General features: G+C 37.4%; 6 protein-coding genes across 14 annotated transcripts in view; 5 read left to right on the forward strand and 1 right to left on the reverse strand.

Moving 5' to 3' along the window:
- The window catches only part of LOC131940455 (uncharacterized), a 4,697-nt gene extending 181 nt beyond the window's left edge, over window positions 1–4,516 (forward strand). For 2 of the 3 annotated variants that reach the window (XM_059299102.1, XM_059299101.1), the window contains exons 2-5: window positions 1,289–1,448; window positions 1,898–2,098; window positions 2,677–3,037; window positions 4,260–4,516. In XM_059299102.1, the coding sequence (XP_059155085.1) occupies window positions 1,289–1,448; window positions 1,898–2,098; window positions 2,677–3,037; window positions 4,260–4,320 (783 nt within the window). In that variant the 3' untranslated portion in view covers window positions 4,321–4,516. The remainder of the gene's footprint in view (window positions 1–1,288; window positions 1,449–1,897; window positions 2,099–2,676; window positions 3,038–4,259) is intronic. The other variant, XM_059299103.1, reaches the window with a different exon arrangement.
- Window positions 4,517–10,146: 5,630 nt separating this feature from the next.
- LOC131940437 (uncharacterized) lies at window positions 10,147–11,761 on the forward strand. Its single transcript, XM_059299064.1, has 3 exons — window positions 10,147–10,150; window positions 10,350–10,556; window positions 11,397–11,761. Exons 1-3 carry the CDS (start codon window positions 10,147–10,149, stop codon window positions 11,759–11,761), a joined length of 576 nt encoding a protein of 191 aa, XP_059155047.1.
- Window positions 11,762–16,253: 4,492 nt separating this feature from the next.
- LOC131940452 (microtubule-actin cross-linking factor 1, isoforms 6/7-like) lies at window positions 16,254–20,845 on the forward strand. 2 transcript variants are annotated; one of them, XM_059299097.1, is made up of 4 exons: window positions 16,254–16,298; window positions 17,248–17,398; window positions 18,698–18,883; window positions 20,013–20,845. In XM_059299097.1, the coding sequence occupies exons 2-4, from the start codon at window positions 17,248–17,250 to the stop codon at window positions 20,576–20,578; spliced, it is 903 nt and encodes a 300-aa protein (XP_059155080.1). In that variant the 5' UTR covers window positions 16,254–16,298; the 3' UTR covers window positions 20,579–20,845. The 2 variants fall into 2 exon arrangements, with proteins under 2 accessions (XP_059155080.1, XP_059155079.1); XM_059299096.1 differs by having other exon boundaries at window positions 16,285–16,352.
- Window positions 20,846–23,158: 2,313 nt separating this feature from the next.
- On the forward strand, window positions 23,159–30,555 carry LOC131940439 (uncharacterized). Of its 2 annotated transcripts, none has more exons than XM_059299065.1 (4): window positions 23,159–23,204; window positions 24,811–24,961; window positions 28,045–28,230; window positions 30,008–30,555. In XM_059299065.1, exons 2-4 carry the CDS (start codon window positions 24,811–24,813, stop codon window positions 30,280–30,282), a joined length of 612 nt encoding a protein of 203 aa, XP_059155048.1. In that variant the 5' UTR covers window positions 23,159–23,204; the 3' UTR covers window positions 30,283–30,555. The 2 variants fall into 2 exon arrangements, with proteins under 2 accessions (XP_059155048.1, XP_059155049.1); XM_059299066.1 differs by having other exon boundaries at window positions 23,201–23,258.
- A 1,322-nt stretch (window positions 30,556–31,877) lies between these two features.
- LOC131940454 (procathepsin L) lies at window positions 31,878–48,726 on the forward strand. The gene is made up of 7 exons (XM_059299099.1): window positions 31,878–31,993; window positions 43,291–43,518; window positions 44,461–44,737; window positions 45,936–46,036; window positions 48,068–48,172; window positions 48,267–48,436; window positions 48,568–48,726. The coding sequence occupies exons 2-7, from the start codon at window positions 43,291–43,293 to the stop codon at window positions 48,665–48,667; spliced, it is 981 nt and encodes a 326-aa protein (XP_059155082.1). The 5' UTR covers window positions 31,878–31,993; the 3' UTR covers window positions 48,668–48,726.
- A 4,161-nt stretch (window positions 48,727–52,887) lies between these two features.
- LOC131940434 (epidermal growth factor receptor substrate 15-like 1) lies at window positions 52,888–78,180 on the reverse strand. Of its 5 annotated transcripts, none has more exons than XM_059299057.1 (22): window positions 78,126–78,180; window positions 71,489–71,533; window positions 70,907–70,996; window positions 70,604–70,747; window positions 70,388–70,456; window positions 70,076–70,159; window positions 69,722–69,823; window positions 69,023–69,241; window positions 68,539–68,696; window positions 67,934–68,105; window positions 67,273–67,367; window positions 66,858–66,881; window positions 65,969–66,140; window positions 65,328–65,390; window positions 63,384–63,431; window positions 62,045–62,194; window positions 61,685–61,807; window positions 61,288–61,447; window positions 61,073–61,152; window positions 60,582–60,722; window positions 59,631–59,918; window positions 52,888–55,836 (listed from the first exon to the last, which is right to left on the reverse strand). In XM_059299057.1, exons 1-22 carry the CDS (start codon window positions 78,150–78,152, stop codon window positions 55,693–55,695), a joined length of 2,598 nt encoding a protein of 865 aa, XP_059155040.1. In that variant the 5' UTR covers window positions 78,153–78,180; the 3' UTR covers window positions 52,888–55,692. The 5 variants fall into 5 exon arrangements, with proteins under 5 accessions (XP_059155040.1, XP_059155041.1, XP_059155042.1 ...); XM_059299060.1 differs by having other exon boundaries at window positions 55,705–57,122; XM_059299061.1 differs by lacking the exon at window positions 59,631–59,918 and adding an exon at window positions 60,397–60,414 and having other exon boundaries at window positions 55,705–57,122.
- Window positions 78,181–144,179: the final 65,999 nt, after the last annotated feature.

A 144,179-nucleotide genomic window follows, 5' to 3' on the forward strand; every position in this document is an offset into this window, starting at 1 on the left:
GCATTGATCAGTAACTTAGAAATCAAGAAAAAAAACTTTCAAAGGACATGGACGAGTTGAGAGAATCCTTCCAACGTTATTGTTGACATGCATAAGAATCGTTTTTTAAATTTATATTTTGCTATCAAAGCAGTCGTATACAAATGTAAAAAAATAAATAAATGACAATAGTTAAGAGATGTAATATTTTTGGATCAATGTTATAAAAGTTGCAAAAACAGTGTGACGCCACATCATCTGACCCCCCCTTCATCACATCCCGTCAATAAATTAAGGACCCCCTTCCCCTACGAGTGTGACGTGATATATGGACGACCCCAAAGTCTCTGCTCTCTACGTTGAAGTCAAAACGTATATTTCAACAACTAATAGCAAGTCACTTCATTTCTAACCAACCCAAGCTAAAGAGAACGTACATTATGCGTTGTATAATAATTTGTTTCGTTTTTAAGTGTTAAAAGATTTATCTACTCACCAGTTCGGTGTAATTATTTCTACTTTACGTTGGCGAAATAGCTTTTCACTTACACATCTTGAAAATAGGCGGTGAGCGTTTTTTTAACAGTCTCTGATTGTTATGGGTATTTATTTTACCGTAACTTAAATCACAGTGGGAAACAGTTAAAGCTGTGTGTAAAACCTATTACCCGTCTGTTTCATTAACTTTGTATAACTTAATAGCTGATTAAAAATGAGATTTTTAATCTTTTTAACCCAAACCCCGTTTAGGTGCCATCACATGTTTAAGAGATATGGTCGTTAAAAATGTATGGGTGTACTACTTTACAGTAGACCAAGTGTAGTTAAATGTGTGCACTATATGCTACTCTACAGTAGACTACTTGTAGTTTAAATTAAGCACTGTGTGCTACTTTACAGTAGTCTACTTGTAGTTTGATGTGTGTACTATGTGCTACTTTACAGTAGACTGTTAAATATGCAATATGTGTGCAACTTTACAGTACTCTACTTGTAGTTTGATGTGTGTACTATGTGCTACTTTACAGTAGACTACTTGTAGTTTAATGTGTGTACTATGTGCTACTTTACAGTATACTGTTAAATATGCATTCTGTGTGCTACTTTACAGTAGTCTACTTGTAGTTTGATGTGTGTATAGTGTGTTACTTTACAGAAGAGTACTTGTTGCTACGTGTTAATACTACTTTCAAATCCACCATAATGGCTTTTTTGTGTCCCTAAAATCAAATATGTCCCCCCCCCAAAGATTTACACTGATTTCGAATCAACCCCCTCCCCTCTCCACCTACTTTATCTTGTTTTCCAGATGACATCCATGTCTATGACGAGGTACACAAGTACAGCCGTCTTGTTGCTGGGACTGTGGACACTCCCTTCAAGCGGCGAGGTTAGCCAGAACTCTAGTGATGGAACCTGCAGCGCCCCTACGTCTCAGAATGGCGCTCTTCCACTGATACCGACTTTCGGTATGTCTGTGTCTATGTCTTGTCTATGCAGTAGCGACATACAAGGGGGGGGGTGTGGTCTGTACCGGGTAACACAATTAAAGGGTTACCTCTAGCTAATATAAAAATCATAAAACTTTAGAGTCAAAACAATGTTTTAGTTAGTTAAAAAAACGAATTAGTATGAAATGCTAACTTGTTGAAAGAGGTGGAGGTGAGATCCTGAGTTTCAGCACCGGGCGTCACCCAATATGTTGACGTCGCTTAGTCTATGTGTAAGTCTTTGTTTATGTTTCAGTTCAACACACCTCCGATAATGGCACAACTCATCTAATTTTATTAGTATTACTAAAACTTATATCCCCAGTTTCTAAAATTAACTATGCACATGTACATAGTTTCACCAGCGGACTAAATAATAGACAAAAACATCAGTTTGTGTTTGTGGATTGTAATTTTTTTTTCACCAGAAAACGACACGGTGTATCTGACTGTCAATGAGTTAAAAGATCTGAGGCTGGCTGTGAAGGAGTTAAAAGATCTGAGGCTGGCTGTAAAGGAGTTGAAAGATCTGATCGCTGCCGCCAACAACGCGATCGACTACAGCCACCAGGCGACTGATAGAATGTATTTGATGATCTTCATATTTCTTTCTGTCGTCGGACTACTGGGTAGGATTGGATTTCTAGAGTTAACAAAAATAGATATAGTTAATAAGAGACAGCTGTGATTATGGGAATCCATGGGGATACCTGACTCGCTTTAGGAAAAATAAAGACAGCTGGGCATATTCCTTCATATGCGAGATCACCGAAACATGAACTCTACTTAAGAAGCGAGGAGCATTGACGCCGCAATGTATGTGGCCCACTCTTCTGATGCGACAGTACATCATTAGGTCTCACGACAAGATACCTATACTTTAATTAAATTTCAGGGGACGGCGTGATCGAGTCGGTAAAGCTCATTGTTGCTAAACCGAGAAGATGAGACTCGTTATCTGGGGACAACCACTCTTCTAGGAGAGACAACTCAAAAATTAAATAACTGCTGCCTTGTAGTTTTTTCTTGGTTGGACAAAGGCTATGGAAGCAAATCCAAAAAAGAAAAGCAGGCTGCAATCGGAGTCAACGCCTTTATTGCGCATAACAAGTTGACACGTAATACTTAATTGTGTTTTAGGGGACCCTTTCCAACATTAAAATTAAGAACGAAGAAGAAGAGTTAAATTTCTTTTTAAAAAAACCAGGTCCTAACTTCTTCAAAACCGTCATCGTCATAGAGCGTGAAGTTCAGCCGTCTCAACTCACCTTTAACAACAATGGCCGTGGTACTCAAAATATAATCACCGGGACAGGGACAATTAATTCATACAAAATATGTAAAATAGCCTTCAGAAATTTATTCTCACCTGACCAATCAATGCCCGGGACATCTGATGTTCCCACCAATAGGAGCGAGTCTGCTGACCCGGCCGGTTTGACTATTGCTGTGCCGGACGGTGTGCCGGTTGGAGTGCCGGTTGGAGTGCCGGTTAATATGCATCTACAACTGACAACAACTGACAACACAGCTGGCCTAGTTACAATGGAAACTAAAAGCCCCAAGCCGTAAGTAGTTGGATTTGTTACAAGAGTTAAAGTAAGTAGTTAGATTTGCTACAATAACCCCGTGACCGTGTTATATGAGGTTCTATACTTATCAGAACGACTATTTTTGGCCCAAATATTTTGTATTTTTAACTTTTATCTCTAAAGTGCAGTTTATTTTTCTAGTAAGCCCTATGGAATGTTATGAGATGGATTTGTGACAACAGGCCTCTGAAAAAGGGGGGGGGGGGGTGAGGGGGGGAGGGGGTGAAAACAGGCTAAATTCTTGGACAGTGAATTATTTTATCAGAAAAAATGTCAAATTTTGTTATTCTATATAAACGAGAATGTACTTTAACTAAACTAAACGGTTTTGAAACAGTTGCTTTATTCCATTCGGCGCCAGGTTGATTCGATGTTTCTTTACATTAAATTTTGTCACGAACTTTGAGGTTTCCTCCTGCAAAACTCCTGGAATTTTCTTGAAAAATTACTGGAATTTTCTTGAAAAATTACTGGAATTTTCTTGAAAAACATCTGGAATTTCAGGTTCACTTTGGTGCAGGAACCATGAATTGAGTATTCTGTAGCAAATGCCATAAAAATGTATTTTAAAATGCAAACTGCTAAACTTCAGTAATAAAAGTATTTTTAAAAAATGCTAAAAGTATAACGACACATTCTGACCCCTCCACCCCCTTAATGTAACTGTTGTTTTTATCAACTTCCTCTACCCCTGAGAGTGTGACGTCATGTGTGCATTACCACTAAATTCCGTTAAGAGGGTTTTTGTTTTTCGAGCTGCATACCCATTTATTGCGCCAATTTCGTCATCTTTTCCTTTTTTGGATGCCCCAGAAACATGGATACCGAACAGAAAGCTCCCTTCACTTGTGTCTAATTAAATTATATTAAAGCTGTTTCTTTCAGGCATCTCTTCGGGGGCTCATTGCCCCCACCCCTCCCGGGCCTGACTCAATAAAAATAATATAACATTCATTTAGAAATACATACTATAACCAGTGTCCGCCCTCCCGGAAATTTAAGTACGCCCCTCTATACAAAAGTTTTAAGTACCCTAACCCCTCTTGGAGAAAAATGTCTAAAAAAAACACTACTTTTAAGATCGACGTACTAAATTTTATTGGAGAATTTTTATATTGGACCGGTACATTGATTGTGACTTGTTATTAGTTTTCCCTGTTAACTAGTTCATGTAAATCGTTTAATTATTTTTTCCCAGGAGTGATGATAGAGAGGATGATGAAACACTGGTGCCATTATCACTTGAGACGCCACACTGAGTTCCAGAAAGTATCCAGCCTCGACTGAGATTCATTCCTTCCTCTGGGTTAGCTTTATACGTCTATAAGTGCTCCATTCAATGTACACCCCCAGCTATATTTCTTCTATTTGCATTAATTGTTTATTTTAAAAAATTGCATTGTTTTGAAAATATATATTCTCCCTAATCAAACTATACAATGTCTTGTGTTCTAAGTGCACCAATCAAATGTAATCCCCCCCCCCCCCTCAGCTACATTTTTTAATTAGCATTTTTTAAATTATATTGAAAATAATATTGACTTGTTTTAAAAATTAAAGTATTGTCCCCATTTAAACTAGTACGCGCTAATAAAATCAGGTTGTTTGATTAATCTCAGAAATATATTGCAATTGTAATGTGTGTTGGAATGTTGACTTCACTACATAGACGTTTAGGATGATTATAATGCAGATGTTGACAATTACCTTTCTAACGAATTTTTTAAAGTTTTTATTTACTTTAACGTATTTGATGATTATATTATAAAATGTGACCATAACTATACATACGCTAAAGATGTATATAATTTAGATGTTTACATTTACCCTTATAACAAACTTTTCTTTCAATTAAAAAAAATATTTTTCCGTATTAGATGATTAAATGAGTTGAAGTTAAATCTTTTGTTGATTTTATTTTAAATATCATTCCCAAAAAACATTTTTAAAAAAAAGTTTTTTTCTTCTATTAAAATGAGACTATTATTGTAATAGAAAAACCCCACCAATATTTTAAACAGCGTGGTCAAATCGGTACAGCTTATGGTTACCGCACCGACCAGTCTCGAGTTCAAACACCCGGACAGATGAGACTCGATAGCTGGGGCCAGCAACTTTTCTAGGAGTGGCAACTCTAAAATCAAACAACTACTGCCTTGTAGTTTGTTCTTGGTTAGACAAAGGCTATGGAAGCAAATCAAAATGGAAAAGCAGGATGAAATCGGAGTCAATGGCCTATATGGCTCATAAATAGTTAACACAAAATACTTAATTGTGTTGGAGGGAAATCCTTCCAATATTAAAAATTAAGAACGAAGAAGAAGATAAACAGAATGTGTCAATTCATTAAATATGTAACTGAAATATATAAATTCAATCCATAAAATATTTTGATGCAATATAAAAAATAGAAAAATAAAAATACTACATTTAGTCAACAAAACTCAGAACGTGGTTTTAATTTCAACCCTCTTTATGTAATGAGAAGCTAAGCAACTTGTAACAATGTAACTTATTCTAAACATTGTGATCAAGGATGTATTACTCAAAAAAAAAAAGCTTACCACTGCAGTAAACGAGCTTGTAAACTGTGTGTTTGAATCACAAGATAAAATCAATCTATTCCTGGACGCACAAGAGATGAATGATCTTTTGGTGCAAAAAGTAGAATTTGGCAGAAAATTAAGAATAGGAAAAGAGATTTAATTATAAGGAAAGCAAACAAATATTGTCGTATTTCACGAAGAAAAATAAATCTTGGAAACAATGTTAGAGAAACTCTTTAGAGTGTTTAATGAATCTGAAAGTGAATTATTAAAAATTTGAAAGATAAATTAATGTGTATCTTGAATGAAAACAAACTTGAGAGTTACATTCCTCGGCTGAAAGAAGAAAAAAAATCTACTCTGATCCACAATCCATTCAATGTTTCTTAAATGTGACCAGCATTCCCGATGAAGTACAAGATTTCTTGGAATTGTGCTCTGATCGTACGTGACTCACAATAGGGAAGTAGAGTTGACTGGGCCTAGTGTTGACCACACTATCCCTTCATATTCTGAGCTTACAGAAACGGGTGAACTCTAAATAATTTGTTCCATCGCCAGGGTAGAGAGGGAAACTTTCTTGACTCTTGGAATCCTCGGCCCTTAACAATTTTATTGACACATAGAGACAACGTGTTAGGATACAATTAATTAGTGAATGTTATATCAAAACATAATAATAAAATGCGTAAAAATAACAAGCTTTTATTTATGCTGTGAAGCCACTAAGTCGGTGTCACCCGGTGCGGTACCTCGTTCCCAAAGCGCGCACGCACGCACACACACATACATACATACATACACATACACACGTACGCTCACACGCACGCAAACGCACACACACACACACACACACACACACACACACACACACACACACACACACACATATATATATATATGTGTATATATATATATATATATATATATATATATATATATATATATATATATATATATATATATGTATATGTATATGTATATATAATCTTCACCTCATCAAAGGGACGGACTTCCTTTTAGCTTGGTTTCTTACATAATGATTTTTGATGTTCTTTTGCAGTTCTTTTGCTACTTACCTCATGTTAGGGAGAGTAAAGGCAGCTGGGCATAATGCTGACCACACTATCTCTTCATATGCCGAGGTCACAGAAATAGGTTAACACTACTTCACTTGCCCCATGGACCGTCAGGATCGAAAGGGACTTAACATTTTTTATAGACCTCAAGCTCTGTTTGCGAATGAAGCAGCATTTAATCTTCAGGCCTCTCCATACGCTAGTACAATAATGTCTAATTGTGCGCAGCAAGGCGTTAGCTGGTATCCGCCTTTAGGTTTAAATTTTACACCAGTAGGTCAAAGATTTGAGCATGACTCAAAGTTGTCCTCTTTTATGATAATCAAATGTGTTGGCGTAATCATATTGTACTAAATATCTACATGTAGCAAGGATTTTTAAAAACATTTTGCTTTAGATCCTCCGTGTTTGAATGTGCCTGGTTGTTTGTTAATGCGGTTTTGTTTTGTTATGATTTTTTGATACTTTCCATGTTAACAATTTTTAAAAAATGTTTCTAAAAATATACTTCCGATTAATCTCTAAACCTCTTTATCATGCTTTGTTGTAATATTTGCTAAAATAAACAACGACGACATACTATACCTAAGACTTGAGTTTCACTAGAGTCCAGATCTAAAATATTAATATGGTAAGTGTAAGGGTAAGTAATTTATTGTTTGGGACACAGTAACATTTCCGCAATAAATGGCGATTGCATGTTATTTGTTATGGAATCAAGCATTGATCAGTAGCTTAGAAATCAAGAAAAAGTATTCAAAGGACGTGAACGAGATTAGAGAATTCATCCATCTTTATTGTTGACACGGATAAGAATCTTTTTTTTATTTTTAGATTTTGCAACCAATGCAGCTTTATGCAAATGTAAAAAAATTGAAAATAATTAAAAATTTTAATTAAGAAATTTAATCTCTTTAGAATCAATGTTATAAAAGTTTGAAATCCAGAGAACTTGAAAACATTTTTTTTTAGTTTAAGGCTACATTTATATTTATTTTCATCAAGCCTAGATCTAGGTTACAACCTGAAGATTCATAATATTCACGATATTCTAAAAACCCAACTTCATAGTAATTTGTTATATAAATATTAGTTATATGAGAGATGGCTATGAATAGAAATGTTATATAATCTAAATATAAAACTATCTGGGCACAACATGTCCCAATTTGTCAAGAATAATATTTGCTTCTTTACTAGTCAGATAGTCACAAAAAGTCAGACCCCCCCCCCCTAAAATGACGTCACACCTCAGCCTACAACCCTACTCCCAAGTCAAAATTGCAGTTGAATTTTTCTTAAAATACGATTTTTCCAAAATCTAGTCTAAACTCTGTCAACATAGAGTATTTTAATCAATTGCTATTACAATTTATTAAAACTGTTTTTAAAGCGTGAAATAACGGCTAACATTTGTTTATATTGAAAATAGTGTGACCTCCCACAATCTGACCCCCCCCCCCCCCGTTCCCTTTATCACACACCGTAAAAAAATTACGGACTCCCTTTTCCCCTACGAATGTGACGTCATTTATGGACGAGCCCAGAGTCTCTGCTCTCTACGTTGAAGTTGAAACGTAGATTTCAACTACTAATAGCTAGTCGCTTGATTTCTTACCAACACTAGCTAAAGGGCAGAGGCGTAGCGAGGGGGGGTGGGGTGTGTGAGCCGAACCGGGTGACACCATTTAGGGGGTCACACCAAAGCAAAAAATAGCAAAATATATAGAGAAAAACTTGAGGGGGGGGGGGGGGTTGCAAATCGAAAATTTGAAAGTTTGTCCCCGGGAAGGGTCGCTAGACCTCTGGGGGGTGACACCATTAAGTGCCGCACCGGGTGACACCCGACCTCGCTACGCCACTGCTAAAGGGAAAGTACATTATGCGTTGTATAATAATTTGTTTCGTTTTTAAGTTTTAAAAGATTTATCTACTCACCAGTTTGGTGTAATTATTTCTAATTTACGTTGGCGAAATAGTTTTTCCCTTACACATCTTGAAAAAAGGCGGTGAGCGTTTTTTTAACAGTCTCTGATTGTTATGGGTATTTATTTTACCGTAACTTAAATCACAGTGGGAAACAGTTAAAGCTGTGTGTAAAACCTATTACCCGTCTGTTTCATTAACTTTGTATAACTTAATAGCTGATTAAAAATAAGATTTTTAATCTTTTTAACCCACACCACGTTTGGGTGCCATCACATGTTTAAGAGATATGGTGGTTAAAAATGTATGGGTGTTCTACTTTACAGTAGACCAAGTGTAGTTAAATGTGTGTACTATAGGCCAGTGGCGTAGCGAGGTCGGGTGTCACCCGGTGCGGCACTTAATGGTGTCACCCCCCAGAGGCGCAACGACCCTTCCCGGTGACAAACTTTCAAATTTTGATTTAGACCCCCCCCCCTCAAACTTTCGATTTGCACCCCCCACCCCTCAAACCTTCGATTTGCACCCTCTCCTTAAAACTTTCGATTTTCACCCCCCCCCCCCCCCACCTCTTAAAAGGCTATTTAACACTCTAATTAATCACTCTATTAAGTGGAATTATCATTTTTCTCTATATATTTTGCTATTTTTTGCCTTGGTGTCACCCCCCTAAATGGTGTCACCCGGTGCGGTCCGCACCCCCCACGCTACGCCCCTGCTATAGGCTACTCTACAGTAGACTACTTGTAGTTTAAATTAAGTACTGTGTACTACTTTACAGTAGTCTACTTGTAGTTTGATGTGTGTACTATGTGCTACTTTACAGTAGACTGTTAAATATGCATTCTGTGTGCTACTTTACATTAGTCTACTTGTAGTTTGATGTGTGTACTATGTGCTACTTTACAGTATACTGTTAAATATGCATTCTTTGTGCTATTTTACAGTAGTCTACTTGTAGTTTGATGTCTGTATAGTGTGTTACTTTACAGAAGAGTACTTGTTGCTACGTGTTAATACTACTTTCAAATCCACCATAATGGCTTTTTTTTGTCCCTAAAATCCCCCCCCCCTAAAGCTTTACACTAATTTCAACTCCCTCCCCTCTCCACCTACTTTATGTTGTTTTCCAGATGACATCCATGTTGATGACGAGGTACACGAGTACAGCCGTCTTGTTGCTGGGACTTTGGACACTCCCTTCAAGCGGCGAGGTTAGCCAGAACTCTAGTGATGGAACCTGCAGCGCCCCAACGTCTCAGAATGGCGCTCTTCCACTGTCATCGAATTTCGGTATGTCCGTGTCTATGTCTTGTCTATGCATTAGCGACATACAAGGAGGTCTGTACCGGGTAACACCATTTAAGGATTACTTCTAGCTAATATAAAAATCATAAAATTTTAGAGTCAAAACAATGTTTTAGCTAGTTAAAAAAACAAAATAGTATGAAATGGTAACTTTTTGAAGGAGGTGGAGGTGAGATCCTGAGTTTCAGCACCGGGCGTCACCCAATATGTTAACGTCGCTTAGTCTATGTGTAAGTCTTTGTTTATGTTTCAGTTCAACACACCTCCGATAATGGCACAACTCATCTAATTTTATTAGTATTACTAAAACTTATATCCCCAGTTTCTAAAATTAACTATGCACATGTACTATATAATAGACAAAAACATCAGCTTGTGATACTGATTGTAATATTTTTTTACCAGAAAACGACACTCTGTATTTGACAGTCAATGAGTTAAACGATCTGAGTCTGATTGTAAAGGAGTTAAAAGATCTGAGTCAAGCTGTGAAAGAGTTAAAAGATCTGAGGCTGACTATGAAGGAGTTGAAAGATCTGATCGCTGCCGCCAACAACGCGATCGACTACAGCCACCAGGCGACTGATAGAATGTATTTGATGATCTTCATATTTCTTTCTGTCGTCGGACTACTGGGTAGGATTGGATTTCTAGAGTTAACAAAAATAGATATAGTAACTAAGAGACAACTGTGATTATGGGAATCCATAGTAGTCAAAAAATAATACTTGTATGGTTAACTAAATGACAGATGTGCTATAACACGCAATTATGTCAGTACATCTGTTTGGCCACATGTCTGAACAGCGCTTGTGATCAAACAACCGTTGACAAACCACCTGTAATCAAAGACCCTCACCCTCTGCAGAGAAAAGACCTGTAGTCGAACGCCCTATGGTCAAACCCCTATGGTCAAAGCCCCGTTATGGTCAAAGCCCCGCTGTGGCCAAAGTCCCTATGGTTAAAGGCCCTATGGTCAAAGCCCCTCTGTGGTCAAACCCCCTATGGTCAAACCCCTTATTGTCAAAGCACCTGTGGTCAAAGGTCCGAGCACCTTAAGAAGCGAGGGGCATTGACGCCGCAATGCATGCGGCCCAATCTCCTGATGCGACAGTACATCGTTAGGTCTCATGACAAGATACCTATACTTTAATTAAATTTCAGGGGACGGCGTGATCGAGTCGGTAAAGCTCATGGTTGCTAAACCGAACAGATGAGGCTCGTTATCTGGGGACAACCACTCTTCTAGGAGAGACAATTCCAAAATTAAATAACTGCTGCCTTGTAGTTTTTTCTTGGTTCGACAAAAGCTATGGAAGCAAATCCTAAAAGAAAAGCAGGCTGAAATCGGAGTCAACGGCTTTTATGGCGCATAACAAGTTGACACGTAATACTTAATTGTGTTTTAGAGGACCCTTTCCAACATTAAAATTAAGAACGAAGAAGAAGAGTTAAATTTCTTTTTAAAAAATCCAGGTCCTTACTTCTTCAAAACCGTCATCGTCATAGAGCGTGAAGTTCAGCCGTCTCAACTCACCTTTACCAACAATGGCCGTGGTACTCAAAATATAATCACCGGGACAGGGACAATTAATTCATACAAAATATGTAAAATAGCCTTCAGAAATTTATTCTCACCTGACCAATCAATGCCCGGGACATCTGAGGTGCCCACCAATAGGAGCGAGTCTGCTGACCCGGCCGGTTTGACTATTGCTGTGCCGGATGGTGTGCCGGTTGGAGTGCCGGTTGAAGTGCCGGTGAATATGCATCTACAATTGACAACAACTGAAAACACAGCTGGCCTAGTTACAATGGAAACTAAAAGCCCCAAGCCGTAAGTTGTTAGATTTGTTACAAGACTTAAAGTAAGTAGTTAGATTTGTTACAAGAGTTAAAGTAAGTAGTTAGATTTGTTACAAGACTTAAAGTAAGTAGTTAGATTTGTTACAAGAGTTAAAGTAAGTAGTTAGATTTGTTACAAGACTTAAAGTAAGTAGTTAGATTTGTTACAAGAGTTAAAGTAAGTAGTTAGATTTGTTACAAGACTTAAAGTAAGTAGTTAGATTTGTTACAAGACTTAAAGTAAGTAGTTAGATTTGTTACAAGAGTTAAAGTAAGTAGTTAGATTTGTTACAAGAGTTAAAGTAAGTAGTTAGATTTGCTACAAGAGTTAAAGTAAGTAGTTAGATTTGTTACAAGACTTAAAGTAAGTAGTTAGATTTGTTACAAGAGTTAAAGTAAGTAGTTAGATTTGTTACAAGAGTTAAAGTAAGTAGTTAGATTTGCTACAAGAGTTAAAGTAAGTAGTTAGATTTGTTACAAGACTTAAAGTAAGTAGTTAGATTTGTTACAAGAGTTAAAGTAAGTAGTTAAATTTGTTACAAGAGTTAAAGTAAGTAGTTAGATTTGTTACAAGACTTAAAGTAAGTAGTTAGATTTGCTACAAAACTAACCTACTAACCTAAGTTGTTCTATAGTAAGTTATTTGATTTGTTACAAAACTTACCTAAAGTTTTTTTATTTGTTATAAACTTGCCTAAGTTGTTCTATAGTAAGTTATTTGATTTGTTACACAACTTACCTAAAGTTTTTTTATTTGTTATAAAACTTGCCTCAGTTGTTCTATAGTAAGTTATTTGATTTGTTACACAACTTACCTTAAGTTGTTAGATTTGCTACAAGACTTACATTAAGTTGTTCTATAGTAAGTTGTTTGATTTGTTACAAAACTTACAGTAAGTTGTTTGATTTGTTACAAAACTTACAGTAAGTTGTTAGATTTGTTACAAAAGTTACAGTAAGTTGTTAGATTTGTTACAAAACTTACAGTAAGTTTTTGATTTGTTACAAAACTTACAGTAAGTTGTTTGATTTGTTACAAGACTGTATAGTATATTGTTTATCAGGGTTCCCGCTACCTCCTGAAATTTCAGGATTTCCTGGAATTCTCATGGAATTAAAAATACCCAGAAAAGTCCTGGAATTGGAATTCTACTTGAATTTAAACATTTCTTCTGAAATTTTATAAAACGGCATAAAATTTTACTCGCATCGATTAATTTATTTTCGTTTGTTATAGGGCTGGTAAGTAGGTCACAAACCAGTTCTACGGCTCAATTAAACCTGCATGAGCCATAGAACTGGTTGGTGACCTACTTACCAGCCCTATAGGTATGATATATAGATATGACCGTTCCAGTCAAATTTCCTGCGTTATTAAATTTTTTTGTCGATTCTGAGCCTAAAAGACAAGAACTTTGATATCCAGACCTATAGTTATCTTTAACCAGTGTCCCGGTGGGTTTGGTTTATTAATTCTTTCACGTCTTCCTACAAGTGTGGCCAATGTTCTGTAAAAAATAAATACCTTAACCAGTATCCGGCCATCCGAAAATGTTATTTAAGCGCGTAGAGAATTGTTGATTTGGTTGTGATATGTTGATATGATGTTTGTTAATACTCGTCTTCCCTATTAAGTAGTTCATGTAAATCGCTTTGTTTTTCATGCAGTGATGATAGGAAGGATGAAGAGACTTTGGTGCCAATAGCGAGTTCGGCTCTACACTGAGATACAGAAGGTACCCAACACAGACTGAGACTCAATCGTTCCTCTGGGTCAGCCTTAAACGTCTTGTGCTTTAAGTACCCCATTCAAATATACACACCCAGCAACATTTTTTCTATTTGCATTTGTTGTTTCATTATTTAAAGAAAATTGAGTTTAAAAAAAATAGGACTGTCCCTAAAAAAAATGTATTATATGTCTTGGTTTTTTTAAAGTGTATTATTGCAATGTACATCCACAAGCTACATTTCTCCTATTTTTTTTATGTGTTTCATTATTTAAAAAAAATCATTGTCTTAAAATATAGTAAGCTTACTGTCCCTACATTTCTCCTATTTGCATTTGTTTTATTATTTAAAAAAATCAATATCTTAAAATATAGTTAGCTTTACTGTCCCTAATTAAACTATTACGTGCTAATAAAAAAGATAGGGCCTAGTGTTAATATCCTCACAAATTAAATTACTCGTAGCCATTTTTGGTCGTTTTTTTGGCCTAACGGCCATGATATGCAAAGGAACAAGCACGTGTTTTGAGAGTAATATTCGGCAGTTGGTGTCTTTTTACGAGTGGGGGGGGGGGGGGGGGGGGGTGAAGTCTAGTCTGTCACAGTTTCCTCGTGTATGGTATGGTGGACATGCGCAATACGTGGCGCTGGAATAATTCCGGTCCACGGAACTTTTTGTCCGTGTAAGATTTGAGGAAAAAGTTTCCGGCAGGCCTGTTGGTCAACTGGAGTTTTACAACCCCCACTCACCCCCCCCCCCCAAACCGTGACCACTCATGCCATTAACTCTCCAGTTTTGTTAGGACAAAATTAATTGTTATTTATTACCCTGTGCGGGTGTTTCATAATATAGAATGTAGCTGTAGCTATACAGGTGTTTAAGATGTGTTTAAGATGTTAACATTTACCTGTGTAGCAAAAAATATTTTTAAAAAAATATAAAAAATATGTTTTAAATTTAATTATAACTTTCATGATAAATAAATGAGTGGAAGTTAAATCTTTTTGTCAATTTTCTTTTCTTTTAATTCTCGTTTCATAAAAACATTAAAAAAGAAAGCGGGAGTGATCTCCCTTAAACTTTAATCAAACATCAAATGAAGACAATGTTTATAAACTGTTATCGGGTCTTGACCTACGTGTTGTTAGAAAGAAATCGGTGGTAGAGCTCACGACTGCTAAACCGAAAGACTTGAGTTCGGGTCCCGGGGCTCGAGGTTGTTGGACATCCCCGAGTGCACCCAGCTCTGATGGGCAGCAGACTCACACCCGGGAAAGTAAAGCCGGCTGGGCATAATGCTGACAACACTATCCACGCGTATGTCAATGTCACTGAAACAGATGAACTCTACTTCATCTGTCAAACCTATCGCGGGAAAAGATGATGATGATGATGCTAACCAAATCATAGTTTTAAATCGATCCTTGCCCCTTTCATCATGTCAGATGAGTTGCTTTATTTAAAGCATTCGTTTACCCCCGACCCAACTAGTCTAAGCCCCCCCCCCCCCCCACCAGGTTAGCCACACACAGCACGTCGTTTTTTCTTATAACCCAGGCGTGGTCGGGTCGGTATATCTCATGGTCGCTAAACCGAAAAGTCCAGAGTTCGAACCCCCGGGCAGATGAGGCTCAACTGTTGGAGACAGCAGCTCATTTAGAAGAGAAAACACTAAGCAACTGATGCTAACACGGCACCACTGGGCGCATAACCTTCGAGTAAAAATCACCGCCCTGGGCGTAAGATTTTCTAAATAAACTTTAAGGGCCTGTGTTCGTGACCAAGGTGAGCCATCTAGATGTAGACATCCGGCCAGAGGCGTAGCGACGCCCGGGGACAAACTTACAATTTGGCGCCCCCCCCCCCCCCCCCCCCCGGGAGCAAATTTTCGATTTGCACCCCCCTCAAACAATAATTTGTTTTTCCAACCTATTTTGCCCCCCCCCCCCCCTAAGGTCGGCGCCCGGGGACATATGTACCGCCCCACCTCGCTACGCCTCTGCATCCGGCTGTGGTCAGGCATGGAGAGGGGTGGGCGCCGACATAGGACAATTAGCCTTAGACCAGGGGTCGGCAACCTTTTGATACGCAAGAGCCAAAAGTTACAGTTTACAAACTTTCCCAGTTTTTAAAGAGCCACAACATTTTTAGTTCAATATTCGGTATTTGATTAGGATTAGGTAAATAAAGTTGATTTATTTTTTAAAAAATAGTTTAAAATATGAAATAAAATTTATTTATATAAAAACATTTTAATTAATTAATTTTTTTTTTTCATTTTTTCTTTACGGATATCACCGGCTCAGGGGGTGTCTCCCATTAGCCAGTCAGGCCTCAAAACAGCAAACGCCGACTAACTGGCTTGGACATCGGTTTGAATAACTTGCCTTGTTCTCTTCTATCCTTTGATTCTCACCAGGCTTATATTCCATCCCACTGAACGCAGGGTAAATACTAAAGTCGTACCCCACCGTCCAGTAAAAATGTAATTATATAACTATTAATATTTATGCAATGAGCTGGAGAGCCGCATCTGGACGTCAAAAGAGCCGCATGCGGCTCGCGAGCCCCAGGTTGCCGACCCCTGCCCTAGACACATTACACTGTTGCCACAACGACCCAAATACGGGATGATTTAAAAAATTGTTAAAGAAAGAAACAGAAGAACTCTCGTTTACCTACACTACAGACATTTCTACTGAATAAAATTGCACATAATCTCTAATCTCAAAGCCTTGTAATTTTGTTTATTAAAAACTGCGACTCGTTATTGTAAACGAAGTTACAGTGAGCTGTGATACGGTAAGAAGATAATAAAATGTTTTTCTAACTTAATATCTTTGAATATGTGAGGCGGTAAGTATTTAGATATTTTATTTTATGTTATATAGATCTAGATCTAGTTATAGATTATTACGGTATCCGGTCTGTAGATATTTTAGTCTAGATATTTTTTTATATTATAGATCTAGATCTTGTTATAGATCTCTAGATCTAGATCTAGATCTAGAACTAGTACGGTTTCCGGTCTTTTGATCGTTTTGCCGTAGATCTAGACTTTAAAACAAAACATGGTCTTTCGATATATGGTCTTTCGACAGGTCACGCCCCCCCCCCACGCACACAACCACCCACACATCACCACCCACACACAACCAAACACGAAACCACACACACATACAACCACGCACACAACTACACACACAACCACACAAACAATCACACACACACAACTACACGCTCAACCACTCACACAAACAATCACACAACTACACACACAACCACACACAACCACACACACAACCAATCACACACCAATCACATAACCATAACCCGTGAGTTAGGTACCCATCAGAGTTGGGTGTACTCAGGGACTTTCCACTAACTTGAACCCGGATTCGAACCAGAGTTTCTTCCACACATCTCTTCGGGGGGGGGGGGGGCGAAGAAAGTCTACCGCCCCCTCCCGAACGAGATGGATTTTATATAGTAAACATACACTTTTACTAGTGTCCGCCCCCCCCCCCCCCGAAAAATATTGACCCCCCCCCCGAAAATTTCAAGTGCCCCCCTCCCCCCCGGAGAAAAAAGTCTGGAAGAAACACTGATTCGAACTCAAGACAATCGAGTTAGCAGTCTAGCGAACCAATATGAAAATACATCCCCACACTTTATGATTCAGTTGTGACATTGTTTTTTTCCCTTAAAATTTCTAACCTCCCCCACCACTACCGGCCTCTCCTCCCCCCAGATGTCATCCATGTCGATCACGTGGTACATCAGTGCCGTGATTCTCTTCCTTGGAGTTCTCCCTTCCAACTGCCAGGATCACAAGGACCTTAACGGTACCGGCAGCGGCGACCCAGCTCCACATGGCGACAGCAACCAGACACGGACTACAGGTAAGTTTAACAATATTCTCATGTGAGGAGGCGGGCAAGGGGAGGGAGGGATGTTGGGAGTTATTTAACAACGAGGAGGGGGGTTATCCATCAAAGCGTCACAGTCGATCAGATACCTGATGTCAAATCTATCTAGTAAACAAGTGTTCGATAGCTAAGTTAACACAATTGTTTTTTTTTTTAAATTTCACATTTAAAAAAATATCTTGCACTGGTAAGTTGTACAGAGTTAAGAATATTATCAAACGTCATTGAAAGAACATGCGCAAGTAGGCCTATGCAGAGGCGTAGTGAGGGGGGGGGGCGGGTGTGTGGATCGCACCGGGTGACACCATTTAGGGGGGGGGGGGGGCAAAAAGTAGCAAAATATATATAGAAAAAGTGATAACTCCACTTAATTAAGTGATTAATACGAGTGTTAAATAGTCTTTTAAGAGGTGCAAAAAGAAAATTTGCGGGGGGGGGTGGGGGGGGGGGGGGGGGGCGGGTGTCGGAAATCGAAAAGGGTCGCTATGCCTCTGGGGGGTGGCACCATTAATTGCCGCCCCGGGTGACACCCCGTCCTCACTGCGCCACTGGGCCTATGTGTTGTTGTTTTATTTCCTCTGAATTGTTTACGCTCTTGTTTTGCCAAGAATTTGTTCACCAGAGAACATATCAGACAAAAGCCTAAGCGTGTGACAGTGTGACAAGAATTTGCCGACGTTCACCAGACAAAAGCCTTAGCGTGTGATAGTGTGGCAAGAATTTGCCGACGTTCACCAGACAAAAGCCTTAGCGTGTGATAGTGTGGCAAGAATTTGCCGACGTTCACCAGAGAACATAACAGACAAAAGCCTTAGCGTGTGATAGTGTGGCAAGAATTTGCCGACGTTCACCAGACAAAAGCCTTAGCGTGTGATAGTGTGGCAAGAATTTGCCGACGTTCACCAGAGAACATAACAGACAAAAGCCTTAGCGTGTGATAGTGTGGCAAGAATTTGCCGACGTTCACCAGAGAACATAACAGACAAAAGCCTTAGCGTGTGATAGTGTGGCAAGAATTTGCCGACGTTCACCAGACAAAAGCCTTAGCGTGTGATAGTGTGGCAAGAATTTGCCGACGTTCACCAGAGAACATAACAGACAAAAGCCTTAGCGTGTGATAGTGTGGCAAGAATTTGCCGACGTTCACCAGAGAACATAACAGACAAAAGCCTTAGCGTGTGATAGTGTGGCAAGAATTTGCCGACGTTCACCAGAGAACATAACAGACAAAAGCCTTAGCGTGTGATAGTGACTGTCATTTTATTTCTTCAGGTAACAACACGGGGCATCTGACGGTCCAGCACTTTGAAGAGCTGAGTCGAGAGCTAAAAGATCTGAGTCAGAGTGCCCAGGAGCTACAAAACATGACTCAGCAGACACTAGACTGGAGAAGAGTGCTAATGGTGATTGAGGAAATCCTACTCAACATGTTATTGTTTTTCTGGGGATTTTATGTAGGTAAGAATTGTACAGCTGAAGTTTAAACTGCAGAAAATAATGCTCCGGCACCGCCGTAAACTCAGGACAAGGTTTTTTTTACCTTAATATCAAGTATAGGTGACTGTTTTTTTTTTTAAAAATCTGGGATTTCTTCTTCGTTTTTAATTGAGATTCTGTCGGATGATTTAAACAAAAAGTCCAACTTCGTGGATGAACTGGACTGCGGTTTTCAGATATGCAGGCGCCCTATACAGTTTCCCCTTAAGTGGGGTGTATAGAGGCTAATGTTTAGACCGCGCCTAGGTGTACAAAGGGCAGGCGTAAAGGACGTGCTCTGCTTTCTCAGGGGCCATGCCACAAGTTTCGCCTGGACCAACGTTTAGTTTTTTTAAACATGTGGTGTTTTAGTCTATTGTGTCTGAAGATAATGTGTTGTTCTTGGCTTGCTAATGTGTAAAAATCCGTCGATTTTGTGTAGTTTGAGTGCGTGTCAAACCAAATGTGAGATTGTTTTGCTGTTTATGATTCTTTTTTATTTACTTTGGATGTAACAAGATTCCTGGTTGGTTTTCCTTTGCCCCGATTTTTTTTTAGAGCCTGCAAGACAGATTTTGCATCTGAAAGAAAGTCTGTCTAGTTGGGGATCCATGGTGATCTAACAGGAGGTTCGCTGCATGTTTCAAAGCTTCTTCCTCAGCTCTAAAAGTGCCAGATAGGCCAGATAGGCTGCCTGTCGTTATTAATTTTCTAAGCTTTCACCTTTTTGGCCATTCAATAGGAATCCCAGCCAAGCCATTTTTTGTGGCATCTTTAGCTGAGCCAACTGCATTATACCCTAATCCAAGTATTGCTGGGGTACTCTTCTTTAATGTGCTTGTATGTTATTTTCTCTAATTCTTCTTGATCGTAATCAGATGGTATCTATTGAGCCTCTGATGGTCAATGTACGGTAACAACACCTCGGCGGGGAGAGGTTTTGGGTTTTGATTGCTTCAGGAATAATGTTTTCTTTGAAGTCTATTTGATGAGCTGGGCTGCTTGAACTTCAGCTTTAGATGAGTTTTTGCTTTAGATTATAATTTCCAGTGCGTTCAGTTTTATGGATTGGGTGAGGATTTTAAAAAAAAAATTCTCTTCTCTCTTCCAGGAGTACGATATTACCGTATCAAGTGTAAAGAAAAGGACAATCGTGCTGTTTTAACCATGAGGGTACCGAACTTTGATTCTGGAACAACATTGGTAATGTACATGAGACCACCGGAAGGCGAATCCCGTCAAATACAAATCCACCGCACGGATGCGTCGTCTCCTGAGATTACTGTAGTGCCGCTTGGTGTTGTGCCTGACCCGCCGTCTCCTGAGATTACTGTAGTGCCGCTTGGTGTTGTGCCTGACCCGCCGTCCCCTGAGAATACTGTAGTGCCGCTTGGTGTTGTGCCTGACCCGCCGTCCCCTGAGAATACTGTAGTGCCGCTTGGTGTTGTGCCTGACCCGCCGTCCCCTGAGAATACTGTAGTGCCGCTTGGTGTTGTGCCTGACCCGCCGTCCCCTGAGAATACTGTAGTGCCGCTTGGTGTTGTGCCTGACCCGCCGTCCCCTGAGATTACTGTAGTGCCGCTTGGAGTTGTGCCTGACCCGCTCTCAATGACTACAGCTGTACCGATTAATGTGCCAGCTCCTGTACCCACCAACACAGCTAGCATGGCCGATTGAATCCCCATGTCTATATAAATGGTAGCCACACGACTTACTTTAAGTTGGCTGGTTTGGGCATTTGCCGTATGGGGGATCGTCCATCAATGACGCCATGTTTAGTTATAACTTTGATAAAGAGACAGCATAATCATCACTGATCCACATCAACTGCCCAATATTTGTGCTTTAAGTGCCCACTTAATATGTACACCCCCCCCCCCATCTACATTTCTTCTATTTTGATTTATTTAATTATTAAAAACAAAATATTTGCATTGTTTAAAAAATAAATACTGACCATAAGTCAACTATTATATGTCTTGTGTATTTTTTTTAAATTTAAATTTTATTTATTTTGACATAGATCTTTATAATGATTAAATGAGTTAAAGTTGAATCTGTTGTTAATTTTTTTAAAAATCTCGTTTCGTAATAAAATGTTTTAACTTTTTTTTCTGTTAAAAATGAGACTATTATTGTAAAAAAAATCGCCGTATTTTAAACTGCGCGGTCAAGTCAGTACAGCTCATGGTTACTGCACCGAAAAGTCACGAGTTCGAACCTCCGGGCAGATGAGGCTCGATAGCTGGGGCAGGTAACTCTTCTAGGAAAGACAACTCCAAAAGCAAACAACTTTTGCTTTGTAGTTTGTTCTTGGTTGGGCAAAGGCTATGGCAGCAAATCCAAAATGAAAAGCAGTTGACAGGTATACTTAATTGTGTTGGAGGGGATCCATTTCAACACTAAAATTATGAACGAAGAAGAAAAAGAAAAACAGAAAGTTGCAACTTATTAAATATGCAACTTAAAAATATAAACTCAATCTATAAAGTGTTTTGATACAATTTAAACAAGAAAAAAAATAAAATAAAAATACAACATTGAGTCAACAAAACTCAGAAGGTGTTTTAATTTCCACCCTCTTTATGTTAGCTGTAATGAGAAGCAAAGCAATTTGGAACAATATAACTTATTATACACATTGTGATCAAGCATGGATTACTGAGAAAAAAAAGCTTACACACTGCAGTAAACGGGCTTGTAAACTGCGTGTTTGAATTACAAGATGAAATAAAGCTATTCATAAAAGCACAAAAAAATAAACCGGGAGTGATCTCCCCTAAACTTTGTCGAATATTCTTATATAAAACAACAGGGGATGAGAACTCGGGCTATAGACATGATTTTAAATCCATTTTAAATACTTAAAGTTTTAAAAATAGAATAAAATCTCGTAGACAAAAGAATTGCACACCAAGTAAACGCCAAATAAAAAAGTGCATAATAGTGCGCAATATTATTAGTACTTTAGAAATTTACATGCGTTTTTTGAGAAATCGGAAATAGCGTAAAGTACTTCCGGTAAACGGAAATTACTCAAAATTTAATAGAAGGTTAGGAATTAGATCTTTTACTCACATGTGAAATTTCATTTATCTATGTGAAATAGTACTCAAGTTATAGGCTTTTGAAAAATTCAAAGTAGAAAAAGTACCACTTCCGGTTATCGGAAATCGCTCAAAAGTTGAAACGGATCTACGATTTTGATAAAATACTTATATATGAAATTTCATCAACCTAGCTGTAAAGGTACTCAAGTTATCGTGATGGGCAGCAGACTCACACCCGGGAAAGTAAAGGCGGCTGGAATTAGTGATGACAACACTATCCACGCGTATGTCAATGTCATTGAAACAGATGAACTCTACTTCATCTGTCAAAGATGATGATGATGCTAACCAAATCACAGTTTTAAATAGATCCTTGCACCCTTCAACATATCAGATGAGCTTCTTTATTTAAAGCATTCGTTTACCCCCGCCCCAACTAGTCTACACCCCCCACCCCACCAGGTTAGCCACACACAGCACCCCGTGCTACTAATAACCCAGGTGTATAGCTCATGGTAGCTAAACCGAAAAGTCCAGAGTTCGAACCCCCGGGCAGATGAGGCTCGACTGCTGGAGACAGCAACTCATCTAGGAGAGAAAACTCTAAGCAACTGATGCTAACACGGCACCACTGGGCGCATAACCTTCGAGTAAAAATCACCGCCCAGGGCGTAAGATTTTCTAGATAAACTTTAAGGGCCTGTGTTCGTGACCAAGACGAACCATCTAGATGTAGACATCCGGCCAGAGGCGTAGCGATGCTTCCCGGCGCCCGGGTACAAACTTACAATTTGGCGCCCCCCGGGTGCAAACTTTTGATTTGCACCCCCCCCCCCCCCCACAATCTTTCGATTTGCACCCCCACAAACTATAATTTGTTTTTCCAACCCATTTTGGCTTCCCTAAGGTCGGCGCCCGGGGACATATGTACCCCCCTCCCCGCCCCGCCCCCCCCCCTCGCTACATCTCTGCATGCGGTTGTGGTCAGGCATGGAGAGGGGTGGGCGCCGACATAGGACAATTAGCCCTAGACACATTACACTGATGCCACAACGACCCAAATACGGGATGATTTTAAAAAAAAAAAATTAAGAAAGAAACATAAGAACTCTCGTTTACCTACACTATAGACATTTCTACTGAATAAAATTGTCTATAATCTCTAATCTCTAACTCTATACTAAACATTGTAATTTTTTTTTTAAAAACTGCGACTCGTTATTGTAAACGAAGTTACAGTGAGCTGTGATACGGTAAGAAGCTTATAAAATGTTTTTCTAACTTAATATCTTTGAATATGTAAGGCGGTAAGTATTTAGATATTTTATTTTATGTTATAGATCTATAGATCTAGATCTAGTTATAGTTTATTACGGTATCCGGTCTGTAGATATTTTAGTCTAGATATTTTTTTGTATTATAGATCTAGATCTTGTTATAAATCTCTAGATCTAGATCTCTAGTACGATTTCCGGTCTTTTGATCTTTTTGTCATAGATCTAGACTTTAAAGAAAACATGGTCTTTCGATAAATGGTCTTTCGACAGGTCAACACCCCCCCCCCACGCGCACAACCACACACCCACACACACAACCACACACTTCACCACACGCACACAACCACCCACACTTCACCACCCACACACAACCAAACACGCAACCACCCACACACAACCACACACAAACAATCACACACACAACTACACGCTCAACCACACACAAAACCAATCACACACCAATCACATAACCATACACACAACCGCATACGCACACCCACACGCACAACCACACACACAACCACACACGCACACAACCACCCACACACAACCACCCACACACAACTAAACACGCAACCACACACACAACCACACACAACTACACACACAACCACCCACACACAACCACCCACACACAACCAAACACGCAACCACCCACACACAGCCACACACACAATCACAAACACAACCACACACAACTACACACACACAACCACACACACATACAACCACGCACACAACCACCACACACACAACCACACACACAATCACAAACACAACCACACACAACTACACACACACAACCACACACACATACAACCACGCACACAACTACACACACAACCACACAAACAATCACACACACACAACTACACACACAATAACACGCTTTTTTTGATGATTTTTACCTCCCCCCTCCCCCCCCCCCCGTCACACGTCGTCACAAAAAGCCAGACCCCCCCCCCTCTAAAATGACGTCACACCTCAACCTACAACCCCCCTCAAAATTGCAGTTGAATTTTTTTTAAACATCGATATTTTTCCAAAATGTTGTCTCAACCCTGTCAAAATAGAGTATTTTAATCAATTCCTATTACAATTTATTAAAAAAGTTATCTAAAACGCGAAATAACGTCTAAATTTGGTTTTCTAACATTGCTTTTTTTATAATGCGAAAATGTGACGTCGCAACAGCTGAACCCCTCCCCCCCCCCTCATCACACATCGTCACAAAATTACGAACCCCCCTCCCTCCTACGAGTGTGACGTCATTTATGGATGACCCCTTATATGTTTCTTGACCTCGGCATATAAAGTGATAATGTGGTCAGCACTATGCCTCGCCGCCTTTACTTTCCCTAACGTGAGTTAGGTACTCATCAGAGTTGGGTGGACTCAGGGAAGTTCCACTAACTTGAACCCGGGTTCGAACTCGAGACTATCGGGTTAGCAGTCTAGCGAAACAATATGAAAATTCACCCCCACACGTAAGACTTTATGACTCAGTTGTGACATTGTTTTTTTCCCCTAAAATTTCTAACCTCCCCCAACACTACCGGTCTTCTCCCCCCCCCCCCTCCAGATGTCACCCAGGTCGATCACGTGGTACATCAGTGCCGTGATTATCTTCCTTGAAGTTCTCCCTTCCAACTGCCAGGATCACAAGGACCTTAACGGTACCGGCAGCGGCGACCCAGCTCCACATGGCGACAGCAACCAGACACGGGCTACAGGTACGTTTAACAATATTCTCGTGTGAGGAGGCGGGCAGGAGGAGGGAGGGATGTTGGGAGTTGATTAACAACGAGGGGGGGGGGTCATCCATCAAAGCGTCACAGCCGATCAGATACCGGGTGTCAAATCTATCTAGTAAACAAGAGTTCGATAGCTAAATGAACACACTTGTTTTTTTTTTTAATTTCACATTTTAAAAAAATCTTGCACTGGTAAGTTGTACAGAGTTAAGAATATTATCAAACGTCACTGAAAGAACATGTGCAAGTAGGCCTATGCAGAGGCGTAGTGAGGGAGGGGGCGTTGGGTGCGTATGACACCAGGTGACACCATTTAGGGAGGTGACACCAAGGCAAAAAATAGCAAAATATATAGAGAAAAATGATAATTCCACTTAATTAAGTGATTAATTCGAGTGTTAAATAGTCTTTTAAGAGGTGCAAATCAAAAGTTTGAGGGTGCGTATGACACCAGGTGACACCATTTAGGGAGGTGACACCAAGGCAAAAAATAGCAAAATATATAGAGAAAAATGATAATTCCACTTAATTAAGTGATTAATTCGAGTGTTAAATAGTCTTTTAAGAGGTGCAAATCAAAAGTTTGAGGGTGCGTATGACACCAGGTGACACCATTTAGGGAGGTGACACCAAGGCAAAAAAATAGCAAAATATATAGAGAAACATGATAATTCCACTTAATTAAGTGATTAATTCGAGTGTTAAATAGTCTTTTAAGAGGTGCAAATCAAAAGTTTGAGGGTGCGTATGACACCAGGTGACACCATTTAGGGAGGTGACACCAAGGCAAAAAAATAGCAAAATATATAGAGAAAAATGATAATTCCACTTAATTAAGTGATTAATTCGAGTGTTAAATAGTCTTTTAAGAGGTGCAAATCAAAAGTTTGAGGGTGCGTATGACACCAGGTGACACCATTTAGGGAGGTGACACCAAGGCAAAAAATAGCAAAATATATAGAGAAAAATGATAATTCCACTTAATTAAGTGATTAATTCGAGTGTTAAATAGTCTTTTAAGAGGTGCAAATCAAAAGTTTGAGGGTGCGTATGACACCAGGTGACACCATTTAGGGAGGTGACACCAAGGCAAAAAATAGCAAAATATATAGAGAAAAATGATAATTCCACTTAATTAAGTGATTAATTCGAGTGTTAAATAGTCTTTTAAGAGGTGCAAATCAAAAGTTTGAGGGTGCGTATGACACCAGGTGACACCATTTAGGGAGGTGACACCAAGGCAAAAAATAGCAAAATATGTAGAGAAACATGATAATTCCACTTAATTAAGTGATTAATTCGAGTGTTAAATAGTCTTTTAAGAGGTGCAAATCAAAAGTTTGAGGGTGCGTATGACACCAGGTGACACCATTTAGGGAGGTGACACCAAGGCAAAAAATAGCAAAATATATAGAGAAAAATGATAATTCCACTTAATTAAGTGATTAATTCGAGTGTTAAATAGTCTTTTAAGAGGTGCAAATCAAAAGTTTGAGGGTGCGTATGACACCAGGTGACACCATTTAGGGAGGTGACACCAAGGCAAAAAAATAGCAAAATATATAGAGAAACATGATAATTCCACTTAATTAAGTGATTAATTCGAGTGTTAAATAGTCTTTTAAGAGGTGCAAATCAAAAGTTTGAGGGTGCGTATGACACCAGGTGACACCATTTAGGGAGGTGACACCAAGGCAAAAAAATAGCAAAATATATAGAGAAAAATGATAATTCCACTTAATTAAGTGATTAATTCGAGTGTTAAATAGTCTTTTAAGAGGTGCAAATCAAAAGTTTGAGGGTGCGTATGACACCAGGTGACACCATTTAGGGAGGTGACACCAAGGCAAAAAATAGCAAAATATATAGAGAAAAATGATAATTCCACTTAATTAAGTGATTAATTCGAGTGTTAAATAGTCTTTTAAGAGGTGCAAATCAAAAGTTTGAGGGTGCGTATGACACCAGGTGACACCATTTAGGGAGGTGACACCAAGGCAAAAAATAGCAAAATATATAGAGAAAAATGATAATTCCACTTAATTAAGTGATTAATTCGAGTGTTAAATAGTCTTTTAAGAGGTGCAAATCAAAAGTTTGAGGGTGCGTATGACACCAGGTGACACCATTTAGGGAGGTGACACCAAGGCAAAAAATAGCAAAATATGTAGAGAAACATGATAATTCCACTTAATTAAGTGATTAATTCGAGTGTTAAATAGTCTTTTAAGAGGTGCAAATCAAAAGTTTGAGGGTGCGTATGACACCAGGTGACACCATTTAGGGAGGTGACACCAAGGCAAAAAATAGCAAAATATATAGAGAAAAATGATAATTCCACTTAATTAAGTGATTAATTCGAGTGTTAAATAGTCTTTTAAGAGGTGCAAATCAAAAGTTTGAGGGTGCGTATGACACCAGGTGACACCATTTAGGGAGGTGACACCAAGGCAAAAAAATAGCAAAATATATAGAGAAAAATGATAATTCCACTTAATTAAGTGATTAATTCGAGTGTTAAATAGTCTTTTAAGAGGTGCAAATCAAAAGTTTGAGGGTGCGTATGACACCAGGTGACACCATTTAGGGAGGTGACACCAAGGCAAAAAATAGCAAAATATATAGAGAAAAATGATAATTCCACTTAATTAAGTGATTAATTCGAGTGTTAAATAGTCTTTTAAGAGGTGCAAATCAAAAGTTTGAGGGGGGGGGGGGGGTGGTGGAAATCGAAAAGGGTCTCTACGCCTCTGAGGGTGACACCATTAATTGGCGCACCGGGTGACACCCGACCTCGTTACGCCACTGGGCCTATGTTGCTGTTTTATTTCCTCTGAATTGTTTAAGCTCTTGTTTGCCAAGAATTTGTTCACCAGAGAACATATCAGACAAAAGCCTTAGGGTCTGACAGTGTGGCAAGAATTTGCCGACGTTCACCAGAGAACATATCAGACAAAAGCCTTAGCGTGTGATAGTGTGGCAAGAATTTGCCGACGTTCACCAGAGAACATATCAGACAAAAGCCTTAGCGTGTGATAGTGACCGTCATTTTATTTCTTCAGGTAACAACACGGGGTATCTGACGGTCCAGCACTTTGAAGAGCTGAGTCAAGAGCTAAAAGATCTGAGTCAGAGTGTCCAGGATATACAAAACATGACTCAGCAGCCACTGGACTGGAGAAGAGTGCTAAAGGGGATTGGTAAAATCCTACTCAACATCTTATTGTTTTGCGTCGGATTTTTCGCAGGTAGGTTGTACAGCTGAAGTTCAAACAGCAGAAAATAATAGTCCAGCAACTTCAAATATGATAGTTGTGTGATTTTTTTTTTTAATTTATGGCCGTGGCGTAGGATGTGTATGTGGCGTGGTGGTGGGGTGGGGGGGGGGGGGGGAGGGGGCGTTGATATTGCTATCACAATGAGTTTTTTACCCGACCTAAGGCACCGCCCTACACTCAGGACAAGATTTTTTTACTTCAATATCAAGTACGAGCCGACCCGCGGCATATCATACGCCGCTATTTAGTCGTTGTTTTTTCTACTTTTCAGTAATTCATAATCTGTGAATTCGACAGTACCAATGCTGCCACTGAAAATATTTGCTTTAAAACACTAAACCCCCCTCCCCCCTCCCCCGTGAAAGCAGCCTTCTCTTAGTTACCTCCTCTAAGTTTAAAATCGTTTCAAACTAAATTATCTGCCCCTAATAGCCGTCACCAAACCCGGCTCTACGATTGTAAAATGTAAACATTTAGCGTGAACCACAGCTAACCTGACCATGTGAGGGGGGTGGGGGGTGGTAGCGATAGAGAGGAAGAGAGGGGACTGCAAGGCGCGCTTGCAGCTTATTTTCTAACGTCTCCCAGAAGAGAACTATTATATATATAGATAGTTGACTGTTTTTTTTTTAATCTGGAATTTCTTCTTCGTTTTTAATTGAGATTATGTCGGATGATTTAAACAAAAAGTCCAACTTCGTGGATGAACTGGACTGCAGTTTTCAGATATGCAGGCGCCCTAATCAGTTTTCCCTTGAGTGGGGTGTATAGAGGCTAATGTTTAGACCGCGCCTAGGTGTACAAAGGGCAGGCGTAAAGGACGTGCTCTGCTTTCTCAGGGGCCATGCCACAAGGACAAGTTTTGCCTGGACCAACATTTAGTTTTTTTTTAAACATGTTCTGTTTCAGTCTATTGTGTCTGAAGATAATGTGTTGTTCTTGGCGTGCTAATGTGTAAAATCCGTCGTCTTTTGTGTAGTTTGAGTGCGTGTCAAACCAAATTTGAGATTGTTTGCTGTTTATGATTCTTTTTTATTTCCTTTGGATGTAACAAGATTCCTGGTTGGTTTTCCTTTGCCCCGATTTTTGCCAGCTAGTACGCCATCTCGTGTATCTGTGTGTATGTGTGTGGCCCGGGACCCATGGCATCGCCGCCATGCTGCATATGTTGTTTATGTCTCTCAAGGGCTGTCCTCAGTTATCGAGTTTAGGATACTGGTTTTTTTTCTAGAGCCTGCAAGATAGATTTTGCATCTTTAAGAAAGACTGTCTAGTTGGGGATCCATGGTGTTCTGACAGGAGGTTAGCTGCATGTTTTACAGCTTCTTTCTCAGCTACAAAAATGCCAGAGAGGCTGCCTGTACTTATTAATTTTCTAAGCTTTCACTTTTTGGCCATTCAATAAGAATTCCAGCCAAGCCATTTTTTTTGTGGCATCTTCAGCTGAGCCAACTGCATTATACCCTAATCCAAGTATTGCTGGGGTACTCTTCTTTTATGTGCTTGTATGTTATTTTCTCTAATTCTTCTTGATCGTAGTCAGATGGTATCTATTGAGCCTCTGATGGTTAATGTACGGTAACAACACCTCGGAAGGGAGAGGTTTTGATTGCTTCAGGAGAGATGTTTTCTTTGAAGTCTACTTGATGAGCTGGGTTGCTGTTGTTTCGGCTTTAGATTAAAATGTTCCAGTGCGTTCAGTTTTATGCATTTGGTGAGGATTTTTTTATTCTTTTCTTTCTTCCAGGAGTAAGATATTACCGTGCCAAGTGCGAAAAAGACAATGGTGCTGTTTTAACCATGAGGGTACCGAACTTTGATTCTGGAGCAACATTGGTAATGCACATGAGACCACCGGAAGGCGAATCCCGTCATATACAAATCCACCGCACGGATGCATCGTCCCCTGAGATTACTGTAGTGCCGCTTGGTGTTGTGCCTGACCCGCTCTCAATGACTACAGCTGTGCCGGCTAATGTGCCAGCTCCTGTACCCACCAACACAGTTAGCATGGCCGCTTGAATCCCCATGTCTATATAAATGGTAGCCACACGACTTACTTTAAGTTGTCTGGTTTGGGCATTTGCCGTATGGGGGATCGTCCACCAATGACGCCATGTTTAGTTTTAACTTTGATAAAGAGACACAGGCAGCATAATCATCACTGATTCACATCAACTGCCCAGTATTTGTGCTTTAAGTGCCCACTTAATATGTACACCCCCCATCTACATTTCTTCTATTTTGATTTATTTAATTATTAAAAACAAAATATTTGCATTGTTTAAAAAATAAACACTGACCATAAGTCAACTATTATATGTCTTGTGTATTACTCTACCATTAAAATATACAAAATAAACAACATACCCAGTGGCGTCGCTAGGTAGGGTGTCGAACCTAGTGGTGTTATCCCCGCCCCCGGAGAAAATTATATATATATATATATATATATATATATATATATATATATATATATATATATATATATATATATATATACTAGACTACCCGTTATCTAGTTAGATAAATGTGGGTTTCGGGGGTCATCCATAAATGACATTACGTCTGTCAGCACTTATCATCCCAAAATAACCAGACCCCACAATAAAAAAGACGTTTTTTATATTTTAAAAACTCTACTAAACTCTACTCCACCTGCCCAGTGTCCCGCCAAGTCTCAGACATGTTTGAATTTAAAAAAACGATTCCGGCCGAGCATGGCTCTGACCACACTATCCCTTCATATGCTGAGAACATAGAAACAGGTGAACTCTACTTCACCTGCCCTGTGTCGCATTCGGGCAAGTGTCCATTCGGGCATTTGTCGCATTCGGGCAAGTGTCCATTCGGGAAATCGGCCTTCGGGCAAACGTCATTCGGGCAAGTGTCTTTCGGGAATTTGTCGTAGACCCCTTATTTTGTGTGATCGATTTGAACAATTGGAAATGATTTGATTGTCGGGCTTGAGCAATGATAAAACAAAACTATTTAAAATTCTCGATTACATTTTTAAAGAAATGTATCTTCTACATTTACATTATTCAACAATGAGTAAAATTAATACCGAACTCAGTACTTGACAAACAAAAATCAACTTTTGCGATGCTTCATCACAAAAATATGAACACCTTACCTTTAGAAATAGCATTATGATTACACCTCCTATTAAAATATATAATTTTAAACTAAATTAACTGTTAGTATTTTTTTTTCTAGAAAACATTAATAAAGACACTTTTCCCACTATTCGCCTCGCTTTCCTCTCCTACCCCTCCCCAACATTTCTTACTTAAAACATCATTTGTGAGGTTTTTTTTATTGCCACCACCACTCGTGCCTAAAAGTTCATTTTAAACAACAAATACAATTACAAAGTCCATTCGATAAGACAAAGGTCTTGTACCCCGATTTTTCGTTTTCAGTGTTATCTTTATTATCAAAAGTCTCACCTCTTCAATTAATTTCGACCGTCTCTATTATAAAAATAATTAAACGAATTCTTTCCCCTAGCTTGTCTTCGAGATGCTCAAAGTTCAAGTATTGCTCATTTAAATTTAAATTTGCAATTTAAAGATTAAGATTCATCTCCATGTGGATCAAAGTATTCTGATGACATGGAGTATAAAAAGGCTAGCTAGGCCACTGGTTGGACAATGTATTTGATGATAGCTATTGACAAGCTGATTGTACTCATTACTGGTGTACTTCTGTATTTTTTAAAGGTTACAAGGTAAATAATAGTTTGGCGAATCTGTATCCTATTATTGATATATGGCAACTTTTTTTCTTTTTTTTTCGTACACAGACTATGGAGAATGTATTTTATTCGTGCCAAAAATGAAATGAAATTTTCAGTGTCCGCCGTTTTAAACTTTATACGGAAAATAAATAAAGGATGTATTGTAATCTTGAAAAAAAAGCTAAATCGTGATTTTGACAAACTTTGACGGTTTACAACCTTCTGGTGCCGGAAACAATTTAATTTTGCTGTCTCATGTCCGTCTGTGTGTGTTTGTGTTTGTTTGTGTATCTGTAAGCACAATAGTTTGATTACCGTCCAAGTACCGGAAACGATACCTAATCTACTTACGGTCTGTTAAAATCGATAATTTAAGTACCATTAAAATTATTTAGACAGCCTTTTACACACAAGTTATATTATACTCTATTATAACCATTTTTAGTTACGTAGGCGAAATTTTAATAATAAGTAAAATTTATTTTATATTAATCACTTTCAATGGTTAGTTGACTTCCGAATTCCGGAAGTGGTTCTTTACTTCTATTTTTTTTTAAATTATGAAAATACCAAATAACTTGAGTACTGTTTAGATAAGCTATACAAAATTTGATACACAGGGATAAAATCATATTCGTTGTGTTTATCATAATTTTAATGATTTCCGGTAATTACTATTGAAAAGTAATGAATGTTTCCTTTAAAAAGTACACATTTTCCGCTAAAACATTAAGAGTTGCATTCTTGTTTTGCGTGGTTCTATTCTTTTAAAAATGTAAGTACTTGAAAAAAGTAACAAAAGCAATTTCATAGCACTAGAAATGACAATCGCCTACTATTATTTAAGAATATACGCGAAAGTGTGAGGGAATTCACTCACGCTTTATTTAAATACACTGGCAATGCGAAATTCGAGTTTAATTTGTTCAGTAACATTGCTCGTAGGTCACATTACAGGTTTATCAAAAACCATTTTCTTCATTGAAATTAATGTGATACAGCCCCTGAAATGCCATCCCATTTTTTAAATCTTTAGTAGAAATGTAATTTATTTCCTAAACCCAGGAAATTCCTGGTATGTGCTGCTTAATAATCTCATAATTCACGGTTGATTACAGAAAGACTTTTCAGAAATGCCAGTGCAGGGCCTGTCCAGGACAGTATGTAAAACAATAATCGTAATCGTAAGCGTAATCGTAAGCGAAAGCGTAACCAGAACTATAACCGTAACCGTAACCTTAAAGGTAACCGTAACCGTCAACGTCAACATAAAGCTATTATTTCCGTAAGCAGGCCAAAATGCTTTAAGGAAAACTATAGAGTTAGTTTAGAAAGTATATTTCAAAAACTTACCGAAAACAGAACTAAATTAATTAAAATTAATTAACTTTATTACAAGGGGGGGGGGGAGGGGAAGTACTGTGGAGAAGTATTTCATCATCATCATCATCATTCCTTTGTGGCCCCTGGGGAGTAAAGGGCTGCAACCACACATCTCCATCGGGCTCGGATTTGGGCTGCCCCCTTTATCTGTGCCCATGTGTGCCCAGCTGTTTTCGCCTCTTCTTCAACCGTTCTTCTCCATGTCTTCCGTGGCCGGCCCACCCTCCTTTTTCCCTGGGGATTCCAGTCCAAAGCATGCCTTGCGATGTTTTCTTTCTCTTTTCTTAATGTGTGTCCAATCCATCCCCATTTACGGGCCTTGATATCTGCCTCTATTGACTGTTGCTTTAAAGTTCGCCACAGGTCTTTGTTTGATATTTTGTCTGTCCATCTTATTTTAAGTATATGTCGTAAGCATTTGTTTACGAATGCCTGTAGCTTATCAGTATTTGTCTTCGTGACCCTCCAAGTCTCCGAGCCATAGAGCAGCACTGCCTTGACATTTGTGTTGAAAATCCCAATTTTTCTCCGGAGTGACAGGGCCGTGGACCTCCACATCGGGCGCAGTGAGTTGAAGGCACATCTAGCCTTGTTGATTCGACATGTTATGTCCTCGTCTTCTCCCCCGTCCTTATTGATCACGCTTCCCAGATATGTGAAAGTGTTTGTTTCACGTAAATCTTCTCCATTTAGCTGTATGGGCAGGTCCTGGCTGTTATTTATTCTGATGACCTCTGTTTTATTTTTATTGATTTTTAGTCCAACTTTGGAGGCTTCTTCATATAGCCGATTTAGTTTGGCTTGCGTATGTTGATGCTTGTGAGATAGTAGGCAGATGTCATCGGCAAAATCAAGATCCTCCAGCCTTTTGGAGAAACTACAATGGATTCCTGTGTCGTTTTTTTGTGGTTTTCAACATGATCCAGTCGATTACCATCAAGACTATCATTGGCGATAGCATACATCCCTTTCTTACTCCAGTCGTCACCGTGAATGGTTTTGTTAGTTTTCCCTTGTGTATTACCTGACTGGTGGAGTCTTCGTATAGTTTCTGTGTGATAGATATAAATTTGTTGGGTATTGCATAGTGGCTCATTAACTTCCAGATAGCATGTCTATTCACACTGTTAAACGCCTTTTCGAAGTCGACAAAAGTCATGTATTTAGGGGGATTGCCACTCAAGAGACTGTTCGATAATGATCAGTACATGACCTTTCTTGACGAAAACCAGCTTGTTCTTGTCAGCTTTTTGTCCAAGGCCTCTCTAAGTCTCTCTAGGATGATTCTTGTCAGCACCTTACTTGGGACTGAAAGAAGCATTATCCCTCTCCAGTCGTTGCATTGTGTAAGGTCTTCTTTCTTTGGCAGTTTTATCAGGTATCCCAGTTTCCAGTCAGACGAGTTTATCTCTTCTTCCCAAATCTGCTTAAGTAGAGGAAGTAGTATGTCTGCTGATATGGCTGGGTCTGCTTTGAGTGCCTCTGGTGGGATGCCGTCGTCCGGGCCAGCTGCTTTGCCATTTTTCATGTTCTTTATTGCTCCTATTGTTTCTAACTTTGTGGGTGGATCTGTACACACATTTAGTAGGTGGTTTGCAGGTGGAATTTTTCTTTTTCTCTTTTTCATCCTTACATTTGTTCATATTTTGCTTTATCTCTTTTCTATCTTCAATTTTGGCCCATGTCTCTGTTGTGATCCATTCTTTTTGTTCATTTTTTCTTCTTCCCAATATGTCAGTGCATGTTGACTTCCATAGACCTGTATTCCTAGCCATTTTTGCTATACTGTTTCTTCTGCCAGGCTGGAGAGTGCTTCATACCTATTTTTTACTGCGCAGTTAAAGTTTTCCTTTATTTTTGGACTCCTTTGCGCTTTTTTTCTGTGTGCGCTTTTTTCTCTTTGCGCTTTTTTCTGTTTGCGCTTTTTTCTCTTTGCGCTTTTTTCTGTGTGCGCTTTTTTCTCTTTGCGCTTTTTTTTGTGTGCGCTTTTTTCCGTTGCGCTTTTTGTTTTGCGCTTTTTTCCGTTGCGCTTTTCTCCGTTGCGGTTCTTTCTGGGAACCCTTTATTTTCTGTTCCAACTTTGGCATTCATGTCTCCCATCACTATCTTTATATCTCTATTTGGTGATTTGTCATTTTGAGCTTGCAGGTCATCTTTCTCCTCACCTGTTGCAGCATTTGTGGGTGCATAGCACTGGATTAAAGTTGTTTTCCTTCCCTTGGCATTGAAACGAGCTGCTATGAGTAGTGGCGAGACTGGTTCCCATGCAATCAAAGCATTTGTTGCTTCTGTAGACATCATTATGGCTACACCTTGCGTGTGTTCATGATCTTCGTCCTCGTGGCCTGAGTAGATGACAGTCTCTCCCGAGACCAACCTAGTTTGGACACTGCCGTTCCATCGTGTCTCACTTAATCCTAGGACTTTTAATTTATACCTCCTCATTTCTTTGGCGACCTGGGCTGATCTGCTGCTTTCATATAGGGTTCTGATGTTCCAGGTCCCTAATCTGGTTTTAGTCTTGGGCGTTAGGAGATTTGTTAGCAAACTAGCTTCCGTTAGGCTTTCACTAATAGGTATCATGGGCTCTTCTAGAGAGGAACCTCCTCGACCTAGTTGGTGTTGTGTTTGTGTACTTGCAGTTTCTGTAGCGGTATATTTTTTTATGAGATAAGGTTGCTAGCCTTATGTTTCAACCCCCAACCTGGAGGACCAGGGTGTTAGCTTTGGTCTGATCTTCCCAGCTTGGTTGAACCTACTAGGAGTTTACACTACCGCTGTTATAGCTCTGGGGGTGGTCAGGATACACAAGCTGCCAAGCCACGACAAGGCTCTAACACCAGATGGCAGGGAGAAGTATTTACGATTCTAATAATAATTTATATAAATCTATACAGCAACATGTAAAACGAAAATAGATATATCCTTGTAACACTCGCTCAATGGGGATGCTTATTACCTACTGAGGTGTTGTGGGGATGACCCCGAGAAATAGCACACACTGGAACAACGCTGTTGTTGTCAAATACTGGCTTTATTGACATTAACATCAAGCCATAAACGGCGATGTAGAACAGTATAAAACACTGTTGGAACCGGTGAACAAAACAGTAGAAAACAGAATGTAGCCCTAAAACAAATATAAACAGCAGGTTACATCACTAAAAATACCATTTGTAGGCTACATAAATACACGGAAGTAATAAAATATGTTACGACCAGTACACAATACTGCCAACAAGTACCAATAAGTAGTACAATACTAAATACTTAAATAAATACTTAACCTAATTGTGTGCAACATGCAGTACTAGCAGGAATCCGTGTCCACAGCAGCTTTGGGTCTGACTGTCACGGCCACAGGCTCAAACTACCCATAACAACCCAATAAATTACAACTTATACTTTATCCTCCTTGACCGGTAACCATATGTGTTACATCCTTATTATTTTATTTTGTCATGATCAGCGCATTCTATGTTAAGCTATGAGAATATCTAATCTAAACGAATTTTTCAACTTTTGAATGGGCCTATGATGGAAGCCGCCATTTTATTGTACTAAAAGAGTAAACAAAAAAATGTGACGTCACTGTTTCGTTGAGTCTAGTGGTTGTTCTAATCTTTTAAAATAAATGTGGTTAATCTAGTCTTTACAAAAAAATCTCTACTCTACCTACATACTATTTTACAGCTCTCCACATAGAGTAGATCTATTCACAATACTCAATCAGACAAACAAATAAATATTCAAACATGTAAACAAAGTTAAGTTTTAGTAGTATACTAGACTACCCGTTATCTAGTTAGATAACTGGGGGTTTCAGGGGTGGGGGGGGGTCATCCATAAACGACATCACGTCTGTCACTCAGAGGCGTAGCGACCCTTTTCGGCGACCGGGGAAAAACTTTTCGATTTCAACCCCCCCCCCCCCCCCGGCAAAGATTTCGATATGCACCCCCCTCAAACTTTCGATTTGCACCCCCCTCAACCTTTCAATTTTTTTTCCAACCCATTTTGGCGCACCCTAAGGTCGGCGCCCGGGGACATATGCCACCCCCCCTGCCCCCCCCCCCCCCCTCGCAACGCTACTGCAGTGTCACTTATCGTCACACAAAAAACAGACCCCACATTAAAAAATATGTTTTTTATCTTTTAAAAACACAGAAAAACACCGATTTCAGACTATCCCTTCATATACTGACGTCACAGGTGACTTACTCAACCCCACTTCACCTGCCCAGTGTCCCGCCAAGTCTCAGACAACATGTTTTTATCGTTTAAAAAAACGATTCCAGCCGAGCTTGTCTCTGACCACACTATCCCTACATATGCTTAGGACAAACAAACAGATTAACTCTACTTCACCTGCCCTGTATCCCGCCAAGTTCAGACAGGCAACTTTATCATTCACATCTAAAAAATAAAATATAAATTGAAAAAAAAAATTATCATTGACGTATTGGTGTAGAACCTGTGCCACCCTCATGCAAGCCGATTACACTAACAACTTAGCTATTTAACTCTGACGTCACACATGAATTTTTATACTGTATTTTAATACTTTGAGTCTATTTACGCGCATAGATCTAGTAGATCTAAGTCTAGTAGTAGTAACTTTCAAATTAAATTTTATCTTTAATTAGCCAAACAAAGATTAATATAAAATAATGAAGGTCTGAAATTATCTAGATCTAGATAGAATTATCTAGATCTAGATTCTACGACTCGTTTGCTTAAGTCTAGTATTTGCGTACCTCTTGCTAGATCTAGATTCTAGACCTAATCATTAGACCTATTCTAGCTAGATAAATCTAGATCTAGATAGATAAATCACAAAGATTTATATCAAGTATTTAAGGACTAAAAATGTATTATGATTATAAAATGAATTGTATTTTCATCTAATTAATCTTTGGTATGTATCTAATTAATCTTTTGTTTGACCTAGATTCTAGATCTAGATCTATAAATAACTTGCTTGGCCACATGATTATATTTTTAGATCTATAAATAACTTTCTTGGTCAGATTGTAGAGCTAGAGAAATTTATTGTAAAACTAAATGAAAAGACAGTTGCAAATTTATATAAGTGTTGGAACGTAATAAAAACAGCAAACGGACGTATTGTTAAAGTTATGGCCGACAGAAAATTAGATTTAGAACGCGATAAACTTTTGAATGGGCCTATGATGGAAGCCGCCATTTTATTGTACTAAAAAAGTAAACAAAAATGTGACGTCACTATTTCGTCGAGTCTAGTGGTTGTTCTAATCTTTTAAAATAAATGTGGTTAATCTACCTATGAATAAATCAATAAATTAATTAACGTCTTTAAATAAATTTGTGGTTAACAGTCTGTCTTTAAACAAAAATTTTTCTCTACCTACATACTATTTTACAGCTGTCCACATAGAGTAGAACTATTCACAATACTCAATCAGACAAACAAACAAAAAAAAAAAACAAAAAAAAAAACAAAAAAATAAATATTCAAACATGTAAACAAACTTGAGTTTTAGTAGTATATAGATAGATAGATAGATAGATAGATAGATAGATAGATAGATGTTGTTTGTTGTTTAAAGTTCGTTTTAAAGAAATTGATGTGATGTTCGCAATTTATGACTCAAAATAAAATAACTACAGAGGTTCCCTGAAATGTATAACTCATAATTTATTTTATATTGACAATTACCATTAATTTTTACAATTTAATTTTTACTGAAATGAATACTATACTTCGTCATTTTCTTTTATGCTTAAAATAGTATGAAATTGTTCAAAAAATATTTATTTAAAAAAATTACCTCCATTGTAAATTGAACGAATGACGTAGTCTTTGTTTACTTTTTTCACTAACAGTTGCTATGCTTATATAAGAAAATACGGAATCTGCACAATTTTAACGACCATAATGGGTTTTTTTCCGACGGGAATTTTTTTTGTTACCATTCATGGTCGGTCTACGACCTAACGAAATTTCAGTGGGATCTTTCGGCAAGTTTTTTTTTTTTTTATAGCTCATGTAAGTAGAATTTCACTGGTGGTCACTATTTAGCCATCGCCGTGGGAGCAGATGTTGACCGATACTATATGCATAAAACCGATTAATTTACCCAGGTTTGTGGAAAAAATGAGCCCGATGTACAGAGCCAAAGTACCCTAAAAGTGGTTTTGCAAATAGTCATCGTTTTTCACCGAATTAAAAATGTTTATATAGGGAATTCGGACCCGTCAGTTCTAAAAGCTTTCCGGAATTTTCCCGAAGATAACACTTATTCTATATTGACCCCCGCGCGTATATCTACGACCTCGGGAATTATGAATGGGTTTATACCTCAAGATATTTGTATTTTTTTTCTTTTACAAAAAACGGTATTATGTTTAAATAAGGAAATACGGCTTCTGGTCAGTTTAAACATTGTTCCGGAATTTTCCAGAGGGTAGCACAATTTTTTTCCTGATCCCCTGGGATAGATGTACATCCCCAAAAGTTTTTAAAGGGTTCCTACTTGGGAATTTTTTTTCGATATATAGCTCATATAAGGAGAATTTCACTCGTGGTCACTTTTTAGTACTCGCCGTGCGAGCAGAGGCTGACCGATAGTTTAACCATAAGGCCGATTCATTTATTCAGGAGTTTGGAAAATTAGCCAGATGTACAGAGCTAAAAAACCCTAAAATTTGATTTGAAAATAGTCATCGTTTTTCACCAAATTAACAATGTTTATATAGGGAATTCAGACCGGTCAGTTCTAACTGCCTTCCAAAATTTTCCCGAAGATAATGCCTATTTTATAGTGACCCCCGCAGGTATTTCTATGAACTCAGGAGTTTTGAATGGGTTTGTACGTCCATATATTTGTATTTTTTTTTACAAAAACAGTACTATGTTATATAAGGAAATATAGCCTCTGGTCAGTTAAAACACTGTTCCGGGGTTTTCCCGAGGGTAGCACTATTTGTTATCTGACACCCTGGGGCCGATGTACATCTAAGAGTTTTCAAAGGGTTCCTACGTTGGAATTTTTTTTCGATATATAGCTCATATTGTCAGAATTTCACTCGCGGTCACTTTTTAGCCCTCGCCGCCCGAGCAGAGGCTGACTGATAGTTTGTCCATAAGGCCGATTCATTTACCCAGGCGGAAAAAAAATGTGCCAGATGTACAGAGCCAAAGTCCCAGAATATTTTTTTGAAAACAGTCATCGTTTTTCAGAAAATTAACAATCTTTATTTATGGAAAATTTGGACCGGTCAGTTCTAAATGTCTTCCGGAGTTTTCCCGAATATATCATGGTGTTTTTTGCCACCCCCGAGGGTCGGTCTACCTGAGAATTTTTTTTTTCGATATGTAGCTCATATAAGGTGCCGTCAGTCGAGGTCAGTTTTGACCCTGTTTTCGATGACTTTTCGGCCAACCGGCACAGGCCCACGTGTTCTGACCCATTGCATTATCCTGCCAAATTTGACGCGTCTGCGGCGCCGGGAAGTGTCCTATCGGGCACCCGACCACTGTGCTTTATATATATAGACTATGCATACTGCCTAGCTTCGCATAGGTTTTTAAAAACAATTGAGAATTTAAATGCTTAATTAATTAGAGTTTGGCTGATATGTGTAATGCTTAAGTTTAAACAGTAATGTTAATTTTAAAGAAATTGTTGTAGTTGTTCGTTGTATATAGTCCGTTTTTAGCAAAATTGTTGGGGTGTTCGTAATTTATAAATCAATAGGTCTACTACCTCGCAAAATATCAGGGGGATCGGACAGCAATTTATAAATATATATCTCTTGTAAGGAGAATGTCACTCGTGGTCACTTTTTAGCCCTCGCCAGAGGCGTAGCGACCCTTCCCGGCGCACGGGGACAAACTTTTCGATTTGCACCCCCCCTCGAGATTTCGATTTGCACCCCCCCTCAAACTTTCGATTTGTACCCCCCACCCCCTCGAGATTTCGATTTGCACCCCCCTCAAACTTTCGATTTGCACCCCCCACTCGAGATTTCGATTTGCACCCCCCCCCCCCCCCCCTCAAACTTTCGATTTGCACCCCCCCCCCCTCTCAAACTTTCAATTTGCACCCCTCTCAACCTTTCAATTTATTTTTCCAACCCATTTTGGCGCCCCCTAAGCTCGGCGCCCGGGGACATATGTCCCCCCCCCCCCTCGCTACGCTACTGGCCCTCGCCGTGCGAGCAGAGGCTGACCGAAAGTTTTGACATAAGGCCGATTCATTCACCCAGGTTTATGGAAAAATGAGCCAGATGTATAGAGCCAAAGTACACTAAAAGTGGTTTTGCAAATAGTCATCGTTTTTCGGCGAGGGCTAAAAAGTGACCGCTAGGTAAATTCTCCGTATATGAGCTATATATCGAAAAAAAATTCCCACAAACAGAAAATGACGAAGTATATCATTCATTTGAGTAAGATTTGTGTTGATTATTAAGGTATGTATCCTTAAAAAATTGTAGTAAAATATTTAAAAGTCAATGTAATATAACTTATGAGTTATAACTTTTGTAGTTCTAATTACCTTTCAAGTTATAAATTGCGAACATTTCAGCTATATCTCTAAAATTACCATTATTGTTTAAATTTAAGCTCTCTACATATCAATTAATTAAGCATTCAAATTTTCATGTTTTTTGAAAACCTATGCAGTATGCCTAATATTCATTTAAGACAACGGGGATTGTATTAAGGGGTATAGACATGTTTGTAATCAATTTTTAAATTACTTACATTAAACTTTTTGAAATCTAACATACTAGCTATGCTATTCTATTTGTCTGCATGTCTGTCTGTCGGGAAGGCTCTAGAGAAAACACAAGGAAAGTAAAAACTTTCACTGTCAAGATAAGGGAGTAATGAGATGTAATAAGGGTGAGGAGGGTGTAGTTTCTGTGAATATCCTTTCTTGAAATTATGCACCCAACGCGCGAGAGATACGCTAGTAAAATATAAAGCTTTGGGCTGTAAAAGAAATGTCATGTAACTGTGTAGATGCGGAGTAGGAGGGGTTTATATGTGTATCTATATTTATATATAATTCTCTTCTGGGAGCCGTTAGAAAACAAGCTGCAAGCGCCTCCTTGCAGTCCCCTCTCCAGTGGCGTAGGCAGGGGGGGGTTAGGGGGGGTCATAACCCCCCCCCATAGACCCCTCGGTATATATAAAAAGTATGAGGGGGGGGTGCAAATCGAAAGTTTGAGGGGGGGGGGGTGCAAATCGAAAGTTTGAGGGGGGGTGCAAATCGAAAGTTTGAGGGGGGGGGGGGTGCAAATCGAAAGTTTGAGGGGGGGGGGGTGCAAATCGAAAGTTTGAGGGGGGGGGGTGCAAATCGAAAGTTTGAGGGGGGGGGGTGCAAATCGAAAGTTTGAGGGGGGGGGTGCAAATCGAAAGTTTGTCCCCGGGTAAAAATTGGAACCCCCCCCCCCTTGAGACGATCCTGGCTACGCCACTGCCCCTCTCTTTCTCTCTATCACTATCACTACCACCCCCACCCCACCCCCACATTGTCTGATGAGCTGTGGTCACGCTGTTTACATTTTACAATCATAGAGACGGGTTTGGTGACGGCTATTAGGGGCAGATAATTTAGTTTGAAACGATTTTAAACTTAGAGGAGGTAACTAAGAGGAGGCTGCTTTCACGCGTGGGGGCGGGGGGGGGGGGGGGGGGGGTTAGTGTTTTTAAGCAAATATTTTCAGTGGCAGCATTGGTACTGTCGAATTCACAAATTATAAATTACTGAAAAGTAGAAAAAAAGCAACTAAATAGCGGCGTATGATACGCAGCGGGTCGGCTCGTTATATTATATTCTGCAACACCACCTTCACGCGTTTTTTCTTACATTACTTTCAAAATGTCCGACTTCAAATTCTTAACTCTTGACCAGATGCTGAGACTAGTGGTTCTGGCATTGGCCGTCTGCATGACGTCTGCCAGTATGGAAGCCAACTGGGTCATCTTTAAAGCCAAGTACAACAAAACCTACACAGGAGAAGATGACCTTACCAGACGGTACATCTGGGAATCAAACGTGAAAACCATTGAAGCACACAACGAGTTGTACGCTAAAGGTCTCAAGAGTTATTACCTCAAGGAGAACAAATACTCTGATATGGTTAGTTCATTACATCTATGTGTAAACGGTTTTGCTATCATTTATGTAAGTAGTGTTGAAATAAAACAACAACATAATTTGCATTTTCTTTTAAATTTACTTCGAGACACTGATAGTGCATTTCTTTAATATCCACTCACTTTATTAGCAAAAATGTATTGACTTAAGAATAAGAAAACATTAATAGTAATATGCATTTAAATGAACTGAACATATTTAAAAATGCATTAAACAATTTAATAAGAAAAGCTTCTATGTAATAATGCACTAAAAAGGGAGAAAATAAATGATTTTGAGTAAATCTATAATAGTTGCACAATTCTGTCCGTCCGTCCGTCCGTCCGTCCGTCCGTCCGTCCGTCCGTCCGTCCGTCCGTCCGTCCGTCCGTCCGTCCGTCCGTCCGTCCGTCCGTCCGTCCGTCCGTCCGTCCGTCCGTCCGTCCGTCCGTCCGTCCGTCTGTCTGTCTGTCTGTCTGTCTGTCTGTCTGTCTGTCTGTCTGTCTGTCTGTCTGTCTGTCTGTCTGTCTGTCTGTCTGTCTGTCTGTCTGTCTGTCTGTCTGTCCGTCTGTCTGTCCGTCCGTCTGTCAGGAACGCTAGAAAAAGAAACACACAAGGAATTTTTAAAAATACCGTGGCATCACATGCAACACGTAGGAAATTTTCACACGACAAATGTACAGTTTGAAAGCCGGAACTGTACACTCAATAAAATAACGTCATTGATTCTAGAGTTATAATCGAAAATTGAGGGTGAGGATAATCGTCCTTCACGAGCTACTGTTAAAGCAAAAATATTTTCAAAGAAAATATCAAAGAAAACAAGCTCGCCTTTGCCCCCACCCCTTATTTTAGTACATTTAATATCTTATTATTATATAGGTTAATATATTTAATTTATTATATTAATTTCGAAACCAAATTGTACTTAACTGCATTTGACAGAGTCACGAAGAATTCAGAGCAACAATGAAGGGGTTCCTTTCAAATCAACCTTTGACCCCAGTGAACTACTCCGTGAGTGGTCTGTTGAGGGTCGTCCTCCCTTCCGCTGTCGATTGGCGTAAAGAAGGTTACGTAACAAGGGTCAAGGACCAGGGTTGTTGTGAGTCCGGCTGGGCTTTCTCCTCTACGGGAGGTCTAGAGGGTCAGAACTTTAAACTGACGGGCAGATTAGTCGAACTATCCGAATCTAACCTGATAGACTGTTCGACTGGTTGGGGTAGGTGTTGCATGGATTTTTCACTTTTCTCTCTGTCTATTTTTTTAATCTGTCTTTTTGTTTGTCTTTCTGAATGTCTGTCTGTTTGTGAACACGATCACTTGAGTGCTTTTCAGTTATGCTGACGAAATGTCGTATATGGGTATTATATCAAAATTGTAGTTTTGTGCCAACTTTTGTGTGGTAACCGGAAGTGGTACTAACGCTTCATCCGGTTTTTAAAAAACCAACAACTTCAGTACCGTTTACGTTAGGTAGACAAAACTTCACAAATAAATTTTACATTTTATGTGCGTGTTTTCGGTAGTTTTGAACTATTTCCGATAACATGAGGTGGTTCTTTTACTTTCTTTCTGAGTGAAGATTTGAACTTGAGAATTGTTCAAGTTAAATAGACAATATTTGAAATTCTTTTACAAAGAAAACATTGATTAATTTTTTTAAAGTTAATGAACCCGAGCGAAACAAATCTCAAAGGTATTTGAGAGGCCCATTAAATATTTTAAAAATCATGCACGGCGTAGTTAAAATTAATATGGTTATAAAATTCTCAGTCTGTTTGGTTTTTTAAAAATGTTTTAATACTTTCAGTAACAAATAAAAATAATTTTAAAAAAGCAAAAACAATTTGGTTTTCACGGGTAATGACGACATAAGCTATATCATTCTGCTATTCGATAGGCCAATATAAATTTTATTGTACAAATTGTAAGCAAAAATAGCAGAACTAGGTCATGTGGTTTAAATTTGCATTGCTATTTAAAACCTTTATTTGCAAAGTTTTGTAAACAAAAAAACTTTGATTATCGGGCTGTAAAAAATCTATCTTGGAGTTCCTGTGGCGACACTGCTAATTAAGTTAATCGATTGCAATACCCTCATTGATTATCCAACAAAGTTTTGCAGTCTTTAACACAGACACCCTGTAAAATAATTGTGTCGCCCTGCGCAAAGACGATTTGTAATATTTATATTGATTTACGTGAATATTAAAAATCGTTACTAAATCTTATCTGATAGAAATGTGTTTAATATAATTTCAAACATATTTTTATCTGAACCTTAAACCAAACAAAAGATACTTCATTAGTAATTGAATTTCTTAAAGCATTCCATTTCTTAAAACGTGTTACATTATCTTTTGTTTAATAAGGCAAGTAGCTGTAAAGGACATTGTATGCTTATTTATGACTGACAGGCAACCACGGGTGCCAGGGTGGATCGATGCAGAAGGCCTTCCAATACATCATAGATAACACGGGCATTGACACGGAGGAGAGCTACCCATACCAGCTAAAGGTGATTCCATGAGCCGACACAAACTTAATGTAACATAAGTTTCCGAGTTGAAAATAGTGGCACATGTAACAGTACTGTAGCGTAGCTAAAGAAATATGTTTTAAGGACGAATTCGTTTTGTCAGAACATACGCGTATGTTGATATCACAAAATGCAAAGACGAAATAGAGAAAGGATGATTTGCCACTTCGTTCTACCCGCGATCCCCCTACACACGCAGTTGACCATGACATTTTCTACAATATCAAACAGTAGTTGTGTAAGTGTTTTATTCGGGAACAGTGCATCCCTCCCCCGTCAATTACCCCCCGGGACATTTCCCCCCGATATTACCCCCGGAGTATATACCCCCTGTCAATTACCCCCTGTAAATTACCCCCCGCTCGGTAGGACATTACCCCTCCCCCTCACGGACAGGGTTAGGGTTAGGGTTAGGGTTAGGGCTAGGGCTAGGGCTAGGGCAAGGGCTAGGGCTAGGGCTAGGGCTAGGGCTAGGTTTAGGCTTAGGTTTAGGTTTAGGTTTAGGTTTAGGTTTAGGTTTAGGTTTAGGTTTAGGTTTAGGTTTAGGTTTAGGTTTAGGTTTAGGTTTAGGTTTAGGTTTAGGTTTAGGTTTAGGTTTAGGTTTAGGTTTAGGTTTAGGTTTAGGTTTAGGTTTAGGTTTAGGTTTAGGTTTAGGTTTAGGTTTAGGTTTAGGTTTAGGTTTAGGTTTAGGTTTAGGTTTAGGTTTAGGTTTAGGTTTAGGTTTAGGTTTAGGTTGAGGTTGAGGTTGAGGTTGGGGTTTGGGTTTGGGTTTGGGTTTGGGTTTAGGTTTAGGTTTAGGTTTAGGTTCAGGTTTAGGTTTAGGTTTAGGTTTAGGGTTAGGGTTAGGGTTAGGGTTAGGGTTAGGGTTAGGATTTGGGTTAGGTTTAGGGTTAGGGTTAGGGGAGTAAATGACATGGGGGTAATTGACAGGAGGGTAATTGCTCCGGGGTATAAATAGGGGGAGGGAATGTCCGGGGGTAATTTCCGGGGGGGGGGGGGTAATGTCCTGTAGCCGTTTTATTCTAAACATTTTTACTTTCTCGTATATACGAAGTATAGAGAAAGTCTTGTAATCGTGCAAAAAAAATCGAGATTTTTACAAATCTAACCGTTTTACATCTCACTGATACGGAAAAACATAATTTTGCAATCTTGTCCGTATGTCTGTGTGTCTGTCTGTCTGTCTGTGTGTCCGTGTGTAAACACGAAACTTGAGTACCGTTACAGCTAGGTTGATGAAATTTCATATATAAGTATTTTATCAAAATCGTAGATCCGTATCAACTTTTGAGCGATTTCCGATAACCGGAAGTGGTACTTTTCTTACTTTGAATTTTTCAGAACTATAACTTGAGTACTATTTCAGATAGATAAATAAAATTTCACATGTAAGTAAAAAATCTAATTTTCTTCGTTCTGTTAAATTTTGAGTAATTTCCGTTGACGGGAAGTACTAATTTACGCTATTTCCGATTTCTCAAAAACGGATCTAAATTTATAAAGTACTAATAATATTTCGCACCATTATGAACATCTTTATTCGGCGTTCGCTTGGTGTGCAATACTTTTTTCTATGAGATTCTATTTTATTTTAAAAAGTTTAAGTATTTAAAATGGATTAAAAATCATAAATATATCCCGAGTTCCCATCCCCTGTTGTTTTATATAAGAATATTCGAGAAAGTTTAGGGGAGATCACTCCCGATTTATTACTTCTACTTTTTCTGCGTTCTTAATTTTTAGTGTTGGAAGGGATCGAGCCTTACCTGCAAAAGGGTTTGAACTCGAGACTTTTTCGGATTTATCAACCATGAGATTTTTGCCGACTCGACCACGCCTCCATCACAATTAAGGATACGTGTCAACTGGTTATACGCCATCGAGGCCATTGACTCTGATTTACTTAGAGGTTGTGATTCCCACAGAAAATAAATAAATAAAAACAAGAATGCAATCTTAGACAAACTATAAATATTGTAAGCTTGTTGTTACGTTTTACAAAACTCACAGGAAAATACCTGCAACTTTAAGACAGCCACAGTTGGAGCTACTGTTCAGTCCTACGTAGATGTTCCAAGCGGACGTGAAGATGCTCTCCGTGAAGTCGTAGCCACGGTACATATTACCTTCATTTACTGTAAACTAGGCGTAGACTGTTCTAAAGTAATACATTATTTTAATGCATTAATATTAAAACTTGATTAAATAGGTCGGACCCGTCAGTGCTGCTATAGACACCAGCCATGATTCGTTCCATCAATACGGAGGTGGTGTGTATGACGAACCAGACTGCCACTCTACTCATCTTAATCATGGTGTCTTAGTTGTTGGGTTCGACACTGACAGCAGTGGCGGCGACTACTGGATCGTTAAAAACAGGTAAATGCTATTGGACCAGAACCTTGAATCACCTGAGTAAATATACAAACAAAATCAGCCAATTCATGTTAAAACGTTAGTACTGTGTTAGTTAGACTTGGTGAGCTCATTGTTTTGTTTGTATCTGACAGCTATGGCACATCATGGGGACAGGAAGGCTACATCTGGATGTCGAGAAACAAAGACAACCAGTGTGGCATTGCAACTGAAGCTAGCTACCCCGTCGTGTAATTTTTGGTACACTGATACTAAATTTGTTAGACACCTAATCTTTTCTAAATAAAGCAACAATAAAATGATTGCTTTCTTCAGTTTTATACTAGCGTACCCGTCGCACGCTGCTGTGATATCAGAAAAAATGAAACTCAACGTATTTTACAATCATGTATTTTTAGTCGTGTGACCTAGTTCTAATGTATTTCTTGGATGATCATACTTATTGGAGAGCTTGTTTGTTCAAACTACTACCTAAACGCCCAAGTTGGAGCTGTGTAGATTTAATATCCTTCAGCCTAGAAATCATGGGCGTAGAAGAACGCTCTAAGGAATCACAGGTTACGTTATCGCAGGGGAACAAGCTGTGAAATATTGTTTAGATTATTCATAAAGTATAGTAGCCCAGCGTATCCAATGTGTGTGGCGCTCATTAAAGGTGCTCACTAAAGGTGCCACAGTGCTCATATGGAAGCCTAGGCGCCCAATGTCACATGACTGTTGATTAAGGTAGTAAACTTGACCAAATTTTCAAAACACCTAATCAGGGGACAATATGTGATAAGAACGTGATGGGGGACTTGATGTAATCAACCGTACAATACTGCCGGGGCGCGGTTTGAATTCAGCATCTTTCCGTTTTGTACCTGAAACACATGGGACCTCCACAGAAAGCACCCTCCACTTTTGCCGGTCATCGTCAATTTTCCTGACAGTACCACAATACAGTCCTGCCTTTGACCGCTGCTTCTCCACGTCTCCCATCCAGCGCTACCTCATTTTGTTTTTTTTTATTATTACGGAAAATGCTTCATTTCCATCTCTCACACTAGCCGATTAATGAAGATAGTGTGAGGCTAATGGATGCCTTTTATTCTTCGCAGGCACTTAGTTTTCTGTTTCGATTTAGTGAATATATTAACCAAACGTATCCATAGTGTATTGCGCTCTTTAAAACGAATGTAGGCGCCATAGTGCTCATGACGGTGCCATGACATACTGATTGATACGACCGCAAAGGATGACGGTGCAGTTCGACCGCTGAATCACGTTTAACCTGTGACCTTTTTCACGGACGCCCAATCTGCGAACGCCAGGTGCTATGGGGACCGAGATGTGACTTACTATAATGGGTGCATAGCCGGGTAGCCTATTTGTAAAGTATAAGTCATATTTTTGTGGACGTTGAACGCTATCTTATGAGACAAGAAAACCCTGGCTAATTCCCTGAGATAGCCCTCATACTTCTTTTGCTAATCCGAGAAACTCAAGGGGACCCTAAAACTAGTTTACCCTACGCCGTATCCGCCACTGGTAATCACATAAGAAGCGTGTGGCTGAATAGTAAAACAACGCAAAAGCAATTGCTGAAAGGCCTCTTGACACATAAACGTATACGGCAGTGGGGTAGACAGCAGAAAGTTTTTCACACGTCTGTTCGACGGAGAGTCTGACACTAGTGACACCGCCTCCCTCTCTCAACAAGCGTCACCTCCCCAGCCGGAAATGTAAGAGCGCCCCACACCCTCCCAATTATTTCATGTGCCCAATCGTGGACTAAATAGCAAAACAGTCTATAACGAATAAAATTAGCCATTTTGGTAAATGCTGATATATAGCCTACAACTACAATGAAATAAAATTAGCTACAAGATAAGCGTATGCAACCAGCTCATTTAACAAGCTATTTTTCCATTATTTCGAAATGATCTTCAGTGAGCGTTGGATACAAGTAGGCCAAGATGTACTTTGATTCCAGTAAGATTGTACATTAACCATCCCCCTACTTACACCATGCACAGGGAGTCTAGTGCCGCTTATGGTAGCATTGCTTAGTAATTGGCTTTTAACTTTAGAAAAAGCTTACCACCTCAGATTCAAAATAGAGAACTGTCATTCCAGTATTTATCTGGAAATTTGACCCATCTATACGTCCAGACGACTCATGTTTTGAAGAGAACCCCCCCCCCCCCCTCTCAGCATATTGAATAGTCGTTTGCAAACAATAGATTGTCCTTAACTCTTTCTTCCAATGCACTTATTCAACAACAGGTAGTTGTTTGCAGAAGCGTAGCGATAAAATGGGATGGGGGGGGGGGGGGGGGGGGGGTGAGGACCGAACCGCGTGACACCATTTGAGGTAGGGGAGGTGACACTAAGGCAAAAATATCAAAATATATATATAAAAAAATAAGCATTCTTGTTAAATAAATAATTAATTACAGTTTAAGTCTTTTAATTAAGAGAAAAATTTACAAATCAGATAAGGGGGGTGGGGGTCAATAAATTATAAAAATAATGCACAATTAGAGGGCTTAAAATTTACTTTAATGGTACCAAGCTTATTACTATACGAGCCCTTTTTATTATACTTATATGAAATGAAAAGCTACTACATTTGGGCGATGCGGGCGAAAACTGAGTTTTTTTTACGGCCGTATGAAAAACCAACATTTTTAAAAATGTATTTTTATAAAAATTTAAAAGAGACAAAAATCTATTTAGTTTACATCTTTATTTTTTTACACTTGTAATGTGGTGATTATCTAGACAAAGCTACATTGCACTGTTAGGTAATATTGACATGACTATATACACCAATGTCTAAGTTATATTTCGAACCCTTTGGATTATTTTTTTTTTTACATCTAATTAAAAAAAAATACTGTGTTGAGTCAACAGAACTCAGAACATAGTTTTACTTTCCACTGTCCTCATGTTAGCTGTAATGAGAAGTCAGGCCATTTGAAACAATGGAAATTATTTTGAACATTGTGACTTGTGTATGAATTATTGAAAAAAAGTAAATTAAAAAATATAAACATAAACAAAAACTCAACAGTTATTAAGTCATTTATATAAATAATTGATGTATTAGACAGTGAAGTGTTATAAATATATGCAATATTACCCTTTATTTCCCATAACCTTGAAACAATAGCAACACAGTATTAAAAATAACACCTAATGAATCTACTAATTACTAAACACTTTTAAAAATGGCATACAGTAGCATTTGTGATTGCAGTAAAGTGATCTGTATAGCTTCCAGCAGGGAACTTAAGTATGGGCTGACCATTCTAGTATGAAACTTAAGCCAGAGCTTTTGAAGCTTCTTAGATGTTTACCATTCTATTACCACTGACAAAAAGTATTATTATAGCCTTTGGTATATATTAGATACTGACCATTTTAATACCACCTATGGAAACTATTGCCATAGACTTTGAAATTTCTTGGATACTGACTATTCTATAATCTCGGAGAATGCTATCACTAATAATTTTTTTAAGCAGCAAATTGAGCCAAAAAAAAAACAACAACCTACTAGTGGTTGTGAAAGACCTGAGTAAATTAGAAGACTTGTGCAAAACAATGGATCAGTTGGTTTAATCAGAAACTTACACCCACCCACCACTTTATTATAGTAGACATTAAAAATGGTGCAACTATTTGAGTAGTGCCGATCCTCATAGAACAAGATTTATTTTCCTAATAACAGGTCATCACATGCAGCTTTACATACTTAAGAATGCCTTTTAGACACATTTTGAAACAATCAAAATGCCAGTCTATGAAACAAGAATAGAATAAACTGACTAGTTCGTCTCAAAAATGTGATTTCTATCTAAAATAAGTAAACAAATTAAGGCTGTTTTTTATGTTTTGCTTTGTGCCACAAAGATTGATTCATAATGCCAAGTTGTTTACTAATTCAAAGTCAGAACATTTTTAATAAATGGATGTAAAACTGATTGTATGTAGTTTCATATAAAATTGCTTAAATTGCCTGCATGATAAATTAAAACACTTTTCTGATAAAAAACAACTCAAAAGCAGAAAAAACATTCACCAAGTAAGAAAATAAGCTTGGTAATTTTAAATTCTAAACATGATTTCACACAACAGAAGAAAGGGATGTATAAAAATCTGGATCTTACATGAAATGGGATGATATTTCTCTACAAACTTTTTGACTCAATGAATGCTAATTGAAACAAAGCATGTCAACAAATGGTTTATATAAAATGCACTTTGGCAGAAGGGAATGATGATATGGAATATTTTTGCAACATAGTTGAGGGGTAAGGAAACAAGGATTAATAAAATACTTTGCAAAACTTAAGCTAGACTGTAATAAGCTAGACTTAAAACAGTAGACAAACTTTTGACCTAAATCAGAATTGGCTTACTTAAAAATGCAGTTGTTTCCCTTTAATGATAAAGATAACACAAGCTTAGTAACACCATTTTAATTACACCATTGCTGGTTTAATTTATTTTATCAGAGCAAATAACCTCTCTATCAATGAAATAAAGGGCACACTTATGTGTTTTTAAACACAAGCAAACATACTGACATAGTTAGACCAAGTCTGATAAGTTATCATTAAATAACTATCTTTATCTTTTGATTGATATATTTAAACCTGTCTCGTCTACTTGACCTCACATATCTATGTCTAGTTCTATAATTTTCTTGATCATGGCATAAAATGATCAGATGGTGTGGTCAGCACTATGTTCAATTGCCTTTACTTTCCATTATGTGAGTCAGGTACCTGTTAGAGCTGGGTGGGCTCAGAGTCCAAGATCCAAGCCAGAGACTTTTAGGCTAGTAGTCAAGGGCTCTATCACCCAACCATACCATACTATGTTTAGTTGTATGGCGAAGTAAATTGAATCTGAATTTAAAATCTAACAGCTGACTTGACACCTATCCCTAATTTGATATGTACAAGGATGTAATTTAACACAACTTTCACCCCCTCCCCAATCTTTAATTAATTCTCTAAACAGTTAGAACTAAGAAAAACTACAGACATACACTATTTTTCCAATTATTTTTTCTCTGATCAAACAGTTTTAATATTATTAAAGTTAAATACAATTATTTAAACTGAGCATAACATGGAGTGCTAATCAAAGCTGGGTAGATTAAAAAAATAAAAAAAAATGAATAAAAACAGTAACATGAAAAAATGTCAACACAATTGTGAAAGTCAACAAATTGTAGGAGGAATACACAATGCCATATGGAACCTAAATCATCCATAGCTGACCAGGCAGAAAGCTAAAACACAAAGCTAAATTTAGAAATCCTCACACCAGGGTTCAATGTTTAAGTACATCTACACTAACAGACATTGAGATCTAGGTTGATCTAAAAAACAACCTTCAATTCTAGCAACTATCATGCCTATAAAGACAAACAAAAACAATGACATGTTTTGGGGGGTATGTAATAAATACTTCACACAAGAGCAGCCATTTTTTCAATAGATTCCATGTCATGGAGTGTTGCAGTTTAAATACATTGACTCACACATGCTGTCAGGACAATACAAAAACAATGCATTACACATTGGGAAACATTTGGATCGAGAAATTTCTTCTGACATTAATACATATAATGGATTCCATTCATAAAAAAAAAAAAAAAATACCATGTTATCCACAAATGCAAATAGATTAACTAAAATAAGTTCTACATAGCAAAAGTGAAATGAACATTTCCTGGATATATATTTCTTTTTTTACTATTGAAACAAACAGCAACAATAAGTTAAACAGTGAAATGTTAATCTTTTTGTAACATAATTATAAGCAAAAAAAAATAATAATACAGGTTTATGTTGTTTTTAATATAAAATACATTAGTTCATGGATCCATGTGATTTTATTTCATACCAAGATAAATATTTAAAAAAAAAGAATTCCGTCCTGACTAAATACAGCAGGCTGCGACATTGTTAATTCCTTATCGGCATACAAGACACACTAGTTCACTAAATACACAAGTCACTTAACAATTCAACTCATATAAAAGCCCTAATCTTATTGCATTACTTTTGAACACAGAACTGATATTATTAAACATGTAAAAAATATTCATTGACATCAATCTGATTGTTGTCTAATCCATCACTTATAACTTTAAATCCTTCTGGGAAAAATTCAGCTGAAATTCGTTGCAACTGACATAAAATTATTCACCACAGAGTCTAACAAACGGTGTTGGTATTTCATTTCTCGACCACAGAGCTCCATGCAACACAAGCCTCGTTGCAAAAATTACAATACTCATTCTTGCATAGTATCATGAAAACAAAAGGCCACAACATTAACCTAATGAAAATGCTACTTCATTCACACGCACAATAATGGCGGTCACTGCAAGTATATTAGCAGTGTTTACATACACCAAATGCTTCAGTTACTGGTGGGATAGTAACATTTTGTGCAATTGGTTGAATAAATTAGTTAGCATTTGTGTTTGTGATCTAGATATTAAGAGGAATAGAATGTTTAAGTAAATATACTGTATGAATGGGATACTAAAAATAGCAGAATATTTGGTAGACATTTGTTTGTTAATGAGGGCTATATGACAGTGGATAGATACTAACAGAATATTTAGCTGCTATTTTTCAGTTAATTTGGGCTATATGGCTGTGATAGATATTGAGAAAAGGAAAATAATTTGTAGATAATTGAGTTAGTAAGCATGAAATGAATATTACGTACCGATAGTTAACTGTTACAATCTGAACCACTGTACCTTTGTAGTGTCGCATCGTAAGTAGAGTTATTAGAAATTAGACAAAGTCTAAACTTCAAAGCTGAATCATTTTGTTTTTGATTGGAGCGAATAACTTAAGAACATTTTAAAACTACATTTTAAAATTGTAATATCATTACATTTGTCAAAATATTTGCAAGGGTTGTTTGCTGGTTGCAAGAGTAATAGCAGTATGGTCAGACAATATTGCTTTGTACGTTGTACAAGGAAAACCCTTCCCACCTCATACAATTTAAGGTATTTTTTTTTATATAAGTGTGATAAAAAAAATGGCTGGATGTCTAGCACACCTGAGTATTAAAAAAAGATTCTAACAAACTTTGAAAGTAGCCCCTTAACCATAAAACCACTGGTACAATATACATTTCATCTCATTTAAATATTTCACAATAAACTTCCTCTCATAAATTCTAACTGAAATAAATATAATGTTCACTAAATTAGCGCTCTATGAATAGGTTTACGCCTCTGTTTCTTCTTTGGCATTGTTGTTTAATACTAAATTTCTCTTTGCTGGGACCGGTCCATTGCGGGTGGAATTCTTAACAGTGATGGTAGAGGGACCTCCACCACCCCACGCGACATCTTCATCTAGACTAGAGAACTGGAAACAACAACACATTGTTAAGTCATGCAGGGTCATCAACATACACAGCGAAGGTGGTGTCAAATTCAACTCAATCACACATCATTAATGCACACAGCAGAGCTGGTGTCATATTCAACTCAAACACACAGCAACACACACTGCGGTGCTGTTGTCATATTCAACTCAAACACACATCATCAACATACACAGCTAAGGTGGTGTCAAATTCAACTCAATCACACATTAAAGCATGAGGCAGTCATCAAAGCACGAAGCAGAGGAGATGTCAAATTCAACACACACACATTCAAGAAAGGGCAGGTCATCAACTCACAAAGATTGGAGGTTGTGTCATCAGCAAATCACACACCACTTAAAACACCACCCTGCAGAGCTTGAAAAGAATGCCCCTCCCACTTAATATTAAATTTAAACAAAAACTACCATGTCATGAGAATAAAAAAATATGGCATAAAAATATGAACATGGAGTCAATAAGCTGTTAATATTTCACATTCGTTAATTAGCATTAAATTAGGGGGTAATCTACAATGATATGGTTAAATTTAATTCATTAAAGTTCTGTATCTTGGTTTATTGTTTAAATATTTTTAAAATGGCTAGAAAAACTTTCCTATCTACCAACTAAATGCCCAGTGAAATTGAGCAGTATTTAGCAGTAGATAAACTAACCCACAAAATCCTAGTTACACAACTGTATAGAGCAAGTAATTATCACTACACAATCTAGCCTACACACCCCTAGAGCTATTACATCAACAAAGAGTATTGTGGCGGACGTTAGATGAAGAAAACACACATGCAAAAAAATGAATAGTTATTACAGCAGAGTTTAAATGGGTTAGTAAAGCTATACAATTGTAGTAGATGCAGAATGATAGTTACAATGAGATTATCCTGCAAGATGGAGATTTGGCAGCCTCACACACAAGTTATCAGTAAAAAAAAATAAAAAAATCAGTGCATGTAAAGGATGACATTTCGGATTCAAAGTTACATTGATTCATCCTAAGTTCTAAAAAAAAACATGAATCAGATAGAAAAAAAAAGCTATATCACTTATTATAAATTGTGTATCACAGAAATCGTACATTAAGTTTGCTCAATGTTCCATCATGCACTTGGTTCTGAGCTTTAGAAAAAAAAAAAAAAAACTAAGCCGTGAAAAATACAGGTTGGTGTAAGTATCAAGAGGAGATAATGAACGCAGAAACAGTGAGGCTGGTCTGTTGCTGGGGCGGGCTTCACTGGGTCCACGATGTGGCTGCTGAGTCTTCAAACTGCCGTAAAGCAAAGCATTGAATGAGAATAAAAATACAAGCAAAGCTTAGGCAAGGTTAAGGTGTGAAATATGAGCTTTTGCAAGTGAGAATTTATGTGAATAGAAAGTAAAATGTGAAAAATTTGATTTTTAAGAGAAATGAAAAAAAAAACCAATTTCTTTAATATTTTTTTCTTTTTTTTTTTACTATTATTTCATTAATTGATTATTCTTACAAATATTATTCATGTTGTATAATTTCTGTGTAATGTTGTATTACTTCCATTTAAACAAATCGTTATATAAAATTGCGTATTGAGTAAATATATAAACAGAGCTTGATGAAAATATTAACTAATTTCTATTAAAAATGCTTTTTAATTACGTATATTTTTTGGTTAAATTAAGTTACATTAAAGTTTGCTTTTTCAATTAACGGTTATGGTTAAATACTTTTAAATAACAAGCAGTATCACAACATCTTTCTTATTTTCTCACACGAACAAAATGGAGTATTTCACAGTTAAACATGACAAGAATAAGTTAATTTAAAAAAGAAAAAAACATTAAAAAAGTAATTTTCTTTTTGCTGCAATGGTGGTTAAGCTGAAAATTGTCTCCGTCAGTTATTGCAAGGTTTATGGCAGCACACCCAGGAAACAAAACTTTTTCAGTGAGATATATTATTAAATAGGGGTGAGGAACGCATATGCAAGCAGGAAGATAAAAGGAATCTAGGCACCAATTGGGAAAAAAATAAATAACTAGAAGCAAGAATAAATGAATGATCACAGAAATAAAAAGGTAGTTTGATAGAATCTGCGAAATATCTGAACTGGAACAGAAAACAACCACTACAAAGCTTTTACTTTCATTCACAAACAAGCAGGTGAAGACTAGAAGAGTTTGAAAAAAGAAAAAATTTATTACAGATTTTATACATTAGATGCATAAAAAAAATCACAACAATAGAGTATTTGACATGGGAGGTAACATCAATAGGATCCTTAATAAAAAAAAAGAAATTCTAGACTAAACAGAAATAAACTAACAACACAGAATTGTTAAACAAAAAAGTCTTAAAATCTGCTTTATAAGGTTGACAAGGGGATATTTATATAAGCTTTTAGTTTTTGTTTTTTTTAAATTTCATTTTAAAAAGTTGTTATAGGGTGTTTAGTTTAATTTAAAACTCTGATAAAGAATATTTTGTCTATAAATATGTGAAGAAAGATGCTTGAAAAATATGGTTTAAGTTACAAACATGTAGTTGCTAATCAATGGTAATAAAAGAAGTAAACATTTTTCAGTCGACTACCGAAAAAATTAAAAATTTTAAACTCATTTTAAAAATAATCTGACATTTTAAGTATAATTAAGCAGGGCATAACGTTAAAAAACACGTAGATGTGGATATGTTATTAGATTTTCTTTCATGGTAAAAGATTATTATAGTTTTTAATTGCACTGACATCCTCTAATTTAGTTATTTCAGTCTCACAAACCAAAATAAACAGGCATTAGATCATCGCATAACATACTGGATATGTTTTTACCAATCAACAACCAATGGTGTCACCACTTAGAGATAAGTGATCAAAAAGATATGAATGTTAATATACAAGATGTTGTCAAAAATATGTAGAATGTTCATTTACTAAAAAAAAAAATCTTAATTAGTAGGATATATTACAATATTTGTTGTAGTGAATTTGTAATATTTACAGTACAAATTAACTGAATTTTTCATTACGTTTAGGTAGATTAAAATTTTTGTTTAGGCTAATGGCTGTTAAAGGGTTAAGTAGCAAAAACTGCATACAAGTTGAAGAAATTAACTTTCACATTGAACACACAAACACATTTAAAACTAGGCTTAATGTTAAACATTAAAAAGTTTGTTAAAAAACTAAAACACAAAGCTGTAAGCATAGATACAAAATGCACCTACACAACTAAAGTCATTATTTCAATTGTCATGTGTTCTGGATGACAAGTATATTACATTTTACTTTGTACATTGAATAGTATTTAATAATTTAATAATAAGTTGGATGCCATTTAAAGGTTCATAGAATTTATAAAACAACCACATAAATATATTTAAAACCTCAAAAAGAATAATTGATTTATAAGAAATAAAAACAAAAAACCAAGCCAAAAATCTAATGTAGGAACCGCAAGTGCTGGTAGAAGTTGTTGAAGTTTACACCTTCCATCATCAATAACAATTCTATACTAAAATACTTTGTTCAAAATGTGATTGCATTGAGGTTGTAAATAATGGCTGGTTCTTTTGTTATTCAGTATAAAAAAAGAAAGAATACTCAAGCATGAATTAGGTATGACTTTTAGTTGAGTAGTGGCGCAACAGTTTCACAAATAAATATCAAGCAGAAAGTTTATATAACAGAAAAAAAAAACAATTAATTCTGCTCTAATACAAGTTAAAGCTCAAAGGTAACTACAAAGCATTCTGTAACAATTAGAAGCAAAACAACACGTAGTCAGGCTGAAATCATCCTACCTTCCCAGGGCTAAAGTCAGCAAAGTTTGCAAAGAGATCTGTGCTATTTCCATCAGGTTGATTTGTAACCGCGCTACCGAAAGGGTCACTACCTCCAAAGGGATCAGAGCCAAAACCACCAAACGGTTCCACTTTGGGCTTGGGGGAAGCAGATAAAGATGACCCAAAAGGAAGTGGACTTTTTGACTTTGGTGGGGCCGGTCGGGGTGGGGGTGGTTTTTTATTTTTGGAAGACGTGCTCGGCTTAGATGAGTCACCAAAAGGATCTGCACCGAAGCTGTTGGAAATCTAATCAACAAAAAGAAATGCTATGAAATAATAGGGTGACAAATGACAGATGGTTTGGTGAAAAGTTTTTTCTATAAATAATGTATTCCACAGCAAAAAAAAAAAACTAAGCGTGAAATCAATAGGATGAGAGAACAAAATAAAAATGTAGGCAAAAACCGTGATACTGCACATCTAACCCTGATTTTTTTCTTACATTGAGTAGTGATCCTCCTCAGCACACACATTTTAGTATCAATAAATTTCCCAATTCAAAAACCATAGCCCAACACATATTTAAACTCAACGTTTCAAAGTTCCCAATTTAAGAACCATAGCCTAACATATTTGAACGTTTCAAATTTCCCAATTTAAAAACAAATGCCATACAAATATCTGGGATAAGCATTTTTAAAAGACAGTGTATGGAAACAGAAGCCTTCTACGGCAGAGATGCTGAGTTTGACCACTACTACAAGCAAGAATTCTATTTACTTACAAAGACATCATCCTCCAGCTTAATAAAAATAAGGACAGTGAAGAACACATTTTAAAAATAGTTTCTTACTATGAACAACTTTGAAAAACTTGACCTAAGATGTAGAATGCACTGTCAACCACCACCAAAATGCTAAGATAAAAAAATAAAATACCTGCTGGTAAAAATAAAAATCAATCACTCACCTGACTAGACTTAGCTGGACTATTTACATTTGAGCCCCAGGATAAACCAAAGGCATCAAAACTGTCACTGACTGGCTTTTTTCCTGATGATGCACCAGAGGCATTAGTGAATGGATCTGCCGTTGTGCCAAAAGGATCCACCTGAATTGATGAGTTTCACACCAACATATTATTTTAGCATAGATTATTTCAAATCAGGAAAATGGATGAATTATTGAAATTTGGAGTTCTTATATTAATTTTACTGTTGATAAAATGTTCTACAAAAATTATCGAAAGATATGTTTTTTGTCTTTAAACTCCAGGATATAATTAAATATAACTCACTTGACTGAGCACTTAAATAAAAATTTATGTTAATTCATAAGCTAAAACATAAGTGGTTTTAGCCATATAAATCAGAACTAAACAACGTGGACAAAATGTGATTTACAAAAAAATTAACATTTAATTTAAAATTGAAGAATTCAATTAAGTTATTAGAATGTTACTTTATTTGTATTTGTAGATCCAAAAGCATCTTTGAAAGGATCTTCAGCTCCAAAAGGATCAGCAGCTTTGAAGGGATCACCTGACAAAAGAATAAGCTATGATGAAGCAGAGGCCATTAAACTAAGGAAACTTCATTACAAGAGAATGCCTTCAAAACAACAGGAAGCATAAACTACTGATGAAATAAGACAGGTCCAATATTGGCAGAACTTACTATCTCTGAAAGGGTCATCATTCTGGAAAGGGTCATCTTGGCTATCTGGCCCAGCCCCACCTCCACCAAAAGGGTCACGACCTTTAAAGGGGTCATCTTTAAAGTCATCTAAGGTAGAGCCAACACTAAAATTACTAATAGTACTGACAGGGCTACCCATCTGTCGAAGAGATCAAATTTACATTGGACTGGCATTCCAAATATTTTAGCAATTAGCATTGAGTAAAATCCTCTTGCAGATACATATTTTGTTTACTTTGTACCAGGTAGACAATAATATGAATATATTGTAAAACTGCCAAAAAATAATAATTGACCAAGTACTATTAAAAATAACATGATTTGTTTAACAAAATTAAGTATAAAAAAAAATGAAAAAAAAAAAAAATCAACTTACTGTTGCTCGACTACTAGCAGCGTCAATGTTGTTGGCATTTTCACCATTTTGGTTCATAAAATTGACTGAAGAAATATCAACACCTTTGTATTGGTCCATAAGTTGTTGCAAACGTCTTCGTGTCTGGGGAAACAACACAAGCAACAATCTGATGTTTATGGCAAGTGTATATTACAATTGCAATAACATAAAACAGATGAACACACAACTAAAATTAAAATTACAATCACATAAAATACATCAACACACAACTTAAAATTACAATCACATAAAATAGATCAAAACACAACTTAAAATAACGATCACATAAAATAGAGCAACACGCGCATCTGTTACATTAATTTTCACTAGTGAACTGACCAATGAGATTTCCTCATTGATGTCATTCTGTGATTTAGCCAAAAGGTCTAACTGCTGTCTGCTTGAATCCACTGTTTGTTCTAGTTTGGATTCTTCATCTCTAAGTTGGATAAGTTCTGCTCTAAGCTTTTCCAGTTCTTTTTCCTGATCCTGTAGATAATGAGAGCCAGTTTTAATAAACAATGCATAATTTGCATTAAATATTCAGTATCATAAGTTATAAGTAATATTAATATAATAATATTTAAGTTAAAAATCAATGAATAATTATGTATATGTTCAGATATTGTTAAATTAATTTTTGGCACTGTTAAAATAAATTATATTTAAGATTTTAAAAACATAAATATTCCTTTACAAAAAAGAAACCAATTTAGGATTCAATTATCTGAAAAAATAATCTGAAGTCAAAAGATTATGCAAAATATTATCAAGCTTGTGAAGTGATGTAAATGAATGCTTTACCTATGGTGAAAGTTTTACTTTTTATCAAAATTAAAAGTATTGATGCAAATAATTGTATAAGACCTGTTAGTCTAACATTCTTACTATATAGAGCAGGATTAGTAAAAAGTCATAGATAAAATATCCTATTCAAGCAAAATAGGAGAATAAAAATAAAGAATACAAATTCAATGCATTAAAAAATTAGAACATACAAAAGCTATGTTAGCAAATAAATCAAGCAGGATCAGTGAGCAAGAAAAAATGGGCTGCATGCACTTGTTTTTTTGTCAACCATTTGAAGACAAGCATTCCATGGATGCACTGTCCGATTTGGCAAATTATATTATGGCAGTTGTATATATTTTATCTGGCAAGCATATTAATTGTTAAATTTCAATTATATGAGACCAATTGAATCTTTCCTTTATTTTCTTATTTCTATAAAATCAAAGTTGTTACTGAAATAAATAAATAAAATCCTTATCATTGTGTAATTTATTTTACTGTTATAAAAGTATACAAATTAAATTGATAGTTCAAACAAAATTGAGGTTAAAATTGACATACTCTTTAACAAAAAGATTTTTTTTTTTATAATTCACAAGAAAGAGTATAAGTAAATTTGATCTTAAATATTCAAGGTGTTTAATTAAACCTAAGGAGACCCACACAACTTATATTAGCTTAGAGTTAAAAAAAAAATTCTCAGCACTGTAGAATTTTCCAACATACAAAAAATAATTCAATATAAAAAGTTAGTAACAAGATTAAAAAATATTTATTTGTCAGAAATATGGAGACAATGCAACATGAGCAGAGAACCACCACCAGTAAAAGACAAGCAAGGTGGCTTCTAGTCCAGCACTGGACCTGAGCAATCTATCACTTTTACCTTTATAATCTGCTCTCTATTATGCAGCTGGGATTTCAATTTGTTCACCTGTAAATTTGGGGGAGATGATGGAGGGTGGAGGTGTTTAGCCAGAAAACAACAACAGGCAGGTAAAATCTCAGCATGTGATGGAAGTGATGTATTTAGATGTCAATAAATGGTTTTAGACTTTAATAATCGTAACTTTTAAAATAGACAAGCCAAAAGACAAAGTACTTACAAAACTTGGCAGAGTTATGCTTTAACTTAACTGGATTGTTTTTTTTTAGTGAAAAACTATCAAGTGTAGTTTTTATAGAAATTTAGAATTTTAGTTTTAAAAAATTAGAACCCTAAATCAGGTCTTTAATATCTAGATTTCTATTTAGACCTTACAGCAAATTTTATAGATTAGCTTCTTATGGATTAGCTTCATATACTCACCACACTTACCCATCATATTGTATTTTGCGGAAAAGATACTATATTTGCACTAAGTTTGATACAGTGAAAGTTTTGGGTAATTGATTGGAAAGGTAATGGTGGACAGGAGTTGTGCAGTTGAATAAATAAAAATATGAACATATTTAGAACACTTGATTTTGCAGCTTTTATTTAAGTAATTATATATATATATATATATATATATATATATATATATATATGAACACATATCTTTATAAATGTATACAAGCAGAAAAGCTGCACTGTGTGGAATTAACCTTCCCTTTAACAATGCCAGTAAACATGAGGGCTGTTGTTAAAATAAGATTTATTCTGTCTCCAAAACCTGACCCAAACATTTTTTTAGTGACCAACGTGTAGGCTATGTTTTAAGGTGACAAAAAACTAGCTAATCCAATAACAAATGACAACACTCTATGTGTGGAAATAGTGTCATAATAATTAAAATAAAGTAAAAACAACCCCAGAACAAAAGTTTTGAGAAGACTGACAAATAAAAATGTGCATTCCAAAATAAGAGTTTCAGTCATCTAACTACTCAATCAAACATTCTAAAGTTGACCATCTTTACATAGCAATTAAAAACAAAACTTATAAAAAAAAACAAAAAAAAACGCCTATGACAATAAAAACAATACTAATCTATCTACTGTCACAATGTAGTTCAATATTTAACATTGAAGGAAAACTTCTCTAAACAACATCCGACCATAACATAAAGAGCTATCAAAATTTCTATTTATATCCACATTATTGCTACCAAAGTTCATTTCTATCTCTAGATGGAGGCTCCATTTATCTAGTACAATTTCAAAATTTCTATTTATATCCACATTATTGCTACCAAAGTTCATTTCTATCTCTAGATGGAGGCTCCATTTATCTAGTACAATGGTGATTTTGTACGGACATTTCCTTCCCCCTAAAAAACTTACTGGAGTTAGCTCTTCACTAGGAGCTATGGTTGTGTCCCCTTCTTCAATACCTACTGATGCTGCCCCTTCTTTTGTCTCCCCACCTGGCTATTTGTCATGAAATTTTTCATTAGAACATTTCCTCAAAACAGTAACACCGAACTTGAAAAGTCTATTATTAAAACCTACAAACCAAGTTTCTAATTCAAATTAATCACTCAATAATCTGTTATACATATATTAATAACGTCTATTCATGGTTTAAAAAAAAATTAATCAAAGAATTAACTCTAAAGGAAATACTTATTAATGAGTAAAAAAGAAATTTTTACTTTAGAAGTTATAAATTTGCACACTTCCCATTAGAGATATAATTGCAGTTTCAAGTATAATACAAAACATACCAACACAATCTATCAGTTCTTTAACTCACAAATAATTTAAAACTGAAACATACAGATGAACCATAGTTCATCTAACAGATGTATCATAGCTCATGTAAACTCCTACTGCTGATCAAGATGAATGTGCATGACTGGGACCATGACAAGTGTACAAGATAAAATATGTGTATAGTCTCACTGACCTCCATGTTTTCCCTGCTGGATTTCTCTCTCAGTTCTAGGACACTTCGCTCCAGGTTTGACCTCTGTGAAACACAACATTTTACTGTACACATTTTGTATAACAACGGGGAAACCTCAACAGGCAACCTACATTATACTGTACATATTTGCCATAACAATGGAAAACCTCAACATTATACTGTACATATTTGCAATAACAATGGAAAACCTCAACATTATACTGTACATATTTGCAATAACAATGGAAAACCTCAACATTATACTGTACATATTTGTCATAACAACAGAAAACCTCTCTACTCATTAGGCACAACAATGGGAAATCTATTTTCACAGCTCTAAGGTATATATTTTTAAAAAGTCCATCATGTTACAGGAGTCTTTAATCTGAAAATTTAGTTACTGTAAATATAATTTAACAATCCATAAAAAAAACAAAACAACTACAGTTTATGATTGTAAAAACAATAAGCAAATAAATCTCATCTTTTAGCGCAATGCATCTAACTCACTTTTATCTCCTGATTTGCCTAAATTTATGACAACAAACACAAGCCAACAAATTAACAACTTGCTTTTATTTCCCAATTAGCTTAAAGTTTATGATCATAATAAACACACGCCAAGAAATAAATGATACCTTATCATCCAATTCATCTAAGCGTTTTTGAGCTTCTTTCTTCTGAGCATCAAGTTGAGCTAAAGTGGCATTGAGAGAGTCTAATTCCTTCTGTAAAACCTGCACCTCCCCGTGTCTAATTTTAATGTCGGCCTCCTGTTGTGCCTTGTCCCGCTCTAGTTTTAGTCTTTCCCTGCAAGCCATCAAATGCTTTTAAATTAAAATCATTCTGCAATCTCATTCCCTTTACAATAGTTACTTCTGTAGTACTTGTAAAGTACCAGGATAATACAGATTGTAAATACTAAAAGATCCATATAATCGAGTCATAAGGACTTCTTCTTCTTCGTTCTTAATTTTAGTGTTGGAAGGGATCCCCTCCAACAGAAGTAAGTATACATGTCAACTGGTTATGCGCCATTGAGGCCATTGCAGCCTGCTTTTCTTTTTGGATTTGCTTCCATAGTCTTTGTCCAACCAAGAACAAACTACAAGGCAGCAGTTTTTTGATTTTGAGTTGTCTCTCCTAGAAGAGTGGCTGTCGCCAGCTAACAAGCTCATCTGCCAGAGGGTTTAAACTCGAGACTTTTCGGTTTAGCAACCATGAGCTTTTACCGACTCGACCACGCTGACCCTTGTCATAAGGACAATGTGTTGTTTGTTACAAAATGCAACATTCCTACGTCTTTTTAACACTATGCTAAAAACATTTTGTCCACATTAATACAAATATTTAAAACAGCATTCTGAGAGAGAATGTTTTTTTCTTACAGAAAATTCAAATCCAAACGGCAAAACTGCAAACTGTTTCATTGAATTGTGCATAAATATATTTCCAAAATCAAAGTAAACAAATATTTCCCAAACATATCAAATAATGAATGTAAACTTATTGTGTACGCAGTCTTACCTGGATATAAACATAACAAACGCACTAAAATGTGGAGAAAAATGCAAGTGAAAAAAAAAGACGGCAAGTTCTAGAGAAATTTTAATAAACTTAACACGGATTAATTAAACTAATCACAATTTAAATTAAGGAATTAAAAGTGGTTAAACTATAAGCCACAGGACTATGGGATGGTAGAGCTAAATGTCTTTTTATGAATTGCTGCTCAAAATAAAGTGAAGAAATTGCCAGAGTGGTCTTGAAGATCAGAGAGTGAATGAAATAAAAACAGCTATATATTAAACACGAATGATCAATGATACAAAATTTAGCTTAACCAGGGCTTTTGGATCTTTTGTTAGAGAGTAGCTATAGATATTCTACTTTTTTCTGGATAAACTAAGCAGTGAATACAAGAAGTAATTGTGTTACTTACTTTTTAATATCGTCGATTTCTTTACTGATTAAATCTAGTTCTTTGATTGCAGAAAAATCAGCTACGTGACTGTATGGACCAGCATTAGTTCCATCCTGGGGCACACAAGCATTTGACATTACGTATAGGGCAACAGAGGATAAAAGTGATACAGGGTCTACCTTTTAACTTGCACCTCTAGAAATATAAGTGTCAATAGTGGCAAACACACTGTTACCCTCCTTTCTAACCTGATTATCTACAGGACAATTGCAGTGGAGTTCACCTGTTTCTGTCACCATGGCATAAAAAGTGTGGTCAGCGAAAGGTCCAGCTGCTTTTACAGTCCCTAACTTAAGCCAGGTACCCATTATAGCTGAGTGGACTCAAGTATGAAATTTGAACTCAAACACAGGGAAACCATCAGGTTGCAGTTTTACAGAAAACACACAACAGAATAATTTATTGTCACTATAGTTTAGATTTGAACCCACTCTAATAAAACTATCGCCATTATTTTTTGACTCAAGCAATAAGTTGATCTTAAGTCTGTCTCAAAAGTTAAATTAATATTTGATTGCTATAGAAGAATGAGTTAAAAAAATATCCGAATCCCATTTATTTGTTTTCTAAACCAAGTAACTTAGAAGGTTCTGACCGCTGCAAGAAACAAATGACTTACCCTGACCCCAAAAGCACCTGGGTCAGCTATGGAACGCAGCGAAGGTGGTATCATCTCTGGAGAGAGCTGAGGTGGTGGCTCTACACCCTGAAGCTTCTGTTGGATCAGGTGCATGGCTAGTGCAAACTGTTCTGGATTCAGTTTCCCTATACCCTGGCTATCACACAGACCCCTGAAATATGGACAAAGTTTAGACAATCTTTTACACACAGGGAATGTAATAGGCTATTCCACAGACATGGAATGTAATAGGCTACCACAGAGGGAATGTAATAGGCTACCACACAAGGAATGTAATAGGCTATTCCACAGGGAATGTAATAGGTTATAGGCTATCACACAGGAAATGTAATAAGCTATCACACAGGCACACAAAATACAGACAAATTAACCATAAGACAATCATTCAAGCATTGTAGCGTTCTGGGCAATCAGACACATGATCAGACAAGATAACCTCCCCACAGAGGAAGCATAGTGACTTAGAAAAAAAGGAGAGGATTAGACACACACCACACACAAAGTATTATGCTAACACAATCTAGGAAAAAGGACAAATACTTGATAAGTTCCCAATACAACTGTTTGTCTTAAAGCACACTTACCATATGTGAGCAAGGACTGCAGTGGAGAGACCACTTTGAGCTAAGACATCTCGTATCTCTGCACCATTAACAAACCCATCATGGTCAGTGTCTAGTTTGTTGAAAATCGTATCAGAGCCTAGTTTTTCAGCTGGCGTCACTACCCATGGAGGAAAAGCCTACAAAAGAAGTCAACCAAACATACTGGTCAATAATTCTGGCTATATCTTCTCCATAAACAGCTAGTATTGCTAACTACTTTAATCCCCTCTGATAGTTTCTGTTTATAAAATACTTTTTCTTTTTTGAGGCATAGATATTTATACACAGACATGATCAGAAGTAGTCCTCAGTTTTAATGACCTCAGCACATAACGGGAAAAAATGTGGTCAGCACTGGCTGGGCTCAAGGACTTCCTACAGAGTCAGGCCATAGAACTCAACCCATAACTTTCAAGTTAGCAATGTCTGTTTATACAACAGTACTGAGAAGAAAGAGCCATACCCCTGAAATCCCAAGAGTAGGTGTTGATCTCCCCATAGTCCCAACCACACCAGATACAGGCACAGGGCCCATGCCTGGCAAGACGGGAACTGCTCCAGGAAGTGGAGGGGCTCCTCCAGCTATTCCTGCTCCTTTCCGCTTGGAAGGTGGAACCAGGGTTGGTCTTAATAAATTTGGAATTTCTTGACCTTCACGGGCTTGGTAAACAAGGTGCATTGCCTGCAATTAAAACTCCATTCATTAGTTTAGTATTTATAAACAATGATGTCTGTATTAAAACCTATTCATCTGTCTAATATTTGTAAAGAGATTTCTGTACTAAACCCTAATTATCAGTCTAATACATACATACATACAGTGTTAAGTGTATTAAAACCCATTCACCAATTTATTACTTATAACCAATGTTATAATGTCTACTATTGAAGTCTATTATTCATTCTTCTATTGAGAAATAATTATTACTATTACAAGTAAGAGTACAAAAATATGACCTTTAGCACTAAAACAGGATTATTGAATTATAAATAACTTTTAGAAACACTTCCACGATGTAAATGAAACTAATTATCAAACAGTTTTAGAAAATAGCCTATGATATCGACACAATGAGGAATGAAGTTCAATATTACAAAAGCATGCCATAATTAAAATTGATTTTAACTTAATAACAAAAGAGTTGGGACTGTTTTTACTAACCACTGCAAACTCATCCCTATCTAGGAAACCATCTTTGTCTATATCACTCATGTCCCATATTCGACCCAGAATATCTACAGGTAACTTTGAGTTCATCAGCACCTGCAGGTACGAAAACAGAAACATTTTTACAATACAGTGACTAATTGTTTTGAAGATAACTTGAAAATCTTATCACACTTAATGCAGTGCTTATATTAGCGAAAAAATATTTAAAATTTAGTAGGCCTATTAATAAAAATTATTTATGTTCTACATCCGTACAGTAGGATCAGTAACACAATACAACTGATATGATATTAAAATACTGAGACTCGGATGAGGTTAAGTCTCAGATTTAAACACAACACTTACAGGTTTGACTTTTTCCCCTGCTAACATATTATTTACAGGTATAAGACTATCAAATACTTTGTCATATTTGGATTTCTCAGACACCTGTGGGATAAACACAAAGAGTTTACGATAAAGGACACAAAAATAAAAAGGACAAGTGCTGCATATAACAACTATTAGCTTGTAATAACAGTACACTGTAGAGTCAAGCAATCATGTTGGATACAATTACTTATCACTAAGCTACAATAACTTATCACTATGATATAATCACCTATCATTAAGCTAAAAACACTTATCACCAGACTACAAAAATGTATCAGCACTTACTGAGATATCCCATGGAATATTGGCATTTAGAGCAATTACTGCTGAGGGTTCTACTGGCTCAACAGGACCCTGTGGAATTTCAAACACAAACAAATCTAAATTTTGAAAAAGACAAACTTTGTTCTTAATAAAATAAAATTTAACAAAAAGTAATAAGGAGAAAACTGCAATGTGATTGTTTTCAATGTTCCAAGTGTAAATTTTCAAATCACATACCAGGTCTGGTGGTGGTGTCTCAACCAGAAGTTTGGATATATTCATTTCCTGTTTACTTTGTGCCAAAGCAATCAATTTTAGTGCAACAAAGAATCCAGTCTTTTCCAAGTAGCCTTTACCCATAGGATCTGACATGTCCCAAACCTATTTAAAATAGAAATTACTTGAACAAACATTGTCTTACTCTTTTAACCCCAAATTGCGCACAAATTGAGAATCGAAATAAGTAATTAAAATCATAATTTTTAAATTTTTAAAAATCACATATTTGAAAGGTTCATTTAAAAAGAAGTTAGTTTCTACCTGTGATAAAATGGTGTCACTCAACTTTGACCTTTTTAGGAAGTTGGCGGCATCCAGTGCCCCAATGCTACCTGTGCCCATGGGGTCAGCCTTAATATTGTCACAGAAGTTATCATTAAAAATAACAGTGTAACAAAACAAAATTGAAGATGTTGTGCGGCTAAAACTTGTGAGAGTATCTAATTTGAAAATTAATGTGAATTGTATTATTATAATAAAAAAACAGTAGTAAGTATATTCTTCTACAGGTTATTATTTAATATATTTGAATTTTAAAACAGGATATATGTAACGACAAATAAAATAATTAATTTAAAAAAAATCATATAAATAAATAAATACATGATTCTTTAAATATATAGAAGCATAGCTCAACCATAATTCATAATTTAAAACAAATGTTCAAAGTTTGCAAAGCACAATACACTACAAATGAAATTATAAGTATTAAATTTATTATAAAAATTTGTTTTCCTGGGTAACAAATGATTCATTGATAACATATAACAATAAAAAAAAAAAAACATAGTATTAAAATATAAACAAGATACAATGTTTGTATTAGATGAAAAAAAAATATACCTGCATGTAATACGCTTCAAATATTCCCCCATGTTTGCCAACAATCTGCATGTAATTGGTAAAAAAGATTCAGAGTTACTGTTATTAATAGTTAATATTTTAATGAGTTATCTATTTACAATGTAAAATGACGGGGTTACTAATTATTATTAAGGCAAACATATCTGACATCCTCAGTTAAAATATGTTTTGCTTTCGTAGATTAAATACAGCTAAACAAGCTGTACTATAGGTTAGTGTCAAGTTTAAACTTTAAAAGTTTCATTAAATAGGGATGAAGCACTTCAATAGTCCTTATTCTGGCATTTTCTGTAGTCCTTTTTGCAATTAATTCATTAATTTTAACTACTAGTACAGTACTACCTTTTCAATAGTATAATACACACAATAGTAACTTGTGACTATCATCATTTACATAAAAAATCTAAATGAAACTAGCTAATCTATTTATAATAAACACTTGGGGAATTTGTGTAATTATACAAGTCATTGTCAAAAGCTTCATTCCAAACTAGTGAGAGGTGGGGTCTACTTCATTTCATTACTCACTTAAAACTTAATTCTTGTCTTAAACTAAATCATAAAGAGATTAAATTAGGTTATAGCTTCTTAATGATAATCTTAGGGCTTTTACTTATGTAGTGTAAGTAGTTTTGCTGGTTAGTTAGTAGAAGGGGAATACTATAAGCTAAATCAAGTGTATGTGTATGTCAGTGATTGTTTATATAGTTTTGAGTTTATATTTCACTCAATGCAACAAGCCTGCTGGTTGGTTAAAGCTAGGCTGGGAGCTTGTTCAAAGGGTGTATTCTAAATATTACTCTGGCCTATTTTTTTTAATAAGGCCTATTCATATTTAGGGCCTAAATATTTATTATATTATTATTGTGTAGGAGTAGACCTATATCAGAATTTGCAATCATTCAGCTTATTAAATATTCAGCTATTTATAAAATGAACAGCTGATTGATTGCCAATTCGCTTAAAAAATCAAAAGGATAAACAAGATTTCTGCTGAAACAAATACAAAAATTAAAAAGACTACTAGATCTAGTACTATGTAGGTAACTATACTAAAATCTAGACCTAGGCCTATATAATATAAGCCCAACTAGATATAGGGGCCTAATATGCCTAATAATGAATATTAAAATAGGCCTAGTTATCAATTTATTAAATGTAGGCCTAGAAATCTGGTTTTATTAATGTAGCATTTGATTTAAGCCTATTTAATTTTAGAAATTTTAATTATTTTATAATTTAATTCTTCCATAAAATTAGGGATTTAGGTAAAAAAACACTAATCATCATATAAAAATAAAAATTACATATTCTTGTAGAGCTCAACTATATGAAAACAAAACAAAAAAGATTTTCTGTCTAGCTCAAATAGTTTTTTTTTGGCGAATTTTTTTGTGAGGGGTGGAATCCCCTTGCTTTTGCATTGGCCAATTGTGACAAGTCATGGTATACCTGAATAAATTGAGCATAGTTATTTTACTTGCAGATGTATTTTGTTCATATTTGCAGAGTTTAACTAGAATGATATATAGAACTTGTAAATGCTGTTGAAATTAATAAAAATAATACAGAACTTATATTTTTGTGCTGGCTTCCTCCCATAACCCCAAAAAACTGTGTGCTGCGCAAATATGAAAATGTTTCTAAAGCCATATTTTATATAAATACAGCAAATGAAAGAACTACAAAGTTAGAAATCTAAAGTAAATGACTTGAACACTGTTATGTGCATATAATTGCCTCATTATTTTGGGCAGGTGAAGTAGAGTCCATCTTTAAGCCATTTTGTTATAAAACTGCTGCGCAAATATGAAAATGTTTCTAAAGCAATATTTTATATAAATACAGTGAATGAAAGAACTCCATAGTCAGAAATCTAAAGTAAATGACATGAACACTGTTATGTGCATATAATTGCCTCATTATTTTGGGCAGGTGAAGTAGAGTCCATCTTTAAGCCATTTTGTTATAAAACTGCTGCGCAAATATGAAAATGTTTCTAAAGCAATATTTTATATAAATACAGTGAATGAAAGAACTCCATAGTCAGAAATCTAAAGTAAATGACATGAACACTGTAATGTGTTTATAACTGCCTTGTTATTTTGGGCAGGTGAAGTAGAGTCCATATAAAAGCCATTTTGTAATAAGTGAAATGAAGTTATCAGATCAATGTTTTTATGTGTGAATTGTGTATGGATTCTGATTTTCAGCATATAACTATATCTAAGGGTAAGTAGAACTTGAATACTTAAAATTACAGTTAGCACAATGTTAGTGTATAGCAACAGACAGGTAACCTAGATCTAGGTCTGACTCTTGTCAGTCTAGAGTCTAGTCTGACAAAATTGGATTTTTAGGAAAAACATATTCTAGAAAACTAGAACTAGAGCTGAAAAAATTAAAGATGGGTATGTAAATATATTTTGAAATAAAAAATTAGATTTGTTTGCACATGCCATAAGATTGCTGTTATTAGTTGATCAAACTTAAAGGCAGGAAGATCGGGATGAAAAAATATAACAATGGTGGCAGCGTGACCTACATACAGTGACTACGTTCGGAGGGGTATAACTAATGTCGGAGTCAAAATATCCAAAAACAAATTTCATTTCCAATTACTTAAGATATGTCTGATCAGTAATCTACTCTCATCTAGAGGAATCTTTTAAAAAATCGAGATTCCAACGTATTTGAAACTAACCTTGATACAGGGGGAAGACCAAAGCAGAGACAGCATGCAATCAGGTCGCAATGCCATTAAAACTAAGGGACAACCACTCTACTTTTTAATTAACCTTAGGAAATGACCTTTTAAACTTAATTAATTACCATAAATTAAAAACTTATTAGTATGCAAAACCAAATCTCGTGGGTCCGGTATCAGAAAGTAATGGGCGATTTCGGGTCATGTTTTTACCGCGAACTCGGCGGATGCCGACAACCCTAATAAAATAGTTAAAAATAGGTGTGTTGGGTTGATAGTAGTATTAGTAGCTAGGCCAATGCAAAAATTTAATTTCAGTAAAAGAATATAATAGTTACATATTTGGATAGGGGCTGTCAATCTGATTACAGATCAGTTTGAATTTTCAAAATCTGACCATAAACAAAAAAGTTATGAATTTTTTAGTCATTAAAAAACAGCAGTTTTTTCAGACAACCGGGGTAGACCCTGAAAGAGGAAAAATACTGGTAGGGTATGGACCAAATTTTTAAGCGTTTTTCACTAAAAGTGGTATAAAAGCCAGAATACTTTATCAATTGATGTAATTTCAAGACATTTTATAGATTTGTGTATGCTGAATCCAATGATGCTATTTTAAAAAGTGTCCTTCGATTACTCAACCTACTAATCTCATAGATTATGTAATACCCCCCTTTCAATTTTTTTTTAAACATCTACTAATCAATGTGATAAGAAGTCATTCTTTAAATGTAATGCTGTTTTAATCTAAAATATGACATTTGTATATGCTCAAGCTAATGGTAGATTTAAAATGGTCCAACATTGTTACATAACTATCAAATGTTAAGGTTATGTAATCCCACCCTTTGCTCAAAATATACCATGTATTTGTTTTAAAATCACTTTTGCTCATTGTCAGTTAACTTCAAGTTAATAGCCTACTAGAAGAAAATATAAGTAACAAGTTTTTCAATACAAAGAGAAGAATGCTATAGTAAATTTGTGATTATGTAACTTCTTAAAAGATGTTATGTAATCTATGTGCAATACTATAGGCCTACTCTGTTCCAAAAATAAAGGCCTATCTCATTATAATTATATTTCTTGTTATTTTAAATATCTTAATCCTTTTTGCTATAGAATTAGTCTAGTTACAAATGTGTCTGATCAGAATCAGGGTGTGCTTTATGGTAATTACGTAATATTATTACCCATATTAAAGTTAATCATTTTTACAATGTCAATAAAATAAACTTTGGAGGAAAATATTTTTTTTAAAAACTTGCACAAGGTATAGTTAAGTTATAGATATATAACATAAATTTATATTTATGCCCAATGTTTATGCTAGTAGTAAGTAGGTTTATGTATTCTGTAAGCCTACCAGTGGGCCTTTTACAATTAACAACTTTCTTAAGAAAAAAGCACGTGTTTGAGTGCTTGACTGTGTAGATCTAGTAGATTCTAGAAATTGTGTAAGATTACCGTGATTGGCTATACACAGACACGTGTACCACCACCAGCTTTTGCCTAGATTTAGTTCAATCAGACATGTGGGTAACCAGGTCTTCTGACCAACGAATTTTATTGCCCTATTACGTAAACACGACCGCTGGATAGGCTAGTCGGCCAACCCGATGAACGTGTCAGATGAATATTATGTAATCTCAGAGACAAAAGTCTGGCAAGATTTCCTGATCTATGCCCGAGGGTTAGTAACATCAACTCCACAAAGTGAAGGGGGAGGGAGGTGGGGTATGAAACCACCATGTACCGTACGGGTTTTATACAACATCAAAAGCGATGCTCGTCGGCTTTTCGCGTCACGGACTAGTGGGGGCAGGGTGAGGCTATGGGTGTTACATACGGTGTAGGATGGTCAGTGGCTACCCCCATCCACCCCACCCCATTTTGGGTCGAATTGGCAAGCTAGTAACCCCCACGTTGTTGGTGGTATTAAAACGTGTAGAAAAGAGCCCCGGATATAATTTAATTTATTTTTAAAGCCATTTTTACGAAAAAGTAATGTACACAATAATGAAACGTTTCACGAATCACGGTCAGCATTGTTTGGTCGGGCCGAAGCTATTCGGATTAATTTCTAAAGAAGATTAATTTTGACGATTAGTCCTCAGCCGTAAATACTAACAAAACTTTTGTTTGACGTTTCAATGGGTTAAGACAAAGTTATGCAACATGTCTGTGTGCTTATAAATATAAAGTAGTAATAGCCGTCGAGTCAAACACGGGAACACATGTATCTATCTTTAGACATTGTTTATAGTATCATCCAATCGGATCAACCGCCTAGCGTCACGTGACCACACACTCGGCTGTGCCACACGATGTGTAGATCACGATTCAGTCGGACGGCGGCCGACGCGTTAATTTTTACTTTCGTTCGGTTTTAAAATGTATGGACAGCTTTATTACGAGGTGTTATAATACATGTCATACATTAAAATAAACGGCGGGATTTTGGGAATACAGCTCAGGGTTCAAATGTAAAATATGTCCAGTAATAGACCGGGAAACTTGGTTCAACTTTGCGGTCCGATATCTCCACAAGTATTTAACTTATTTTGACCACGAACCCTGAGCGTTATACGTCTACATTTAATGTATTCGTCTGCCAAATTTGACTGTTGTAGTACGTAAACTCGATACGTGTATACAAATTTTGTAACGCGTCATCAGGTTAAAGACGGCGATTCGAAGCACAGCAGGGCGGTTCAGTCAGACAGCGGTCGGCGCGTCGTGTTTATATTTTCGGTCCACTTCAAAGTCTATAGACGTCCTTATTATCGGGCCTTATAGGACATATGATACATATTAATAAACGTCGAGATTTCAGGAATACAGCTCAGGGTTCAAATAAAAAATCGATCCATAAATAGCTCAAATAACTTAGTTTAACTTTGCGGTCTGATATCTCCGAAAGTATTTAACATATTTTAACCAAGAACCCTGAGCGTTATACGTGTACATTTAATCTATTCTTCTACCAAGTTTCACAGTTGTAGTACGAAAACTCACAGAGTCTATAGACTCCAAGTAACACCCCCCTTTTAAAAAGGTGAAAAAGCCTCCCCCCTAATCGGCACGTCGCCGCTGAGGGTAAAAAATGCGATTTAATCGGCGATTTCTTCAACGTCTGAAATAATAGAGAAATCAAACTAATACAGTTAAAAAGGTTATTCAATTACGAACAGAATGATGTATAACATGTTAATATAAACACAACAGAAGCATGCAAAAAACAGAGTTAAACATGCAAGGGGTAGGGAAAAGCCGATTTGTCCGATTTTCTCGGCAGCGGCATTGGCCTAGCTAGTATTAGGCCTAAGTATTTTAATCTTGATTAATTTTATGGTTATAAATTTAATTAGGGTTAGGCCTATGGTAAGACTAGGGTTGGGGTTAGGGACAGGGTTAGCATTCACATTAGCCAGCAATGTGTGTCTTTACTCTTTACCTAGATCTAGATATCTAGATCTACTACAGCAGTAACCTATCCTAACAGCAGTAGCCAAACAGGCTTTTTTAAAGAAGATTCTATTCTATTATCAGACACTGGTATAAACATTCCCCCAGGAATTCTTGTAACTTGAATATGGAGAAATTATTTAGTATAATAAATATAAAAAATATAGCCTAATCTAAATATTACTAAATAATAAAATAAGAAGTGGGAGAGAAGTCTTCCGAAAAAAAAGTGAGAAGAGACTGAGAAGACTGAGTCTGAGAACAGAAAAAACAGAACTCAGTTTTGTCTGTTTCACACCATCGACACACATAAATGCGTCAAAATAAAATAACTGAAATCATTTTGTTAGCAAAGCAGCATCTTTATATACATTATTGTTGACAAATAGTATACGCAAATATTTATTAATGAATCTGAAATGAATGTTTTGGTACTAGTACCTGAGGCAAAGGTGGAAACGCCGCCATTTTCTTTAGCACTGTAAGCTACGCACTCAAAGGACTGCTAGAAAATGGTTGGTCAATAATTATAATGTGGGCGTGACCATCAAAATAAACAATGTTTTTGTTTGGTTTGTAAATAAAAATATGCCTGGGCCTAAATATCAACATTGCTCTATAACGATTTTAATTTTAAGAGCGCAAAATTGTATCTGTTATGACTTCACATTCTAAATTGTGTACTTGTATTGCGATGCAATCGTCGATGCTGAAACAAACGTGTATTATTAACTTTCATTTTGGGGTCCATATCTATAATATGCTTATATCATTGATCTATAAAGTACCAAACAGCTATTTTAAAACGTTTATTCGTTAAGTTTTTTGTATTGTTGCCTAAATCGTTATTTTTTTTGTTTAGTTTGTTGTGATGAAAGATTTAGATTTATAGTATGCCTCTACTATAAATGATAATATAGTACCAAGTCTTTGGGGTCATCCGTAAACGACGTCACGCTTTTAAAAAAAAAAGATTTTTACCTCTTTCTCCCCCGCCATATATCGTCGCAAAAAGCCCCCCCCCCTAACACCGCTAAAATGATGTCACACCTCAGCTTTCAACCCAAAATTGCAACTTTATTTTTTTTCTAAAAATCGCGAAATAACGGTTAAAATTCAATTTCTAACAATAGGCCTACTTTTTAAAAAATGCAAACGTCACATTATCTGAAACCACCCCCTGCCTTTACCCTCATCTTACATCCTAATTAAGTTACGGTTTTTCCCATTCGTCCCTGGCATAAATTATATATATATATATATATATATATATATATATATATATATATATATATATATATATATATATATATATATATATATATATATATATATATATATAAATGCACTAAATTATAAATATCTTCTTATAAATATGCATGGGTAAGAAAATGTGTAGCATTTAAAAACTGTAAGGAAACACAACTGAATGTACAACTAACCGGAACAGTGGTCTTTTCTCGGTTATTTCCCCTAACACCATATGCGACCAATTCTTCCACAGACACAATCATTAATAATTTTTAAATATTCCCCTAATTTGAATATTAGCGATTACCCTAGCCTCAATACTAAATTTATTATAAGTGGTAGATCTCTCTATATAAAAGGAAATCTATAACTAACTATTCCACATAGTTCTCAGACATAACACTTCAACCTTCGACTGGAGGCCTTCTGCATTAAAAAAACAAACAACATGCAAACAAATACAACATCGTCATTCTGTTTTAAAATGACGGCTCTCTGTTATCTGTCAATTTGGGGTTTGTTTTCACTTTTCAGCACTTGAAATTTTGGATGGGGAGCGGACTTAAATTTCCTGGAGAGACTAATAATTTGTCAGGATTCCCCCCCCCCCCCCCACTCATCAATGACGATTATTAGTATTTTCAAAGTTAAAATGCAATTTTCTCTTTAGTTACGTAAGTGAAGGGTAAGATACATTTAGAACCAAGAACTATCCTTATTACTGCAACGGTTTTCAAATGTGTTTTAATTGAAACAGGTCATCTCCTTGTGTTTAGACAAATAACCGGGGGGGGGGGGGGGGGCTCAATATTTGTTTTACAGAGAAGCGGCGGAGATAGGATAGGGGATGGAGAGGGAAAAATTCACAGGAAGGTGTGGGGACCTTGCTAATTTTTACGGCTAGTTAGGATATACATACATACATACATACATACACACACACACACACACACAAAATATATATATATATATATATATATATATATATATATATATATATATATATATATATATATATATATAGGCCTATATTTATTTATTTATTTATTCTAGAAGGTCAACATGACCCCCTTGATCTAACATGTATGGATTCATGATTTTTTGCTCTATTAGTAGGCGAATAAAATTGCGTTCTAGAGTTTTAAATAATAACTTTGATTACATCTTAAATAGTAATGCAGATCTGATTTAATTTTAATTTAAATGTATACTTCAAAGGGCAATAACCAATACAGCCCTACACCAAGGGAAACAACCCACGAAACTCAAGACCTCGCCTCCTATCGCCGTACAGGACGACACAACTAAGCGGGCTCGTCTACCGCCACAGTATGACGCTCGCCCTTCTAATAATGAAGGTACCGGCGTTTCTCGCACCGGGTCACACACAGTTCACTAGTCGCGGGCCATTGTTGTTTCCCCTTCGTCGCTAAGCTCATCAGGATTATTGTTCTTGACAGTTACAATTGTTGCGCATGGACTAGATCTATACACACGCAACGAGTAAACATTTTATTTTCACGTTGTGTTTCTGCACGAATTGTGATTTCTTTTTTTGGAACACACACAAAGGTAAGGGTGAAATTTTTTTACCATACAAATGGTGTAATTTTAAATTTAGTTTAATTTACTGCAATATGTGAAATACTTCTGATCGATTTGGACCAAGCTGCCGGGTACACATTAGAGCTGAGAGGACTCAATGACATATTAATAAACCCGCGATCCATATTATTTCTATAGTTATATACAGTGCTTTTTTGTGACGGCACCTTTTTCAATGTGGGGAAAAATTAATACTTTTCTTGTAATAAAGTGATAATAAAACAATTTAACCTCGCCCGCAGATAGCAACGGTATTTGCCACCAACGATGGCATTTGTGATTATAGGCGTTCAACTAATGACAGTTATCCCTGCAAACGACACCGTTGTGCCCTTGTAACAAATGCCCACAAATGCCACCATAGATGATGATTATGCCCACTAATGGCATCAACGTATGAGCCGTATCATTGTCTACACAATAGATCCGTAAAATCGATAGATAACCCTAATCGATTATCGGAGCTCATCCACCCAAAGCCCTCATCACAACACCATTTGGTACCAGTCCCTTACCACCCACACAAGTAATATTCAATCACACGGAACTTAGTTAAAGTAATATATTTTCTTTTGTTTAATTAAGTATTTTGATTAACATCTTAACATTCATCAATGAACATACGAAGTGAAAGTTTTTTTAAGGTTTACAATTTCAATTTAAAAAATAAAACGTTAATCCTTTTACCAGTGTAAATGTAAAAACTCTGACATAGAATATCTTAACAAAACTTGATTTTTTACTGTATTCCATCTATACATTTCAAGGTCCGATTAGCCATAAATAAATCTGTGGTATCTGTAGTAGATAGTTTAACCTCGGCAAGCTTTGGCTTTGGGTTCCGATACAGCGCTCAGGTTAAACGAATGTGGCTCTCAGAATCAGTAACTGCGACTAGGAGTTTTAGGTTGAACGCTGCCTAGTATATAGAGAAGAAAATCGATGTGAAAATTTAAAGTAGTCATAGTGATTTTAAACAGCTCTTTACTAAAAACAAACATGTTGCCGGCTATTTGGTCTGAAATGGGACGGCATGGCTTAAGCGGTAGGCTGCTAACACGAAAGTCTCGAGTTCGAATCCGAATCCAAGTCAGTATAATGTCCCTGGGTCCACCCAGCTGTGAAGGACATCTAACTCATGTTAGAGAAAGTAAAGGCGGCTGGGCAAAGTGATGAACGCGCCCTTCCTTCATATGCCGAGGCCAAAAATCATATGAACTCTACTTCCAATGCTAGGTTTGAAGACGATTCTTTACTTTACTTTATTAGGTTGGAATTAGGGTTTGTTTAGGATTTACGTATCCTCAGGGCCGGTGCTACCTATTAGGCGAACTAGGCGGTCGCCTAGGGCGCCATCCCTAGGGGGGCGCAAAAAGGTTTAATCGCTGCTATAAAAAATAGTACCTTATAATTAATAACTTTGATTATCTTTTATAAACTATAGATGGTAATATAGAAAGGAGTAGCGATCAATATCGGCGCCCTGGACGAACTATCAATTTTGCGCCCCACCCCCAAATTAGGCCTATATAGGCTCATATTTGTTCGCGTGGTGAAAATGCACCCCCACCTCCTTAATTTGGAAAGGTCGGGCGCTTTTGACCAGTTACTTTGCCTTTTTATTTTGGTGTCGTATTTTTATTTGGCTGTTGTCGTGTAGTTGAACATCTAGTGGAATCGAATTGGTAGTAGAGAAATGCGAATGTGGGTGTTGAAGTATCGTCGTTCTTGAGTTCGGGACTATCGATATTAAGGTATCGAGTGTGTCGAATGTTAACGTGTAGTAGTAGGTCCAGTGAAATCGTTGTTGATTTGGAGTATCGTTTGTAGAGCTTGGTGAAGTTAAGCGAGTTGTTGTCGTAGTTCTGGAGTATCGAGTCTAGTTATGTTTAGGTATCGAGGTTGGTTATGTGTTGTGAATTTAGTAGAGTATATCAAGTAGTCGAGTTTATCGTACGTTAGATGATTTCAATTCAGGGCGGAATACACTACATAGAAAGCTGAAAAATCTTGAGTTTTTTTTAGGAATCTATGTTATCACTCTTAAAGTATTAATATATATATATATATATATAATATTATATAGGCTGGAATTTATAACTAGCCGTAAACTTTGTTTTTTCAAATTAATTTTTTATAGGTAATCAATCTTCTTCTTCTTCTTCGTTCTTAAATATTAGTGTTGAAGGGGATCGAGATTTATCTGCCAGTGGGTTTGAACTCGAGACTTATGTTCGAATTTATCAACCATGAGCTTTTTGCCGACTCGACCACGCCTCTAACACAATTAAGCGTTACGTGTCAACTGGTTATGCGCCATTGAGGCCATTGACTCCGATTTCAGCCTGCTTTTCTTTTTGGATTTGCTTCCATAGCCTTTGTCCAACCAAGAACAAACTACAAGGCAGCAGTTGTTTAATTTTGGAGTTGTCTTTCCTAGAAGAGTGGCTGTCCCAGCTAACGAGCCTCATCTGCCCGAGGGTTCGAACTCGAGACTTTTCGGTTTAGCAACCATGAGCTTTACCGACTCGACCACGCCGACCTCAGGTAATCAATAATTATGGCAGTATCTTAGAAGGTTGCCCGTATTTGATTTTTTTTATAGGCGTCCCTCTATTTAGGGGATCCAAAATTTTAGTTTTAGCGTAAAGCGCGAGTAAGAGCACAATTATTCGAATGTCATCAAAATTGGCTAGAAGTATGTTATAATAAAGCTACCGTGTCTAGACTTTTAAACAAAACCTACAGTTAAGTAGTCAATGAGTAAAATATATTCTTTTGACACATCTACATAGTTAATATAAAAGATTTTCTATTATTATTACTTAATGAAATTTAGAGCGTTGTTGTGTTTTTCAAGCATGCCTTAGTTACCTTAGTTAATTATTAGCTATTCTTGTGAAAGTTGTTTCCCTTGGATAAGATTTTAGTATATGTATTTTTAAATGGGAGATAATTCGTTGATTAACTTTACATTCATTTCAAATTTCTGCAACTTAGATTGACCGCTTACTTATAAATACAACTTTAAGTTATTATTTGCTATTGTAAAAATTATAAAGAGCAGAAGTTCTAAACAAAATAGTTTGGTAGGTTTTTTTTCACTATCACTTTGAAAAACAAATAGCCTACATAAACTTTTGCGACGAAGGAGGCAAGTAAAATTTGATTTTGATGTCTACTTACAACGTGTATGCAATTGATAATAAATTAATATGTCACTTTTAATTAATTGTTTTCTTATACATATGTTTTAGTAACTAATTAGTGTGAAAGGGGGCGTTTTAATAAGTTTTGCCTAGGGCTCTAAATAACCTGGCGCCGGCACTGCGTATCCTTATTTCCTATTTAAAACTTTTAAATATGTTAGTTGTAAGGCTAATAGAAGAGTAGACATATGCCTGCTACACTTTTTTCTTCATACTCTCCGACATTATCTTTTCACACAAAACACAAACGTTCCTTTAATCCCATACCTACGAAGTATGTTGAATTATCTTAGCACCGAACGAGCCTCACATACCTATTTCCATTTATCGGGTCTCCATCAACGGTTCTTATATACCCCCCCCCCCCGTCTCTTCCTCCCATCCCCCCCCCTTCCCCCGCAACCATCTCACTTCTGTCGGTAATTAAATAGAGTATTGATTACCAAAAGTTAACGAGAAAACACCAATTAGTGCCGCTCCCCATCCATTTATCGGAAGCTCGCGTAGATTGTCACGGACAATCTCGCTGTCAGCCGAGACGACACGAGATTTCCGTCTAAAGTCAGCTATGTCATATCGTCATTATACAACCAGACGACCCCTAGGGTTAAGATTGAAATGGGTCTAAATTGTGTTACAGTTTCTGGGGGGGGGGGAGATCACATTGTCTTAGTTTTTTTCTCCAAATATATCAAATAACTTGTGTATTACAGTTTATGAAAACAATTCTCATGAGCTCCCCCCCCCCCCTAAATATATTAACCCTCACCCAAAAAACTCCGATACCCCCCCCCCCCCTCCCCCACACACACACCCACGGTGTGGCGTACCAGGTGTTATCCTGTTCATGCGCAGTTGACAGTTTTGTTTCGCACATACGTAGTTGACTGTTTATACTGCGTTCTGTTAATTTTCGAGTGAGTTTAAAAAAAAGCGGTTTCCGGTTTCTGTGTGAAACATACGATGAGTACACACCTCTTTGCCGCCAATACTTCCATTGTGCGCGTTCACCAGCTCGGCCTACGAAAATAAAAACCTGACTGTTAACGGCGCAGGTGAAGTAGAGTTCATTATGTTCCTGTAACCACATGAACATATGAATTAAAAAAAAAACAACAACACTAAACTACCATCACCATCAGCACACCATCACTACCTTATCAGAGCCACATCACCTTTACCCAAAACATAACCACATTCTAATCCTAACCCTAAAAAAACTAAAACGACACACCCTGATACATCTAGTCATTACCCGAACTCTGGCTGTTTCTCAAAGGTCACCACGACGTCACCAACAGATTATGCCACCATTATTCAAATTTACAATTAATATTCGCACAGTTTAATCTTGCTATTTAGACCTACTACACACAAATTACAATCGACAAAAAAAAATAAAAAATAAAAAAATAACCCTACATTCATCATGGTTCTTGCAAAAACGAACACCCGACCCCATGTAACTTTTTGTAATGGCTATAGAACAAAAAGCCGACATGGACAAAAGGCCGACATGGACAAAATGCCGGAATGGACGAAATGTCGACATAAAAATACTTTTTCCATGTCGGTCTATTATCGATGATAGAAAACGATGCTTTTAAGGCTAATTATAAATTTAATCAGCACTAGCCCCTTCCGTTCCTCGCCCCACACTATATCTTTATATATCTTTATAAAACTGGGTCTTTTCTAAAAATGACTTTAAAAAATCCCCTACCTATTAAAATTAGTTTTTTATGTTGCTAATACATTAATCCTGCGATATAAAAAAAACTCTTTTAATACTGCCGAGTTTTATTGTGAACACCTATCACAGAAAACAAACAAACATGTCCTTTATATATACATGTAGTTTTCCTATTGTTACCAAATGAAACATGATTAAAAACTCACCTGTCCACTCACACACCTATACACCAAACTACAGCCTTACAAAGTTACCACTCAGACAACCGGTCACGTAACCATTGTTTCCTCTAATGGGAAAATGTGTTGTGCAATGTGTACTTTGTGTGCACGGCGTTTTAATTAGTCTTATATAAGGATATACGTAATTTTAACGCGGCCGCGCAATCGCACAGCTTAGAGCGAAAATAGCACGTGACCCGTGTGATATTAATAGTTGATAAAACCTCTGTAGACAAAGCAAGCAATCTCAAAGGCTCCCTCCCACTCTCCGCCCCGCAAATGAGCTGTCATTCATACACGTGATTCAAGATGGAGTGCCCCCCACACCCACAACTCTACACACACTCACACTCACACACATAACGTCCACTGATTTCCACAACCGATAGTTTTTTCCACCCAACTTTCTTCTCCCCATCGAAACCACTAATTGTTTAAAAGAAACTAAATTTAAAATGTATTTTTAGTATTATTATATTTGTTTTATAACTATATTTTTTTGTTTCGAGCAAACGAATTCTTCAGACGAATCATTTCTGAACAGAATCTAAGCAAAAAAAAAAAAAAAAAAAAAAAAAAACATTAAATAGTAAAAGATTAAAGATGATTTCACTTTCCTTTTTTATTTTTTGGATCTCAAAAATCAAACGCATGTAAGTTATTTATTGAAATTATTATTTTTCACCAAAAGAAATTTAATTGCTAGTTTTAAAAAAATATTTAAAAGTTTTTTTTATCTTCTTTTTTAAACAACAAGGTAGTCAACTTTGTATGATGAAGGTGTTAGTTTGAAACTTTTCATGGAGCACACGAACAATACTATTACATTAAAATCGAAATTTTAGGAAACGGTATGTGTTAAACACAAATAAGGTGTTAAATACATACATACATATACATACATATATATATATATATATATATATATATATATATATATATATATATATATATATATATATATATATATATATATATATACCAACTGACACAATGTAATGTAAGTCCACGATGAACGGGTATTTGGGAAAACATGTCAATCTTTTGTACATAAAGATTAAAGGAGGAGTATAAACAGACACCCGAAAGATGGTTTACAGTATTGGTAGTAGATCAAGACTACAGCTCTATGATTTACAGCATTCTACTCAGTCATATTTTAGTTCTCGGCCACCTGGGTATTTCTCCTAGAGTACCGTTGCACTTTGCGAGTTACTGCCCTTGTTGTCCAGGGTAGCGTGGGAGTTACTGTTCTTCGTGTTCGGTCTGGAAGTGACTGCCTTTGTTATTTAACGTCGCAGTTACAGCCCTTCGTTGTTCAGGATGACATGAGAGTTACTGCTCTTTTTTTTTTTTAGCTTGGCCGTGGCTGGCTTTAGTTTATTAAATCAAAAACGTAAAATACATTTAGAAAACTCTCAGTCCACGGGACAGGTGAAGTAGAGTTCACCTGTATCTGAGACCTCGACATATGAAGGAATAGTGTTGTCAGCACTATACCCAGCCACCTTTACTTTCTCTAATGTGAGTCAGGTACCCATCATACCTGGGTGGACTCAAGGACGTCGAAGTGATCCGAACTCGAGACCTCCAAGTTAGCTATTGAACGCCCTACCATTCCACCAACTTCACAGTTAATCCCCTTTTGTTTAAATTGTCAGTTATTGCCCTTGTTGTTCAGACTGATGTAGGAGTTACCGCTCTTGTTTTTCAGCTTGGACTGGGCAGTTGTTGTTAAGCCATGTGTGCACTGCCCTAATGTTACAGCTGACCCATAATTAGGAAGCAGTGGACACCTAGTGTTGATACCCTCGCTAGTGTTTACAGGATCTAACTACGGAAAGTAACCTGGGTGACACGTCTGAGTGTGGGCGAGATAGGTTTAGTTGCGAAGGGGCAGGGATGGAGGAATTCAGTAGGATGGGAGACTTTGAGATGTTTATGTTTAACTAAAATATACCTGACTGTGTACTTGGTATTTTGGTGTTTAATCTACTTGTGGTTCAACTAAAATACACCTGAATGTAAACGTGGTAAATTGGGGTTAATTTTCCGATAAATAGCGTATTAAACAATATTTTGAACAATGTAAGAATGTAAGTAAATTACATTACTGTTAGTGTTTATATGATGTCTTTCGTTATTGAGATAAAGCTGAGTATCAAACTGGGTGGAGATGGGTGAGTTTATCTTTGTGTAACTACTGGTTAATGACGAATTAGGAGGGAGGGGAGGGGACAGGTGGCTGGGCTACAGCCAGGGTCTTCAAGCTCTAGCCATCAGCTTCTTCCCCTTCCCAAACCAATTTATGTCTTTTTGACCGCATACATATTTTACCTTCTCGACAACAGATACTATACTCCTGCAGTAGTTAATCTAAGATGTCCCATTAAATGGTCAGGTTGATCCACTTGATGTAAATCTGTCCAGGTTGCTAGCATTAATGTATTGATAGGTCTTAAAAATCGTTCAGGTATCAATTCTTCCCAATGTGCCTCGATAATTCCCCCCCCCCCACCTCCCCCGCCTAAAATCATGAAGTCAAAGTATTACTCAGTTGTATAGATAGTTGCAAAATAAAGAATCCTCTTCAGACCTAGCGATCCACTGGGCAAATGTAGTAGAGTTCATATGTTTCTTGATCTCGGCAAATGAAGGGAAGGTGTGGTCAGCACTATGTCCAGCCGCCTTTACTTTTCCCAACACGAGTTAGTTACCCATCAGGGCTGATGGAGTCAAGGACGTTCTACTGACTTGAAACCGGATTCGAACTCGAGACTTTTAAGTTAGCTACCGTGCCGTCCCGTAGTAGTAGTATGTTAATCACTTACATTAGCTATGGACAAACCATACCCATTTATTCAACGTATCATATCTAATCCTAGACCTTTGCTTCAGTCATAATTCTTGTTTAAAGCCTAGCCTAACTCTAACACTAAGTTAGTGTATCGATATTGGCAATTACAAAGATTCAATAACGTGGATATGTCTAATCGATACTAGCCTTAAAGTGTGTGTATGGAGGGGAGGGGGTGCTGATGTTGGGAATAAGGCACCACTGTAGCCAGCAATATCGTGCTATTGTTGTATGATATGAAACAGGTTCTAGCCTTAAAGAGGGTGGAATATGCATATTTTGGGCATTTTTCAAATTTGTGTTCAGTGTTTCTTCTAGACTTTTATCTCCAGGGGGAGGGGGGGGGGGACGGACATTTTCAAAAGTATATATTTTTATATAAAGTTCATTTCGTTCCGGGGGGTGGGGGTAGACTTTCTTCGGCCTGGAGATGCATGGAAGAAACTCAGTTTGGTATTTTGTTCAGGGGCAGCATTTCCAAGACGTGCATTAGGCTGATAGAGTCCGACATGTTAGTGCTGTTAAAGAGGAAAAAAATATTGTCAAAAAAATTCAGAATATCACGAGCACCAAAGTGTAGGCGGTGAAGCCTTTCACTCGCCAACCTGTTAAAAGTTCCTATAGACAAGGTATCACTGATCCAGCCGGTGTCGCAATAGTCAGATAAAAAAAACCTCAGGTTTCGATTTGATTTATCGCTCTGCAGGTTAGTGTTTAAACCCAAACTGGGTTAACCGACGAGAAATTGCATCAACAATTTTCCCGGCACGGCGTGATCGGAACGTCAATCGCCATCTTGTTGACTTACGTCACTTCCTCAGCAATTTCCTGCCGTATAAACATCATGTCTTGTTGTTGCCTTTCCAGTGTTTTTTCTTTTTCTACAGAAGTAGTTTCTTGCATGTGATGAGGACAGGATGGGGTGGGGATGGGGGAGGGGAGGGGGGTGTGGACAGACGGCGTATAGCGATGATGTTGAGTTGTGGGTCATTTAAAATTAAAATTGTTGTACTCTGGTCAGTTAGACCTAGACATAATTCTTGTGTGAGCGGGTCGCGTGTTGTTGAATGAGACTCTGAAGGGATCTTTAGTTTTTCTTTTGACATGTCAGTCACTGGTCAGTTAGATTTGGACATCTCAGTCACTGGTCAGTTAGATTTCAACAAGTTAGTCACTGGTCAGTTAGATTTGGACATGTTAGTCAATGGTCAGTTAGATTTGGATAAGTTAGTCACTGGTCAGTTAGACTTAAGTATGTTTGTCACCGGAAAGTTAGTCACTGGTCAGTTAGATTTGGACATGTTAGTCAATGGTCAGTTAGATTTGGATAAGTTAGTCACTGGTCAGTTAGACTTAAGTATGTTTGTCACCGGAAAGTTAGTCACTGGTCAGTTAGATTTGGACACGTTAGTCACTGGTCAGTTAGTCACTGGTCATTTAGACTTGTTAGTCACTGGTCAGTAAATCTTGGACATGTTAGTCACTGGTCAGTTAGTAATTGGTCAGCTAGACTTCAACATGTTACTCACTGGTCAATTAGTCACTGGTCAGTTAGTCACTGGTCAGTTAGAATTTGACACGTTAGTCACTATTCAGTTAATGTTAAATTCACTTGGACAATAAGAGTTTTATCAACAACATGGGTCAGTCTGACATTAAGGGCAGTGCAACTCTGACGTCGGGTAGAGATTTTTCGATGATGTGTGACAGGAGGTGGGGGGGGGGGGTTCAGAAAGTGTGACGATACATTTCACTTTCGAAGGACGGGACTGACAAATGAGCAACCATCAGTGAGCACCAGGCAAAGCGTGACCAGCTGGCACCAAAGTTTTACAGCAGCGTTTGGCTCTGTGTCGTGACCGAACAGATGAGGGTCATTACAGATACAATAGGGATGAGGAGAGGAGGGGTGTCACTTATTTATGGGAAGTTGTTGACTCTTTTTTGGTCGTCGTGAATTATTTTTTAAAATTTAATCAAAAAAGAAATTAAAATTTCTGAATGTCGACTTGAGACAATTTTTTTTAAGAAGTCCACATCCACTTTTTTTAATGCCGAGCTTTCCGACGCATGTCACTCCTTATTCCTAGCGGCCATTTTAACCATATCAGATTTGATCACTGGACTCATTTGAAAAACAGTCTAAACCTTAAGACAGTCTCAAGACCAGGATTTGAGCCTACACACATTCATTTCGTTTCAACGATGAACCACATAGTATGTAAAATATTTGTTTTTAAAGTTTGTATCGAGACCGATAGTAGTAGGTGCCTCCCCTTCCCCCACCCCCATACACTCCCACCACTTTAAGATCAGAAAACAAAACACAAGTCTGATCTATTCTATTTGTCTTATCAGACAAACACAGCCCTTCATCACTCAACCTCCACGCAACACGGAGAATACACACATACATCTAAATTAGCATTCGACCAGATTTCACACCCGCCCCCGTCGTCACGAGCGCCGACGCCGCGTCATCGAGAGAGATTCTGCTATCTACATCCGGGGCAGTGATGAAATCGGTGTTTTCGTTTTTTGGCGCTTAGAGGCTTTCTCATGAATCAATTTTAACTTCTGAACCAATAACCAAACGATAGAACAAAAAGTGCAATAGTGCTCCATGTACAAGAAGCAGCATCCTAATGTGGGGAGGGGGGGGGGGACTTGAGAGAAATTCTGCCTTCTACAGTGATGAAATCTGTGTTTTCGTTTTGTCCGGCAAGTGGTTTTCTCGCGAATTATTGCAAATTTTGAACAAATAACTAAACGATAGAACAAAAATTGTAATATAACTCTATATACAAGAAGTAATATCTTAATGCGGGGACTCGGGTGAGTTAGAAACGGGGTGGGGGGGGGGGGGGAAAGGAGGGCAGAGGGTAAGAAAATCTGCCTGCTCCATTAATAAACGTACTTAAATTAAATTTATTATTATCATATCCACCATGAGGCAAAGGGTGGCACCGTCCGGTGAGGGGGTGACTCCAAATTGATTTTAGTTTTAGTTCTAGTACGTCATGGGCGAAAAGGGAGGGGGTGGTGACACGCTGGATTACCACACCGGGTGTCGCCCGACTAAGTGACACCACTGTGTACAGGCACACATGTCATGTACACCATCACACCAGGCAATCGACAATATGGCCTGGGTCAAGATACCCGTTTGGTTAACGAGGCAGGTGAGATAGAGCGAACCTGTTTTTTGTAACCCCCCCCCCCACCTCCTCAAGGCTGGATAAATGGGGTATAATGTACCCGAAAACCTGACTTCTGACACTCTCTAATTCTCATGGACAGTTCCCTTTCATACCTGACAGTCCATGGGTGTCAACATGTGTACACACGTACATGATGTACATGTACACACGGATATATCACGTACACCAGCTAAGCCTATATTCTAACACAATAACTGTAAGTATTACTGCTGTAATTACATACCCATACACTATTTCCGCTTTAAAAAAATCTCGTCCCTAAAAGCTTTTACCTGTTAGCTTACAAGAAACAAACCGTCATCTCTTCACGACGATTGGAAGATTAAAGAATCTTACCGGCAGCAATTACACGCTCCAGTTAATTAAGCAATCCAATCTTTAGTACTCTATTCCTGGCCTATTATTTCACAATAGTCGCGGACTTTTCTTCTTTTTTTGTGGTTTACAAAAGGTGCACAAATCACATATGTTTGCGAGAGTGAAATAAAATATCCGGTTGCGTCATTTGCGAGGGCGTTTCAATGTTAACTCCGCGGTGAATAAAGTGTTAGGCAGCCAGTGGTTGAAATTAACGGTAGATGGAGATTACGCATGCATGCGTACCTAGTTTTTTTTATATATTTTTTTTTTTGCTCTGATGATGCGCGCAGACTTTAAAAGCGTTTTCTTAAGTGCTGGTAGTTTGAAAAGTCAATGACGTCACGAGTTAGAGTGTTTCTTTTTGTTTCTGTTTGCCCATGCGCAGCTGGTGAGTCTACGTCACTATAGCTCATAATAGCACCGAATTGTTTACTTTTTTTCTCTCCATGTGTCTGAAGTCATAAGCGTTTTTTGAGGGAAAAAAAACACTGACATTTTGAAATTTGTAATTTAAGTCAGTCCAATTTTTTTTGTATTATTGTAGTGGTGGGCGAAATTTTGAAATCAAGAGAGTGAGGGCATATTCAACGCTTTAAAAATGTTCAGTGAAAGACAGCAGTGTCCTAGGAGAGAAAAAAAAAGGGGGGGGGGGGGTGTTCAGATTTGTGACGATGTGTGCGGAAGGGGGAGGGGGAGGTCAGAACTTTTTGACACTGTGTGACAAGGGTGATGGGGGGGGGGGGGGGGGTAACGCTTTTTATGAATGACCTCATAAATATATTTTAAAATATCCTTGACTATTGTTAGGGGAGGTAAAAAAGTAAGAATAAAGCATAACCAAAACCAGATTTTTAGAGACATATCAACGCACAGAAACATATACGTGAGTAAGTAAATATCCATTACAGGTAGATAAGGTTACAAGATTGCGTCCCTCACCACTAAAGTATTACTATTTCAGCTACTGAATTTTTAAAATACAAAGTAAAATGATCTAAACATTTTCAGGGGAAGATGGAGCTAAAACAATTAGTCATAATTAGTGTGATTAACAACGCTAGTATAGCTCTGTATGATATATATATATATATATATATATATATATATATATATATATATATATATATATATATATATATATTAGTGCATAAATTTAAAGAACTTTCGTTATTGATGTTTATTTGATGACTCAGTTTGAAAGATGAAACCCAACATAAAATTAAAACATGTCACAATTTTAATTTCAATTTTAGTTACAAAAAACAAAATCAAAACAAAGCAAGACATTGTTTCTTTGGAAAAACAAAAACAGCTAGGTATTTCAAAAATTGAAAAGCGAAGGTTTGAGCGTCGTCAGTTTTCTTACAATGAAGAAAAAACAAATGGATTGCCTGTGAAGATGAGAACAAAGGAAAGGCAATCTGCCATCTGATGCCAGAAACAATTAGCGCAATATCCAGCTCAGGTAATTAGGTGGCGCATACAGTATACCTGTATGTCTGTAACAAAAAGAAGTTAACGTAGGTTTAATGTATGGGGAATGTTGAGGGAATGATCAGTGATTAATAGTGAACGTAGGTTTAATCTTTAGGGAATGTTGAGGTAATGTTGAGGGAATGATCAGTGATTAATAGTGAACGTAGGTTTAATGTTGAGAGAATTTTGAGGGAATGATCAGTGATTAATAATGAACGTAGGTTTAATGTGGAGGGAATGTTGAGGGAATGTTAAGGGAATGACGTGAATAAAGATTGGTTCGTTTGGTTTGAGACTTCGATTGTAAATTACGTGCGGTATATGTTCAGCCAAGTCAGTGATGGAGGATGTAGGCTAGTGGGACTGTCTGTCGCACGTGACGGACGTCAAAACAGTTTTTGTGTCTGTCAGAAATGACATCGGTCTAAAAAACACACCAAACAAAACAAAAGCATGACGTTTCTGCACTTAATGCAAATAAACACTTCTCTACGGTGTTATACTGATGCAAAATTGCATCACAAGGGCTATGCCAGTGCACGGAACTTTTCTAGGGTAGAGGAACTAGAGCCAAGGTTGTTTCTAATGCATCGAGTACTATGTAAAAGTAACATTTTAATAGCGTAGTTTTATGACCGTTGGCAAACGGCAATCATTGTCTATCGCAAGACCAAACAAGACAAAATTAATGTTATGGCTAGTTTTCAATTGAATTTGGACTCGAGTTTTTAGATTAATTTGCTCATTAAGCTATGAATGTTATAATAAATTTCAGTGACAATGTTCTAAAAAGTAACGAAGTCAAACTGTGGTTAGTTTTAAAATTAAATGCAGTTTGTCGAAGTGAAACTAGGATTTTTGAAAAAAAATTGTGTGTTGTTTATCAAAGGTAAATATTCCTCTTTAGACCTAACGATCCTTTGGGCAGATGAAGTAGAGTCATACTTTCTAGACTCGACACATGATGGGATAATGAGGTCAGCACTATGCCCAGCCAGCTTTACTTTCTCTAACATGAGTTGGTTACCCATCGCAGCTAGGTGGACCCAGGGGCATTTCACTGACTTGAACCGGGATTCGAACTCGAGACTTTCGGGTTAGCAGTTTATCGCGCTACTACAAGGCCACACCGTCCCACAGATGAAACTAGGGTTAGGGTTAAATTTCAGAGCAAACTTGTCTTAATTAAACTTTAAACTAGAGCTTTGTTAAAATTCATGTGCAGTTTGTCGAAGAGAAACTAGGGATTTGTAAAAATGTATATGCAATGTGTCGAAGTGAAATTTGGATTATGTAAAATATAAAGAGATGACGTTCTTGTAGGTTGATGAGATCTGTACACGGGGTGGGGGGGGGGACATTTGAAAAAATGGTTTATCTTACTCTTATATAACTATCCTTCTGCGGCGTAAGACTGCAATCGTTACATACATAAAACCACATATGAAAAAAAAAAACCAAAAGGAGGAGAATATTTTTAGCTATCATTGGAGTTCCCAATACAGCTTCCGGTATTAGTCGGTTCAGAAGGTTAAGCCCATACCTAGAAGACAGGCTCAAGCTACAAAATTAGGATCCGGAGTCTGCTTCGCCGGGAAGATTTGGCCACGTGATGCGACCGGGCGGCGGTGATTGGCGGCCGTTGACAAGATGGATTGAACGGATCATAAGTTATCTACCCTGGGTAACGGTTGTGATGCGGCATTTCAGTTCCGATACGGGGGGTACTAGAGAGATTTAAAGGGGGGGGGGGGCAAGGTAGGAAAATTGTAGTGAAGAGGGTGGTATTTTAAAAGTAGGAAATTGGAAGTGGTGGGAGGGGGGGGGGGGGAATCTAGTCAGTGCCAAAAGTAAAACTGATTGCAAATGTTGACGTCATGTGTCTAGCAAAAAAAAAAAGCAGGACACTAGAGCTTTCCAGAGTTTTCTTTTAAGGATATCTGATTTGCTGATTTCCCTTCGGCGGAAGTAGATTTTTTTAGGTGTAGTTTGGCGGTCATTTTGAAAAAAAAAAGAAAATTTGTTGACGACTTTGGAAGCACACTATTATTTTAAGGAAACGATATTCAAGACATAACGGAAAATATTCCATAAAAATAATTAAAACTCACCCCCACAACACAAAAAAAAATTAGAAAAAAAAATGCTAATGTAATTAATTTAGCTATTGCGTTAGTAAAGAAGCCAGACAGAGACCTTCAGTGTTAGCAACATACCGGGGAGTAAGTAACAACGTAGGAAGAAGCTAAAAAATAATATAATTTTAAAACCATTTAGCTGTAACTTCTTGGGGTTTTTATTTAAAAGAAAACCAACAGACGCATCATGGCCGCAAGCCGCGAAAACACGGGGATGTAATCATAAATACATTCTATCAAGTGGGTGGGTTGGTGGTGGAATGTCTGGCTCGCTGCATGCTCTTCCTGTTTACACACGCCTACCACATTAGTTCACCTACTGCCCCACCCCCATTAGTTCCTGTAATACAACCTCATTAGTTCCTGTAATACAACCCCATTAGCTCCTATACTACAACCCCATTAGTTCCCCTACTGTCCCACCCCATTAGTTCCTATACTACAACCCCATTAGTTCACCTACTGCCCCACCCCATTAGTTCCTGTAATACAACCCCATTAGTTCCTATACTCCAACCCCATTAGTTCCTATAATACAACCCCATTAGTTCCTATACTACCACCCCATTAGTTCCCCTACTGCCCCACCCCATTAGTTCCTAAACTACAACCCTATAAGTTCCCCCTTCTCCCCCACACCATTTGTTCCTGTAATACAACCCCATTAGTTCCTATTCTACAACCCCATTAGTTCCTATACAAAAACCCAATTGGTTCCCCCACTATATCTACCCCAGAAGTTCCCATAATGCTACTTTACCTTGACCCTCATCTCTTTTATTTCACAATTTCTTCCCCTCTAGCCCACTGCCTAGTATGCTCTCTTTTAAACCTGTCCACCACATTACCTTCTTCCATTTTCCCCAGTACCTTCCTCCCACTACCTCCCCCACTGCCACCACTTGCTCATCCACCCCCGCCTTTAATATTACACCAACTGCTTCTATTGCCCCCCCCCCTCTTCTCTAATTTCTCTCTTTTTTTCCGTACTAAAAAAATCCCTCCACACAACTACTTATTTGTGCCCCAACCAACATCATTCTTACTCCACCCTCTGCTCCCTACACCTGCCCCCCCCCCCACCCCCGCCCCTTCCCTTCACCACTTCACCACAAACACCAGCAATGTCTGCATCCACTTCTGCTAACAGCCCCAGACGATAAAACTAACGTACACGGCGGGGCTGCAAAACTCCAGCAAGCGATATTTTAACAACTTTTTACTTTTTTATCCTTGCACCTCTTCTATTCCTCTTTTTATCGTCCCATTTAGTTTCTAATACAACCAAATGTAAAAAAAAAAAAAAAAAAAAAAAAAAAAAAAAAAAAAAAAAATTAAATAAATCCCCTCAACTACAATCAGCCTATTCAACATGTTTTCATCTCTCTGATACAATGTTTTTGTTGCTTTCTATGGAGCTTCTACCCCCTGCTAAAACAATATCCCTTAACGAGAGACGCCTCACGTTGTTTTCTATTGACATTCATCCGGGAAAAACACACATTTTTATTGCTAATTCAATTTACCTAATTTGTTTTTTTCCCCTAAAAACTATGTCACAAGGAAATGTAACACTAAGTTGAATTTGTTGAAACTTTTCAATTTGGCTGTTATGAAAAAGAAAACAGATTTGAAAAATAAAATATTCTTAATATTTGTATAGGCCCTACGTAATTTGTTTTCGGGATTTATTTAACTCCTAGGTTGTAAATTTTTTTTATAATTTAAGTATTCGTTATTTTATTTTTATATTATTTTTGTTTTTACCCGTTAGCTATACTTTTTAATTTATTGATCATTTGCGAATTTAGACGTCGTCTAGCAATGATGACCACTTGACATCCGCCCGTTGTTTTACATCTAGACATCTCCGCCGTGGGGCTGTTAAATATTCATGAGCTGTTGAAAAAAGAAGGAAGAGATGCTGTCGCCATTTGTAACTAAAATCGAGTGATTTCCCATTTTTTTTTTTTGCTCAATGCTCTATTATGTGGTAGTAGTTTGTCTGGCATTATCTCCCTTTACTTAAAGCCTTGCATTAGTGTTTTGTCTCCCTTTTTAGCTTTATCTCCACTAAACTATGGGGTTTAAAAAAATAATCAAAGAAGAACAGTCATTAGACTTTCTCGAACACGATAACAGAAATGTTCCTTTAATTACTCAACCAAATGCTAGTGTTAACCGTCGTATTCACATTCTATTATTTGGTTGAAGCTTCTCTCTAATGTGTTAATATTTCAGAATTTAGGCGTGTTTATATTTTAGGCCGCACCGGTTCTTTAATTTATTTCTTGATTTGCCAAGATAAATTAATTTTTAGACAAAGCATATATATATTGTTACGACCCCAAGTGAACTTTACCTGGGTTTGGTCCCATCGAGGAGGGCCAGGTAATTAAAATGAAATGCTTAGGCATGTTAATGCACTGGCCAGCACAGGCCGTGAGAACCTTTGGGCCGTGACGGCCACACCGGATTGGTTACCACGCTGTGGGCGATGCATACCTGGTGTCTTGGGGTCCGAGCTATTAACGTGGCCAAGAACTCGTGATTTACGGCTGGGAAAACCTTCCAGATCGCACAGGGCCGAGATGGACGGTCATGTCCTGACCTTACCTGACCTGGGGGTCAGGCTCGATTAACAAGGTTCCCACACTAGCGAGGGACGACTTGAGTACATTAGGAGGGTAGACAGGAGACTAGGGGACACACTCGGACAGACACTCGGGACACGCACTCGGAGACGGACGTACTCGTCTCGGATAGCTAGGTTTAGAGGAGACAGACATGGGGTCGTCTCTGTGAGCTAGTGGAAAGCCACGACATGTTTTAGACTTAGGCTAGGCTAGACGGTTAGGGACAAGTAGATTAGTCAAATTAAGGACTGTAGTTGTAGTACTTAGTTGTGTATATTTCTGATTGTTGTACTTCGGTGGCGGGTTAATGTTAGATGTTGTATTTTGTGGCGAATAAATAGAGATTACTGAAGTTGGCATTTATTTATTTTTATTTTTTTCTTCTTCTTGTTTACGATCCCCTGACTAATTCGAAAGGATCAGACAGGGGGTACGTAACAATTGGTGGCTTGCGTCCGGAATTGAATAGACAACGAGGCCATAGTTGAATAGTTTCTTTTGATGCCATGTTCAGTTGGGGGCTCACGAGCTAGTGTTTGATTTTAAGTTTTATGAGTAGTGAGAGTAAAGTTGTTCACGGAATCAGGAGAGTTTTCCAAACATTGAGTAAGTAGCGAGCTTATCACCTTTGTATTGACACTGAGTTTATTTTGCTTGATTTTTATGTTGGTCCAGTAGAGCTGGAATTTTTATGTTTATTCAGTATAGCTGGAGGGATTAATGCCCAGTATACTTGAATGTTTTTTGTGTGGTCCAGTGGAACTGGAGTGTTCGGGTTTATTCAGTACAGCTGGAGGGTCATTCCCAGGTACGTGAATAAATTCGTAATTTTTGTTTGGTTTGCTCAGTATAGCTGGAGGGTCAATTCCCAGTATACGTGAGTTAATCGTTTGTGATCCAGTGTAGCTGGATATCTTAGTTTGGTTGGCCCAGTATAGCTGGTGTCTACCTGTTTCAAGTGTCAAAGGTGATAGCCCTACTTTTAATGTTTAAGTTAAAGAGTTTGTTGTAAGCCACAGTTGTAGTAGTTAACCGCCACCATTTAGCTGGATAAGTTCCGTAAGTGTGAATCATGGACGTAATGAGTTTTATGGAGTGTCCAACTCTAGAAGTTTTAGACAGGTTTTGTCGCGTAGAGTTGTTGCGTCTAGTTGAGGAGCTAGGACTAGAGGTTGATGTCTCGGATAGAGATAGAGTTCTACGAGATCATATTTGTGTTGAGTTAGTGAATACAGGTAGATTAGAGGAGGAGTGTCTAGACTCGATAGAATATTATGAGATAGGACGAATTAGGGTTGAAGAAATTGAGAGAGAGTTTCAAGTTAAGATGTTAGAGATCGCGAGAGAAAAAGAGGATAAGTTGTTAGAGATCAGGAGGGATATATTCATGTCAGAATCTTGGAAGGAAATTAACATTAAAAGTTTAGAGAAACTGTTCGGACATGAAATTAAACTATTAGAGATCAGGAGGGAACGGGATTTACTTAGGCTATGGGAAGAGGCGCAGCTTAGTGGGTTGTTTGACTTTCCAGAATCTGTCTCTGTTTTCTCTCAGGCTAGTGTAGTAGTTTCCGAGGATCGGTATAGAGATGAAGATAGTTTGTTGTCTGACAGAGTTGGTAGTGAGTTTTGTCAGTCTCAGACTAAGGCTGCCACTAGCTTTGGCTCAGTCCCTGAAGTCGACTCTAACCTAGCAGAACCAGCACAAACGTCAAAACGTGCTGATAGCTTACGAGTTGAGAGTTGTGTGCCGTCAAGTACTGAAGGCATTCAGCAAGTTATTGGTTTAGATAAAATCACGGCAACCACTCTGGTGTTGACCAGTCATGAAAAGGGGCTGTCAATATCTGACCCAGTGGATACAACCACCGATGATATCCCGGCAACCACTCTGATGTTGACCAGTCATGAAAAGGGGCAGTCAATATCAGAACCAGTGGTTACAACCACCGCTGAAATCACGGTAACCACCGAGAGAGTGAATACCCATGAGAACAGGCTGTCCTCGTCTGAACCTGAACCAGTAACTGTATCTGATCAAGACCTTACTACTTGTGGTCTTGAAGGCGTCATGACCTTAACTGGAGGTCATGTGAATGGTGACCTACACCTTCAGTTAGACGAGTCAACGAATCTTCTGCCAGCCTCGGTAACAGACGAAATTGTTACCCATTGTCTTGGAGGTGAGCCTAACACGGGCTGTCCTCCCATTATCACGGCAGTATTTGATTTCTCCCCGACCAAGTCCAGCAACCCAGAGGCCATGACCTCACCTGGAGGTCACGTGGATGGTGTTCTACATCCAGAGATAGACAAGTCAACGAATCTTCTGCCAGCATCAGTAACGGACGGAATCGTTACCCATTGTCTTGGAGGTGAGCCTAACACGGGCTGTCCTCCCATTATCACAGCAGTATTTAATTTCTCCCCGACCAAGTCCAGCAACCTGGAGGCCATGACCTCACCTGGAGGTCACGTGGATGGTGTTTTACATCCAGAGATCGAGGAGACGGTGAATCTTTTGTCCGCGTCGGCGACGAGCCAAGTCATTATCTCTTGTTTTGGAGTTGAGCCTAACTCAGGCTTCCCTCCCCTTATCTCGGAGCTGATTTATTGTTCTTTGACCGACCCGGGGAAGATCGGTAATGTGACCTCAGCGGGTCACACTTCTCCCGTCAACCGAGAATGTGTACATGTGAGCGCATATCACCTCACTTTCACAGAGACGGGGCGTGAAATCGACCTCTCTTTGTGCGGCTCGGTGTATTTGTTGTGGGCGGATAATATCTCCCTCACTAAAATTGTGCTGCGACGTTACAAAGTTCGGCTAAAGATTTATATTTACGGACTCATGATGACCCGCAAGACGGAAACATAATGACAATGTGTACCTTTGTGTTTCAAACCTGTTATAGAACTGTTTCCTATATTGACTGTTTCATGTTTTCCCAGGATGCAAGTGTTCTAATCAAAATGAACTGTTTTCAGGCTTAAAGAATGTACCCTTTTACATGTCTTGTTTGAAAAAAAATATTTGTTATTGATGTTTTACATGCTGTTGAATTCGTGACAGTTTTTAATTGTATTGACAAGTTTTGTTGACTGATGACGTAACTATCAGTAAAACGAAGACTGTTGGTTTTCAATCTTAGCATTATTTGCGACAGTGACACATGTGTTGCAGATTTGCTGTTTTAATTACTTTGATGTCTATGTTTGATGACATTGTGTTTGGGGTATTTAGTCAAACTTGTTATTGTGACTAAATCATCCACGTTTCTTATCTTTTTAGTAATGATTATGTTAAATGGATTTAGTCCCATTTAGGTTTATTCTGGGACTTTTGAGGAATTGTGAGATTGGTATGGTTGTCTAGTAAGAGATGTTCAATTAATTCACCATGTGGTGGCGAATTAATTTCTTGAAGGGTGGGGGTGTTACGACCCCAAGTGAACTTTACCTGGGTTTGGTCCCATCGAGGAGGGCCAGGTAATTAAAATGAAATGCTTAGGCATGTTAATGCACTGGCCAGCACAGGCCGTGAGAACCTTTGGGCCGTGACGGCCACACCGGATTGGTTACCACGCTGTGGGCGATGCATACCTGGTGTCTTGGGGTCCGAGCTATTAACGTGGCCAAGAACTCGTGATTTACGGCTGGGAAAACCTTCCAGATCGCACAGGGCCGAGATGGACGGTCATGTCCTGACCTTACCTGACCTGGGGGTCAGGCTCGATTAACAAGGTTCCCACACTAGCGAGGGACGACTTGAGTACATTAGGAGGGTAGACAGGAGACTAGGGGACACACTCGGACAGACACTCGGGACACGCACTCGGAGACGGACGTACTCGTCTCGGATAGCTAGGTTTAGAGGAGACAGACATGGGGTCGTCTCTGTGAGCTAGTGGAAAGCCACGACATGTTTTAGACTTAGGCTAGGCTAGACGGTTAGGGACAAGTAGATTAGTCAAATTAAGGACTGTAGTTGTAGTACTTAGTTGTGTATATTTCTGATTGTTGTACTTCGGTGGCGGGTTAATGTTAGATGTTGTATTTTGTGGCGAATAAATAGAGATTACTGAAGTTGGCATTTATTTATTTTTATTTTTTTCTTCTTCTTGTTTACGATCCCCTGACTAATTCGAAAGGATCAGACAGGGGGTACGTAACAATATATATATATATATATATATATATATATATATATATATATATATATATATATATATATATATATATATATATATATATATATATATACATATATATATACATATATATATATATATATATACATATATATATATATATATATATATATATATATATATATATATATATATATATATATATATATATATATATATATATATATATATATATATATATATATTAAAAGTCATGAAAAATATGTTTGTTTAGAAATATTTAAAAATACTAATTGATCAAGTTGAAATAATTTAGCGTTTGCATTTTGTCTTCTACTTCTTTCTTAATTTTAGTGTTGGAAGGGATCCCCTCCAACACAATTAAGTATTATGTGTCAACTGGTTATGCGCCATTGAGGCTATTGACTCCGATTTCAGACTGCTTTTCTTTTTGGATTTTCTTTCATAGCCTTTGTCCAACCAAGAACAAACTACAAGGTAACAGTTGTTTGACTGTGGAGTTGTCTCTCCAATAATAGGGGATGTACCCAGCTAACGAGCCTCATCAGCCCGAGGGTTCGAACTCGAGACTTTTCGATTCAGCAACCATGAGCTTTTTCACCTCGACCACGCCTTGAATGTTAACAGCAACAGGGTGAAACCATATAACATAAACACACAGCAACTTGACAATACTAGACCACACACCTGAAATACACCAAAAACAACACACACACAAAGATACAAAAGAAACACGTCCTGGTTTTAATTCTTAAAGTCTAGTGTATGACAGGCTTCAAGTTCTTAAAGTGTGATAAACTGAACAGCCCACTTGCAGAAGATGCATCTTTTGTTTGCATGCCACATTTTATTAATGGTATCGGCTTAGATGAGAGACACCTTTATTGTTTCCCTTATGTTGCATAAATAGAATCCAGGGAACACAAGAGTAAACAAAAGTGTAAACTGAAAAGTACATGATTAAAAGTGCACGACTTAGTTAAAAAACTTGTATGATTAGATGGTTTAAAGAATATGCAGGAGTCAGCATAAATGATTGTTGTAAACTGAGATGGACATGAGTCGGCATAATAATATTTAATCAGTGCTGGGCAGGAGTCAGGATTTGACTGTTTTAGTCCATGGTAGGCAGGAGTCAGCATTTGACTGTTTTAGTCACTGCTAGGCAGGAGTCAGCATTTGACTGTTTTAGTCACTGCTATGCAGGAGTCAGCATTTGACTGTTTTAGTCCATGGTAGGCAGGAGTCAGCATTTGACAGTTTTAGTCCCTGCTAGGCAGGAGTCAGCATTTAACTTTTTTAGTCCCTACTGGGCAGGAGTCAGCATTTGACTGTTTTAGTCCCTGCTAGGCAGGAGTCAGCATTTGACTGTTTTAGTCTCTGCTAGGCAGGAGTCAGCATTTGACTGTTTTAGTCTGTACTAAACTTATAAGCCTAGTTCATTTTTCTGGCCTTGAAGTTCATCTAAGGTCACCACAGGGTAACTTAGGATCGTTAGAGTTCGGTTTAGAGGTAAGGCTGTGTTTACGAATTCTATATTAATCATGGCACACATTTCTAGTTCAAGATTATTATGGTAAATGACTCTGACATTTTTTGAAAAAAATTTGAAACTTTTAGTAGTAAAAGATGCCGAAGTCTTATTAAGGTGACGGTGTTGAGTAAAAATGTGCTCGTGGTTTTACATTGACGGTATTGTGTAAAACTTTGCTGTTAGTACTATGTTGACGCTGTTGTGTTAAAATGTGCTGAAGTCAGCAGATATTTCTCAGATGTTGAGCTGGCAGGTTTCTATAGTCTGACTCCACTCACCCTTGTAGTGCGAGAATAAATGATCACTTGCTATCATAATGAAAATAACAAAATATGAACATAAAAAATACATATGGTACAATAAAAATATGAAAATTTAACTTCATCTTGAAGAAGAATTAGACGTGTGATATAAAAGAATTTTTTTTTGGCTATTTAAAAAAAAATTGTTCGGCATTTTAAAAATGGTCGATGGCGTAAACCATAGAAGCAGAGGAAGTAGAGTTCACATTTTTTTTTCGCCAGGGCTTATGGGGTTGCTCAGGCCGTTAACGTTCACCGTCACGTTGGGTGCTTATGCGAGCTGGGTGGATTCGAACCCAAGCTTAAGACTACAGCCCGACTACGCCGTCTCGTTCTCCGATTGCAGTCTTCGGACGAATGTCTGTAGTCTTTACCTAGTGGTGCTGGTCTGTTGTCTTAATGGTTTAAGCCCTAGGAGGTGCTATTTAAACGTAACATTATCGTTAATCCCTGACACAAACCTTAACATAGGCTCCCTAAACCCTAACCTTAATCCTAACACAAATCTTAAAACCTTAACATAGCTACAATTGACCCTAACCTTAGTCCTCAACACAGACCTTAACATAGCCACCCCTAAACCTAATCTTAATCCTCAACACAAACCTTAACATAGATACCTTTAACCCTAACCTTAATCCCCAACTCAAACCTTAGCTTAGCCATCCTTAATCCTAAACTTAATCCCTAACACAAACCTTAAAGTAATCATCCTCATCTTCTCTTACCATTCATGCCCAAGACACACGAGGCAGATAAAGTAGAGTTCATCTTTTTCGAAGACTTCTGCATACAGGGGATAGTTTGTTCAGCCCAGCCGCTTTGGTTTCCCCAACACAAGTCAGGTACCCAACATAGCTGTGTGGAGTCCGACAGACTCTAGCACGGGATCCGAAGTCAAGACTTTGCGGTTAGCTGTCGTAAGCTAAAGCCTTAACCCCAAACACAAACCTTAACTTAGTCACAATAAGAAGATCGAGTCCATAATGCAGGCAGCCGTATTGAATAGTTCAAAGCTCATGAATCGATTCTATCCCAACAACAAAAATAATATCACCTTGACAAGACCCTACCTTTAAATACTTGTAGACACGGGTCAAACAAGGTTGTCCTCATTATTTCCTTAATTTGGGGTTAACGACCTCCCCCATGATTGACACAGGGATAATCCCAGTTCATTAGCACCGTGTTCTGTGAACCAGCCGCTATCTGGGTTGTTAGGTTAAATGTGTATACGATTAACTAGAGCATAAACCTCCACTTTGTCAGGTTTTATTTGATTTTAAAGTGGGAAAACAAGGCTTGAACTAACGCCTTATTAGTGGCGTTTTAGGTTGGATGTCAACCGGTGCATTATATATATATATATATATATATATATATATATATATATATATATATATATATATATATATATATATATATATATAATGTATGATATATACAATAAAAAACACACACATACACACATGTATATATATATATATATATATATATATATATATATATATATATATATATATATATATATATATGCTTATATACCATTTATAACAAGTGGCGTGCCCTCTCAGTGCATCCTTTAGGTCTTCGAACAATATTTTATGTTGAACTCACATCCCCACCCACTCATATATACGCCGATGTCACATCATATCCCCACCCCAGTAAGTAGTTTCTATGACCTCGGCATATGAAGGGACAGTGTGGTCAGCACTATGCCTAGCCGCCTCTACTTTATCTGCCATTTAGAACGCCAGGTTCAAAAGGAAAGCATTAATGCAGTCATAAAAAAAAACACATACAACAACTTGTAGTCAGAGTAGTTCAAAATACATCTCACCTGTTGCCATAGAAACGATTATAATCAAACCTTTAAAATCGTCTTTTTGTGCCTCACTCTGTAGCAGTGAATGTACCGAGCGACCGTGTCGAGATGACGCCGTGGGCTTGTGAACATTTAACGAGATGACACCAGCCATGATTAAGAGATCGAATCTGGTAAAACCTGGTTCACGTGACAGGGGTCTTGGGGCGTAGGAGACAGGGGGTGGGGGAGGGAGGGGTGGAGTCTTTTCAAAGTTACATACACAACAATGACTACAAAAAAATGTTTGAGGAGGCGTTGACGTGTATGAGTAGAAAAATAAAAGAGAGGGAGCATGTGCGTGGGGGGTGGGAGGGGGATCCATTGAGGAGTGTGGGGGGGGGAAGGTGTAGGAGTAGAGTCTTTTCTAAGACATACAAAACAATGAACAGAACAAATCTGTGAGGAGGCATTGATGTGTGTAAGTAGAACAGTTGAACAGTGTGGTGGGGGGGGGGGGGGTGGGGGATCCGTTGAGGGGTAGGAGAGGGAGGGGGACTTCTGTGCGAATGGAGTCTTTTCTAAGTTACATACAAAACAACGACCTGGGAAAAAATGTGTGATGAGGCATTGGTGTGTGTGAGTGGAAAAATAGAAGTGTGGGAGTGGGAAGGTGGAGGGCGGGGGAAGAGGAGGAAGGTGTTGGGTTAAGGGAGGGGGAGGCTGAAACAAGGGAAGAAGTGAGGCTTTTAGCTTTGGGCTTTGTGTGAAATGGAACTTCTAATTGTATGTAACGGGAGTTTAAAAAAAAGAATTTAATCGCCCAAGGCTTTTTCTTGTGAGTGCGTCTCTTTTTCTCCAGAAATACTTTCGGTGATTCAAATTCAAATGCTGTATTTTATAACAGGTCAACATTTATTTCTTTACAAAATACAATCTTTTAAATTAAAACCACTTGATATCTTTAGCTATGTTTGGCAGTGTGTGTAATCTAAGTTTACACCAAGATCTCAAGGAACAATTTATCCATTTCGCATGAGGTATAGGCCAAAACAAATCTGGTTTTATTTATAGTGTTTCTAAAACTGGGTATTCCCGATAAGTGTGCGCTTCAATTACAACCCGGTGCGCAGTGTATCAGTACACAGCTAATACAAGATAAGGCCATTGATCATACTCTATTTAGTTCCACTCTTAAGGCTGTTAAGCTACAGGAATATGCTCCTGTGGTATCTATATAGTACTCGAAGAGATTAGCATAATGTGTTATTTAAATCGTGCTCTTTGCATCAATCTTCGACACCTTATATTAATTACACACACATAAGTACATAATATACTAACACACATGCAAGCACAAACACACTTGTATATTTATATAAAGTCTACGCTCATAATTTTCATATATAATCATATTTATACACGTATCTATACACTCTCTCTCTCTCTCTCTCTCTCTCTCTCTCTCTCTCTCTCTCTCTCTCTCTCTATATATATATATATATATATATATATATATATATATATAATATGACTCCTTAGTGTAATAGGCAATTGGATGATTACTCACTGAAAATTCAAGTACAATGCATGTGCCCTAAGTTGAGAAGAGCCAGATGTTACCTATGTATCAGCCCCACCCCCCCCCTTTCTCTAATCATCTTATGGACCCAGAGGGGCTGGACGTTACCTGCACAAATTCAGAACCGGCGATTCACGCGGCAGATAAAGTACAGTCATGGAGTTCACCTATTTCTGTGACCCAACTCAGCATATTCAAGGTTTTTTTTATTCAACACCTTACCCAACCGACTGAACCGTCTGTAAAGTGAGGCAGGTACCGATTTGAGCTGGGTGGACTCATGGGCTCGAGAACTCAAGACTTTCTAATTAACATTGGTGCACTGTACCACCGGACCCCATATACATATAATTATATAAAAATATAAACACATGATACACAGATGTACATATATATTATTTAGCAACTTGCACTGGAAATGTTCTTTGTATGTGCACATTACAGAAAGCAGAAATGAAAGAGCAGTATTATCACGACGTAGTTTGTAACAGATTTCTAAAATCTAACTCACGCTCACATCAACGCGCGAACGGATCAGCCGTTTCCCGTACACGTTGCTCACATCCAACGAACAATGAGGTCCCTAAGATGAAAACGATTAGGATCTCTCACGCCTAGTTATGCGGTTCGTTACTGGCAGTCGCATTGTGGAGCCACGCCGGTGTTTTACGGTTTTGTTCGGGATTTAGAAAACACTTTTTTTAAAATGTTTTTTTTTTAAATCGTCGCGTGTTTAAATGAAGACGTTTAGAGTTAACGGTTTTAAATTTGTATTTTTAGAGATACAAATTTGGTTTGAAAAAAAATGTGTTTACAATTGGACACGAATTCGAAACTTGTTTTTTTTTTCTTCCACTTTTGACGAGAAATCAATAAAATGCAAAATCGATTTGGGGAGATGAACTCAACAATGGTTTGAGAACTGGATCGTTCTGAATTCTATAACACAAGAAGACAATGGTTTTATCTCTCCGGAGGCAGAACTTTTTTTTTTTTACATAGCCACCCCTCCCTCCGCCCGCCCCCCACCCTATCATCGGCGGCTATTTTCATGTTAAAAAATACCGTTAAAACAGGATCGAACTGGTGGCATTGAAACCTTGACCGCCCCCGTTTTGTGACATCTGTTTAACCGTTCTTCATTCAAACTGTCTTTAGATTACCACCTCCTCTTCTTTTAAAATAAACATCGCAGTTTTTCTGAAGGATCAGAAATTAGCTTTGTTTTATTTTTCAAAAGACCAGGATGTCCCCAATAGCATTTGGGTGTGGCTCTTCACGATCGACGTGTGAAAGACCCGGTGAAATATTTTTACCCTTGACATTGGGCAATCTTTGACTACCTCTTCACTGATTGGCTAAGTTTAGTGCATGCGTCATGTTTATATAAAGTTCCGTTTAAAAATATTAAATCAGACACAACTAAGTTTCTCCTCTATAATTACATGCCTGTTGTTGCCTGTGCTAACGTCCTTTATTTTGGAAATACAGTTTTCGTTTTTTTTGTTTGTTTGTTTTAAAATAACCCAGCGCATCGCTTTAATGTTACGTAATGCCATTATTTGCTAAAATCTACTTCAATATACGCACAATTAGATGCCTGCTAAACGGTTTGCTAAGGTTATTCATTTTGGAATTTACATTTTTCTTATTTGTTTAATTTAAAAAAAAAGGACGCATCGTTTGAATAATATGTAATGCTAAAAATCTACTTCCCCATACGCACAATTAGATAATAAGCCTTTATAAATGAAGCAAACACAAAAATGACATCATTAATCCTAAAATGGGTGTAAGGAAAAAAAAAATAAAACATCTGTTTCGTCAATAGGAGAAACTACGTTTTTTATTGAACTCGAAGAGGCCATGAAATGTTATATAATAACACAATCAGTTTCTGGCGCGCTAATATGGGGTACATAAATCTCAGGACCCATATACGGCCTCAATCTGGAAATAATAAAAAATGGAAGAAAAAAAACTGACCTCATCATCTTTAACGAATAAATCTTCCATTATTCCCTCTAGATTTATAACAGAACTTGCTAGTGGAGTGCTGGCGCTTTGACCGATATTTCGGAATTTGGATTGTTCGTCTCTCTGTCAGAAGAACGCTATATTTGAGTCAGGTTGATAGATTGTACGTACTTTTGTAAGGGGAACTAAAACATTTCGAGTCATTTTGATAGATTGTGCGATGTTCTGTCACGGGAGCTCAATTTGGTAGGGATTTGACGGAGTCTAGATATTGAAATCAGTCATTTTTAATGTATAAGTTTTAAGTGCACACTGAACGTGAATTTTTCAGATGCAGTTTGGGTATGTTGAAGTAGAGTTGATGTGTTGTTATTGCCTCCTTTATGTGATTACACTGTGTTGGTACTGGTCAGTAATACCAGGCTTCAACACTATAAGGAAGATTTCTTTAGATCTAGAAGGACAGGGTCAGTATAGGTCAAAATTCTTGAGGGATGCATGGTCATTTGCATAATAAATCTTGAAGGACAGACTAGATTCACTCCCTAGGTTTTGAAGGACGTAGGGTCATTTACACAACAGATCTAGAAGAACAGGGTCGTTTGCTCAATAAATCGTGAAGGATAGACTTTTTTACTTCCAAGTATTGAAGGGTCATTTACACAATAGAGTCGAGGACAGGGTCATTTACACAATAGAGTGAAGGACAGGGTCATTTACACAATAGAGTCGAGGACAGGGTCATTTACACAATAGAGTCGAGGAAAGGGTCATTTACACAATAGAGTCGAGGAAAGGGTCATTTACACAATAGAGTCGAGGACAGGGTCATTTACACAATAGAGTCGAGGACAGGGTCATTTACACAATAGAGTCGAGGACAGGGTCATTTACACAATAGAGTCGAGGACAGGGTCATTTACACAATAGAGTCGAGGACAGGGTCATTTACACAATAAATCTCGAAGGACATGGACATCTCTACAACAAATCTTGAAGGACTAAGGGCCATCTTACGCACCAAATCTTGAAGGCCAGGCTAATTGTACACAATAGATCTTGATAGATGCTCAAAACCACCCACACGATAATGGACGTGTCATTCCAAAATGAAAAAAAAACAACAACCCACAACAATCAAATCCTTGTGGACATCCTACAAAACAGTAACGCTAATGAGTCTGGTCAGTGGTTAGCCGTACTTCATCTGTCTTACTACCCACCAGCTTACATCTTGCGCCCCCCCCCTCCCCCTCCGTCCACAGCTGCTCTTCACCCTCAGAGCTTACTGAACTCTGTATGTACCTAACTCCACTTCCAAAGCTTTTCCAACTCTTGATCTACCTACACTCCTTTTTGATAACTGGTTTTCAAACATAAAGGCTTAGATCACCCCCAACACACCAAGCAGCCTGTTACCCCCACCACACCAAACAACCCCATACCCCCCCCACCACCACACCAATCACCCCCTACCCCCACCTCCCCACCCCCCACATAGTTACAATCGTCCCTGAGTCCCGCCGTCTTGTACTGAAGGTAAAAAAAAGCACGTACGCGACTCTCTAAGCCTGTACACTAGCAGGAAACCAGTACCACGTGATAGTCTCCCACTTTGGTGGTGCTGCTATTGATTCTCTCAGTTACCGCCGGCGCGTGGTCTTATGCTCAGGTGTCAGAGGTCAACACGGGGTCAACTATTGTGTGCTATAATTATCTAAATAAAGAGGTGACGACATATGGAGAAAAAAAGTTGTAGAAAAAAGTATGCTGTGTTAAGGTTCACAAAATCCGAACAGGCGCTTTAGAAAACATTTATTATAGAAAAACTATTTTAAAAACAATTCTACTTCATTTGAATCTTTAAAAATCTAAAATATTTGTTTATATTTTTTTTGTGAACATTTGTGTAATGAGTGTTATTTTTTAGGCAAAAACTTGTTTAGAAGTTTTCTTGAATAGAAAAACGTGTAGCAAACACTGTTCTTTCAAACGAAATTTTTAAATAATAACATTTAATGCATTTGAACTTTTAGCTTCTTTGAACATTTTGGTTGTTAAAAATGATAGTCTCAGATCAGAACTGATTTGAATGTAAATTGCCCAATTTAAAGTTAGACAATTTTCAGAACATTTTTTTCAATGATTTTTAGTGGTGCTGTGTACAACAATCGTATAGCGTGGACAGAAGCTGGGTAACGCAATCGGTCGTTTGTCAGTCGGCATCAAGAGGTTTTTTATGTCGGATTTTGTCAGCGGCCTTTTTGTTTTGATTGGACATCGCGCGATTAACATCATGAAAATCTTCCAGTCCTGAAATCCAACTTTCACTGAAATGACTGACCCGTCTATATGTTCGTATAAAGCAGGGGTCTCCAAACTTTTCAGTCCGAGGGCCGCATTAAGTATCAAATTTCAGTTCGGGGGCCAGTTTCTTCCAGGCATGTCTTTGATTTTTCTGGGCAAAGTTCCTCAGTCATCACCAGCAAACGTTTTTTCCGTGGACAAAAAGATCTCCGCGGGCCGGATAAGAGGACCTCGCGGGCCGCATCCGGCCCGCGGGCCGTAGTTTGGAGACCCCTGGTATAAAGTCTTTGTAGAAAAAGGTGAACACTTCTTCATTTATACTAACGGTAGACATGTCCGAAAAGGGTACTTTACTTAAGAATTTTAAGAGGTGATGAGTATTAGTATAAGCGAGGCGGAAATGTATTTTCTGTAAAACCAAAACTATAATCATAGGAATGACTCGGAGTTATATTAAGGTTAGGGTTATGCTTTAAGACAGTTTTTAACAAGTATCATTTATTGCAATACTAACTTTGCCCCTGTTTGTAAGACGTACAGTAAACAGACGAAGGCCGAAGCGCACTCTAGGCTAACATATCATGAACAACATCTGCGCTAATGATGAAAGGATGAAAGGCCCAGCAATGAACTCTGGGTTGAGGGGTTAAAGGTGAAATCCCTGGATTAAAGCCATGGATGACGGGGAAAAAGAATGAAATCCTCTGGGTTGTCCGCCAGGCTGTAGCTCGGTAAAAGAGGATTGGGTTGTCTTATTTGTGTTACAACGAAACTAATAAGAACGGCACTGACCACCCATTGGTTGGCGTCTAGACGGACGTTGTGTGATGTTGGGGGCAGAGTTTCTTCCAGGCATCTCTTCGGGGGGGGGGGAAGTCTACCACCCCCCCTGAACGAGATGGATTTTATATAGTAAACATACACTTTTATTAATGTCCGCCCCCCCCCCCCCCCGAAAATTTCAAGTGCCCCCCCCCCCCCCCCCGGAGAAAAAAGTCTGGAAGAAACACTGGTTGGGTGATAACGGAATAACTGAGGGAGAAAATAAAAGAATAGGGGAATCCCCCACCCCTCACTCCACACTATAGGTGGCTAACATTTAAAAGATTAGGTAAAGATTTAGGGTAATAGCAGCAAGAAACACGTTAAAACATTGTTGCAGTTCTTCTAAAGTCGAGTGGTACCCGAAGTAGAAATTGCTGGACGACAGTTGGATGTGGCCCATTGCCCAGTACAGAAATTGAATGTATTCACGTTTAATTCTTTAAACGGGTTACCTGAAATGTGAACTGAACGTGAAATTGTATAAACAAATTACATTAAATATTAACTCAACATTGGAATCTAGTGACAGCGTATATAATGACAAAAAATTCCGTAAACAAAACACTAGATAAACTATCACACACGGCCGTGATTTACTAACCTTGAAGGGAAAAAAATGAAAAAAAAAATAACAACACACGTATCGATTTTTAATCGATTATCGATAAGTCACAATAAGACAGAAATAAATGATCAATAGGGAAGGTCGAAACTGATGAATTCTGTCAGAGTTCAGAGGTATGGCGCTGTTGGCAAACAATATAGGGATAGGGGGCTGTAAGTGTGAAAATTGGATTGTGTTACCTATTGATTCTGGTAGAGTGGGAGAGATAATCACAGAGTCGATGATAGCGGGCGTTTTTATTTATAAACACAACTAGTCCTACAACGGATTGGGTTACGTGAGAGCTGTTTTGTTTGTTAATAAACAAACTAAGGAGGCGTGTTTGGGCTTTGTGGGTGGATCTGTGTTTGTAATAAACGTGGCTGGGAATACGCGACAGTACAGGTTTGTTGGTAAACAAAAATCTTATTTTCAATAGCACCCCGGGCTTGTACATGGCGTTGTCATTAACCTGGTTTGGATGAAATCTTGAGCATATCTGTAGGCCTATAATTTTTAACATTATAGAAGTATAGTATATAATGTAGTGAATAATATAATATAGTATTTAGCATAGTATTAATAATATAGTATCTAACATATATATATATATATATATATATATATATATATATATATATATATATATATATATATATATATATATATATATATATATTTATATCATAATGATATTTTAAATAATGCAAAATATAACTAAGGTATATAATACGAAAACAAATCTCAAGATTTCTACTAAGTATAATCCTGGGTTTGAACTTCGTCTACTGATATAATAACCTCGTCTTCCTGCTTCCTTCTACTGCAATAAAAAAAAACCTCCACCTTTAAACCATCAGCATTCTCTAAAGTCTTGCTGGGTAGCTAATCCTGTCTCGCATTTTCTGCTTGCTGTTCTCTCAAGGTAGGCCGCATTCTGTGGCATGCTGGTGCCATCTCTCTGTAGTCTTCCACACCACTGCCAACTGGTGTAGGTAGTAAGACTATATGTACATACACACACAACATACATATAAAATTACACACATATTTGCCAATGTACACACATACAATCAACAAAGACATTCACAATATACACATATCGTGGTACATAGTCACAAAAGCAATTGGGAGGATGTTAAAGCATACAACTGCTAACCCGAAAGTCTCGAGTTCGAATCCAGGGTTCGGGTCAGTAAAAACGTCCGTTGGCCTTCCCTGGGAATATTGCTAACCACATTAACTTGTCACATACCGGGGTCACTGTATTAGGTAAACTCTACTTCACCTGCCGCATTTACCTGCCGTTGTATATATTGTAACAACTATTACCCAGCATCAATACCGGAAGTTATTTTAAAGACGGCCTCACCTGAAAACATACCCAGGTAAAACAAAGCGAGTCGGGCTAAAACGGACCGGCATTTAACTCCGTTAATTTTTTTCCGTGAAGAACGCGGCTCCTGATTTTAACCGGCGTCCGTGGAATCCGTGCTTCGTCTCTGGCATCCAAGCCTCGCCCTCCCCGGGCTGACTTAGAACAATGAGATGCCCGGTGTCGAGTCAAATGGGCGCCTGAGATAGAAGATCAATGAGTGACTTTACGGCAAGGCAGGAAAAATTTACATAACACGTCAACGCTTTTAGACGCGGGTCTCGGTACTTCGAGTCGCGGTTAGGTCTTGAAAACTAGTCAAAGCGAGATTGGGTGAGCTGCTTCAAATCATACAGTGCGTTCATTGTTAGTCATTTTTTTTTTTAAATTTTTTCTTTTTTTTTTTTTTGGTGTGTAAATGATGAGAAAAAAAACCCAGCGTATTTTGAAACTTTTGGCGTTGATGGGTGTTAATGGTTACGTGACTGAAGTATTTAACCGCTGTATTGATTTTTAGAGGTTTGTATACCCTGGCTAAATGTAACATTAGGATGGGTATACGCGTCCCTTGTTGAAAGTAATACCCACACCCACGCCCACACATGCACATACACACACACCACACATCCACCCACACTAGCACACACACACGCGCGCACAAGCACACATACACACACGCACACGACACACATCCACACACGCACACGACACATCCACACACACACACACGGTTGTACAAACTCATACGCACACATTCACATCCACACACGCACACTCACATCCACCACACCCCATCCACACACCCGCCACATACCCAACATTACGCCCTCCCACCTACATCCACACCAGTTGAAATTAACAAATGAACACCAGACACTCCATAATGAAAAAATGCATTTAAAAAAAATTAGAATTCCCTTTTATTTGTTTCAAACACAGCATACCATTCGCACAAATTCCAACTTTTTAGTTTTCATCTACAAGCAGGCAAATCAAAAGTCCGCGCCATAACACACTGGTGAAAAACGAAATTACTATCTAGAGTTAACTCCCATCATTAGCTTCTAAACTCTCTAATTGGTTTCATGCTTTCCCCGCCCATCTGGTCAATTTGATGGTTGTTTGGATGATAGTAGTTTCAACTAGAAATATAACGAGACAAGCACTTTAACCTTTGGGATAATTATTTGGTAAACAAGAACTTCAAACTTGAATAAATCAAAGTATCAACATAATTTTAGACAGAAATAAACCGGGAGTGATCTCCCCTAAACTTTCTCGAATATTCTTATATGACTTGGAATATAGACATAATTTTTAATTACTTAAACTTTTAAAAATAGAATAGAATCTCATAGAAAAAAGAATTGCACACCAAGCGAACGCCAAAACAAAATGTGCATAATAGTGCGCAATATTATTAGTACTTTATAAAATTACATGCGTTTTTTTGAGAAATCGGAAATAGCGTAAATTAGTACTTCCGGTCAACGGAAATAACTCAAAATTTGACAGGAGGTAGAGAATTAGATCTTTTACTTACATGTGAAATTTCATTTATCTATCTGAAATAGTACTCAAGTTATAGGCTTTTGAAAAATTCAAAGTAGAAAAAGTACCACTTCCGGTTATCGGAAATCGCTCAAAAGTTAATCAGGATCTACGATTTTGATAAAATACTTATATATGAAATTTCATCAACCTTGCTTTAACGGTACTCAAGTTATCGTGTTTACACACAGACAGACACACAGACAGACACACAGACAGACACACAGAAATACGGACAAGATTGCAAAATTATGTTTTTCCGTATCAGTGAGGTGTAAAACGTCGAGATTTCTAAAAATCTCGATTTTTTTTTTTGCATGATTACAAGACTTTCTCTATACTTCGTATATACGAGAAAGTAAAAAAAGCATAACTAATTGAAAAGAAAAAGCAATGATAGGAAGATTGGCTAACTGACTTAGCACATTGGCTAACTGACTTAGAATATTGGCTAACAGATTTAGTGGTATTGGATGACAAATAGATAACGGGGTTACACCTAAGGTCATAGAGTAGGTTAGGGGAAGATTAAAGTAATGGCTTGCTTGAAGAATCACATTGTGTACACAACATTGATCGTGTGGTACTTTGTGGCAGAAGATCTACATAGTGATCACCTGGACGTGAGAGAGAGAGAGAGAGAGAGAGAGAGAGAGAGAGAGAGAGAGAGAGAGAGAGAGAGAGAAAGAAAGAGATAGAGAGAGAGAGGCGCCTGATGAGGTCGTGTAAGTTAATGCTTGCCTCAGTTTTCTGGGTGTGAAATCATAATTATGCACACTCAGCAGTAACTAGTACCCGGCATTTAGTGCGGGGGGGGGGGGGGGGGGATTTCGCCAGCTTGTCTTGTTGATAGCAACTGAACGTTGAAACTGGTTCAAATCCCAGACACTCAATCGTTGGGGGCGCCTGCTAAAATTTCCTGGGCCTTTTTGACACGGCCAGTCCACCTCTGGCCGCTATAGTATAGTGCTATTTTACAACAAACTCTCATCACAATGGAGTTTCTTTATTCTCACGTCTTCTTTATACGATGAGCTAGTATGGTCGGCTCCTCCACCCCTGGTATCCGTACCTCGATTCGGGTGCTACTAGGGGTTGAATAGATGATTATGTCGAACTCAAAGTCTTAGTCTTAGATCTATTCTGCTCTACTGCTCGACCACGTCGACCTATCCTCCAAGAACGCCACCTGCTACAAGCCACGAATTCGAGCCAACTGGATCCAACAGCCCGCCAGCTATTCCCGATCAGTGTTTCTTCCAGACTTTTTTCTCCGGGGGGGGCACTTGAAATCTTCGGGGGGCGGTAAACTTTCTTCGGGGGGGCGGACACTGTTAAAAGTATATATTTTCTATATAAATTATATAAATTTCATTTCGTTCGGGGGGGCGGTAAAAATTTTTCGGGGGGGGGGGGGGGGCTTCGCCCCCCCGAAGAGATGCCTGGAAGAAACTCTGTTCCCGATCAACTTCCATTAAACCCTCTCCACACTATCCCTTTGTGAACAGGGAGCGTTATTACATTTCACAACCCTCTTCAACGCTAGACCCACCTGTTTACATCAAACAATAAACAGTGTTACATCATTAATAGCTATGAGGCAACGCATTTATAATTTTACACCTGTAACATAAACAAAATAACAGGTAAAAAAAAAACAACTCTATATGAAAAGCTTTGCCCCTTATCTAGAATTCGGATACTCGAATGTTAAGAGTAATTTCCCTTTCAGCTTTGAAAAGAAAGTTGTCTCCCTTCTCCTCTGTGGGTAGAGTAGTTTCCCTTTGGTAAATAAAAAAAAACATACGTCGTCTTCATCTACTGATTTACATGGGGAGAAATAATGCAACTTTATGATTGTTGCGAGGGAAATCTAAACACCATTGCGCATGCGTTGACATTAAAGCAGCCATATCACAGAGGATCTAAATTACTAGGGCGTCAATGTTTAAATGTTAGCCGGTGATGGAATTTATTGAAGATGAAAGACACACCGTTGCCATGATAACATAAATATGTGTCTTATCTGATTTAGTTATCGAAATCCACAAGGAAATATGAAACAGGCAAGTATATATATATATATATATATATATATATATATATATATATATATATATATATATATATATATATATATATATATATATATATATATATATATATATATATATATATACGGAAGATATTTATTGATGAATCACCATTTTTCACCCACTAAACTTTCTGTACTGCTTTTAACATTCCTGCCGTTGAAAGCTCTCAATCTGGAATAATCTCGTGTAATATGTTTGTGATTGAACAGTTGGTCAAGACAAGGTGCTTTTACAACTCCACGTGCAAGTGTTGAATGTCAAGGTCGGTGAAATGTCTTCAGCATGAAGAGTTTTTATTGGAAACAAGAAGTCATGTGACCTGATGATCTGTCAGGAATCGAACCAACGCCTGTAGCAGTTTTTAATGGGCGATTTTTGCTGCGAGTTAGGCTGTAGAGCTACGATTAGGTTTTAAAGTTACAGTTAGGTTTTAAAATTAAAGTTAGGTTTTAAGGAGGTTAGGTTTAAAGTTAAAGTTAGGTTTTAAGTTAAAGTTAGGTTTTAAAGGTAAAGTTTGAGACTCCACGTCTAGAGTATCGCTGTGTATCAAGTTGTTTGACGTGACAATGAAAAGCAAAAGTGTGAGCAACTGGCCCGTAGTGTCACTATGTGTGGACTGTGTGTGGACTGTGTGTGGACTATGTGTGGACTGTGTGTGGGCTGTGTGTGGGCTGTACAGTAGGCCTACACATGAAGCTTACCCAGTGAACCTTCACAAGGACCTTACATAAAGATCTAATATAGTAGTTTGGTCTTTTGAAAGGGAACGTGTAAAGTGACTTCATGGAGAAGTTTTTTTACACACCTTATCAAAGACGTATTTTGTACTCTGTTTTACACGTGCTTTAGATGTACAGGTATTGCACGGACAACTAGAAATGGTACCCTTTTACTTCCCGAGATCACAGAATAAAGGTGAACTTTACCTCGGCTGTCGTTTGGATTCTTGACCGTTAATCCCGAAAGGGAAACTTTACATTTTACTTTTACACCAGGCTTTCAAAAACGAAACACAATTTGGCTGTAAGAACGAACGTCAAATTGTCTTTGTAGCAATCGAGTTTAATCACTGCGTGTATCATACTCGTTGCTTATTTAAACATACCGTCAATTCATCGAACCGAACTAGAATTAATGTAACCTTTTTTAAAGCAAATGATATTATGTTTAACGTCTTACTGATACCCCCCCCCCACACACACACACACAACCACCCGATCTTTGCGATTTAACTTCTTCCCAAGTTCAAAGTAATGATATATTTCGGTAAGTAGTGTACACCGGATGTGACGTCACCGACCACGTGACCACCAGATCCGACCAACGACTTACTAACCAGTGTATCACATGACCTCCTGGATCGATCCATTTATCGTTTTGATCAAAACGCGTGCACCTGATATATACGGGCGGTCAGGTAAACTCTGAAGCTATGCACGTGAGGTGGTGTGTGTGTGGGGGGGGGAGGGATGTGTGAGTGTAGGGGGGGGGGGGGTAAAAGGCGTACCTGTACAAACGTTCAGGTGTGACCCCCAAGAAGCCTTGACGTCATGGCACTATCCCCCCCTCCCTACCCGCCCCCCCCCCCCCCCCCGGGTGTGGCAGAAAAACCCGGCAGGCACCTGTTGGCGGGATCTGATGAACAGACGGCGTGGGGGGAAAAAAAAAAACAACAACAGCAGACGACATAGCAACGCTTTCGTTGCGTCATTCGTTAAGTGACAATTTGTTTGCCGTCTGCTACAAGCGTTCTGCCATACGGGATCGCCTTATCTCCCCCTTCACCACCTACTAACCCACAGGTTATACCCCCCCTCACCACCAAATAACCGTCGGCTTATCTCCCTTGGTGGATCTCTACATGTGTGGGGGCAATTACTTCCCTGTCAAAACTTCACGCGCACTAGTTTATTGGTCAATGCTTATCAATTTATACTTTGTTTTGTTTTAGATTTTTTACTTTCTCGTATACGAAGTATAGAGAAAGTATTGTAATCGTGCAAAAAAAAAATAATAATCGAGAATCGATATTTTTGCAAATCTCTACGTTTTACACCTCCCTGAGTCGGAAAAACATACATTTGGAATCTTGTCCGTATATCTGTGTGTATGTATGTGTGCTTTTGTGTGTGTCTGTGAACACGATAACTTGAGCACCGTTAGAGCTAGGTTGATGAAATTTCATATATATAAGTATTATATCAAATTTGTAGTTCTGTTTCAAGTTTTCAGCGATTTTCGATAACCGAATGTGGAACGTATTCTACTTTCAATGTTTCAACAGCCTTTACTTGAGTACTGTTTCAGATAGATAAACGAAATTTCACATATAAGTAAAATATCTGATCGTTATCTAAATGTTAATCATTGTGAAAATTTACAATCTCTCTACGTAAAGCAGATCTGATCGGACATCTCAATCATCGATTGTAGGGTTTACCTTAACGATTATCACCTTCACAATGTAATTTCGAATCGTCTTTAACAATAGCATGTAGTGCAGTGTAAGTAAACAAACGATAATCTCATCTGTTGATGTGGAAAATAAATGTTAAAAGCAGAAAATATAAGGGACATACGACTTTTAAGTGATTTCGCAAAGGTAAATTGGGTTTTAAATGCAGATGAATTAATCTTGAATTTATCAGGGCAATAAGTTACCTCCCATACGTTGTTCAAAAATATAACAAGGGAGACAATATTTAACTAAATGGCTACAATTAAAAAAAAAACATTTGCTCATTTAAAAATAACGCAACTGAAGATCTATATTTCCAGACTAAAACTACTGTTGGAACTGTTTATTAACAGTTGCTTTTAAATACTAATTTTTATAAGCAGTAGCTTAAAATATTGAAGTAGTTTAAAATGAAACACATTATCTTTAAGTAAATAATAGTCTGGTCATTTTAATCCAATTACTTCTTAAGTGCGATGTAATTGTTGGTAATATTTGAAATTTTGGATCCCTTTAAATAGGGACAATAAATAAATGCAAAGGAAGTAGGATCTGTACAACATGACACCTGTTCAGAGGCGTAGCGACCCTTCTCGGCGCCCGGGGACATACTTTCAATTTGGCGCCCCCCTCGGGAGCAAATTTTCGATTTGCACCCCCCCCCCTCGAACTTTTCATTTGCACCCCCCCTCAAACTTTCGATTTGCACCCCCCTCGAACTTTTCATTTGCACCCCCCCCTCAAACTTTCAATTTGGCGCCCCCCCTAAGGGACATATGTCCCCCCCGCCCCCCCCCCCCCTCGCTACGCCTCTGCACCTGTTCTCCATTTTTTTCATTCAAATTAGTCCTAAACTAAAGTATAACGAGGCAGTAACCCTTCGGTCGTTTACCCCCAGATCAAACCTCTAGTATTATTAGATTCATTAACATCACAGCTAACAAAACACAAGTAAAAGCGGGTATTTCACTCATCGTAGCTTTTCTGCTACTTTGTTTCGTTTCGATTTGATACCATTATTATTTCGGATTGATATTTTCTAAAAATTTTTTTAACTTAGTAGTCATCCATAAATGACGTCACGCTTTTTTGGACGATTTTTACCTACCCCCTCCCCTCCGTCACACGTCGTCACAAAAAGCCAGACCCCCCCCCCCTAAAATGACGTCACACCTCAATCTACACCCCCCCCCCTCAATATTGCAGTTGAATTTTTTTTTAATCATCGATATTTTTCTAAAATCTTGTCTAAACTATTACAATTTATTAAAACAGTTATCTAAAACGCGAAATAACGTATAAAATTCGTTTTCTAACATTGCTTTTTTATAATGCAAAAGTGTGACGTCGCAACATCTGAACCTCCCCTCCCCCTCATCACACATCGTCACAAAATTAAGGACCCCCCTACGAGTGTGACGTCATTTATGGATGACCCCCATAAGTCTTTTTAGAGCGTTAAACTAATAGTGAAAGTTGATTATTGAGAACAATTTGAAGAGGGAGGGGATAGGAAGTTTATTCTCCTCACTTCCGGTTTCACTTTGACGGGCCGTTTCAGACATTCTAAACGACATGCGTGTGTGCGTGTGTGTGTGCGTGTGTGTATATGCGCGTGGAAATGCGGTTGTGTGGATGTGCTGATGTAGACTTTCCAAAATAGATAGCCGAGATCTTTCATGATCATTCTGTACTACGATGAACAAGTTTAGTATAGAAATCCCAGACCACAGTTTTGAATCGACTTTAACAATAGTATGTAGAGTAATGTAAATAAACAAACAAACGATATTCCCATCTGCTGTAATGGAAAATAAATGAACTGTTAAAGCAGAAAATATGAAGGACTTTTGCACACATGCCTTGTAAGTGATTTCGCAACGATAAATTTGGATACAAATGTGAATGATTAAATCTCGCATTTCTCAGGGCAATAAGTTACCTCCCATTCAGTAAATACAAAAAGAAAAAGGGAGACAATGTTTGCCTAAATAGCTAAATTAAAAAACAAAACATGAACGCAATTATAGATAACGCAACGTAAATTCAATCTTTTTACACTAAACGTATTGTTATTTACTTTATTAACAGTTGTATCAAATACTAAATTTTCATGAACAATTCCATAAAATACTGAAGTAGTTTAAGCTTTAAAATATTCGCTTTACGTAAAGATAAACATAAACATTTTAATCAAATTACTTTCAATGATGTGTCTGGGATACTTGATGAACATAAAATATTATAGATCCTTTATAAACAAAATGGGAGTAATCTCCCCTAAACTTTCTCGAATATTCATAATAAATTATAACACTACAAGGGATGGCAACTAGGAATATAGACATGAATTTTTATTCATTTTTAATAACTTAAACTTTTTAAAATAGAATAGAATCTCGTATAAAAATGAATCGCACACCAAGTGAACGAAAAACAATATGTGTATAACAGTGCGGAATATTATTAGTAGTTTATAAATTCATATGCGTTTTTTCTTAATTTTCGTAAATTACTATCTCCGATCAACGAAAATTACTTAAAATTTGACAGAAGGCAAAGAATCAGATATTTTACTTATATGTGAATTTTTTTTTTTTTATCTTTCTGAAACAGTACTCAAGTTATAGGCTTTTGAAAAATTGAAAGTAGAATAACTTCCACTTCCGATTATCGGAAATAGCTGAAAAGTTGATACAGAACTACAAATTTGATATTATACTTACGTATCAATTTTCATCAACCTAGCTGTAATGATACTCAAGTTATCAAGAACCACTCCAGTCCACACACACACGCGCACACACATACACACACATAAACACATTGACACACATCACCATCATCAAGTGAAATCTCAAACCACGTTTGTGAACGGCTGAGAAGCCATCAGTCTAGCACCACTCCACACACACACGCACACACACGCACGCACGCACACACACACATACACACACATACACACACATTTACACACACACCACCACCATCACATGAAACTCCCCCCACACGCTGTCTCTGAATTACAAGGATCATTATCTTCCCATTACGGCCACATTACAATCTGTACACCCGGGCTCATTCCATGCCTCTACACAATCATTCACTCTAACCTCCCCCCTCCACTACTCACGTTTTCGTCATAACCAGCCAGCAAATCCTTCTCTACTCACGCTCAGTACCACGTACATATTTCACCTATGTTTTCTTACCTGTGAGATGATGAGCAATGTTTCCACCCCCCCTTCCCTTCCCCTAACCAAACCCCCCTCCACTGTGTTTATTTTTGTTCTTAATAAGGTTAGACGGAAAAACTTGACACCCATGGGGGGTACAAAAAGAAAACAAACCCACGGGTGTGGATGTTCTAAGTTGAGATGAAGTTTTAGTCTGACGAGTGTTTTGTATTTTAAAAAAACTGGATCCCTATTGAGCAAAGATTTACGGTAAATGAGAGTGTTTATTCCAGAAATAACATTGAACATTCGACCCCTTTTGAGCGTTTTTTTTGTTTAGAGTACGGCATGGTTGAGCTGGAAAGCTCATGGCTGTTAACTCCAGAAGTCAAAAGTTCAAACCCGGGTTAAATGGGAGACAGCAACCTATCAAGGAACGACAACTCCAAAATCATACAACTGCTTCCCTGTAGATTGTTTTTAGGTGAACGAAGGCTATGGAAGGAAATTGGGGAAAAAAAGCAAATTTAAGTCGGAGCCAACGAGCCATATGGCGCATACCACGTTGACATGCAATAATCACCATAGGAGAAACTTCCTCCAATGTTATCATTCAGAACGAAACAAAAGAGCAAACTGTTTTATTGAAAAATAATTTAAAACTCAACCCTCAACAACCGGGATAGTCAGTCTGTTTTTCTGCGGATTCTTAATTTTGTTAAAAAAAATTATTTATCACAAAATTGGTGTTCATAATGTTAGTACCCACTTTGTATATATAACAATGGGACCATAATTTAAGATGAAATAATTATCTATGTTAGTGACTAGGGAAATAAGCTTGAAACGCTAGATCCAAATAATTGTTGCCAGAAAGCATATTTTCCAACCAAAATTGAATATTTTATAACATTTGTGAAATAAGTACAAAATATACTTCCGGTTTTATTAGGGCTAGAAATAGTCAAACAAATAATTACTAGTAATATAATAGTAATTTAGCAAACACTTTTATTTTTAATTTGGTTTAGTAGAGTCAGGGTGTTGTGGTGATAGGGGATGTTATATTATTTAATATACATGAACTACTAGGCTATTACCCCATCGAACGCTATTGTGTATTTTATCATGGAAAACAATTGTTGTGACTTTCATTGTTTTACATTCCCTGGCCACTCCGGTTGACTTCAATGAGGGGTTGAGGGCGGGGTTTTTAAATATTTGAACTGATAAAATAATTCTAAACGGTTTTTCAACACACACAAAAAATTGAAATGAGTGTAATCGATGGTTCCCAAACGGCTCTAACATAACTTATTTTTTAGTATGAATAGATAGACTTTTCAAGCCTATTGTATAAAATAACACTCACGAATTATAACATAAACAAAAATAATAATAAATAAAAATTGAAGTTTCGACCAAAGAATCCGACGGCAAACTATTTCTTTAATATTGCAATTAATAGTTGTGACACAATTAACACAAAAAAGAAGTATAATAGCAGAATAATTTCTCTATAATGTTTTTGTGTTATTAATAAAAAGTGATGTCATTAATTAATTAAAACTCTAATTTAATTAGCTGTAATTAAAGTATCAAGCCAGAAGAATTACAATTTTAAAAAGTTGTGATCATCACTCCAGCCAGATTGTGATTTAAATAACCAACTCCCAGCCCAAATAGCAAAAAAAATAAATGAAAATACTTTTATTATGTCGAGATTTAAAAGATTGCATCAATCAATGTTCTTTTTTTAAAAGCAGAACAGGAAGTCATTAGTCATCCTCGTAGAACATTTTTTTCCCCGGAATTTCACAACGCTTATGGCATCGGTCTCCAATTTGAGAAGGGCGCAAATTGTCTTACAAAAAAAAAAAAAAAAAAAATTAATTGTCGTCAAATAAAAAAGTCATTAGTTCTTTTGTTTTTGCAAAACAAAAATATAAATATTTTAAATTTTCAATTAATTGTTTACGTTATCTTTTACAGTTTTCTTTCGTTTTAAAATCGGCAACGGATTCAACTTTCAAGATAAAACATTTGGCTTGTTTAAATAAACTTTTTAAATGACTAGTAGAAGTCCCGTTTAATTAGAGAAAATGATAAGGTCTTTGCCAGCTAAAAAATATTTTATTTTCGTTTTTTTAAAAAGCCGGTGTATTTAAAAAAAATTAATGTTACCAAAATATGTAGATACTATGCTACTTATGTTTTTAAAAATGTTATGTATTCTTCGGTTCTAGAAGAAGCTGCCATTAAGCGAATTCCCCGCTAAATTGCACCTGAATAGTTGTATTGTTTACTTAAACAACTTACAACAAATGTTACATTGTTTACTAAACAATCAGAAGGAGTAGTTATTTTTGTTTACTTTAAACCAGCTGTTCGTAACTTTTTTTAATGGTATCGAACCCTATCAGTTTCGTATGGGCATTCATTGAACGCTAGCAATGGCTAAATCCGATCGTGAATCATAAGTCGGGTGTGTGTTTTAATCTCCGTCGAACCCACGAGACTGACTCACCGATTACCTGGGATTCAATCGAACCCAGTTTAAGAACCACTGCTTAAAACAACGATTTTCTTCCTCAAACTTCTACTTCTTTTATTTTTTGTTTTGTCTTCATGTCTGGTACACTTAGTGCCCCAAACTCCCTAGCAAAAGGGAGGCAGATGGGAGGCGCCAGACTTTGAAGAAGTTTTATATTTTAATGGTAGTCACAGTGACAAAACGTTTGGAAACCTCTGGGCTAAGGCTAAAAAAAAGCACCGTCAGAAGGAGGCTGTGTGCTAATTAGAGCTAATACAGCAATTCTTTGATCATCTATAATCCCGACTAAAACATTTTCCTAAGCCGTAAAATTTCTCCCATTACCCAAAAAAAAACGCAATTATTATAATATTGGTTATTACGTTTTTTTTTGTAATATTAAAGTTTTAATATTTTAAATATTTTTTAATCAAAACAATTATGGTAATTATATGAACTAAATATCAGGTTTATTTTTTTTTCTTGCAGCCAACAGCCGCAAAAGTTTTCATATAAATGTTTTATAAAGTTGAGTCTGGCAGAGAATGTAATGTCAATATGACTTTGCGTTTATAGATTGTTTCCTCGTCATATAAGTATGTCGTCTATTATCTTTAAAATGCGGAATCGATTACGTTACTTGATCAAATATTAACCACCTGTGACCAATACCCAAATCCCCTATAAAAATCAGCGCCTCTCTGATCAATTTAAAATACAGGTCATCATTACATGAATATTTTTTTTTATAAGTAATTATTGGAGAAGCACTAGGGGACAGTGGCGTATCTAGAATGTTTGGGCCACTATGCAAAAATTGTTAATGGGCACCTCAGAGGCGTAGCGACCCTTCCCGGCGACCGGGGACAAACTTTTGATTTGCACCCCCCCCTCAGGCTTCCGATTTGCACCCCCCCCCCTCAGACTTTCGATTTGCACCCCACTCTCAGATTTTCGATTTGCACCCCCCCCCTCAAACTTTCGAAAAAGGGGCCCTATTTGCCTTGGGCCCCTATGCCTTGCTTTACGGTAGCTACGCCACTGCTAGGGGACTGTGTGGCCGGGAAGTAGAGCGTATGATTGCTAACTCCAAATAGCCTAATTTCGGAACCCAGTCAGACGAAGCTCGTTAGTTGAAGAAAAACTACCCATCTGGGAGGTAAAACATTAAAAAAATATTTTAAAATTTGCCTTTCATGTTGTTCTTGTCGAAGTCAACTTAATCAAATGCAAAAAAATAAAAACTCGAAGTCAGCAGTCAATGTGTCGTAACAATTTGACTCGTATTACTTGTATTGGAGGATATCCACTTCAATGTTAGAATTAGAAGCAAAGAAGAAGAAAGAAGTAGACCTATATAAACATTTTATTTTCACATTAAAAAACATAATTGGGATACTACAAGACTAAAATACAAACCCGAGAAAAAAAAACATCAGAATTAATATAGAGATTTTTATCATTTATATTTTGTCTTTTTTTTTCCTTCTTAAATAAAACACTATAGGGTGTTGCAGTAATACTTTGCTATATAACATGCTATTTTTCAAAAAATTATATAAATTAATTGGCAAGCGCTAAAATTATGTTTTAGCTGTCAAAAATTAAAACAAAATATTAAGTATCGATTTTTACGTGTTTTGAATTTTTTAATTCAAGATAAACTATTGAAAATAATTTTTGAAATAATTAATAATATTAATTCATTAATCCATTCCAAGTTTTGGAAAAACTTCCGCCAGGGAGAGATTAAATTTTCCAAACTAAATGAATTTTTGTGATCATGATTCCCATTGATAAAAAAAACATGGCGGCTGCTTGTTTTTTGACTTCGCTTCAACATTTTAAACTCATCATGAACTCCCAATATGCAACAAATATACAAAATTTCAAGTCTATTGTGTACGTACGGTTGGGAAGTAATGTTTTTGCATTCAATTCTGACAGAAAAGTTTTGTGGCGGTAAGTAAATTAATTATTTTTTAAAGTTAATGTAAGACCTAGCAAGCCTAGCCCCAGGGGACATTACTCCTACTGAACGATTTGGTAAACAGTAAACACTTATCTAGAGACCGTCTAGTTCGATGACAGAATATTACAGAAAATAGATCTAAAATCTAAATCTACCTGATCCTAAATCTATATAATATCTGTAGGCCTATATCTATTTTATTACTTTATTAACTATACTGATCCCTCTACTCTAAATAAAAAGTGACAGTACAGTGATTAGATCATTAGATTGACATAATAGATTGAGAATCTACTAGATTCGCTAGATCTAGATTGAATTCTAGATTTTAGTGTGTGTTTGTAGAGTAGAAAGCTAGTTGTACGTTATCTAATCTATCTAGTTACTCTAGTCTAGTAGTATTACCTATCTCAGTCTGTCTAGTCTAGTGGGGTCTAAGCTAAGGCATGGCCTAAGCCCTAAAAGGTGTGTAGAGTTGTAAATGTAGACTGTAGAATTCACTAGTGTAATAGAGTCTGACTGTAGCATTGCTAGTGTGAGTTGTAGTAACAATCTACACAGTAATTTAGAAATTTTGTCTAGGACTTAGTGTCAGTAAATATTGTAACATACACTTATTTGCTAGCCCACAATCTATATCTAGTATGGAATGTAGCAAAATGTATCTACATCCACTTATTTAGTAGGCCTTGTACCCTGGTTATTAGATCTAGAGTTTAGATTTAGTAATAGAGTAATAGAATCTAGGCTTAATGTTCAATATATATTGACCTAAAGTAGTTATAGATTTAGTGGCTAGTTTTAGTTTCAATTTTATTTAAAATTTTGATTATGTATAAAAATGTAAACTATAATTATAAGAGAAAATTCTGAGTAGAAATATTGTGTGTACATCTATTTTTCAGATTACCTGAATTAAATCAGTGCATATAGAACTCTAGAAAGAAGCTACTAAAGTTCCAGGAAACCTCAACCAAGACTATCAACAAAACATGAAATCAAAATGTGTGTTATAATGAAGATTTCATCTAAGACTGCAATTGATGAAGAACAATATTTGATGCAAGAAAAAAAATCCCCTGCAATTACTGGAAAGTAATAAATCAAATACCTTTAACTTTAAATAAATTCAATATTTAGTAAATAAATTTATCATTTTTCTCATTCATTTTATGTTGAATTTCTTTTTTTTATTGTATTTGTAATGTTAGTTTATAAAAATATTGTAAACAATAGTGAGAGTTGTATGGTAGTAAAGCTCCAGTCTCAAACCTGTTGATCCATGGATCTGGCAACATAGAGTTCACCTACTTTTGTGACCTTGGCATAGGAAGGGATGATTTGGTCAGCCATATGCCCATCCACATTTACTTTCACTAACGTGAGTTAGGTACCCATCACTGCTGGGTGCACTCAGGTACTTTTTACTGACTTAAACCTCAATTCAACTTGAGACTTTGGGTTAGTAGTAATGGCAATCTAGCGCCAGTGTGTTTTGCTTTAAATAAAATTTGCAAGTTAAACACTGTTTAGTTTCCTCAATCACTACAGCTTTCCAAAATCACTGAACTAACACACACAAAGAACATATTAAAACAAGACTCAATACAAATAACACGAATCTTAACACTTGATAAAAGATTTATTTAGGATATATCAGTATATATTTTTACAATGACCTACAAATACTAAATTGGGATTCATTGGTCAAGCAGTAGAGCACACAATTGCTAATCCAGAGAAGTGGTTTGAGGGCTTGAGTACTTTAAGGGTAACTGGCTTGAGATACTGACTTTAAGTGTTAACCACACAACTGTTTTATTAGCCTAAGTCAAAATACAAGATATTATTTTTTATTATTACAAGTGGAACATGCTTCATCTGTGGAATAATATTTTCATGATCAGTAAAAATAAATATTAAATAGTGTACACAGACACTAAAAATGCATGCTTACTGTAATGCAAAAGAAATTATTCTAAAACAATGTAATATACATTAGTAGTCATTAGGCCTATTTAGTCATATCTGTTTATTCTGAGTGATATAGTCAGAATACAGTAATTATAGCATATTTAATTTCTACTAAGTAGGCATTGTACAACAGTATGAATATCTAGAATCTAGCTATATAGATTAATTGAAGTTGCTGATTTTTTTTTTAAATCTTGGAATTAAATTTTCAACGTTAAATTAAAAGCTCAATGACAGTAACACAAAGCCAAACAAAGCTTATTATAATTCAACTAATTAGGCCCTAATTATAGTAATTATTAGATTAATCCAATTTTTAGGCCCACTTTGTGCTTAAATCAAATTTGGAATTTCTAGAGCTACTCCTAGATATAGAATTTTATCTAGTAATACTGGTACACTATAACTTGTCTATATATATAACTATAACTATCTCTATGAGGACTAACTACTAAGCAGACGACTAATTAGTAATTACGGTTATTATTATTAGGTCTAGCCTACTGTCACTGTGTAATATCTAGTGTATCTACTTCTAGATCTAGTACTAAAAGAAAAAGTACTAGACTCTAGGAAAAGGAATTATTTTTAAAATATGGCATGATTTAAAATAGGGGCCTATTTATTAAAATGAATAAAGGCGAAGTCTTTATTACTAAATAGGCCTAATTTAAATTAGGGGCCTATAGTCTATAGGCCTAATTAACTATTATAATATGATTAATACACAGGGCCAAATTACTAATTTAATCAGGCCTAAACTTTCTAAGCAAAAGAAAGTCTAAAGAAAAACTTATGGGCCTAAATTAAAAAGTTAAGTCTGTAATATATACTATATAGATCTAGGTCTAACTAAAGTAAGGCAGAGATCTAGACATCTAGATCTAAATAAAATACTTAGGCCCTAGAGTCTAGATCTAGTAAATACTAGATCTAATACTATTTGATTTGTCAAATAATTTGACGATTTGTTATCAGACTAACACTATCTATCTAATCTATATCTAATATCTACTGTTTATACTTAACTTAGACTTAGTGTATATAATAGTATATATACTAAGTGTGTGACGTATTATTAATATTAATTAGTACTTAGTACTAAATTAGTACACTAAATGACTAAAGTAGAATCTAATTACTAAAGTTCTTTAATTCTTTAGACTTGGTCACTTGACTTTACGTCACGACGCCTATTTTAAACTATTTTTAACTATTTTATTTAGATCTAGATAGACTACACTACGGTCCCTACCTCTTCTAAAAATCTATTTTTCTAAGTCTACTAAAAGTCTAAAACTAAATCTAACGAGTCGGTTATATTCTAAATAAAATTCTAGATCTAGATTCTAGAATCTATATTAAAATCTGCAAATCTAGATCCTAGATTCTATCTATTTCTAGATCTAGATTAATGAAATTCTGATTCTAAAACTTGAGTTTGTTTTGAAGCCAAAAGCGAAAGTAGCTTTCCTAACTTAAAAAAAAAGATTTAATAAAAATATTCAGATTTGGTTTAAAAAAACGCCAACCGGCAGGACTCCATTTGGACTCCACTGCAACACCCTATTCGCGTTGTCTTAACGATACAACTTGGCCGAGTCTTTGATGAGAGTAAAAAAGTCGATCATTTGTTTCCGTCCCGTCGTGTGAAGTGTGTCATCATTTCGTGAGGTGGGGGGGGGGGCGGCCTGGGGGTGGGGGCGGCCCTTCAGTCGCGGCCCTTCAGTCGCGGCCCTCTAACTAGCATGTCCGGCCGACCCCTGTGTCTAGTTCATCTACTCCTCGGTCAATTCCAGTCACGTCTCCATGGCAACCTCATGACCCACGGGCTGTCATGGTAGAGAGTGTTTTAGGTTTCCCTGCATGACCTGTCATATGCTGATTGGATTACTTGTGCACACGGCTGTGGTTTAGGTATTCTTAGGAGTCAAAGTTTCAGCCATTGGATTAAATGTTGGGACATAAAAAATCAGATTTTTGGAGTGGGGGGGGGGGGGGGCTTAAAACCCGTGTGGGGGTGTGGGGGGGGGAAGGGGTATTTCACTCAAATTTTCTAGAGGGGCGGACACTTGCTAAAGTGCATATTTTGAATATAAATTAGATTTTTTTCATGTCCCGGGGGTGGGGGCGAAGGGGGGGGGGGTAAGGGGTAATGGGGGTGGTACAGTACATGTGTTTTTGTAGGGCACTGCCTGTCAGAGATATCTATAACCAGTAGAGCAGGCAGCTGTCATATAACATGTTCAAATGAGTTTATTTAAAGATACTCAATACAATTCGTCGAGTAAAAAAACAACAAATGATGATAATAAAATGTAAAAGAAAAAATAATTCAATAAAAATGTCAATGTACTAGGGGTAAACTTTAGATTAAAAAGTCGTTGCCGATTTTGATTTAAATTGAAATCGATGAAAATTGCATTGTTTGTGATCCTTGTAAACGCATTGTTTGTTTTCATTGTAAACACATTGTTTAGGGTCCTAGTACACGGAAAGCTTATTATTATTTTAAACGCTTTGTTTAACAAATCAACGCTCAGCACCATAAAGGTGAACACTGTGTTTTTTATAGTCACAATGGAAGTTCTGATAGGCAAATAATTGCTAATCTAATGACCAATAACATCAGTTGACAAATATGTTCTGAAAAATATGCGTTTTTTGAAACCATTGTTGCATTTTAGCATACCTCATCATCTTGTTTCATTTTCGTTTCTTGCGGAGATTTCCGTTTTCAACGGTCTCCTGCCATTCTTTTCAATTGTATCCAATACCTTCCTATGGTTTCAGAACTGTTTAGTAGTATTTGTGTTTGTATCATATATGCAGATTGCTTGTTTTGTGTAAACACAAGCACCCGGTAATAACTTAATTTAATGAAATTATGTGTGGGTGTGTGGCATGTGTGGGATTGTGTGTGGGAAGTGGGGGAAAAGGTTGCTACGCGTGTGGGATAGTGTGTGGAATATGGGAGATGGAGTCGCGAGGTGTGTGTGGGATGTGAGGGGAATGAAAATTGCAGGCATGTGTGTGTGTAATTATGTGTGGAGTGTGGGGAGTTGAGGTTGGCATGCATGTATAGGCCTATGTGATTGTGTGTGGGGTGTGAGGGGAATGAAAATGGCATGCATGTGTATGTGATTGTGTGGTATTTGGAGGGGAATGAGACATGAGGTTAGCATGCGTGTGTGTGTGATTGTGTGTGTGGTTTGTGGTGGGGTGAGAGCAAGAGAATAAGCAGGTGAGGTGGGGAATAGAGTCAGGTGCGGTTAAAAAATTTGTTATCCGCTTAATTATGTTTATTTAATAAACAAACAAGTAAAGCATTACGATTCAAAGTCTTTTGATCTCATCCGCATTACATGAACAAGGCGACATAAAAGTCAAAACATTCTATGTGTAAGTTAGCACAACAAAATAGCCGACTCATCAAAACGTTATAATATGAGAGAAAAGAGTTAAAGTGGTTTCACAATGAACATTGAATTGTGTTGGCTACTTTCCAATTCTACAATTAAAACAGCACGTTTTAACGCTGTTTTTTTTTATCCCCCGATTTTAGGCACACACCATGAAATACATGATGCGGTTTAATTTTGTATTGCTTTACAAACAACGGCAGTATTATTTTAATTTCATTTTACAATTTAGCGTTTTTTACCTTCTTTAAATATTTTTCTTTAAGGAGATGAAAGGAGATAAAAGTCAACTTTCCATCAAAATAATCGTGGTCGAAAGCTAGTGGATTCGGTGACAATGTGAAGTACGTGGTTCGAGTAATTAAAAAAAAACGTTTTTTTTTTTACAAATGTGGTCTATTCAACACCTCATACTTGCTGATCTTATTGGATTTGTGATATATTTAACACAGGCGAAATGTTAAATATAAGTGTAAGGATTTGAAGACTACTTCCGTACTTAGCCTTGGCCTAATCTTTTTCTCCAGTGCCCCCGCTACAATATATATATATATATATAAATGTATATATATATATATATATATATATATATATATATATATATATATATATATATATATATATATATATATATATATATATACATATATATATACATATATATATATATATATATATATATATATATATATATATATATATATATATATATATATAAAGAGAGAAAGAACGAGAAAAGGGGGGGGGGGGGGGGGCAAGAGAGAGAGAGAGGAAGAGAGAGAATGAGAGAGAGAAGAGAGTGGTATTGGGAAATAGGTAGATGCAACAATTATGTTGTTTAAAAGAAACATGTACATTGCAAAATTTATCATTACACTTGTGACCATATTTACACGCTGTAAATCTGATGATATTTATACGCTGTAAATCTAATTTTGATACCGTCTTGAATAACCGGATATGGAGTTAATTAGAAGAAGCATATGGCGATATTATAATGAACTGGGGGAGGGGTGGGGTGGTGTTTGTAATTATGAAACTTAAAGAAATGCCCTTAGTTCGGGTCATTGACCTAAACCTATTATACCCCGCATGCCCACAGTTCACTGAACTTACTGTTTACCTTCCCACCCCGCCCCCCTACAACATCCGGCAGGGAGAGAGCATGCCTGGGTGCCACCCCTGCACAATTTATGTGATGGCAAATATGAGTTACTCATCTTAGCGTGTGAACCATAAGGGCTATGATAAGTTCCCCGGGGGGTTAGGGAGGGGGAGGGAAGACAAGAAAAAGTGGGGAATTACCGGTGTAATTAGTTCACTTATCCTTGTCAGACACTTCTTCCAATTAAGCTTAGTCACGTGGGTTCTACGCATGACAGGAAGTCAGGTGTTTGGAGAGAGAAGAAAAAAAAACCACAATAAAAATTGTGTTTTTTACTTAAAGCTAATATCTGGTATACAGGTCACGTGTCATAGATGATAATTTGTTGAGGATTGGGGTGGGGGGGGGAAGTGGAGTTACTCGCTAACTGAACCACAGGTAAGTACTGTCATCTACAAGTGGGGTTAATTAGGAATTAGGGTTAATTATGAATTAGGGTCTGGGAAGCGGTAAATAGTATAAAACGTAAATGTCTGGTTAATTTGTGTTCCCTGTAAAGTGTTGATTAGTTTACATAAGTGAAGTATTTGTTATTGGAAACTGAAAACGAAAGCGAAAGTAAAATTGTGGTATGGGGGGGGGAATCCTTAACCCGATGAATAGGATGTTAGTTACATGACATTAATGAGCAAAGTATAATGGTAGTTACATGATATCATTAAGTAAAGGATGAGGGTCGTTATATGACATTAATGAGCAAAAGATGATGGTATTTGCATTGCCCTATGCAACACAAGAATACAAATGGTCTCTGATTAAATGGCCCCCATCTGGTTTTAATGGTGTCAAACACCATCTTGTTGTCACGCACATCTCCATGGTTACAATATAAACTCGTACTGGATGTTCAACCCGGCTTTTCTTTAACACTTTTGTTTTTTGCTGTAAGGCGGACTAAGTAAATAAACCGGGAGTGATCTCCCCTAAACTTTCTCGAATATTCTTATATAACTTGAAATATAGACATGATTTTTAATTACTTAAACTTTTAAAAATAGAATAGAATCTCATAGAAAAAAGAATTGCGCACCAAGCGAACGCCAAAACAAAATGTGCATAATAGTGAGCAATATTATTAGTACTTGATAAATTTACTTGCGTTTTTTGAGTAAACGAAAATAGCGTAAATTAGTACTTCCGGTCAACGGAAATTACTCAAAATTTGACAGAAGGTAGAGAATTAGATCTTGTACTTACATTTGAAATTTCATTTATCTATCTGAAATAGTACTCAAGTTATAGGCTTTTGAAAAATTCAAAGTAGAAAAAGTACCACTTCCGGTTATCGGAAATCGCTCAAAAGTTGAGAAGGATCTACGATTTTGATAAAATACTTATATATCAAATTTCATCAACCTAGCTGTAACGGTACTCAAGTTATCGTGTTTACACAAAGACAGACAGACACACAGACACACAGACATACGGACAAGATTGCAAAATTATGTGTTTCCGTATCAGTGAGGTGTAAAACGTCGAGATTTGTAAAAATCTCGATTTTTTTTTTACACGATTACATGACTTTCTCTATACGAGAAAGTAAAAAGGCTGAAGAAAGATAATAAAAAACTAGAAGCAACATGACGAAATAATCTGAAAACAAAATATGGAAACATGGGAAAATGTGGGTTGGGGGGTGGAGGATTGGTGGGGTAAAAGAGTTGTGGCTATATTTAGCACCCCTGTAGCCAGTCTTGTAGGGTACCGCTTACAACATACATCGCAGAACGTACAGCATGCAAAATAAATTTACAAACATAAACTTACAATATACAACATACACCATACTCTATATAGCATACAACATACATACATTGTGATAAACAGACTCGATGAATACTCTAACACTAGACTTAAAAACACACGGGACAGATGTAAGTTACAATGACACCGTAATCTAAACATTTTCGATTTACCAAGCAAGAAAATTTACTCAAACAAATCCCAAAAAAACAACTTGTACGGGTTCTTAATATAGGAACCTCGCCCAGAAGCACATCCTTCAGCCTCACTAATTAGATTAAGATCTAATTATAACTCAGGTCATACATAATATATGGGTCTTACATACACAGAAGTTTGAAACAAAAATTATATTAGAAACGGGGTGGGTAGCAAGGTGGAATTATCAAATGATAAATGTCATGTAATGAAGGAGCACGCACCGTTGAGGCAGAGTGGATAATTGAGTAAAGGGCAAAAGTAAGAGTCCATGTATTCCTGATTATCCGCCCCTTTTTGAAAAAAAATGGTTTCTGGAATTACCAAGTGTTGCAATACAGGACGCTGATTCAAGTTTAAAGACTTACAAATTGAGTTAATTCAAAAAAAAAAAACAACAAACAAACAAAAAAAAAACCAAAAAAAAAAAAAAAAAAAACTGTCCGTTAAATTTTTCAACAGCTGAAGGGAGCATGCAATAAATTCCTTTGATGGATTGTTTCCATCAGGTAAAAGAACGAACGTTTCAACCTTCGTTTCCCTCCACATCTATCCCAGCGACGTCTTACAAAAGAAAAGCTTTTAAAGGGTTGCTAGGTACAATCAATTAATTATTTATAGAAAATAAAAAGTGCGTTGAGTTAACATTCAGAAACAAACAATTTCATTTTTGTTTTGTTAACTAATTTACTTGAAAGTCGCTGTGAATTAGGTTGTTTGTTTCAATCTCCGAACGTCAAAAAGATGGGACTTTGTTGTGTTGGCTTTTTTTGAGAGTTCAGTGAAAATAAAATGCAATGAGAGAATTAATACGTAATGATGAAAAAGGGAAGCAGTGACGCACATATGTATAATATAAATACGTCATCTTCTTTATTTTCCAGGCTGGTGTCACGTGGTCACACGTATAACAGAAACACCTGCTAGCTGTGTCACCTGGCCATCTGCTAGCAGACAACATCTGGTTCCGTGTTGGTCAGGGCCTCAGTTGTCAGAACCTCCTACAACAATATTAGGACCTTGTCCAACAATATTCTGTTTTTAGCCGGACAAGGATATTTATAAAACAATATTCTGTTTCTTGAAATATATTAACTCTACTTCACCTGCCGAATGGATCTCCAGGTCTAAAAGGAATCTTCTATTTTGTTTCGTACTGCCTTTAGCCCGTCACACGCCACAGTAACCTGACTTAGATCAAATAGAAACAAAAAGTCGGGATGTTCAACATGATCTGAAGTTGGATAACCTGGAAACTGAATTCAATTCAAGACCTACAAATGTTGGATATAAGCAAACCTACTTCAAAAAGCTAATTATTTTCTGAATTTTCTCAGAGTCTGCATAATAAAAGAAAACATTTTTAATTTTAAAGGATTATCGTGATCACTCTATTGAATTAAAGCAGTTAATGATTGGTATTCACCAAGGATTAAAACAAGACAAAGTACACTATAACAACGAACTGGCCATATCGTAAGTCATACAAAACACTTTCTTATTTATTTTTTTACCTCATCATGAAGCCTGCTTTACTTTGTCATAACTTAATTTGAAGATTTTTACAATCTTCGTTTTGTTTTTCTCTCCCCCACCCCGTTACGTTCCACACACAACTTGTAAATTACTAAACTGTTAATTTGATGCTTCTAGTTTTTTTTAAAAATGTTCGAGGTTTTTTGGCTTTTCCGGGAAATCCAGGAAGGAATTCCGGGAATTTTCTTGGCCCACAATCATCTTTGGAACTTGCTTAACATATTTGCTTTTGTAACTAGTCCTCGATATTGCTTCGTTGAGGAGGAGATACGACTTAAAGCTGCGGACACACATCCATCCATCCATTCATACATCCAGAAATGACGAGTTAATAATCGCAATTGTCCGTATGGAAATTGCGCTAAAAACATGCTTGCTTATCTCTCTATAATTATCTCGTTCTATTAAACACATGCGGGTGTCGGTGTTAAACAATGAACTACGCCAAATGGTTTGTGTTCCTCCATACCGCTTCAAGAGTTGTCTTTATGTAGCACATAATATACATTTTTTGTCACATATGTTTAGACTACCTGTACTAATACATAGCATTTCTGGTAATGCTAGATGTTTTAACTGGCAATTGGAACTTTATTTGAAACAAAATCGCTTGTTTAACACTCACTGCAAAACATTCAAATCAAGCCAACATAACAGTTTTTTAAAGAAAAGAAATGTGGTGAGTGTATTTCATTTGTACCCGCTGTTTTATCCTATAAATTAGCAAAAATTATGTCAGAATCAAAGTAAAACAAATTAAAGACACCGTCATATAAAACTTTGCTTTATACCACCATATACTCGACATAACACATCATAACAAACAAAAATATCCTATATCTGTACCTTCTTCCTGTTGTACATTACGTCACGATAACTTACAGTACATGCATGTGACGTCATAATACCACATTAAAACGACTCTCCAGTTGTTCCGCCGCAATGACGTCACATCGCACCAAGTCCCGCTCAGTGTCATATCGCACCCTATAACGCGATGAAGCGTCACTGAGCAGCCCATTATCTGCCCCCGTCAATGACTCACCGCACGTGTTTATTTGACTGATTTGTTTGACGTGAGAGCCAGACACTATTTCACGCGCTGTCCTATTGTTTCTCTTGGCCGCCATATTGTTTCCGGTACCCCCTAAACCGTGTTTTTTTTTTTTTTTTAAACTCCCGTCAAGGCCATATTAAAAAAATCGGTGAATGTGAACATTTTGTTCCTGCACATTCCACACTAAAAGGCACGACACCCGACACCGTAGATGAGTGCGCTGCTCACTGTCGGTGAGGCTGTCTTGTCGGGTACACAAGTACTCACCCGTGGTCCCGTTTATGACAACTTCTCTTCAGCAGGTGTCTGCCAACAGCTAACAATGGTTCAACTCCCCCCCCCCCTATTGAGAGGCACTTTCTCGTGTTAAAGTATAAAAAACGTACCCCAAGTGGCGTCACCAGAGCGGGTGTTACCGGCGGTAAATTAATGTGTCAAATCCCCCTCACCCCCGCCGCCCTTTTAGTTCGTTAAAGGATGCTTAATTTTGTATTTGAGTAAAATTAGATACTCGCCCATCAACACAAAACATTATTTTCTCTAAAAAAATTAGCAATTTTCCGTTTTGGTGTTACCCTATTTTAAGGTGTCTCACTGTGTTATCCCACCACCCCCGCGCCCCCTATATGCTATGTGTTGGCTGGTACTCTATTGTTGATCTTAAGTAAGTGTGTTGGCTGGTTATTTTAATTGGTTGTTACATTTTGCTCGTTTTTGTTTGTTGGTAGTTGTATTTTTTGTTGTTTGGTCGTAGCTGGATCGGGGTAATGTTCCCCCACCCCACCCCTTCTCACGGTACGATGGTCTGCTGTGGTGTCACCAGGTAATTTATGGGCGGTTGGACACGTCATTAACCCAGCCCCCAGCACAAGGTGTGAATTCAATCAACGGGGAGGACGAACAGATCCTAGCTTTCTAACGGCCAGTGCTGACCAGCCGGGGAACATTTAGGTTGTAAACTATTGGCCGTCACTGTGGCTCATGGCATGCTTTTGTGTTTCGTTTTAATGGCCGGTCAGGTACAATGGCCGTCTTCTTAATTTATGGGCTTAGGGCCATTACCTGGGTCAGATCGAGTTAAGCAGGTTAGCCTATATAAGAGGAAGGCTAACTATGGGTAAGATACACATAGCTGTGGTTAGATACGATGGTCTAGGCCTCGGATGGTGGCAGCCTTATGGCTGGCCGCGAAGGTTGGCTAAGTGGCCCAGCAGATGTTTGGTTTCTTTGGCCTGGTGTATACACCCGCGGCCTATGTCTTGTTCCAGTGGCCTAATGTTATGCTCGTGGCCCGATGTCTCGTTCTAGTGGCCCGATGTCTCGTTCTAGTGGCCCGATGTCTCGTTCCAGTGGCCCAATGTCTCGTTCTAGTGGCCCAATGTCTCGTTCTAGTGGCCCAATGTCTCGTTCTAGTGGCCCAATGTCTCGTTCTAGTGGCCCAATGTCTCGTTCTAGTGGCCCGATGTTATGCTCGTGGCCCAATGTCTCGTTCCAGTGGCCCAATGTCTCGTTCTAGTGGCCCAATGTCTCGTTCTAGTGGCCCAATGTCTCGTTCTAGTGGCCCAATGTCTCGTTCTAGTGGCCCAATGTCTCGTTCTAGTGGCCCAATGTCTCGTTCTAGTGGCCCGATGTTATGCTCGTGGCCCGATGTCTCGTTCTAGTGGCCCAATGTCTCGTTCTAGTGGCCCAATGTCTCGTTCTAGTGGCCCAATGTCTCGTTCTAGTGGCCCAATGTCTCGTTCTAGTGGCCCAATGTCTCGTTCTAGTGGCCCAATGTCTCGTTCTAGTGGCCCGATGTTATGCTCGTGGCCCAATGTCTCGTTCCAGTGGCCCAATGTCTCGTTCTAGTGGCCCAATGTCTCGTTCTAGTGGCCCAATGTCTCGTTCTAGTGGCCCAATGTCTCGTTCTAGTGGCCCAATGTCTCGTTCTAGTGGCCCAATGTCTCGTTCTAGTGGCCCGATGTTATGCTCGTGGCCCGATGTCTCGTTCTAGTGGCCCAATGTCTCGTTCTAGTGGCCCAATGTCTCGTTCTAGTGGCCCAATGTCTCGTTCTAGTGGCCCAATGTCTCGTTCTAGTGGCCCAATGTCTCGTTCTAGTGGCCCGATGTTATGCTCGTGGCCCGATGTCTCGTTCTAGTGGCCCAATGTCTCGTTCTAGTGGCCCAATGTCTCGTTCTAGTGGCCCAATGTCTCGTTCTAGTGGCCCAATGTCTCGTTCTAGTGGCCCAATGTCTCGTTCTAGTGGCCCAATGTCTCGTTCTAGTGGCCCGATGTTATGCTCGTGGCCTGATGTTTGAATAATCAATACGTCTTTAACACTTTGTCTTATAAAAAAATAGAACCCCCCCCCCCCCCCCCCCACACACACAGGTTTATTAACTTAGCATAAACGAACTAAAACAATTCTGATTTTGAGAATAACACAATTTTTTATGAAGAACAATTAAGATCTTTGGTACTAAGCAATTTTATTATTTTAATAGTATAGAATTTGAGATAAATTAATAATGTTATCGATAACAATTTAGACTTCGTGATTGACCAATAGTTTTATTTTTATTGACGTGGCGAGACACGCGAGCCGACGTTGCGTGACAGAGTGTCATTAACCGCTGGCCAGTCTGGGGCTTAGGTCCCAGCTGAAGACGTTGGTCTCAAGACGTGGACAGTGGTCAATTTCAAGTGACGTGACGGTGGTCAGATAATTTAAAGTGACGTGACGGTGGTCAGATAATTTCAAGTGACGTGACGGTGGTCAGATAATTTCAAGTGACGTGACGGTGGTCAGATAATTTTAAGTGACGGTGGTCAGATAATTTCAAGTGACGTGACGGACAGTGGTCTGATAATTTCAAGTGACGTGACAGTGGTCAGAAAATTTCAAGTGACGGTGGTCAGATAATTTCAAGTGACGTGACGGTGGTCAGATAATTTCAAGTGACGTGACGGTGGTCAGATAATTTCAATGGACGTGACGGTGGTCAGATAATTTGAAGTGACGGGCAGTGGTCAGATAATTTAAAGTGACGTGACAGTGGTATGATAATTTCAATAGAGGTGACGGACAAAGGGCAAATAATTTCAAGTGACGTGACGATGGTCAGATAATTTCAAGTGACGTGACGGACAGAGGTCAGATAATTTCAAGTGACGTGACGGTGGTCAGATAATTTGAAGTGACGTGACGGACAGTGGTCAGATCATTTCAAGTGACGTGACGGCGGTCAGATAATTTCAAGTGACGTGACGGTGGTCAGATAATTTCAAGTGACGTGACGGTGGTCAGATAATTTAAAGTGACGGGACGGTGGTCAGATAATTTCAAGTGACGTGACGGTGGTCAGATAATTTCAAGTGACGGACAGTGGTCAGATCCTTTTAAGTGACGTGACGGTGGTCAGATAATTTCAAGTGACGTGACGGACAGTGGTCTGATAATTTCAAGTGACGGTGGTCAGATAATTTCAAGTATCGTGACGGCGGTCAGATAATTTCTAGTGACGTGACGGTGGTCGGATAATTTGAAGTGACGGGCAGTGGTCAGATAATTTCAAGTGACGTGACAGTTGTATGATAATTTCAAGTGATGTGACAGACAGAGGTCAGATAATTTCAAGTGACGTGACAGTTGTATGATAATTTCAATGGACGTGACGGACAAAGGGCAGATAATTTCAAGTGACGTGACGATGGTCAGATAATTTCAAGTGACGTGACGGACAGTGGTCTGATAATTTCAAGTGACGGACAGTGGTCAGATAATTTCAAGCGACGTGACGGTTGTCAGATAATTTCAAGTGATGTGACAGACAGAGGTCAGATAATTTCAAGTGACGTGACGGTGGTCAGATAATTTGAAGTGACGTGACGGACAGTGGTCAGATCATTTCAAGTTACGTGACGGCGGTCAGATAATTTCAAGTGACGTGACGGTTGTCAGATAATTTCAAGTGATGTGACAGACAGAGGTCAGATAATTTCAAGTGACGTGACGGTGGTCAGATAATTTGAAGTGACGTGACGGACAGTGGTCAGATCATTTCAAGTGACGTGACGGCGGTCAGATAATTTCAAGTGACGTGACGGTGGTCAGATAATTTAAAGTGACGTGACGGTGGTCAGATAATTTCAAGTGACGTGACGGTTGTCAGATAATTTCAAGTGACGGGCAGTGGTCAGATAATTTCAAGTGACGTGACGGTGGTTAGATAATTTCAAGTGACGGTGGTCAGATAATTTCAAGTGACGGGCAGTGGTCAGATAATTTCAAGTGACGTGACGGTGGTCAGATAATTTCAAGTGACGGTGGTCAGATAATTTCAAGTGACGTGACGGCGGTCAGATAATTTCAAGTGACGTGACGGTGGTCAGATAATTTGAAGTGACGGGCAGTGGTCAGATAATTTCAAGTGACGTGACGGTGGTCAGATAATTTCAAGTGACGGTGGTCAGATAATTTCA

Source organism: Physella acuta, unplaced genomic scaffold (assembly GCF_028476545.2).
Source record: "Physella acuta isolate Inbredline_101_S28 unplaced genomic scaffold, ASM2847654v3 ptg000317l, whole genome shotgun sequence".
Lineage (NCBI taxonomy): Eukaryota > Metazoa > Mollusca > Gastropoda > Physidae > Physella > Physella acuta.

What these genes read in the sequence shown, in the direction of transcription:
- LOC131940452 (XM_059299097.1), top strand. Translation starts at nt 17,248, where the DNA reads ATGTCATCCATGTCGATCACGTGGTACATCAGTGCCGTGATTCTCTTC. An exon ending in CAACCAGACACGGACTACAG is followed by an intron (nt 17,399 to 18,697) that starts GTAAGTTTAACA and finishes TTATTTCTTCAG; the next exon opens with GTAACAACACGGGGCATCTG. An exon ending in TTTCTGGGGATTTTATGTAG is followed by an intron (nt 18,884 to 20,012) that starts GTAAGAATTGTA and finishes TCTCTCTTCCAG; the next exon opens with GAGTACGATATTACCGTATC.
- LOC131940437 (XM_059299064.1), top strand. An exon ending in TTCTGTCGTCGGACTACTGG is followed by an intron (nt 10,557 to 11,396) that starts GTAGGATTGGAT and finishes TAAAAAATCCAG; the next exon opens with GTCCTTACTTCTTCAAAACC.
- LOC131940454 (XM_059299099.1), top strand. Translation starts at nt 43,291, where the DNA reads ATGCTGAGACTAGTGGTTCTGGCATTGGCCGTCTGCATGACGTCTGCC. An exon ending in GCTACCCATACCAGCTAAAG is followed by an intron (nt 46,037 to 48,067) that starts GTGATTCCATGA and finishes CAAAACTCACAG; the next exon opens with GAAAATACCTGCAACTTTAA. An exon ending in TCCGTGAAGTCGTAGCCACG is followed by an intron (nt 48,173 to 48,266) that starts GTACATATTACC and finishes TTGATTAAATAG; the next exon opens with GTCGGACCCGTCAGTGCTGC.
- LOC131940439 (XM_059299065.1), top strand. Translation starts at nt 24,811, where the DNA reads ATGTCACCCAGGTCGATCACGTGGTACATCAGTGCCGTGATTATCTTC. An exon ending in CAACCAGACACGGGCTACAG is followed by an intron (nt 24,962 to 28,044) that starts GTACGTTTAACA and finishes TTATTTCTTCAG; the next exon opens with GTAACAACACGGGGTATCTG. An exon ending in TTGCGTCGGATTTTTCGCAG is followed by an intron (nt 28,231 to 30,007) that starts GTAGGTTGTACA and finishes TCTTTCTTCCAG; the next exon opens with GAGTAAGATATTACCGTGCC.
- LOC131940434 (XM_059299057.1), bottom strand. Translation starts at nt 78,152, where the DNA reads ATGGCGGCGTTTCCACCTTTGCCTCAG. An exon ending in TTGAAGCGTATTACATGCAG is followed by an intron (nt 70,997 to 71,488) that starts GTATATTTTTTT and finishes GACAATATTAAG; the next exon opens with GCTGACCCCATGGGCACAGG. An exon ending in CCAGCAGGGAAAACATGGAG is followed by an intron (nt 63,432 to 65,327) that starts GTCAGTGAGACT and finishes CCAAATTTACAG; the next exon opens with GTGAACAAATTGAAATCCCA.